Source organism: Budorcas taxicolor, chromosome 17 (assembly GCF_023091745.1).
Source record: "Budorcas taxicolor isolate Tak-1 chromosome 17, Takin1.1, whole genome shotgun sequence".
Classification (NCBI taxonomy): Eukaryota; Metazoa; Chordata; class Mammalia; order Artiodactyla; family Bovidae; genus Budorcas; species Budorcas taxicolor.
In genome coordinates, this window is record NC_068926.1 from 63318382 (window position 1) to 63459671 (window position 141290).

The 141290-nt window shown below is 48.3% G+C and overlaps 6 protein-coding genes and 1 non-coding gene across 13 annotated transcripts in view; 3 read left to right on the forward strand and 4 right to left on the reverse strand.

The window, feature by feature from the left end:
- Nucleotides 1-1930: 1930 nt before the first annotated feature.
- Nucleotides 1931-18295, forward strand: HNF1A (HNF1 homeobox A). The gene is made up of 10 exons (XM_052654828.1): nt 1931-2262; nt 9935-10134; nt 11814-12000; nt 12789-13030; nt 13887-14038; nt 14149-14350; nt 14984-15175; nt 16493-16614; nt 16697-16841; nt 18174-18295. The coding sequence occupies exons 1-10, from the start codon at nt 1931-1933 to the stop codon at nt 18293-18295; spliced, it is 1896 nt and encodes a 631-aa protein (XP_052510788.1).
- Nucleotides 18296-19448: 1153 nt separating this feature from the next.
- C17H12orf43 (chromosome 17 C12orf43 homolog) lies at nt 19449-28659 on the reverse strand. 2 transcript variants are annotated; one of them, XM_052654700.1, is made up of 6 exons: nt 28513-28659; nt 25853-25895; nt 25550-25648; nt 21798-21871; nt 21159-21249; nt 19449-20658 (listed from the first exon to the last, which is right to left on the reverse strand). In XM_052654700.1, the coding sequence occupies exons 1-6, from the start codon at nt 28634-28636 to the stop codon at nt 20325-20327; spliced, it is 765 nt and encodes a 254-aa protein (XP_052510660.1). In that variant the 5' UTR covers nt 28637-28659; the 3' UTR covers nt 19449-20324. The 2 variants fall into 2 exon arrangements, with proteins under 2 accessions (XP_052510660.1, XP_052510659.1); XM_052654699.1 differs by having other exon boundaries at nt 19449-20661.
- A 2250-nt stretch (nt 28660-30909) lies between these two features.
- Nucleotides 30910-46738, reverse strand: OASL (2'-5'-oligoadenylate synthetase like). The gene is given in 8 exon segments (XM_052654466.1): nt 30910-31204; nt 31206-31369; nt 31964-32111; nt 35806-36014; nt 36016-36048; nt 39061-39236; nt 40086-40377; nt 46547-46738. Coding segments are annotated over 8 exon segments (1509 nt in total).
- Nucleotides 46739-46812: 74 nt separating this feature from the next.
- On the reverse strand, nt 46813-87910 carry LOC128062112 (putative POM121-like protein 1-like). Its single transcript, XM_052654467.1, has 4 exons — nt 87454-87910; nt 75965-76035; nt 55830-58115; nt 46813-46836 (listed from the first exon to the last, which is right to left on the reverse strand). The coding sequence occupies exons 1-4, from the start codon at nt 87908-87910 to the stop codon at nt 46813-46815; spliced, it is 2838 nt and encodes a 945-aa protein (XP_052510427.1).
- On the forward strand, nt 79572-79644 carry TRNAE-CUC (transfer RNA glutamic acid (anticodon CUC)). Its single transcript has one exon. It is a non-coding gene; the product is annotated as a tRNA-Glu (tRNA).
- Nucleotides 87911-96786: 8876 nt separating the features above from the next.
- ANKRD13A (ankyrin repeat domain 13A) lies at nt 96787-131301 on the reverse strand. The gene is made up of 15 exons (XM_052654419.1): nt 131206-131301; nt 119043-119175; nt 116889-117013; nt 114594-114639; nt 113342-113485; nt 112976-113165; nt 107010-107076; nt 105566-105647; nt 104419-104480; nt 103390-103520; nt 102584-102741; nt 101860-101973; nt 100655-100815; nt 99556-99623; nt 96787-98837 (listed from the first exon to the last, which is right to left on the reverse strand). Exons 1-15 carry the CDS (start codon nt 131299-131301, stop codon nt 98642-98644), a joined length of 1773 nt encoding a protein of 590 aa, XP_052510379.1. The 3' UTR covers nt 96787-98641.
- Nucleotides 131302-135246: 3945 nt separating this feature from the next.
- The window catches only part of GIT2 (GIT ArfGAP 2), a 41298-nt gene continuing 35254 nt past the window's right edge, over nt 135247-141290 (forward strand). For 5 of the 6 annotated variants that reach the window (XM_052654436.1, XM_052654438.1, XM_052654439.1 and 2 more), the window contains exons 1-2: nt 135247-135410; nt 139891-140024. In XM_052654436.1, the coding sequence (XP_052510396.1) occupies nt 135359-135410; nt 139891-140024 (186 nt within the window). In that variant the 5' untranslated portion in view covers nt 135247-135358. Of the gene's footprint in view, nt 135411-139890; nt 140025-141290 lie in introns of those variants that run through there. The other variant, XM_052654441.1, reaches the window with a different exon arrangement.

The window sequence follows — 141290 nt, forward strand, 5'->3', positions numbered from 1 at the left end:
CCTCAGCACCACCCTGCCCACTCAGGGCAACAGTGTGCACCCCTTGTTCTGGGGGCTTATGGCCGCTCCAGGGAACAGACAGCAGGAAGTTTTGTCCAGGCTCTTACTGGAAAAGGGAAGAGGTGGGTCAGCGGGGTGTGAGTCTTTATCCAGGGCTGGGGTCAGTGGGAAGTGAGAAAGGGCTGGAACCTACCTCTATTTAAAATTTGATATTTTTGTTCATCAGATTTTGGGCATTAATTAAGAAATATGTTTTATTCATATACTACAAAATTTGTCCATTTAAAGTGCAAAATTCAGCGGTTTTTAGTAAAGTCACAGAGTTGTATAACATCACTCAATCAATATTAGAACATTTCCATCGTCCCCAAAGAAACCTTGTTCCCACCAAATAGCCATTCTCTGCCCCCACCCTCATCCCTTCAAACCCTGGCGACCACGAATCCACTTTCTGTCCATATGGACTTGCCTATTCTGGATGTTTCCTACACGTGGGATCGTACAATAGATGGGCTTTTGTGTCTGGCTTCTTGTCACTTAGCATACTGTCTTTCAGATTCACGCCTGTTGTAGTATGAATCAGGACTTCACTCCTTTTTGCTGTGTGTGCTCAGTAGCTCAGTCGTGTCTGACTCTTGCCCCGTGGACTGTAGCCCACCAGGCTCCTCTGTCCATGGGATTCTCCAGGCAAGAATACTGGAGTGGGGTGCCATTTCCTTCTCCAGGGGATCTTCCCAACTCAGGGATTGAACCCGAGTCTCCTGTGTCTCCTGCATGGCAGATGGATGCTGAGCTGTCCGAGAAGCCCATCCTCCTTTTTACGGTCAAATAATACGCCATTGTACGGACAGACTAGATTTTTTTCTATCCATTCTTTCACTGATGGATATTTATGTTTTTAATTTTTTATCTATGGTGAATTATTCTGTTGTGAATATTCATATGCAGGTTTTTGTGTGGACATTTCTTTTAAATTCTTTTTAAGGCTTGCATTAATTTAGAATTTTTAATATCCTTATATAAACTATTATTTTATCTACTGAGTTTTTCCATCATCCCCTTAAAATTTGCACCTGAGTCAAGAACTTGACTAGCCTCACCCTGCTTACACCCTGCAGGTCCTGTCCCTGCTAGCTGCGTGACTTTGGGTGAGTTGCTTACCCTTGCAGAGCCTTAATTTCCTCCCCTGTAAAATGGGCATAATCCCTGTGCCCACTCACGGCTGTTAGGGGGCTGCATGGAGGTAATGACGTGAGTTACAGATCCAGTCTACAGTAGACATGACCTACTGGGAGGCCTGGTGCCCGGGCTGGCTGTGGGGGGTGTCCCCAGATGGATGTGACCTTGCCCTGCCCTTGAGGAGAGTTGGCCCAAAGGCCCGGAAATCCTTGCTGCTTCTGTTCCCAAGGGTAACCTGCTGTTTGGTTCCCTTGCTCCAGCCTGACCCACTACAAGGTCCTGCGGGGGTGGGACCGGATGCTGGTCACCCAGGGGCCTCCCTGGCTGCCAGCACCTTGCAGCCCAGCTGTCTGGGCCCCCCATCGCCGCCTCCCCCACCCTCCACTCTGCCCGTTCCTGTTGAAGGCCGCGGCTCTACCACTCTGCACTGCCATGAGGCCTGCACTGCGCAGGGTGAAGTCCAAAGTTCAGTCCCTTCGCTAAGCACACGGATAAATATGAACCTTGGAGAATTTCCCCAGCTCCAATGTAAACAGAGCGGGCAGGGGCCCTGATTCACTGGCCACTGGGGCCAGGGTTGGGGGTTGGGGGTGCCCACAGGGCTTGGCTAGTGGGGTTTGGGGGGGCAGCGGGTGCAAGGAGCCTGGCTGGGGCCTGCCTGCGGGCCGGCCAGCACGGAGCCAGCCCACGCGGTCGGGGGAGGCGGCCGGCTCGGTGGCCCCTGGCCGCGTGGCCCGGCGCTAGTGGAGCCATGGTTTCTAAACTGAGCCAGCTGCAGACGGAGCTCCTGGCGGCCCTGCTCGAGTCAGGCCTGAGCAAAGAGGCGCTGATCCAGGCGCTGGGTGAGCCGGGGCCCTACCTGCTGGCTGGAGATGGCCCCTTGGACAAGGGGGAGTCCTGCGGCAGTGGCAGTGGCCGAGGGGAGCTGGCCGAGCTGCCCAATGGGCTGGGGGAGACCAGGGGCTCGGAGGACGAGACGGACGACGATGGGGACGACTTCACGCCGCCCATCCTCAAGGAGCTGGAGAGCCTCAGCCCGGAGGAGGCGGCCCACCAGAAGGCCGTGGTGGAGACCCTGCTGCAGTAAGGACCCCTCCCTTGTCCCCCGCTCCCAAGGAGCCCTGAGAGAGGGACCCACCCTCGGCTTCTGCCCGCCCTTGCCAGTCCAGAGTCCCATGGGCTGTAGCCTGGTTGTTGCGACGGGGACAGGGGCCCGTTAGAGCTTGGAGGTGGTGGGAGGGGGGTTCTGACTTGGAGGCTGGAGTCTCCAGTGCCCGATCCGGCCCTCTGCAGATCCGGCCCTGTGCAGGGTCCCGTCCCCATGAGCCAAGGCTTGCAGCCCAGAGCTTGGGAAGTGAGGCATGCCCCGCAGGGGAACCCCAAGATGGGAACAAAGCAGAGAATCCACAATTTGAGTACCCAGGGAGAGAACCAGGGAAGGGGCGGTGGTGGGAATTTTTTAGCTACCAGGCGCATTTCTAGTCCAATCCTAACTTCCCTGCTAAGCATCGGGGCACACCCCTGGCTGGGGTTTGGGGGGGCCCCCTTGGCCTCCCCAGAACTTGAGCTTTCAGCCAGGAGAACCCAGGTCTTTCTTACCTGCGGGAAATGGAGCCTCAGGAGGGGAGCTACTCCCCTTTCCAGCACAGCCTCAGACCCCCCATCACCAGCGGGTACTGCTAGAAGCCTCCCCGCTTCGTACCCCCACCCACCGGATGGCTCTCCCTATCTCCTGGAGGACGGGGTGGGTCTGAGCCCTCTGCTCCCCTCTCCTCAGCAGAGCTGAGCTGGTTACTAATTACCCATGGGCTTTATTATTTCTCTTTTGTTTTATAAATTTATAAATGGCAAAAGGCTCTGATAAGGCCTGTGATCATTAACTTGTAGGGCTGGTGGCCTGGGGAGGCCTGAGCCAACTCCGACTTCCCCCTAGGTGGGGGTGGGGGAGGTTGGAGGTGAGGGAAGGGGAACCTGGGGGCTTCAGGGACAGGCCCCCCTCCAAGGCTCTGTAACCTCCCTCCTAACAGCCTGGGGAGGGGTGCCCGGCTAAGGTTTCACAGGCGTCATTTCGGGCAATGTTGAGATGAACTCTAGAGGAAGCTACATACAGAGAAGGATGAGGAAAGGAAACTGGGGCACAGAGAGGGGGAAGAGCTGGACCAAGGACACCCAGCTGGGGCTCCACGTCCCTCTCTTGGGACCGGGGTCGGAGCTGGGGGCAACTGCGGGTGACTGGGGGGGTGGGTTGCTGAGGAAGAGTTCCCAAAGACTATCTCTTTTCTGTCCAAGGTCCGGATCACAGCCTGGGGTGGGGGAGGGCGGGATCCATCCCTCAGGGAGCCCTCAGGGCCTGCCAGGCCTTCTGAGGGCCGGGGAGGGGGCAGGGGAGCAGCCAGGGCCCCCTGACTTGGCAGGAGGCGGAGGGCAAAGGGCCCTGCCGGGCTGCAGGGGAGGGGCATAGAGTCAGGCATCACCAGACCCAGGGAGAGGGCAACCTGGACAGGGTGGGGCTGGGCCAGAACTGCTCAGGGCCCCAGATGGGCCTGGGGGCTTTCAGCAGGGAGTAGGGGGCAGGGAAGGGGTACCAAAGGCCTTACCTGGCTAGGTGGGGCCTCTTGACCAGTAGCCCCTCCGGTGGGATGATAGGTGGACAGGAAGGCTTGATCCACAGCACGCGACTGGGAAGCAGGGGTCAAAGTGCTCTCTGGGGACCAGCAGAGACCTGGAGGCGGAGGGAGAGAGGGGAAACAAGAAGGAAGAGATGGGAATGGCGGGGGCGTCTCGGGAGATGATGGAGAGAGAGACCTGGAGAAGCAGAGTGGAGCGGAGGAGCCAGGAGGGGCCTGGGGCTGACATGCAGCTGGGAGAAGGGGCTGGGGAGAGAGCGAGGTGCCCCAAGCTGCGAGGAAGCTGGAGTGCTTGCCTCCCGCCCCGATTGGGTTTTCTTTAATGCTAACAGCATGCTATTTACTTTCCATTTAAATTTGAGATGTTGCTATAAATTATCAACCAGCTCCTTGTTCCTGTGGAGTTTATAACTAACTACCTGGGTTACTTATTGTTCAGGTAACAAAAGGGATCTGAAAATGCCCCGAGGGGGGAAAGTGGGGCCTTGAGCCTCAGGACACAGGCTGCAGAGGGGTGGGGGACCCCCGTGACGGCCCTGGGTGGTGGGGGAAGTTGAGGCTGGAAAGGATGGCGAAGGGGTAGGACTTCCCCAGGAAGCCAGGTGTGACCTAGAGTTACCTTGGACATGTCTCTTCTCATCCTGCCTTGGTTTCCCTGACCAGGACAATGAGTAAAATTCACACTCCCCGCCCACCCTGGTTCCCTGGCCTCTTCCTCAGGTACCTCTGCCCCCACCACTTTCCTCCACTTACACTACACTGACTTCACTGATTCCCACCTCAGGACCTTCTCCCTGGAACCTTCTTTCCAGATCTTCCCATGACCAATTCCTTCCCCTTTTTGCTCCAATATCACCTCGTCGGGGAGGCCCTCCCTGATCACCCCATCTAAAGGTAGGTCCCAGCATCATCACTCTCTCTTCCCCTATTTTCGTTGACTTTCTCCTGAAATGCATCATTACTTATGATCATCTTATTTGTCTGTTTTCTGTCTCGGCCCATGACTACTGAAGCTCCTCCGGAGCTGTGTTCACCACTTAGACCCCTGATCTCCAGCCCGGTAGCTGACATACTTCATGAATGAATGAGTGACAACTAGGTTTCTCTGAGCCCTGGGTCCATCTGCTGCTATGACCAAGGGGGGAGCCGTCCCCAGGGCTCCTTCCTGAGTGTCCTCCTAGGCCCTCCTATCCCTGAGCCGCTCAAACTCGAGGGTCTCTGGTCCTCTCCACTGGGCAGTACCAAGGCCTGGAAACGCAGGAAGACAGGGGCTAAGGTGGGGCAACCTGACACCCCGACAGAGGCCAGCCTGCCTGGACTTGATCCCCAGCTCGGCTGGGGAAGGCAGTTTCAGTTTTCTGAGCCCCAGTGTCCTCTGCAAGGCAGAGCCGATCATAACGCTTACCCACAGGGTTAAACAGCATGTAAGTACAACAAACGACTGCTATTATCAATGGTCCCATTTTACAGATGAGCAAACTATGGCTCAGAGAGGCAAAGTGACCTGCCCGAGGTAGTCTTACAAAGCAGTAAGGCCAGGACTTGGACCCAAGCCCTCCACACTTGACCCAGCACCCTGAGGTCGCAGGCCTGTCTTTGACACGTTCGCCTCCCTCTTTACCCTCCTCCATCAGTCTCACTGTTAACCACTGACTGATTTCCACGCAGTGCTCTAGGGCTCACGTGTGTGTGCGTGCTTAGTCACCAAGCCATGTCCGACCCTGAGATGCTATGGGCTGTAGCCTGCCAGCCTCCTCTGTCCGTGGGGTTTCCCAGGCAAGAATGCTCGAGTGGGTTGCCCTTTCCTCCTCCAGAGGATCTTCCCGACCCAGGGATCGAACCTGCATCTCCAGCATTGGCAGGCGGATTCCCTACCACTGAGCCACCTGGGAAGTCCCCCAGGGCTTATGAAGGGCTTACAAATGCATGAAACTCATTTTCTCCTCCTGATAACCTATGAAATATTATTAGCCCCCTATCACGGTTGAGGAAACTGAGGCACATGGAGGTTAAGCAACTTCCCAGAGCCACCTGGAGGGTGAGTGGCAGAGCTGGGGTTCATGCTGAGAACTCGGCTCCCCTCTAGATAAACGGCCCTTCAGGCTGGTCTCCCAGCTCGGCAACCTTGCACCCACCAAAATCCCATGGGCCCGTAAGCAAGAAGCCCAAAGTCTCAAACCTCTGAGGGACTCCAGAACCGGCAGGAGGTGGGAGGAGGGAGATACGGGCAGATCTCCACCGTTCCTGAGCCCTCTTTCCTCTGCTGTGGGGCTGGGAGGCGCCAGGACTAAATTGTGGATGGTGATGGTGGAGGTGGTGGTGGTAACAATACCGTTCCACTTACTGAGCACTTACTGTGCGCCTGGCCCTGACCTCAGCATTTCACCCCCACTAGAAACTCATCCAGTTCTCCCAATAGACAACTGGGAGGCAGACGTGGATCTATCATCCTGTTACAGGACGGATGAGAGGCGTGTACACGACAGGCGTGAGGTCACAGTGGTGGGATTCCAACCGGGGATTGGCTTAACTCAAACCCATTAGCATGAAGGCAGGAGATGCCTGGAGACTGGGCCTCTTAATTCTGCCCTGGGGAAAATGTCCTGAAAAGAGCCTGTTCTTGGAGACTCCGTGTGTGTGTGTGTGTGTGTGTGTGTGTGTGTGTGTGTGTGTGTATGTGCGTGTGTGTGAGTGTGTGTGTTTTGTGGAGGTGGAGAAAGCAGAAAACAGAGACAGAGATGGAAAGAGAGTGTGTGTGAAACAGAGACAGAGACACGCGGGGTCACATGGACAGGGGGCGACGGCAGATCTTTAGTTTGAGCCTGGAGAGGCGCTGCTGAAGGAAGACTGGGCTCCTTCTCTCTGCAGAAGAGACAGAGGGAAGGAGGACCTCTCTCTCTGGAGGGGGACGACTGCAGTTGCGGGAGGAGGGACGCCATGGGCAGCCCAGCCCTGGAATCAGATAAACATGTTTGTCGTGGAGCACAAGGCTGGACTTTGTCCTGCCCTTCCCTCCCAGGACTGACTGGCATCTGGGGAGCTAGTGGAGGGGGGTGGTGGCAGGGAGGAGAGGCTTCTAAGGGCCCCTGAAAGCAGGGAGACAGGGCTCAGGGAGATGTCAGGCAAACAGAAATAGTCCTGAGTCCCAGTGAGATCCCTTTGGACAAGCACACACCTTTCTGAGCCTCAGTTTTCTCACCTGTGAAATGAGCCGACAAGTAGCACCTACCTTCCAGGGTTAAGATTTAAATGGCCAGCCCTTAGCACAGTGCCTGGCTCACTGTGAATACTCAAAAACATGCATTCTCCCGGCTACCAATCAGCCCCTGACTGCTGATTGTTTTAACTGCATCTGTCCCCCTATCTTCCCTTCCTCCCTGCCTCTATGGGAACTGCTGATAAAAAAGGAGGAAGTCAGAGGGCCAATTAGTATGAAGGTCTCTGTGCCCTTGTGTCTCAGAAAGGCACTGTAAGGGGGGCAGTTGAGACTGGTTCTTGGAGGAAAGAGAAGGCCCAGGGGGAAAGGCAATGAGGGGTGGGCTTTAGAGTGCTGGGGGTGGGGTTAATTTGCTTTTAGATTTTTTTTCTCGCAATTCAGTTTTAAACATGATCTATGTAGTATATTATCATGTATGATATTGATATATGTGATACATGATCCTGTATCATATAATTTACAAAGTGCAGAAGAGTAACAGAGAAAAGCCTCCCACCCCGTCCCTAGCATCCAATCAGTGTCTTCAGTTCATTCTGTATCCTTCCTGTATTTTATGTGAACACAAGCAAATATGTAGAAATCTTTTATCCCACTTAGAAAATTTTGTTTTTTAAATTTGGCTGTACCAAGTCTTCATTGCAGCATGCAAGAGCTTGATTGCCTTGCGCGGGCTCTTAGCAGAGGCATATAAGATCTAGTTCCCTGACCTGGGCCCCCTGCCTAGGGAGCACAGTCTTAACTACTGGACCACTTTAAATTTTATTTTATTTTTTTAATATATAATTTTATTTGTTTACTTTTTGACTGTGCTGGGCCTTTGTGGCTGTGGGGGCTTTTCTCTAGTTGCAGCGAGTGGGGGCTACTCTCTAGCTGCAGCCTGAGAGCTCCTTATAGAAGTGGCTTCTCTTGTTGGGGAGCACGGGCTCTAGGGCATGTGGGCGTCAGTAGTGGGGGCACCTGGGCTTGGGAGTCGTGGCTCCCAGGCTCTAGAGCACAGGCTCAGCAGTTGTGGCAGATGGGCTCGGTTGCCCTGAGGCATGTGGGACCTTCCAGGACCAGGGATCGAACCTGTGTCTGCTGTACTGGCAGGTGGACCCTTTACCACTGGACCATTAGGGAAGGCCCCACACAGCAGATGTACCAGACAAATTGTTCCAGCTGAGCTTGTGCAGAGCTTTCTCAGGGGGTTGGAGGGAGGCAGCACAATTTGGTTGATCAGCTTCCTTTTGCTGGACGTTCAGGTTGTATTGGCTGTGACACGTGACACAGCAACACATCACCTCCCGCACACGCCTGTCGTCACGTATGCCAGTATTGGAAGCCTCTGATTTCCGAAAGCAAATCGCTGCGACGAGGCGGTGGGAACACAGGCTTGGGATCGCACAGACCTGGGTTCAAACCCCAGTTCTGCCTCTCTCAGCATGGTTGCACCTGCCACGTGATGTAGCAGAAGCTCAGGAGAGGATGAAGGGAAGGAGGAAGGCTGAGACAGAGCAGGAGAGGGAAGGGCTTATATCGGACAGGCAGCCTGAACCCTTTCTGTTCCCCACGGTGAGCTGAGGACGGGAGGCTGAGCCACAGTGGCCTCAGGTCCCTTGAATCCCTCCGGTGACAGAACTACGTACATTTTTTCTTCCAAGAAGTTCTTGGGATGCCAGCCCATAACCCTGGGACTCTTGAAAAACTAGCCATCCACCTCAGGATTGTGTGGAGACTGGCCGCGCCACCGTCTAGGGTTTAGTGCAGATTTTCAGGAGGCATTGTGACGCTATGTAACTTTTACCAGATGAGCCGACTTAGAACTAAATCCCTTGAGCTGGGGTGGGACTCTGCTGGGCTGACCCCATGACCTTGGGCAAGAGATGCAGGTGACACGGTGCTTTGAGCCTCAGTGACCCTGGCTGTCAAGTGGGAGAATCATGTTTCTCGCCTTCTTGGCAGATCCAATTTCTTTTTCCCAGTAGGTCACTCTCATCTGTACATCCACCCGCCCACCCACCTATCCACCCACACATCCATCCATCCATGCTTTCAACTGCTCATCCATCCATCTACCTTACCCCCTATTCATCCATCCATCTACCATCTACCCATCAACCATCATATTGCTTCATCCACCAGCCATCCTCTCACTCACCATCCACCATCAATCCATTGATCATCCCATTACCTATCCATCCATCCATCCATCCATCCATGCTTTTAGCCACTTATCTACCCGTCTACCCTACCATCTGTCCATCCATACACCCACCTATCCATCTATTTATCTACCATCTACCCATCAACCATCCCATTTATCTATCCATCCATTCTCTCACCCACCACCCACCATCAATCCATTGGCCATCACATTACCTATCCCTGCATCCATCCATCCATCCATCCATATATACATACACTCATTCTTTCATGCAGTCACCAAGGGCATACTCTATGTCAGGCCTATGTTGGGTGCTGAGAACCAGACAGTCCCTGCCCTCCAGGTGTTTACAGTCTCTCAGTGGATAAGACACAGTCACAAATAACATTTCTAGGTAGAATGAGGAGGGGCCTTAAACAGAGGCACGGAAGTGAGGATCCTCCCCATGGGCCTGTGCAGCTTCCAGGGGAGCCTGTTTAAGTCTACATGTGTGTCCGTGTGTCACTGTGTGTTTCTAAACCTTTATCTGTTCCTGTGTGTGTGCAGGGCTGGTTGGGGCCTGTCTACACGTCTGCCACGTGTGTGTGTGTCTGTGAATCTCTGCCCCCATGTCCTTGTGTCCTGACATGAGTGCCCATACCTCCCCGTCCCTGCGTCAGGCCACAGGCCCCTAGGCTCCGCACCTGCCTCCACCCACCACCCCGGCCTCCCGGGTGGACAGGGCTCCCAGCACCCACCCCTGGCTCAGCAGACCGTCCTTTCCCCCAGGGAGGACCCCTGGCGCGTGGCCAAGATGGTCAAGTCCTACCTGCAGCAGCACAACATCCCGCAGCGGGAGGTAGTCGACACCACCGGCCTCAACCAGTCCCACCTGTCCCAGCACCTCAACAAGGGCACGCCCATGAAGACGCAGAAGCGAGCCGCCCTGTACACCTGGTACGTCCGCAAGCAGCGAGAGGTGGCCCAGCGTAAGTAATGACCGACAGCAGCCCGTCTTCCCGGCAGGGCCTGGGACTCCCTGCAGCTCGAGGGTGGGGGCTGGAAGTCTCGCCCCCTCCCCATTCCTCGGATAGGCAGACGGACAAAGTCGAGGAGCGGGTGGTGGGGGGTGGGATTCAACCAGCGTGTGTCACCTGTTCTGCGGGAGGCGCTCTGGTGGAGGGGAAGAGGGTTGATCCTGGGCATCGAGAGATGGATGAACTGGGTCCCTGCCTTCTAAGAGCATCCTGTGCGGAGGGGAAGCCGGAGGACAAATCCGCATGATTCGGTGAGACAAGAATTAAAATGTGATAACACCAACAAGAGCCAGCGTTTCTGGAGCACGCACCGTGTGCCAGGCCCAGCACAGGGCACCACAGGAAACGTTTCCAAGTGTTGAGCTTGCAGAGAAGCAGCTCCTCTTCCTCAGAGAGGCAGGGGCATCAGGAGGGATCACATGAGGAGTATGACCTCTCGACTAAGTCTTGAAGTGTCAGTTGAATTTCGACCCCTGAAGGTGCAGGGAAGGGTGTTTCAGGCAGAAGGAACAGCAGCAGCCAAGGCTCAAAGGCGAGGTGTACACTCAGGGAACCCTCCACTGCAAACCTGGGGAGAGCTAGGAGCGTTCTCATTCAGGGCATGGTGGGTTTTACCACCTGAGCTTCATACCCTATAGAGTCCCAAGTACACTTCCACACTTTAGAGCCTAAGTGTAAAAAAGATGGGTTTTGATGTTTCTTTTATAATGATCCAGGTTTGTTTTTAGGCAATACTCATACTTAGTTTTAATAAAACAGAAGAAAGATTTTACAATAAAAAATAGGTGTCTTCTCCTAAAGCAGCCATGGGCATACCTAGTCTCATACAGATCCTTCCAGAGGTATAATACGCATATAACGCTGCTCTTTAGTCACTTAGTCGTGTCCGACTTTTGCCACCCCATGGACTGTAGCCCTCCAGGCTCCTCTGTCCATGGGGCTTCCCTGGCAAGATTATGGTGAACATCAAGGCACCAGGGATGACCCCCGTGCATACATGAGCCATATACTATATATATATATATATATATACACACACATATATATATTTCCTCTGCTGTTTGAAGGGCAGCTAGCTGTTCTGTTATTTGGAGGTGCCATTAACTGGTCTCCTACCAAAGAATCAGCTGAGAAAGTGGCTGTGTCTCTTCTTTCCTGGCTAATACTTGTACTTTAGGCTTGATTTTCAAGACTAGAATGTTGAAAATAACTCTTGAATCTACTCAGGAGATACAAGTTCAGGTTTCTGCTCTACTGTGTGGCCCTGGAAACATATTTAACCTCCCTGACCTTCAGTTACATCTTCTGTAAAATGGGATGGCATACGTGTCCAATGTGAATGAAAGGTGATGCTTGCCTGGAGCCTTATATTGAGGACTGTGAAATTATATCGTGGCCCAATAGAAAAGTGTGCAGCGGTTGATTAGTGATGTCTGCCTTGGACGCACGTGAGGCAAGGGGTGACGTGTGTGATGTGTGTTTGTCATCACGGGGTTAGGCGGTTTCTGGGTTGGAGCAGCAAGCTCCTCTGGCTCAGCACCCTAGGAATGAGGAAGAAGCAGAGGCATGCTCAGGCTGATGCGGGAAGGTGGGCTGGCCAGTGTCCTGCTCACAGCTCTCTGTGCCCACAGAGTTCACCCACGCAGGCCAGGGTGGGCTGATTGAAGAGCCTGCAGGAGATGAGCTACCGACCAAGAAGGGGCGCAGAAACCGTTTCAAATGGGGCCCAGCCTCCCAGCAGATCCTGTTCCAGGCCTATGAGAGGCAGAAGAACCCCAGCAAGGAGGAGCGAGAGGCGCTCGTGGAGGAGTGCAACAGGTAGGATGGTTGGCGGTCGGCAGGGCTGGCTGGGTCTGGGCTGGGGAGAGGCTGGGGAAGGTAAGGAGGGCTCCAGATCCTGAGGGAGGCCCCCTGGTTTTGAGAGCTCCTGCTGTTGGCCCAGGAGTTCTCGGCTCCTGTTCAGGGCCTGAAACCTGGCTCTATTTCTGGCACCCACCCCCCACCCAGGGGTCCCCAGCCTCCAAATCTAATGCCTGATGACGTGATGTGGAGCTGATGTAATAATAATACAAACAACTGTTAGTCACTCAGTAGTGTCCGACGTTTTGTGACCCCATGGACTGTAGTCTGCCAGGCTCCCCTGTCCATGGAATTCTCCAGGCAAGAACACTGGAATGGGTAGCCATTCCCTTCTATAGGGGATATTCCTGACCCAGGGATCGAACCTGGGTCTCCTGCATTGCAGGCAGAGGGAAGCCCCAACAGAAGCAGAGGGCACAGTACATCACCCCAAAACCATTCCCCGCTCCCCAGCCCATGGAAAAACTGTCTTCCGTGAAACCGGTCCCTGGTGCCAAAACGGTTAGGAGCTGCTGCCCCGCCTACCCAAGCGGCCCTGAGTGGGGCTGCGCGTCTCACCCGCCCTCCGCTTACTGCGCTCCCTCTGTATGAAAAGACTCAAGAGAGCCTAAGCCATTTGCTCAAGATCGCAGAGCAGACTGGGCTCGGAAGCCAGGTCTGTCAGCTTCAGCTGACTCTCAGGTAGAGGGCCCTGCTTCTCAGAACCTCCCCCAGCCCCAGGAGGCTCACAGTGCCCATCTCTCCAGGGCAGAGTGCATCCAGAGGGGTGTGTCACCATCGCAGGCCCAGGGACTGGGCTCCAACCTCGTCACAGAGGTGCGTGTCTACAACTGGTTTGCCAATCGCCGCAAGGAAGAAGCCTTTCGGCACAAGCTGGCCATGGACACGTACAGCGGGCCGCCGCCGGGGCCAGGTCCCAGCCCTGTGCTGCCTGCCCACAGCTCCCCTGGTCTGCCCCCGCCTGCCCTTTCCCCCAGTAAGGTCCACGGTGAGTGCCATGTGGGCAGGGGGACCGGGCAGTGGGAATATGGGGGTAAGTGGGAGAGGTGGGGAGCACCGCCCAAGGACTGAAGCCACACAAACCGCTTAGCACCTCATTATGGCTCCAGCTCTATTCACGCTGCCCTATCCGCCCCACCCCCTCCTCTCCTCTGACCACTCAGCTCCACCCACCGCCCTCTCTTCTGTCTACTGCATTCAGTCCAACCCCACTGGATCTGGGTCACAGCAATTCATTCCCGATCAAGCCAACTCAATTCCTTTCAGCTCAGTTCAATTCAGCTCAAACCAGTTCAACTCACCATAATCTGAGTTTCATTTACATTTCATACAGTTTGGTCCAATCCCATTCCCAATTGATCAGTTTAACTAAATGTATTTCAAGGAAATTCGGTTAATCTCGTATCGTTCAGTTCAATTTCAATCCAATTCGATTTGATCCAGTTCAACTCAATCAAGCTCAGTTCATTTCCGGTTTGCTTCAGCTTGATCAGTTTCATTCAACTAGTTCCAATTCATTCTGTTCACGTTTGCTGCGGTTTAATTTCATTAGCCTCAGTTCAGTTTGGCTCTGTTGTCTTTCACTGAGCACCGACTGCATATCCGGTGTAGCCCTGGGCAGTGGGGGCCACAGAGCTAATAAAACACAAAGCTTGTGTTCAAGGGGTTGAACAAGCAGCCAGCGCAGGGCCTGGCAGGAAGTGAATACTCCAGCAAAATCTGCTGGCTGCAAAGAGAAAGATGGTGTGAGTGGCCTGAACAAGCCAATACAATTAGGGGTGTTGGGGGCCGTGGGCGCAGGCAGGGAAGTGGGGCACTGAGGCTGGACACTGCTCCCACTCCAGGCGTGCGCTATGGACAGCCTGCCACCAGTGAGGGGGCGGAAGTGCCCTCAAGCAGCGGTGATCCCTTGGTGACGGTGTCTGCATCCCTGCATCAAGTGTCTCCCACCGGCCTGGAGCCCAGTCACAGTCTGCTGAACACAGAGGCCAAGCTGGTGAGTGTCCCCCCACGTCCCCCATCTCCCCTCGGCTGGGAGATTCTGGGGCAGTACCCAGGGAGGCAGGGTGGGGCCCCGCCCTGACTCAGTCTGGCTTCCCCTCCAAGGTCTCAGCCACTGGGGGGCCCCTGCCCCCGGTCAGCACCCTGACAGCACTGCACAGCTTGGAGCAGACCTCTCCAGGCCTCAGCCAGCAGCCCCAGAACCTCATCATGGCCTCGCTTCCCGGGGTCATGGCCATTGGGCCTGGAGAGCCTGCCTCCCTGGGGCCCACGTTCACCAACACGGGAGCCTCCACCCTGGTCATTGGTAAGCTGGTGGGGCTGGAAGGGGGCCATCTGGGTGAGGGGCTCATGGAGGCTCCCGCTGAATCCAGGAATGGGGAGAGCCACTGGGACTCATTCATTCATAGATTTATTGAGTGCCTGCCCCATGCTCCACCAGTGATACACAAGAGAACCAAACAGCCCCAGAACTCAGCCACCCACGTAGGGGAGACAGATAAACAATACATAAGTTACACAGTACCTGAGACGGTGAAACAGCTTCGGGAAAACAGCAGCGCAAGGGGGACTGACGTTTCCTAGGTTTTAGGTTTTTTTTTTTTAAAGCTCAGAGATTTTATTCACAGAACTATTATGCAGAAGCTCAATATATGACAGAGAGGGAGTTGCTGGGGAAGGGTTACAGAGTTAAGCCCCAGGGCCTTTGCACAGCTGTGGAACCCCAGGGCACCAAGGAACCCTCTTTGACACACTCCCTGCCCTTATAGTGAGCTAGCAGCTCAGAGAGGGCGAGTCACTTGCCAGGGCCTTAACGCAGTGCAAGGCTGTTTCCGGATTACCTCATCCCCTCCTCCAAGCCACAGGCTCTCGGAGGGAGGGATGGTGCCCCTGGTGGTGCCGGAGGCCTGGCCGACCCCTGCCCCTCCCACCACTCCAGGCCTGGCCTCCACGCAGGCACAGAGCGTGCCGGTCATCAACAGCATGGGCAGCAGCCTGACCACCCTGCAGCCCGTCCAGTTCTCGCAGCCGCTGCACCCCTCCTATCAGCAGCCACTCATGCCCTCTGTGCAAAGCCACGTGGCCCAGAGCCCCTTCATGGCCACCATGGCCCAGCTGCAGAGCCCCCACGGTGAGCACCCCTTGGCCCCCTGCTGGGGGGTGGGGTGGCGGGAACCCAGGGGAAGGGGCAGCATGGCAGATGCTGTGGTCTGTGTGTGTGTCTGATACTCACAGAAGTGTGAGTGCCTCTGTGATGGGGGCTCTGGGGGTGCTCAGATGCATGTCCATGGGCTGAATGCATTTTAGGGTGTGAATCCATATGGTCATGCGTACACACCCACGTGTGCCCTTGGGGCCATGTGTACCTCTCAGCTTTTAGAAAGGTGATATGGTGCATATACCATGAAGACATACAACACTCTCAGGAAGGCTTGGTCCAACACCCCCTCATCAAACACCACTGTTTCTGCAGCCAAAGGGAGAATTCCATGAAGGGCAACCCACTCCAGTACTCTTGCCTGGAAAAATCCCATGAACGGAGGAGCCTGGTGGGCTGCAGTCCATGGGGTCACTAAGAGTTGGACACGACTGAGCGACTTCACTTTCACTTTTCACTTTCATGCGTTGGAGAAGGAAATGGCACCCCACTCCAGTGTTCTTGCCTGGAGAATCCCAGGGACGGGGGAGCCTGGTGGGCTGCCGTTTATGGGGTCACACAGAGTCAGGCATGACTGAAGTGACTTAGCAGCAGCAGTAGCAAGGTTAATAGGCTCAGGAACGACTTCGCCACCAGACAAGCTCTAGCACCAACCTGATGAACACCTGTTAGTTTTCAGATCTTTCTGGAACCTGGACTCCTGGATGAGGGATTTGTGGACCTGACGTCTGTGTGCGTGTGGTGGAGGGCACCATTTATGTGTGTCTGTGGGTGGCTGTGTTTTCATCTGAGTCCACATGAGCATATGTGATTTGTGTCGCATCTCTGCTGGCGTCTGTGTGTTTTGGGGGGGCTGGGATTGCAGATGAAATGCTGGTTTACGCTGTGCAGAGGGGTCCTGGAGGTGGGGGATAAGATGTGCCCCCCTCACCAGGGCGCCGACCCTTCCGGGCCCTTCCTTCTGGGGGCCGGTACTGAGTACCTCATCAGCACCTGCATCTCTGGGTCCCTTCCACACCTGCGCTCTCCAGGTGACGGCCGGGGTGGGCTCCCCGCCTCCCCCAGGCTCTTCCCCACAAGACAGGCAGAGCAGGCCCCTGCAGTTGGTGACAGCGCCCATCTCTTCTATCTGGAGCTCCCAGGTTTTAGAAATCAGCCCTGAGTCCCCGACCATTGCCCCACTCGGGGGCTCACCAGGCCCAAGCCCCTGAGTTGAGGCCCCTCGGGGGAGGAGCCCAGCCGGACCCAGGTGCCATGTCTGTACCCTCCTTTTTCCTCCCTCCTGGCCAGCCCTCTACAGTCACAAGCCTGAGGTGGCCCAGTACACCCACACGGGGCTGCTTCCGCAGACCATGCTCATCACCGACACCACCAACTTGAGCGCCCTGGCCAGCCTCACGCCCACCAAGCAGGTAAGGCCCGGCCGGCCCCGCCGCTCCATGGGCCCTGGCCCAGCCCTCGTCCGGCAGGGCTCAGGGGCTGCTCTTCCGCCAGGTCTTCAGCTCAGACGCTGAGGCCTCCAGCGAGTCCGGGCTCCACACGCCGGCGTCGCAGGCCGCCGCCATCCACATCCCCGGCCAGGACCCTGCTGGCATCCAGCAGCTGCAGCCCAGCCATCGGCTCAGCGCCAGCCCCACCGGTGAGCCCCCTTGCCCCGCGCCACCCCTTCTCGCTGTCCCCACAGCTGAGGAGGGAGGTGGGCGCGGCGGGTCGGGGGGGAGGGCTGGACATGCGAGGGGGCACCAGTGCTCGCCTGCAGTGAGACAAGAGGGGTGGGAAACCACAGGAAGCGGGCCTGTCTCCCCGGAACGTCCACTAACTCGGTGGAGGACGAAGATAGCCTGAAGTAGGGCGGAGTCAGGCGCGCGAAGGGCTTGCTGGGGGCGCCGGAAATGACTCCGTGGTTGTGCTGCTCTGGCTCGGCGGGTGGCGTGTTTCGAATCTGTTGCCAACAGTTAAAAAACTAAGCGCTTTCACACCTTTCTGGCTTCTCCTGGGTAGTCAGAAGGACTCATGTTCCCCCGTAGCGACCACAGAGCCCGCCACATCCCACCCGAACCCTGCATTTCCGTTCCCCAAGAACCCGAGTCTGCAGCCCGCAACGCCACGGTGACGAGCAGGCACTGTGGAGTCAGGCTGCTGGGCTCTGAGACCTGGGGCGGCTACTTGCTAAGTGTGAGTCTTGGGGTCCTCCATCCAGCCCTGGAGGCTGCAGGGACGGTCCCTGGGGGCTCCGCGGTCCAGGCTCTGTGCTCGACCCATGAGATGGGCGGCAGCATCCCTGTTTTCCAGATGAGAAAGCACCCGAGGAGGAGAGGGACTTGGAGGTGGTGAGGCCAGGACCCAGACCCAGGTCCAAACTCCACATCCATTCATTAACCATGTGAATCAGTCAGGGTTCTCCTGAGACGCAGAACCAATAGGGATACACACACGTATTTAAGAAATTGGTTCATACAACCGTGGGGTCTGCAAGTCTGAAAGCTGCAGGGCAGGAGGCCCTGCTGCAGTCTCCTTCTCTGGGAAGCCTCACCTTTTGCGCTAAAGGCTCCGACTGATTGGATGAGGCCCACCCACACTGTCAAGGGAAATCTCTACTTAACACCAACTGATGTAGGTGTAACCACATCTGCAAAATACACGGCAACATCTGTACTGGGCTTTGGATCACGACTGGGTACTAAAAGGCAAAGCTGACGCAGGAAACTAACAACGCCGGTTCACCAGGGCTCGTCGGACGTGCTCGCTAAACTGTGCTGGGGCTGTGGGGGCCACACCCTGGCGGCCCTGGAGCCGGGCTGGGTTAATAAGGCCTGAGAGCTGAGGTGTGACTTTGGGGTTCTAACCTGCTGAGACTCAGGAGGTGGTGGGGTGCTACTTTCCCATCCCAAACACCCTCAGGGACGGTGGTGCTGGGGCGTGGGGTCGGGACCGGCGTGGCAGGCACCAGCCGCCTCCTCTGCCTCCGCAGTGTCCTCCAGCAGCCTGGTGTTGTACCAGAGCTCAGACTCCACCAATGGCCACCTGCTACCGTCCAACCACGGTGTCATCGAGACCTTCATCTCCACGCAGATGGCCTCTTCTTCCCAGTAACCACGGCCTCCCAGGGGCCCTGGAGCCTCCAGTCTGCTGGATGGGTGACCAGGACATCTGAGCCTGCAAACCTTTACTGCTCACCGGGCAGCGGCTCATCCCTGGAAAACTGTGCCTCAGTCCCCATCCCCATCCTGGCAGCTTCAGAAACGGCGGCTTCTGAGGTGCCCCAACCTGAGGAGGGTTGCTTCAGTGCACAAGTGGGGACCGTGGAGAGCTGGAGAGCAGAGCCCGTTCCTGGTGGGTCACGGGGAGGGACTGTCCCTGCTGCCCAGGGTAAATCTTGTTGCTTGGAACACAACCACCCCGAGGCTTGGAGCCCTTGCACCCCGCAGGGAACTGCCAGCCACACTTCTCAGGACAGCAGCCCGTGTAGCTGGCCAAGGTCATAGGTCAATGTGGCCCCAATTCTGTCACCTATGCCCCAATCAGGCCATTCCACCCAGCGCCCCCTGCTATTAACTGCATGCCCCTTTGGACCTACCTGTCCCCCACTCACCTAAGCCTCACCTGAGTGGCTCCTCTGGGCTGGGGCCTGGGGAAACGCAGGCCTCTCCAGCTCTCTTCCTCCAAAGCCAAACCTCTCCCCAGCCCATGACCTCCAGTTTTCAACATTTGTCCCCACTGAGCACCACACCTTCTGAGGCCAGCCTGGCATCCTGCATCTACTGGAAAGCCTCCCTCCCCTGCAGGCCGAGGTGTCGTCCCTGCCCCTAGTGAGAGCCTGGTGCCAAGTCGAGGCTGTGGGAAAGCACACCCTTCCCACCTTCGGGAGTGAAGCTGCTGAGCTCAGAAAGCAGCAAGGCCAGGAAAGCAGTGCTGAGGGGCCCAGAGGGAGAAGAGAGGCAAGATCGGTGGAGGGGTTGCACCTGGGAGCTAGGGCCAGCTGGCTGAGGGGAGGGTTCCCAGCCTCCCACCACCCCCCCCCCCCCCCGAGGAGGCTGAGGTCCTGAGCGCTAAGGCAGCAGTGTCAGCCCAGGGCTCACACGACCTCATCTCTTGGGGGGGCTGCTGCAGATAACCCAGCCCTCGTAGCCCATCTCGACCCTGGAGTGACAGGGCAAGGGGACAACTAGCATCAGTGAAGCCTGCAGTCAGCTGAGAGCGAGCCTGTACATTTATTTAACTTCTAGTAAACACGGACTGTGTCGAATATCTTGCTTGTCGTGTAGGTGGGGTGGGCAGGAGGAAGGGGGCTCGGGGCCTGAGGAGGGGCGGGGCCGGCACACACACTCTCACATCCCACCTCTGTCTTCCTGGCTCCACCCAATCTCCGAGGCCAGGCCTCCGAGCCGGAATGCCTCCTTCACCGTGAACTTCTGCTACTTCTTGCAGGACATGTGGGTCCAGGAGTCCCAGGCCACGAGTGCTGTGACACTTCCTGCAGTCTTGAAGTTGGGGTGTGGGAACACTTCCTGGGGTGTAGGCAGGAGGACCCCACCTGCGTGATGCTCATCAAGTTCAGCACTGACTCAGGGGCAGCACCCAGATCCCCATTACATTTCCGTTTCCTCAACAATTTATTTTCCATAATCTGGCTGGCTCAGAGACACAATCACATACGACATATTCATATTGTGGAGACAGAAAATTCTGGAAAGCTGGGTGTGGGGGCAGAGTAGATCTCTCTCTTTTCTAGACAGTGTTTTATGAAGTCTGTGTGGAGGGAGACACACAAGGGGCTCCAGGGCCTCGGAGGCCCACCCCACCTTGTCTCCTTCAGGTCGTCTCCTGCACCAGGCTGCGGCGGTGGAGCTCGACTACTTGGCCTTCAGCCTTGAGTAACCGGGAGTCTCCTTCCTGGGGTCACAGAATGTTCTGGTACCATAGGTCTGACGCGGCCCAGGGGGAGCACAGGAGGGCAGACCCCCCTCACCCTATGACCACTTCTTAGCCCCAACGCCTGGGCTGGCCCCAGTCACGGGCAGAGCCTGGACTCGTCAGCCAAATTCTTGCATTGGAGAGGGACTCAGGGCTCGGACAGGCTAGTCCCTATGGGAAGCCTGAGCTCCCTGCCCGCACACTGGGCTCAGTTTGAGGGCATGGCAGCAGCACTCTTTGTTGGCGGGGACGGGGAGGCCTCACTGGCCTTCTTTGCCTTTTTCTTCCGCTTCTTCTTTTTGGTCCCAGGGGGCGCCTGGTCCCCGTTGAGCTGGGCAGACTCCTTTTCCTGCCTTCCGACTGCAGCCTTGCTGGTGGCGATAGAGGCCACGTCGGCACTGTCCTCATTCTTGGCTTTCTTTTTCAACTTCCTTTTCTTCTTCTTCTCCACGAGGACAGGGCCGTGGATGGCGGACTCCTGGAGGATGTCGGAGGCGGACACAGCCGCCTCTCGGCAGCGCCGTAACTCGTCGCCATCATCGCTGCTGCCAGGGAGGGCGGGGGGAGTGTTAGAGGGACTCGGGATGGGACCCCAAAGCTGCCGCGCACTGCCCCAGGCCAGGCCACCAGACGGAGGCCAGGGAGAGACAGCGGTATGCGGAGAACTCAGGCTTGGCCGGGGGCAGACCTGGGTTCCCACATAGGCTTCTCTCCTTCCAGGCTGTGTGACCTCATTTCGTGACTTAACCTCTCCGACCCTCAGGGTCTTCACCTATCAAGTGGGGATCTTAACAGAGCCTAGGCCTCACAGGGATGTCCCAGGAGTGTGGTTTCGGGCACGAGATGGGTGCTCCGAGAGCAGTCAACATCCAGCCCCCAATGGAAGCTCTCCCCCTCCCACTGAGTTACTATGTCTCCAGCTACCTGGCGGGACTCCTCCTGGGTCCAGGCCTGACTGGGGTCTGCATGGCTATCTGTGGGTGGAGGTGGGGGCGGATCTGGTCAAAATGAGGAAACCTGAGGAGAGGACATATCATCTCACCTGGAGCTGGACGGCAACCGTTTCCGGCAGGGCTGGGGAGCAGCTTCCTTCTCGGGGCCTCTGGGGATGGACGTGAAGAAAAGGCGGAAGCCTGCAACCCATGGGGATGGAGTCAGCACGGCCAGGGGCCCGCAGGTGCCAAGGCTGCCCCACCTCTGTCCTCACGGAGCCCCTGGTCCAGAGGGCATTGCTCCTATTTAATAAGAGAGCGGTGCCTCGCAGGATGAGAGGCAGCACGCTTTCTTCTGCTGCAGAGACGGGACCGGGTGCTTGAGGGGTTGCCAGCCACCAAGTCAAGCCAGCAAGTCTCCCGAGGCTTCTGGGACGCAGCAGCTGAGCTGCCTGCCTACGGCAGCTTGCAGAGTGGTGAGTGAGTCGGGCAGGGGACAGAGACTCGTGTGTGAGAGGCTGTGGGGTGCAGCAGGTGCTCCTGCTCAGGGTCACCTGGGGCCAGTGGCCGCATTCCTGGCCCCAGCTCCCCTCATGGGTCCCCCTGTGAACAGGGTCACCATAACATCTGCCTCGGACAGGGCCTGCAGGCATGAAGGAAGATAGTATGCCAAAAGGGCATTTTGTAGCTCCAGACTCACAGGAGGGGCTTAATAAAGGAAAGCTGTTATCAACAGTCAAGCTGCTCACCATCATCCTCCAGGGCGCCTCGCTGCACCTCGGCCTTTCTTGGCTCCTTCACGATTTCTGAAATGGTAATGGAGCTACGGGAAGAGACAATGGATTTAGGATGAGATTTTGGGTAACAACAACAAAAATTATTTTTAATTAAAACTTCTTTTTGTTGTTGCTAAGTGGAGGGGACAGAGTAACGCAATGTTACACGCGGAGGCAGAGGGCCCCCAGGCTGATGGGAACATGCCTGGTCACGGCCATAACGTGGTGAAGAGCCCCTGTCAGCTCAAACGACGGTGACTTACTGGTTCAAACCCTACTTTATCCCACAAAGTGCTGAAGAAGTTTTGAAGATACTCACAGTACAAGAGAATGCAACTTCAAATAAGGCAAAGAGAAAACGAGAGCAAGAGGGACAGAAAGAGCCAGAAGTGTGGCCAGGAAGCCCGACAGACTTGCTAGACAGAGGGCACACATTTGGTTCTCAACTTCCTGGCAGCAAGCCCGAAAAGGGAAACATGACTGGTTGAGGAAAGAACATTTCAGAGGTTCAGCTCCTAGAACAGGCAGACCTGCTTTTTTTTTTTTTTTCTTAAAAAAAGCTTGAGTTAATACATATTGACATTCAGTGCCAAGAAATAATATGGGGAGACCCCATGTATTCCCCACCTGGTTTCTCCCTGGGACAACACTGTGTGTAACTAACATCCATGATCACAACTGAGAAACTGACTTTGTTACAATCCACTGACCTTTCTCAGGCTTCAGACCTCGGTTTTAAGTTCTGATTTTTGTCACTTATTAACAAGGGACTTCATCTCTCTGAACCTGTGTTACCCCTCTGAACACTGGGAGTGATGAGACTCCTGGCTTCCTAGAGCTGTTACAAGGTTCAAATGAGAAAGTGGACTCCAATCCCTGAGCATGGAGCCTGGCTGTGAACCAGTAAATGCCAGCCATAACAATGATGAAGATGACTACTGCTGTAAGATAAGCAATCAGTGGAGTTCCCTGGTGGCTCAGTGGTAAAGACCAAGCCTGCCAATGTGGGTTCAATCCCTGGTCCAGGAAGATCCCACATGCCATGGGGCAGCTAAACCCGTGAGCCACAACTACTGAGCTCGTGCAGGCCTGCGAGCTGCAACTACTGAGCCCACGTGCCACAACCACTGAAGCCCGTGAGCCTAGAGCCCGTGATTCCAACAAGTGAAGCCACCACAATGAGAGCCCCTCGCACCTCAATGAAGAGGAGCCCCCGCTCGCTACAACTGGAGAGAGCCTGAGCAAAGCAAGGAAGACCTGGCACAGCCGGAAAAAAAAGATAAACAATGAGCTCCACAGCAATGTGCTTTCTCTAGCACAGATGAAGAGGGGAGAACTGCCGAGACCAGGAAGCAGGTCTCGGGGAGTGCTGGCGAGGCAGTCAGCTCGCAACTGGAGACCAACGCTCTAAGCGACGCCCTTGCAGCAAACAGAATGATGTGCTGGGCGCTTCTCCCAACTGCCTTGTGTAGGTGCCGGCAGCCTTGTCCTGCATGGGACACGGTCTGGGGAGAGGGCACAGAGATGATGCCAACAGGGTCCTGAGCCTGTCCTGGGCATCTAACCTCCTGGGTATCTAACCCGGTGGTTCACTGTCAGTCGGCAGGGCCATTAGGCGATGTCTGGAGATACAGCTGGTTGTCACGGCTGGTGGAGCAATGTTACTAGGATCTCGTGGGTAGAGTCGAAGTACGCTGCTAACCCTCCTACAGTGCTCGGTACAGCCCTGCACAACCATGAACAATCTGGGCCAAAATGTCCATGGTGCCAAGATAAGAAACCTTGATCTAACACAAGGGACTAACTGGGGTATCATTTCTTTGTCTGTGCTATGCTGATTCAGTCGTGTCTGACTCTGTGCGACCCTATGGACTACAGTCCATCAGGCTCCTCTGTCCATGGGATTCCCCAGGCAAGAATACTGGAGTTGGTTGCCATTTCCTTCTCCAGCGGATCTTCCCAATCCGGGGATTGAACCCACATCTCTTAGGTCTTCTGCACTGGCAGGCGGGGTCTTTACTGCTACCACCTGGGAAGCCCTTAAAACACAAGACACTGGCTCAGGATAGCTGTGCACACTGTGTGAGTGCCAAGTCACTTCTTTGGAGAGAAATAAGTACAGAACACTGCAGGAACTATCCTGATGGTGGGTGACCAACGCCCTGGTGGATTTCCACCTGGGGAAATGCTCGTCATGGATCACTGCAATGCCAGGTGGCCCTGGTTACCCTCAAGCCGAACGGTCACTGAGAAAAATCACTCCCTCGGATTGAGATGCCCACCTGACCTTCCTAAACATGGTAAGCACATTCCCACACTGGGGACTGGCACTAAGGCCGTGGGGGTGCAGGCTGCTGAGGGCTGGCCCAAAGTTCTATATGGGATTAGCAGCAGCTGTGCACTTTGGGAGGGCTCATCTGTCCTTTTTGATGGTTACTTCAAATTGAAGGACCATAGCCCAAACATCCTGAGTCTCCCTTTCGAAATCTGCTAGGGCTTTGTCAAGTGAGGATAGATCTAGCCCAGCCTGCCCCAGACCAAGTCCCATGCCACGCCACTGGTCATCCTCGGAACAGAGGCCCTGTGGCCAAACATGCTTGGAAGACACGGGCTAAACAAAGTTACACAGGACTCTTTACTGCAGGACTTTTCAGAGTCTTGAAGACACTACTAAGAATCTAAATCTCCCAGGGCAGGGCTTCCCTGCTGGCTCAGTGGTAAAGAATCCGCCTGCCAATGCAGGAGACATGAATTCGATCCCTGATCCAGGAAGATTCCACATGCCGCAGAGCAACTAAGCCCACTAAGCCCAGTAAGAAAACTACTGAGCCTGTGCTCTAGAGCCTGGGAGCCCCAACTACTGAGCCCACATGCTCTAGAGCCCTTGCTCTATAACAAGAGAAGCCACTGCAATGAGAAGCCTGTGTACTTAGAGAAAAGCCCACACAGCAACAAAGACCCAGGATGGCCAAAAGTAAATAAATAAAATTACAAAGATAAATTAATTAACCTCCCAAGGCACAGTGGGTAAGCAGAGTACAGCATTTCTCCACCTCCTCTTTGCAGCTGGAGCCCTGGTGCCCAGAGCCGCACTCTGGACTCAAGTTCCTGGGCACCTACTTTAGGAATGCTGATCTGGATCTTTCTCTTTTTTTAAGTATTTCTTTGGCTGCGCTAGATCCTACTTGCGACACACGTGATCTTTTCTTCAGTTGTGGCATGTGGGAGCTAGTTCCCTGACCAGGGATTGAACCTGGGCCTCCTGCACTGGGATCGCGGAGTCTTAGCCACTGGACCACCAGGGAAGTCCTGCCGACCTGGATCTTCACAGATTATATTCTCGCAGCACCTGCCATACAGTAAGCACTCAGGAAACAGGAATTCCGCTGGTCCCTTGTCCTCTTTTGGGGGGAATAAGCTCTTGCACCCCGGGGTCCCCTCTTCCTCTTGGGGCAGCAGGAGAGCACAGTGGTTAAGAGCAGGGCCCTGGAGCTGAGCCCACTCTGCTCCCTCCTCCGTGACTGCAGGCACATGCTTCTTCTTACAGACGGGAGCCTTTTCCCACAGCTGGGGAACAAGCACAACGACAGGCCCCGCACGGTAGGGTGATGCCTTGTGCTTACCACTGTGCCAACTTACATCTGCTGAGCTCCCAGGCCTCGGGGGGCCATTAGTCCTGGAATGAATGAATGAGGGCAGGAAAAGAGAATGTAGGTGTTTGCTACCTGTCCAGCAGGGCTCCCAGTTTCTTGGCTACATGGGCTCGGAATTCGGGGGTGGTCTGAAGCTCGTTGCCATCTTGTTCGTGCTCATCTACCTTGTGCCTGCAACACATACGAAAGGACCTCACCTCCTGCCAGCTCAGAGGCTGCCCCCAAGAGGGTGGGGAAGACATGTGTCTTGCTCACCCTGACATACCAGGGTGTAGCAGGGAGTACATGGGGGGGGGGGGGGGGGGCGCGGCGCAGGTGGCAGGGGCCAACATCAATGAATGAACAGATGAAACCTGAATCCAAAGTGCACAGTACCTGAGGCTTGGCTGGTTGGCTGGCAACTTAGCATTTGTAGCACCTGTGGAAATAATGAACACTGAGGTATTTACAGAGGAAACAACTATACCATCTGTTGTGTGCTGGGCACTATTTTATGTGATTTACACCTATAATTTGTTGAATCTTTCCAAAAACCCGATGGGACTAACAGGGGTGGGGGTGGAGGTGGAGCAGTCACCATCCCCCATTTACAGAGGAAACTGAGGCAAGGAGATGTAAAATAGCTTGTTGTTGTTCAGCTGCTAAGTCATGACTGACTGCGATCCCATGGACTGTAGCCTGCCAGGCTCCTCTGTCCATGGGCTTTCCCAAGCAAGAATGTTGCCATTTCCTTTTCCAGGGGATCTTCCTGACCCAGGGATCAAACCCATGCCTCCCGCATTGGCAGGTGGATTCCTTACTGCTGAGCCACTGGGGAAGCCCTGTTAAACAGCTTAGCCAAACAGCCAACAAGTGACAAGAACTGGGATGAGGATCCAGGCTGTCTGGCTCCAGAGCCCCTCCAGAGAGATGGCATGTAACCCAGTCCTCCTGAAGAGATGGTGTCTCAGCTGTATTAAAGGATAAATTGGAGCCAGACAGGAAGGGGAAATGAATCCATGACGAGAGACCAACCACATAACTGCTGCTCTTTACTGAGCCTTTAATGTGTGCCAAGCACTGCAGATACATCATCTCTGCTCCTTACAAGGGTGGGTACTATCCTTACCCCCACATTACAGATGAGGAAATTTAAATACAGTGAGACTTAAGTACCCTGCCCAAATTCTTCCTGCTAGTGAGTAGTGGCAGGACTTTATTTTTGGGGGCTCCAAAATCACTGCAGATGGTGACTGCAGCCATGAAATTAAAAGGCACTTGCTCCTTCGAAGAAAAGCTATGACCAACTTAGACAGCATATCAAAAAGCAGAGACATTACTTTGCCAACAAAGGTCCGTCTAGTCAAAGCTATGGTTTTTCCAGTAGTCATGTATGGATGTGAGAATTGGACTATAAAGAAAGCTGAGCGCTGAAGAACTGATGCTTTTGAAGTGTGGTGTTGGAGAAGACTCTGGAAAGTCCCTTGGACTGCATGGAATTCCAACCAGTTCATCCTAAAGGAAATCAGTTCTGAATATTCATTGGAAGGACTGACACTGAAGCTGAAACTCCAATACTTTGGCCACCTGATGGGACGAAGCAACTCATTGGAAAAGACCCTGATGCTGGGAAAGATTGAAGGCAGGAAGAGAAGGGGACGACAGAGGATGAGACGGTTGGATGGAATCACCGACTTGATGGACATGAGTTTGAGTAGGTTCCGGGAGTTGGTGATGGACAGGGAAGCCTGGCGTGCTGCAGTCCATGGGGTTGCAAAGAGCTGGACACGACTGAGTGACTGAACTGAACTGAACTGAGTGAGTGATAAGAGATGGAAAGGCATTTCTTTTTTTTTTTTTTTAAATGAGATATGGAAAGGCATTTCTGCACACAGAGAAGGCAGAGTTATGGTGACCACAGATGAGAGGACATAGCATGGTCTGGAGCCTACCTGTGGAACGTGTGGCAGGAAAGCAAGCTGGGAATTGATTACCAAAGGCCAGGAATTGATTACCAAAGGGTTTGTAAGTCCTTTTATTTACTTATTATTTTAACTTTTACAGAAATTATTGATTTACTCAGCTCTGCCGGGTCTTAGGTTCGGCACTCTGGATCCTTAGCTGCAGCCTATGAACTTCTTAGTTGCAACATGCAGTCTAGTGCCCTGACCAGAGATCCAACAAAGGCCCCCTGCATTGGGAGCATGGAGTCTTCGCCACTGGATCACCAGGGAAGTCCCGAGGGCTTGTGAGTCCTTTTAAACAAAAGCAGGAGTTAACCTTGCTTTGCTATGGCCTGCTCTGGCAGCCTGGATCCTTCTCAGAATAATCTTTTAGATGCAAAAAATACAACACATAGGATTACAAAGAAAACCAGTGATAGCGAAATTCAGTTATCATTAAGAGTAAAAAGCAAAATTTGGGACACTTTAATACATATGCTTCTTCATTAATGTATTAAATTAGATCTACTGATGGACCTAAAAATTACTGTAATTTTTTAAAAATTAATTAATTAATTTATTTCTGGCTGTGCTGGGTTTCCGTTGCTGCCTGAGGGCTTTATCTAGTTACAGCAACTGGGGGCTACTCTCTGGTTTCCGCGCTCTGGTTTCTCATTGCAGAAACCGGCTTCTCTTGTTCCAGAGCACCGACTCCAGAGCTGTGGGAGGTGTGGGACACAGCTCGCTGGCAGCCCCAGGGAGTGAGAAAGTGCTGGAGCCGAGGAAAGGCTGGATGCAAGAATCCAGCTCTCGCAGTAATCTCCGAGGAGTGGCGGGGCGCCAGGGGTGCAACAGTTAGGATGGACCCAAGGAGGCAGAGTCAAGAGATACTCTGGTGCCTTGGTTTCCCGAACTGGGGTCATGGAACAACCCGCCCCGCTGCCCTTGTCCTTATTTTGACTCTGAATCCTACTCTGAACCCCACCCAGGCCGTGGAGCCTCCTCAGGGAAAGAAGTCGAATGCCAGTGACACCCTCTTCACCGTCCATCCTCTCAGGCCTCAGGGGAAGATCATACGCTCTTCGGCCAGACCCCCCGAATATAGCCCCCTACCGACTCTTGGCTTCTCTGGACCCCTCGGGCGCTGCTCCAAGCCCCAAGCCGGCATCGCTGCCTCGCGGCATCGTTCCAGCTCCTCTTCATCGCTGCTGCTGCTGCTGCTCTCCAGATCACTCATGGTGCCACTGGGCGCCGCCACCTTGAAGCACCGCAAAGGATTGTGGGGAGCGCCTCCTGGAGCGGTCTTCCTCCTAGGATCCAAAAGGGAGCTGAAAAACGCAGGGCATTGTGGGGATTGTAGTTCTTAAACTCAGGCCACCATTGGTCCTAAATTGTCCTGAATGGTTTCCTGAAACGTGAGAGCTGGAAGGGCCTAAGAGATCAACAGATCTATCCTCGATGAGGAAAATAAGACCTATAGACAGGAAGGAATTGCCTAAGGTCACACAAGGGGTTAATGACAGTCAGGATCGGTTCCCATGTTTTGGTCCAATGCACTTTGATTATTATCCACTTATTCTACAAATTCAGAAGTGTGTTTGGGCATCAGAAGTACCTTAGGGACCTTTGTGTCTGTGGCGGGGTAGGGTGGGGGGCAAGGGGCTTCCCAGGTGGTGCTAGTGGTAAAGAACCTGGCTTCCAGTGCAGGAGATGTAAGAGTCACAGGTTCAATCCCTGGGTCAGGAAGATCCCTTGGAGAAGGGCCTGGCAACCCATTCCAGTATTGTTGACTGGAGAATTCCATGGACAGAAGAGCCTGGCCGGCTACAGTCCATAGAGTGGCACACGACTGAAGCGACTTAGCAAGCACGCACGCACGTCTGTGGTAAAAGTCACATAGTATTTTGTTGTTTAGTTGCTAAGTTGTGTCTGACTCTTGCGACCCCACAGACTGTAAACTGCCTGGTCCTCTGTCCACGGAAATCCCCAGGTAAGAATACTGGAGTGAGCTGCCATTTTTTTCTCCAGGGGATCTCTCCAACTCAGGGATCAAACTTGCGCCTCCTGCATTGCAGGTTGATTCTTTACTGCTGAGACACCAGGGAAGACCACATCATATAAAACATACTATTTTAACCATATTTAACTGTACACTTCACATTGTTGTGTAGGGGACTTTTTAAAATGCAGATTGTTGAGTCTCACTGAAAACTAGGCACATCAGAGTCTCTGAGAGGTGGGACTCAAATCCGTATTCCTTTCAATATCCTAGGGCCTTGGTACCACTCTCAGTATAATCCATGAACAAGCAGCATCAGCAAACTCCAGAGCCTGTTAGAAATTCAGCCTTGGTTTCAGCCTAGACCTGAATCAGAACCTGCATTTGAACAGGATCTCCAGGTGATACAGACTTCCCTGGTGGCTCAGCAGTAAAGAACCCACCTGCCAATGCAGGAGACACGGGTTTGATCCCTGGGTCAGGAAGACCCCCAGGAGAAGGAAACGGGAACCCATTCCAGTATTCTTGCCTGGGAAATCCCATGGACAGAGAAGCCTGGTGGGCTACAGTCCATGGGGTTGCAAATAGTTGTACTTGACTTAGCGACTCAACAACAACAGCAACAACAGTAGGCTATTACAGAGTGCTGAGTCGAGCTCCTCATGCTATACAGCAGGTTCTTATTAGTTATCTGTTTTATATGTAGTGTGTATATGTCAGTCTCAATCTCCCAGTTTATCCCTCCCCTTTCCCCCTTCACCCCTGGTAACCGTAAGTATGTTTTCTACATCCATGACTGTACATCTATTTTGTAAATAAGTTGAGGGGATTTTTAAAACTACATCATCCTCCATCTCCCTTATCTCTATCTCACTTTCCTGCACAGTCCTTACTTTCCAGAGTTGAGAGGCTCATATACTTAGGCTATAACTCCCAGGACAGCTTTAGCACCTGTGGAAATAAATGAAGACCACCCGAAAGAGAACAAACGAAGATTATTTATTCCCAACTCGCTATAGCCAGGGGGTTAGCCACCATCCCTTGCCTGTGGCAAAGACACCAAGGCAAGGAAGGCGGTGAAACAGCTTTATAGTGGCATAAAGAGAAGCCTGCAGGTATACCCCAGTTGAGGTTGTTTGCATGGGAAGCTGGAGGTGGGCTAATTAGAAGCAGAGCATCCTATATGATTGGTCAGGGAGCTTGTTTGGCTTTCGTTCATCAGTCCTAAATTGAAAGGGAGGAAATAGGGAAGCTAGTAGTTGTTGGCTAAATCCTGATGGTTTCCAGTTAGTTGATACAATGGTTTGGCTTCCAGGCTGGTGGCTGCAGAGCTTGTGGGTCAGAATTCTAGTGTCAAATATGCTCTGGCTATTGTTGGTTTGCATATCTAGTCTCATATCCCTCGTCATGCGTCTACTGGCAAGGTTAGGTGAAATCGATGGGACCTAGATTAAACAGCAAAAACGCACAGGGAGATGTTTCAGAGGAAACTAACTGGGTGGAAATAGAACCTATTCGGCTGTCTTCTTGGAGAGGATGAGGGTGGAGTTGTCTCGGACACCACAGAAACTCAAACTCCACTCATCCTGCAGGACTTGGCTTTGGAACTCTAGCTGTTGCTTCTTTCTGAGTAGCCCCTCCCTCACTTCAATCTGACACTTCAGGTCAAGGACTAAGCTGCTGGAGTAAATGGCATAGGTGTGGCTCCCACCGCTGGGATTCTTCAGGAAGACCTGCATCGCAGGAGAGACAGTCTGCAGCAGAGAGATGTGAGCGTCAGAGAAGATACTGTAATCTGCCAAGGAGGAGATGTTCCCGAGGCTCCTGGAAGGACAGACGCTGTGGGGCCGAGGACTCCAGCTTACACTGGATCTTCTCTTTGAGCTTCTGTATGGACTCATAAGGGTTCACCTGGATGATGAAATCCACACAACCCCGCTGCTCCACTGTCACCTTGATGTCTCATGCAAACTGGAAGGGAGAGGACAGAGAGGGGTTAAATCCACCTTCCACTGTCTGAGGACAAACGTGCCCTTCAGGGATTTCCCTGGTGATCCAGTGGTTAAGACTTCACCTTCCAGTACAGGGAGTGTGGGTTTGATCCCTGGTTGGGGAACTAAGATCCCACATGCCTCGTGATAGAAAAAACTGAAAACATAAAACAGAAACAACAGTTGTAACGAATTCAGTAAAGACTGAAAAAGTAGTCCACATTACAAAAAAAAATCTTAAAAAAAATTCTATTGTGTGGACAGATGTTAAAAAAAAAAAGTGCCTCTCACCTGTCCTTGTCTTTGCAACAGCATCAGCTGCAAACATTTTGTTTGGTTGCTAAGTCATGTTCAACTCTGTGACCCCATGGATTGAAGCCCACCAGGCTCCTCTGTCCATGGGATTTCCCAGGCAAGAATACTGGAGTGGGTTGCCATTTCCTTCTCCAGGGGATCTTGTGGACCCAGGGATCAAACCCCTGTCTCCTGCACTGGCAGGTGGATTCTTTTCCACTAAGGCACCAGTATCTCATTCTGAACTTCTAGCCTCTGGCAGCCAGAGAGGAGACATTACCTTCAGTTTCCAGTTGGGGATGCATGTCTCATTGTTGTCGTAGCAACAGGACTCTTTCAGGCAATGGCGGGCCCTCTGAGCCACTATATCCCACCTGTAGCCTGTTGCCACATTGTAGGTGGGGTCAGCCGGATCCAAGACGATGGGCCTGCAACAGAGAGAGAAGGAGCCCAGGTTCTTTCTTGTCTGGAAACCTGAAAGCCAGAAAGAAATCTTCTTAGCAATTATCTGAGCATCTGCTGTGTTCAGAGCCTGGGGTCGTCAGTCCAAGAGGGTCCACAAATATTGCCAGAGAGTAACAGAATGATGAGGGCTTCCCAGGTGGCTCAGTGATAAGGAATTGGCCTGCCAATGCAGGAGACTCAGGAGACCTGGATTCGATCTCTGGGTCAGGAAGATCCCCTGGAGGAGGAAATGGCAACCCACTCCAATATTCTTACCTGGGAAATCATCTGGACAGAGGAGCCTAGGGGGCTACAGTCTGTGGGGGTCACAAAGAGTCAGACTCGCCTGAGCGACTGAGAAGCAGCAGCAGCAACAGAATGAAGAGGATTCTGTTTCCAAGAATTCCTCAGGACTTCCCTTGTGGTCCAGTGGCTAAGACTGCACTTTCAGTGCAGGGGGCCTGGGTTCGATCCTCAGTCAGGGTACTAGATCTTGCATGCTGCAGGTAAAGATTCCGCAGGTAGCAACTACGATTGAAGATCCTGACTAAATGCCACAACTAAGTCCCAGTGTGGTCAAAATAAATAAATAAATACTTAAAGTAAATTTCTCTTGGGGAGAGTATTTTAGGTATTTGTAAGGAATCTTTGAGGTGTACAGAGGTTGAGACCCCCAAAGCCATGATGGAACAAGAATAACGGTCCCTCAGGCAGACCACACCAGCATGTGGGCCTCTTAAGTTCAGAGCTTTCACTTTGCTGAACAGGCTACATAAATGAGTTCAAACCTAGAGCTTCTGAATTGCTTTGGATGAAAACAATATCGCTGGTACCATTTACTGATGTTTCCTGAGGCATGGGGTCAATCTCTAAGTAATCTATTTTAATCCCTGCAACAACTCTCTAAGGTATGACAATGATGGTGGTGGTGATGATGATAATTTCTCCCCACTTTACAGATGAGAAAACTGAGGCACAGACCTCCCTAGGTTCTCCCAACCTGAAGATGGGATTCTGATCCATCTCCTCTGCCTCGGCAGAGGGGAGATTGAGCTTCCTCCAAGTGTCTCTCCTCTAGGTAGCTGTTGAATAGATTTTTTAAAGACTATTGGCTTGAAGGGGTCTAACAGCTGACTGAGGATGCATGGGGTGACCATAGGTCTTGGATGTCAAGCCCATGATGAAGCCCTGGTTTTCCGTTTTTGTTTTATTTGGCTGAGCTGGGTCTTAGTTGTGGTGTGCCAGTTTTCACTGTGGCACGTAGGATCTTGGCTGCAGTACACGGGATCTTTTTAGTTGTGACTTGTGGGATCTAGTTCCCTGACCAGGGATCAAACCCGGGCCCCTGCATTGAGAGCATGGAGCATTAACTACTGGATCACGAGGGAAGTCCCAAGACCTGGACCTTGTACCCAGGAGCTTTTGACTTAGGCAGGAGCTGAGACTTTATCTAAGTGACAGAATGTGTTAGCAGTCTAGTGACATGAACTGGACACTTTAGGCTCCGTGCTTTCAACCCCCAGCATCCCTGGCTCCCTGAAATGGTCCTGCCTGACGGAGTCAGGGAGCAGTGCCACTCTGTCCTGTGGATTCGACTCACCTGATCCAAGTGACCCACCAGGTGAGCTGGCAGGTAGAGCCTCTGCCTGCTGCTGCTGCTGCTGCTAAGTCGCTTCAGTCGTGTCCGACTCTGTGCGACCCCAGAGACGGCAGCCCACCAGGCTCCCCCGTCCCTGGGATTCTCCAGGCAAGAACACTGGAGTGGGTTGCCATTTCCTTCTTCAATGCATGAAAGTGAAAAGTGAAAATGAAGTCGCTCAGTCGTGTCCAACTCCAAGCGACCCCATGGACTGCAGCTACCAGGCTCCTCCATCCATGGGATTTGCCAGGCAAGCCTTCTCCAGAGCCTCTGCCTAGTAATCAAATTAGTTCCCTCTGGAGTTTGGACCAGAAATGATGGATGTTCCTCATCACCTTGGAGTAAGAGGGGAGTAGGGCAGGTATGGAGAGAGAAACAGAGGCAGTGAGAGGGGACGGAGCACACCGGCCGTGAGAGGGAATGACAGAGAAGAGGAGTCTATACTAGTTTGCCTCAGGTCCCAACGGTTTTCCCAGGTCAATATTCTGGGCATCCATACAATAAATTGTCTTTTCATAAGGAGACCTGGTTACTCTTTCTTGTTTAAAAAAAAAATAAAGACCTGACACTCACATGAGGGAACAATAAATATTCTTATGATATTGCTTACAGTGACCCAAAGCTTCTAGTATAAAGAGTTGTCTCAGGCTGGGTTCTCCCGGAAGCAAAACCTAAGATGAGGATTTGAGTGCAAGTCATTTATTTGGAAGGAGGTGCCAGGAAGCACCAAAGATCAAGTGGGAAAGTGAGACAGGGACGGGAAGGATGCCAATAAAGGATATGCATCAAGGTGATTATCTCTGTGAGCAGCTGGGGGTTGGACTCTCAGAACTAGTGTAGAACACCTGACCCAGAAAGAGTCCCTCCATCTGAGATGGGGGGGGGGGAGCTGAGATATTTACACACCAATCTCCACCAGTCACTAAGGGAAGCTGAAAACCCACAGGCAAAGGGACACAGGTGCTGACAGCTGGAGGTTGAGCCAACCTTCCCTGAAATGGTAAAGGCCCAGGGGATGCAAACGGTACAAGCAACATGTGTTACAATACTGGACATGTGGCTGGCCTCTATCATAGGCTAGAGATACAGTGGCCCTTTACGTATATTTTCTCTGACTATCCTGAGAGTCCTTCATGGCTGGTGCTAATTAGTCCTGTTTGGGCTTCCGTGGTGGCTCATGGGTAAAGAATCTGCCTGCCAGTGGAGGAAATGGGTTCAATCCCTGGATTGGGAAGATCCACTGGGAAGGAAGTGGCAAGACACTCCAGTATTCTTGCCTTGGAAATCCAATGGACAGAGGAGCCTGGCAAGCTATAGTCCATGGGGTCTCGAAAGAGTTGGACAACAACAATAACTCCTGTTTTACAGATGAGGAATGGAGGCTCACAGAGATGAGAAAACGGCAGAGCTGGGATTTAACTTGGGTCTCCATGGTTTTTTTTAGTTTCTCATGCTGGAAAAAAGCACTGAAATGGTCTTCTGAAGGTAAGAGGATTAACATAGAGTGGAGTGATAGCTCAAGGAATAAGGAACAGGCTTATAGCCCCTAAGGTCCTGGCGATATGAAAGGCAATCAGCTTGAGATGTCAACTGTGTTGGGGTGAGATATCCGCTTTTCTACTTAATAAAGTCCACCCAGGCTTCCCTGGTGGTCCAGTGGTTAAGAATCCGCCTTGCAATGCAGGGGACACAGGGTCGATCCCTGGTCCAGGAAAATTCTACATGCAATGAAGCCCATAGTGGCCACAGCTACTGAAGCCCGTGCACCCTGGAGCCAGTGCTCCGTAACTAAGAGAAGCCACTGCAGGGAGAAGCCTTTGAACCACAGCTAGAGGGCAGCCCCCTGCTCGCCGCAAGTAGGGGAGCGCATGTGCAGCAACAAAACAGCACAGCCAAACAGTAAAACAGATGGATCTTTAAATATATATATTATGTGTAGTGATTTTATATACAAAATAAAGCCCGCCCAGGAAACTCGATACCACCTTTCCCTTAATTCTCTTTCTCTGAGATGTGGCTGGCACGCGACCATCCAGTACCTCTTTTCTTTGAGCTGGTTTCTGACAAAGTCCTCAGTGATCGGGTTCTGCAACGTGTAGTACTTGGTCCAGTAGATGCAGAGGTGCTGATACTTTGTGAGCAGCAGCAGCACAGTGACCAGGCCTTCGTCCAACCTGAAACGCTCTTTCTCCTCAGTACCCGTTTCCCAGGCATAGATGGTCAGTAGCTCAAGGGCATACATTGGGGGGCAGCTCCGCCCTAGGGCACTTGGCTTTCACATACTGTTGAAAGAATGGGAAGAGAGAGCGAGTGACCCCAAGATTCCTTAGAAGGATGACATTGGGCCCGAAACTGGAAAAATCCAAGTTCTTGTCCCAGCTTTGCTACCTACCTGCAGCGTATTCTTGGCCAAGTCACTTTTCCTCTCTGGGCTTAACTGGGTCTCCCCATCTTAAAATTAAGCAACTGGGTGAGTCTAGTGGGTTTCAAACTGTACTTGACATAACTTCCGGAATGGAGTGATGAAGAAGTAGCCCAAGGAGTGAGCAGGGACTTTCCTGGTGGTCCAATAGCTAAGATGCCCTGCTCCCAGGTTCCATCCCTGGTCAGGAAACCTAGAGCCCACATGCCATAGCTAGAGATCCCGCCGCAGTGAAGGCAGAAGATCCCACACGCTGTAACTAAGAGCTGGTGCAAACAAATAAATACTTAAAAGAGAAAAAAGGGAGTCAGCAGATTGGGCTCTGTCACCAGTACCCCAACTGAAATAACTCTTATTTTAATCTAGTTGGGCTTCTGGGAGATTTCTTTTAAAGAAAAATCTCCTTTGCTAAAGAGAAAAAAATGTGTTTGTGTGTGTGTTGGGGGACTATGTTATGGTTGCTGTTTAGTTGCTAAGTCGGGTCTGACTCTTTTCGACCCTGTGGACTGTAGCCCACCAGGCTCCTCTAGGACTAGGTAATAGCTGAGAATCTGTAGTGAACGTTGGGGTTGCTTCTCTAACAGGCATGTCTTTCTTTCCCATTGTTTAGTGGCCATGCTGTTTGGATGTGATTGGCCCAATCCTCATCTCCAGGGTTGGCCCTGACTGGACAGGATCACGAGGATAAACCTTTCCCCCCTTGCCAAGTGGTTGATTCAAGAGATGCCTTGTGATCTAAGCTGGCTCAACTTGAGTCAAATCTAGTTCTTTTGTTCTGTGGTTGAGAGAAGAGAAGTCTAAGTGAATGTGAGGGCAGGAACAGATGCGGCCATTTTGCCACCATGAGGGAAACCAGATTGGGGACCAAGTTGACATATAATATTAAGAGCAGCTGTTCCAGGTGGCGCTAGTGGTAAAGAACCTGCCTGCCAATGCAGGAGACATAAGAGATGCCGGTTCCTTTCCTCGGTCGGGAAGATCCCCTGGAGGAGGAAATGGCAACCCACTCCAGTATTCTTGCTTGGAGAATCCCATGGACAGAGGAGCCTAGTGGGCTACAGTCCATGGGGTTGCAAAGACTCAGATATGACTGAAGCAACTTAGCACACACACACACACACACACAAGAGAATTACAGAGAAACAGAGCTGGAGCCTTCACCAAACAGTGCCTGAAGCTCTCTCCACTGTTGTAGGTTTTCACACATGAGCTGATAATTCTCTTTATTGGTTAAGGCTAGTTAGAGTTGGTTTTACTGTTACTCTCAATTAAAAAACAAAAAGAAAGAAAAATTAGAATCAATTACCCAGGTTAATGTTCTTATTTTTGATGGCTATATGAGGTGGGGAAAAAAAGCTTTCTTTCTTTATTTCCTACCCTCAGTATTGGAGAAGGAAACGGCAACCCACTGCACTATTCTTGCCTGGAAAATCCCATGGATGGAGGAGCCTCGTAGGCAACAGTCATGGGGTCACAGAGTCAGACATGACCGAGCAACTTCACTCACTCACTCACCCTCAGTATATGGCTATACACAGTGCAGACTTAAATGATATAGCATTCCAACTGACATATCAAAATTAAAAAAAAAAATGACTTTGTGCATGAGCATACACAAACTTGGACATCTCTGAGATCAGTGATATTCTTACAGTTAAGATTTGGTGAAATCAAATAAAACCCAGAGAATCTAACTTACACATTCCTTGGCCCCAGTGGATGAACTGGTAAGAATCAAAAAATACTTTTGAATCATGATGGTAAATGACAACTCCTGGGTTGTTACAAATTCTCCAGATAAAAATGAACTGACAACCTTTTTAGCATTACAGGACTCTAGTTCTGTTTAACGTATAATATGAACTCTTTGTGTCCTTGAGTGTTGATCAACACGTCTTGTAACACTTGGCTAAATAAAAATTCTCAAATAAAAGAAAACATCAAATGAATAATACTGAGTCAAGAAACTTTCAAAAAAAACCATATACAGCCAACATCTTGTCTTAGAGGCAGAGTCTTTTAAAGGTTGTTTGTTTTTAGGCTGTGTGGGGACCATGGTTCCCTGACCAGGGATGGAACCCAATACCCCTGCAGTGGAAACTCGGAGTCTTAAGCACTGGACTGCTGGAGAAGTCCCTTAGAGGCAGAGACTTGTACAGAGAAAGGGCTATAGAAGTAAAGCTGGCATGTTTTTCTGTGGACATTGCCAATCAATGTGCATGTTATATTCAGGAAGAAAACACTTTGAAAACTTAGTCAAACAAACAAAACAAACAGGTCATTCTTTTGAGTTCTAGCTCTTCAAATCCACAAAACTTTGGATCATTTCCTGTTTAAGTGACTGACTGGCCAAAAAAAACAATTTCTTTCTTGACTTCGGTGTTGCTAATACCTGAAGATACATCACAACCTTTGTTGAGGTGATAACTATGTAAGAAAACACTATTTTTCCATCATAAACATACTAACTTAAACAAACTTTCATAGTATCTTGATTTTTATCTTTAACTACTATTTTTTTCTTTTTTGGTTAAACCAGTCTAAACTCTGACTCTCACCAATTTTTTTAAAATAAGAAATCTTTTTTCTTTTCTTTCTTTCTCATTTTTTGTTTGCTTCTGAGTCTTCCTTTCATAAGCGGAGATGACTCTGCTCATCTGGCTATTTGGAAATACCCTTGGTACCATGAAGACATCCTATGTGAAATCTAAGAAGTAGCTTGTCGTAATACAGGTAACTAACTAACTCCTCTCCCTCCCCACGACCGTTACCCCTCCTCACAGTATCCCCCTGATGACAAGTCTGGTTCCTGCCTTTTCTTCCCCTCCCTCCCCCATCTTCTGCTCTTGCCCCCATCAGGCAGCCTCCTCACCTCCAGGTACCAGTGTTTTACCAGCTGCAGGAGGCTCTTCAGCTTGGTTGGCTTGTATTTCACGAAGTTGCTCTGCAGCTCGCTGAAGGACGGGGAGAAGTGTCCAAGAGTATGGCAGGCCTTAATCAGTCTCACATAGACCTCTGGGGAGGGCTGAAAGTTGGGAACAGAAGGCCCTGAGGAGGCAAAGGGGAGACAGTGAGGGCTTAGAAAGCCCCGGTTGCTAACAAGTCCTCAAGGGTTTTGTTGTTTAGCCATTGAGTCATGCCTGACTCCTCGTGACGCCATAGACTATAGTCCGCCAGGCTCCTCTGTCCATGGAATTTCCCAGGCAAGAATACTGGAGTGGATTGCCATTTCCTCCTCCAGGGGATCTTCTTGACCCCAGGGGTCGAATTCATGTCTCCTCTATTGGCAGGCGGATTCTTCACCGCTGAGCCAGTGGGGAAGCTCTCAGGGGAGAGACTGCTAATTCATTTGAGTATCTCTCCAGGGAAGCCTGGAACCACAAAGCTTGAGAGACTAAAGGCTTGCCTTCTTGACTGTCCTTCTGAAGAATGAAAAATGAGTTTTGCAAAAACAGATTCACAGATATAGAGAACAGACCTGTGTTGCCAAAGGGGGTGACAGATGGGTGGGGTAGGGATAGAATGGAAATTTGGGTTTAGCTGACGCAAACTATTATATATAGTGTGGGGAAACAACCACCCCCAGGGTAAGTGTTCCAGAGTCACCCCGGGGGTTGCTCTAATGCTTTCCCTTCCTTGACTCTCCCTTCCTCTCCAATCATACATTTATTTGTGTGATTCCTTGATAAATCCGTTTGCCCCATTGAACCACAAGGATAGCCAGAGCTGAGTCAGTCCCAGGCATTTCAGTCGCTGAAATGCCCAGCACCCAGCACGGGATATGGGTTGAATGGGTGCATGCAGGCGTCTGCACGTGGCCACAAAGGAGAGGTGAAGGAGCTGTGGGTCCTCCCCCTGGGGAGGGCAGGTGTGCGAGTCAGGTGGGCTTTCCCTTACTCAGGACCCTGTAGGCCGGCACGATGGTGACAGTGACTTGCTCTTCCATCTCCCAGGTCTGAATGGTGAAGGTAACAGCAGAGGTGACTCCGTGGACCAGCCTCAGGTTCTGGGGCTGGAGGTGAAGCAGATCCGGGCAATCCGTGAGCTTTTCGCAGAGCATGCTCAGAACATGCTTGTGGTGGTTGTGGTTGCTGGCTTCCTCCTGGAAGCTGCTAAAACCACTCAGGAACATCACCAGCTCCACCTCCGCGTGGTTCCTGAGCACCGTGCCATTCCCGAAGGAGCCCACCTGTGGAACACAGAGTCCCATCACCCCAAGGCCACTGCCGGGACCAGGGAATCCCTACGGCTCTCCCATAGATGATCCCGTTCATCGTTACCTGCCTCACCGATGGGTGGGAAGTACCCACATCACCTCTTTACAGGGGAGGAAAGTGGAGAGGTCAAGACGGCAAGCCGCTCAGCCAGGGTCACACAGTGGATGTGTCAAACCCAGGCAGCCGGACTCCACAACCATGTTTCTTATTTACTCCACTGTCTTGCTTCTGAGACTCAGCCTTATCTGCAGAGTGATCCCCACTCCAAGAAAACCATCGTCCTCTACAGGGTGGCAGTTGGAGGATTCTAGGGGGTGGGAGGGGCAGGTCTGAATAATTTTGTGCTCTGTGTGTGTATGCAAAGTCACTTCAGTCGTGTCTGACCCTTTGGGACCCTGTGGACTGTATAATCCGCCCGGTTTCTCTGTCCTTGAGATTCTCCAGGCAAGAATACTGGAGTGGGTTGCCATGCTCTCCTCCAGGGGATCTTCCCGATCCAGGGATTGAAACTGTGTCTCCTACCATCTCCTGCAGTGGCATAATTTTATGTCATTAAAAAAGGCTGTGGAGACCTAGGGGCTTCCCAGTTGGCACTAGTAGTAAAGAATCTGCCTGCCAATGCAGGAGACATGAGTTCCATCCCTAAGTTGGGAAGATCCGCTGGAGAAGGGAATGGCAAACCATTCCAGTATTCTTGCCTGGAGAATCCCATAGATAGGGGAGCCTGGCGGGCTACGGTCCATAGTGTCACAAAGACTCAGACACGACAGAAGTGACTTAGCACACACTCATGCCCTTGGTGATCTAGCTGGGTGGGATGAAAGGAATGGGAGGGAGGTTCAGGATGGAGGGGCTATATGTATACATATGGCTGACTCACTTTTTTGTACAGCAGAAACTAACATAACATTGTAAAGCACGTATACCTCAGCAAAAAAAAAATTTTTTTCTCAATAAAAAGGGAGCACAGGATTTCTTGGTGGATAAGAGCCATGGGCTGGGGAATGGGGCAGCCTAATCTTGACCTCCCCTCTCGCCCCTGTTCTTCATCAGTCATCTCAGAGTAACGATAGCGCATGAGTCACTGGGTTACTGGGAGGATTTGGTAAGACTATTTGCGTCAAGGGCTTGCCGTGGTGCTGATTACACAGGAAGTCAGCCATATAGCTCTCTTCCTTCTCTTTCTTGAGTTGATTTAGATCACCTCTTCTGCTTGAGCTCCAGCTTCCCCATCTGAATCGAAGGAGACTGAGCTGGATGATTTTGAAGGGGTCTTTTTGATGTTCTGAGATCCTGGACTTGCTCTCCAGTCCTGCTGCCTCTGGTATACAAAGGCCCCCAACTCTTTGGCTTCACTCGGGATCGAGAGGTGGAATTGCCACAGATGTATCAGACCTCCAGGTGGGTTCCCTCTGCTGGTGGGCGGAATCATTGAAAATTGACTATGACCCAGCTGCCACCAGCTGAGCCCTCACTGTGTCCGGCACCACTGAAAGCCTTTTATACAAACAGTCTTTTAATCCTCAGTCTCACTAATTGAGGCGGCGTGTGTCAGTCTCTCAGTCATGTCCGAGTCTTTGCAACCCTGTGGACTGTTGCCTGCCAGGTTCCTCTGTCCATGAGCCTTTTCAGGCAAGAATACTGGAGTGGGTTGCCATTTGCCATCCCCAGGATATCGTCCCAACCCAGGGATCAAACCCAAGTCTCCTGTGTCTTCTGCATTACAAGTGGAGTCTTTATCTGCTGAGCCATCAGGGAAGCACCCAGTTGAGGTGGAGGGACTAGGATAATTATCCCCATTGTACAGATGAAAAAAAAGGAGGCAATTGGGGGTTAACAGATTTGCCATGGACTCATAGCCAGGAGTCATGGTCACAGTCAGACAGAGGGTCAGAACACAGGGTGTGGTTCATCTGCCTCTTTATTGCCAGTGACCCATGTCTACGTGCCAGGCCCTGCGTCTGAGGAAGAGAAGTCTGCCATCTTTATTTTCCTCTTCCTTTGTTTTTGGCCTCACCATGTGGCATGCAGGATTTTAGTTCCCCATCCAGGAATCCAGGAATCAGACTCACATCCCTTGCTTTGGAAGCGTGGGAGTCTTAACCACTGGACCTCCAGGGAAGTCCTCCTCTTCCTTTTCCATTTTTCTTTTTCCACCTACATTCAGAGTCAGCATTTCTGCCCCATGTGAGAGCACTGGGGATGGCACTCTGTGTGCCAATGAAAGCCACCACCCCTTGAAGCCTGTGCCCTTCCTACCTTTCCCAGTGGGAAAATACAGGCAGAGAGGGGAGAACATTCTAGAACAGGCTGTATGATTTGCTCCAGTCCAAACCTATTCCAACCCAAGGATAAGCATTCACTCATATGGACCAGCACAGCTCACCAGATTTTCATGGGAGGGAAGAGGGTTTAAAGCCCAAACAGAGTGCTAATTTCTCAATGGCCATTGCTCTTTGGGTGTCTCTATTATTTATTAGTTTCAAGATTGGAGAAGGTTGCAGGCAGGATTTGAGGGCTGGGTTAATTCCACTTCCTGCCGTCAAAACTCATGTTTGAGACATCCTTCTGTCCCACTCACTTGCCCCATGCCATCTGCATTATTCTCAGGGTTGGTGGGGTGGGGTGGGTTTGGTCTGGGAGGAGTCATACTGGTGCTCCAGGCCCAGAAGAAAGCTCGAGCAAAAGTTGATAACAATGCCTTTGTTTTTGAACATTGACTAATCATGTAGCCTGCACCGCTCTATTTGGTTGATGAGGGACAGATGATGATGATGGTGTGGGTGCGTGCTCAGTTGCGTCTGACTCTTTGTGATCCCATAGACTATAGCCCAGCAGGTTCCTCTGTCCATGGAGATTCTCCAGGCAAGAATACTGGAGTGGGGGCCTTCCCTGATGGCTCAGTGGTAAAAGCATCCATCTGCTAATGCAGGAGATGCAGGTTCAATTCCTGGTCCAGGAAGATCCCACATGCCACAGAGCAACTAACCCCACATGCCACAACTACTGAGCCTGTGCTCTAGAGTCCGGGAGCTGCAACTACCGAGCCCTCATGCCACAACTACTGAAGCTGGTGTGCCCTGGAGTCCGTGCTCTGCAACAAGAGATGACACCACAATGAGAAAACCGTGTATTGCGATGGAGAGTAGCCCCTGATATCCACAACCAGAGGAAAGCCCATGCAGCAACGGAGACCCAGAGCATGGCCAAAAATAAATAAATAAAATTATATATATAAAAAAGAATACTGGAGTGGGTTGCCATTTCCTCCTCCAGGGGATCTTCCTGACCCAGAGATGGAACCCAAGTCTCCTGTATTGGCAGGCAGATTCTTTACCACTGAGCCACTAGGGAACCCTTGCCTCCCACCCCCACTGTGATGCCGGTGATGTCATCCCAATTACACATGAGAAGACTGAGGGTTTGAGAGACAAGATTGTGACTCTAAGGTCACCCAGCTAGTGAGGGAAGAAGCCAAGAGTCAAGCCCACGCCTCGTGTCAAAATGTATGGTTTCTCACTTCTAAATCACATGGCTTCAGGCTCTGAGTGCTGGGGATGAGAGTTAAAAAGTAACATGGGCCTGCGGCTTCTAAACCCTTCCCTGCAGTGACTGCTCCTAAAGGCAGAATTAGAGCACTGAGCTTCGAGTCAGAAGTCCCAGTGTTAGTCTTGCCTGGACCACCAGCTTGCTGTGTGAACGTGGAAAGTTTCTCACCCTCTCTGTGCCTCAGTTTCCTTAGTGTTTACAGGAAGGATTGGCTGAGACTGTCTGCCTCCAGGACCTTTCATGTTGGGAAGCTGAAACTGGTGGATTGAATTAAGAACATGAAGGGCTTCCCTAGTAGTCCAGTGGTTAAGGATCTGCCCTGCAATGTAGGGGACACCGGTTCGATCCCTAGTCCGGGAAGATTCCCTACGCAGTGGGGCAGCTGAGCCCTTGTGCCACAATTGCTGAAGCCCGTGTGCCTAAAGCCTGTGCTTTGCAACCAGACAGGCCACTGTGGTTGAGAGGTCCACGCAGCACAACTAGAGAAAGCCCTGGTGCAATAACAAAATCCCCAGTGCAGCCAAAAATAAAATAAATAAATAAATTTAAGAATATGTAGATTTTTACTTAATGAATGAGGGGGCACAAGCCACACATACAGGCAGGTAGCTGCCCCAGCAAGCTCCCCTGTAGGGTAATGAAACTCACGGGGCCATTGGGAAGAAAGACACAGTTTCAGTATACCCATACAGAGGAAGTGGAGTCATAAGATTTATTACTTATACAAACAGATAACTAACGAGGACCTACTGTACAGCTCAGGGAACTCTACTTAACGCTCTGTGGTGACCGAAATGGGAAGGAAATGTCAAACAGAGTGGATAAATGTGTAGGTATAACTGCGTCCCTTTGCTGTACAGCGGAAACTACATTCTAAAGCAACTGTACTCCAATAAAAATTCATTAAAAATTAATTTTAAAAAAGGCTTATTACTTACAGATCCCAGAAGCAAGGGGACTCAGTGAACTGGGGAGAGAGCAGACCTTCTCCCCAGGTCACAATTCAGCAGGACGCAGAACAGGGTAGAAAGCACTCAGTTCTTACAAGGTGATTGGGGCAGAGGTTACTAACGTTTCACAGGCTTAACTTTCAAGTGGTTATTTTATTTTATTTTTTAATTTAAAAAATCCATCTTGACTCTATATTTAAAAAAAACTTAAAAAAAAATTTCGTTATTTCTTTTGGCTGCATCGTGTGGCTGGTGGAATTTCTCTGACCAGGAATCGAATCTGTGTCCCCTGCAGTAGAAGTTCAGAGTCTTAACCACTGGACCGCCGGTGAAGCCTAATAACTGGTTATTTTAAAAGGTCGCACCAGGAGAAGCAAAGCATAAACTTGCAGGGTGCCCAAAATTTATCTAAAGGTCCAGACTCTGGACTTTTGGTGTTAGCAGGATCATCATACTGTAAGGCACCTAGGCAGCAACTCAGAAAAAGAAAATTGTTTTTTTGTTTTTCCTCATTATACCTCAAAAGTCATTTTTTCTCATCACACCTTTCTAGTTTTGACCCTCTTGGAGTATTATCCTAGTTAGGACCAGAGGTGACAAGAGGCAGCTGCTGAAAGGGCTTTGGGGAAATAAGGCTCAGTGGGGGCAGCCCAGAGTGGAGTAAAAAATCCCAGCTTCACCACCAGCTGTGTGACCTTCAGTAAGTCCTCACCTCCCTGATCTTCCATTTAAAAACAACAAAAACAAAAAAAAAAAAACGTTCCATTATCAAAAATTGTAAACATAAAAATAGAAAGAGAAAACAAAGAACATTTATACTTCCGCCCCATCAGATTCAACAAGTCTAAACTTCTTGCCATGTTTGCTTCAACTAAGCCACTTTAAAGTAAATTACAGGGACTTCCCTGACTGTCCAGTAGTTAAGACATCACCTTCCAAGGCAGGGCATGCAGGTTCAATCCCTGACCTGGAACTAAGCCTCGAGACCAAAAAACCAAAACATAAAACAGAAGCAATATTGTAGCAAATTCAAGTCTTGAAAAACGGTCCACATCCAAAAATCTTAAAAAATAATAAAATAAATTCAGAAACTGAGGACCATTGTCCATAAATACTTCAGCATTTATGTCCAACCAAAGAGAACATTTGCCCCCACAACCACAAAACTATTACACTTCAAAAAAAAATTCCCATATATATACATATAAAATCTAACATTCTGGCCATATTGAAATTTTCCCAATTGTTTCCAAATTATATTCTCCGGATGGCCCATTCACACCAAGATTCAACCAGAGACCTTGCGTAGCATTTAGCCATTATAGATCTTGAGTCACTGAGTTTGCACTGTGCTCATCTGTAAACTGGGAAGACTAGTGCACACCTCAGAGGGTGTACAAATTAGAGACAGTACCTGAGAAGGGCTTAGGCAAGTGCATCCAAAATGTGCACTACTATTATCAGCTTCCTTACTCAACTTGCCCTGCTCCAGGCAGCAGTGTGTTGGGATGCTGTGTCTTGAGATGTCAGTAGCATAGACTAGGGATAATGAGGCAAGAGGTCCCTAGCATCCTCAGAGACATGGACCCATGGGTTGGGTTTTGCCCAGCCCTGGCTGGGAAATGGAGGGGACAAGTCCCACCTGGATCACCTTCAGCACCTTCTGGTCCAGCCCATGGTCCCCCTGGAAGTGCTGCTCCTTCAGGAACTTCTCCACGGACCGCACAGCCTTCACCACGTCTTCTTTCCACTCCTTGATGTTAGGCTGGCACTGAGCCACAAAGGAGTTCAGCCTAGAAGCTAGGGTATCAAACAGCTCCAGGGATACTGCCATCTGTCTTGAGAGTACCACTGGCGGCTAGGTATACAGCTATGCACCTACCTAGCTGCTGGCACACACCCCCTTCTTTAAGGACACTCCTCTCCAGTACCCTGTGGAATAAAGGACCAGAGTGGAGAGGAAACCAAGGGTGTCCGGCTGACCTGGGGCTCCTCTTTATTGAGGCTGTGTACTGCGGCTGGCATGCCTCAGACACTGAGTGATGACTGGAAGATCAGGTGCCACCTTAATGGGTGTGGCTTTCAGTCACCCTTCCTGTGGCAGGTTTCGTGTCTCAACTGTTAGTTTTCTTTTTATAAGTTGCAAACTGACATTGGCTTGAGGATGGCCCTGGAAGAGGCAACTCCCCCAGTTGGATGGTATCCACCAATCCCATCACCCTACGTTGTCATCCAAAACAGGCTGACAAAGAGCAGGGACTTGCTCTGGGTTGAGCAGAAGCATGGGAATTCTAGGGTCCCCAGTACAAACGCTGGAATTCCAGTCTGCCCTTTGTCAGACTCTTAACCTCTCTGCTGCTGCTGCTGCTGCTGCTGCTGCTAAGTCGCTTCAGTCGTGTCCGACTCTGTGCGACCCCATAGACGGCAGCCCGCCAGGCTCCCCCATCCCTGGGATTCTCCAGGCAAGAACACTGGAGTGGGTTGCCATTGCCTTCTCCAATGCATCAAAGTGAAAAGTGCAAGTGAAGTCGCTCAGTCGTGTCCGACTCTTCGCGATCCCATGGACTGCAGCCTACCAGGCTCCTCCATCCATGGGATTTTCCAGGCCAGAGTACTGGAGTGGGGTGTCACTCTGACCTTCACATAAATAATCCTTAAAATGGGTTTAGGAATAATACCTATCCCATAGGGTGTGTGGATTAAGCCTGAGAACATTTAGAAGGGAAAGTGTTAAGCAAATGTACATATTGGACTTCCCTGGCGGTCCAGTGGTCAAGACTCTGCGCTTCCAATGCAGAGGGCATGGGTTTAATTCCTGGCTGGGCAACTAGGATTCCACATGCTTCACGGCCAAAAGCAAAAAATATATGCAAGTATTATTATTAGTTTACTATACATCTAGTGAGGCTTCCCAGGTGGCTCAGTGGTAAAGAACCTGCCTGCAAATGCAGGTGACATGGGTTCAGTCCCTGGGTTGGGAAGATCCCCTGCAGGAGGAAATGGCAACCCACTCCAGTGTGCATGCCTGGGAAATTCCATGGATGGAAGAGCCTGGTGGGCTACATTCCATGGGGATCACACGAGTTGGACACAACTTAGCGACTAAACCATCTTCCATTCTACATGTGTGGATAGTGAGGGGTGATGGTATTTGGGAGGTCAGTCTCAAGTAAGGTGGTTAGGGAAGTTCTGAAAAGCAAATATTTGAGCAAAACATGAAGGAGGCAAAGAGTGAGCTGTATGTACGTCGGAGGAAATAATGGGAGAAGGGGCAGCAAGTACAAAGGCCCCGTGGTAGCAGTGTGCCTGGTGGGTGTGAAGAAAAGCAGTGTGATGGAAATGGGATGACCAAGGGGGGAAAGTGGTAGGGGATGAGGTTTGAGTAGTACAGAGTGGGGGGCAAATTGTGTAGGATCTTGAAGACTACTAAGACTCTGGCTTTTACTCTGAATGAAATGGGCTTCCCTGGTAGCTCAGATGGTAAAGAATCTGCCTGTAATGCAGGAGAGCCAGGTTTGATACCTGGGTCAGAAAGATCCCCTGGAGAAGGGAATGGCTACCCACTCCCGTATTCTTGTCTGGGAAATCCCAGGGACAGAGGAGCCTGGCAGGCCACAGTTCATAGGGTGGCAAAGAGTCAGACATGACTGAGCAACTAGCTTTCACACTGAATGAAATGGGGAACCAAGGGGGAGTTCCAAGCAGAAGAGGGACATGGTCGGACTTTTTACAGAATCACATTGGCTCCCGGTGGGAGGATTAGATTAAAAGTAGAGGGTGAGAGAGGTGGTAAGAGCAGAGCAAGAATTCATTAAGAAGCTACTGCAACAGTCCAAACGAGAGATGTGGTGGCTTGGATCAGAATATTAGCAGCGAAAGGGAGGGAGAAGTGGTATTATTATTTTTCTTATGGAAAATTTCAAACATTAACAAAAGTAGAATATAATGAATGTCTATGTGTCACCTCCCACTTCAACAATTATCAAAGTGAAAGTGAAGTTGCTCAGTTGTGTCGGACTCTTTTCGACCCAATGGGCTCTAACCCACCAGGCTCCTCTATCCATGGGATTTTCCAGGCAAGAATACTGGAGTGGGTTGCCATTTCCTTCTCCAGGGGATCTTCCTGACCCAGGGATCGAACTTGGGCCTTCCACATTGAGGGCAGACTTTACCATCTGAGCCACCAGGGAATCCCTTCAACAATTATCAACCTATAGACAATTTTTTATGTTTATTCAGGTCTTCTGCCCATTTGTGTGTGTGTGTGTGTGTGTGTGGCCATGTGGCTTGCAGGATCTTAATTTCCCAATCAGGAATAGAACCTCTGCAGTGGAAGCACAGAGTCCTGATTGCTGGGCCTCCAGAGAAGTCCCAATCTAGAGACAGTCTTTCTTGAATGATGTCCCCATCTCCCCTCTTGTGTTATTTGGAAGTGAATCCCAGACATCACGGAGGCTTCCCTGCAGGCTCAGTCAGTAAAGAATCTGCCTGTAATGCCAGAGATGCAGGTTCAACCCCTGGACTGGGAAAATTCCCTGGAGAAGGAAATGGCAATCCACTCCAGTATCCTTGCCAGGAAAATCCCATGGACAGAGGGGCCTGGAGGGCTACAGACCATAACCTTGCAAAGAGTTGGACACAACTGAGTGATTAAGCATAGGCACGCAGCGAAGACATATTTAGAGGCATGAGTCTGGATGACTTCAGCAAGGGAGTGACTGTAGAACAAGACGAGAAAAGGACTAAAGATTGAGCCCTGGAACACTTAATAATATTGGAGAAATGCAAGCATCCAGTAAACAAGAATGAGGCAGATCGAGGGAGGTGGAAGAAAAATCAGGAGTGTATCTTGATAGCCAAGTAGAGATGCTGTTCTGGGAAACAGAAAGTGATCCACTGGGTCAAATGTCAGGCAAACCTGTGCTGACTTTGTCCCGAGGGCAGTGGCAAATCAGACCAGAGACCAGAGGAAAGGTTGCCACTCTGGGCAGATTGGCCTGGCTGCTTCTGCAGGGAGGGTGGACTGCAGGGGGCGAAGGTAGATATAGGCAGACATGTCAGGATGCTGAACTGTGGCCCAGGTGTCAGGGAAGGTGTGCTGGACTCAGCTGGAAGCACTGGAGGTGGGAGAAGGGATGGGATTTTAGGTCTACGTTGAAGGAAGGGAGGACAGGGTTTGGTGACTACAGGTAGGAGGTGAGGGAGAAGACAGGATGGCTATCATCCTTCTGGCTTGGGTATCTGGGTTATGGGTGAAGGAATAGAGACAGGGCAGGAACAGAGACCCAGAGGTAGAGAACAGACCTGCGGGCATGGCTGGGGGCAGTGGTAAAAGAGGGGAATGAATTGGGAGATTGGGCCTGACATACAGACACGACCATGTGTAAAACAGATGGCTAGTAGGAACCTGCTGAATAACACAGGGAGCTCCGCTCTGCGCTCTGCGATGACCTAGATGGGAGGGATGAGCGCGAGTGGCGGGAGGGTGGGAGGCAGACTCAACAGTGAGGGATATATGAATGTCTATAGCTGATTCACGTTGTTGCACAGCAGAAACCAACACAATATTGTAAAGCAACTCTACCCCAGATGAAAAACAAACAAAAACAAAGAGAGGAAGGTACAAGGAGGAATGAAAAGCGGGGAGGTCTAGAAGGGCAGCTATTTAAGCCAGAGAGCTTCAAACAGGTGTCCATATTGCTTAATGGTTCTGGTGAGTTCAGGAATCTAGGCTTGAGATGCACCCAAGAGGCTGCCAGTGATCATGATGGTTCAACTGTAGGGAGAGCTGGGAGCACAGGCCAGGTTGCGGGGGTGTTGAGTAGTAGGTTGGGTGAGGGGCATGAACACCAGGAATGGAGATAACCCTTTCAAGAACTTTGTTGTGAAAAGATGGAGAGAGACAGGGTGTGAACTGGACGAAGTGGTGAGGTAAAGTCTGTTTAGTGTCTTAAATACCGTTTGTGGACAAATAAAATGAAAACCCTCAATCATGACACATTTCAGTGTAAACGTTACAACTGGCTAACCCCAAATGGAGAGAATCACATTTTTAGTTACATAAATTCTTAACATATCTAGATTTCCCAAGTTTGTTGGTGCTTGGTCCTTAAACAGTCCTATATTACAATGGTTTAAATGACAAGAGCGGTTTTGCAAATGGTAGTCAACAATAAACTGGGATTCTAAACATTTGTCCAATGTTTATAATGACAGATAATGAGGTTCAAGGCAAAACAGAAAAGTTATTCAAGCAGTGAACATTCAGAGTTGACATCTTAGTTTAAAAAAATTTTTTTAAAAATATAATTGATTTACAATGCTGTATTGGCTTCAGGTATACAACAAAGTGACTCAATAGTTTTACGGATTATTCTCCATTTAAAGGGCTTCCCTGGTGACTCAGTGGGTAAAGAATCCACTTTCAATGCTTTAGATGCAGGAGATGTGGGATCAATCCCTGGGTTGCGAAGATCCCCTGGAGGAGGGCCTGACAATCCACTCCAGAATTCTTGCCTGGAGAATTAGATGGACAGAGGAGCCTGGTAGACTACAGTCCATAGGATCACAAAGAGTCGGACATGACCAATCGACTTCACTTTCACTTTCTGTGCTGTAGGATAGATATCAGTTTTGTTCAGTTCAGTTGCTCAGTCATGTCTGACTCTTTTTGACCCCATGGAAGGATGCCAAGCTTTCCTGTTCATCACCAACTCCCAGAGCTTGCTCAAACTCATGGCCATTAAGTCGGTGATGTCATCCAACCATCTCATCCTCTGTCGTTCCCTTCTCCTCCCGCCTTCAATCTTTCTCAGCAACAGGGGCTTTTCCAATGAGTCAGTTCTTCACATCAGGTGGCCAAAGTATTAGAGTTTCAGCTTCAGCATCAGTCCTTCCAATGAATATTCAGGGTTGATTTCCTTTAGGATGGACTGGTTGGATCTCCTTGCAGTCCAAAAAACTCTCAAGAGTCTTCCCCAACACCACAGTTCAAAGCATCAATTCTTCTGCGCTCAGCTTTCTTTATAGTTCAACTCTCACATCCATACATGACTACGGGAAAAACTATAGCTTTGACTAGATGGACCTTTGTTGGCAAAGTAATGTCTCTGCTTTTCAATATGCTGCCTGGGTTGGTCATAACTTTCCTTCCAAGGAGCAAGCGTCTTTTAATTTCGTGGCTGCAGTCACCACCTGCAGTGACTTTGGAGCCAAATATAAAATAGATATGTCCTTGTGCATGCGTGTTGTTGCCTCAGTCGTGCCACTCTTTGCGACCCCATAGACTATATAGCCCGCCAGGCTTCTCTGTCCATGGGACTCTCCAGGCATGAATACTGGCGTGGGTAGCCATTTCCTTCTCCAGGGGATCTTCCCAACCCAGGGAGCGAACCTGCGGGGCGAGGGTGGTGAAGGAGAACGAACTGACACCAACAGGTTCCCTGGCTTACTTCTCCCCAAGGGGGATGGGCGCGTGTCTTCCTCATATGGGGCAAGTGTAGGGGTGCGTCCAGGGGTCGGGCCAGAGGGGTGGCTCGGGTGTTTTGCCCACCCCTCTGGCGGTGGTGTGTGCAGGGACAGTGAGGTGGAATGGGCAGTACCCTGGTTTTGCTCCAGGCTCCTCAAAAGAGGCAGTTGGGTCTTTTTGACCTTTGGGTCCAGCATTTGCCCCAACTGCACCCGCAGGCAGTTATTTTCAGCCCTCTGCAGTTTCGCTGTATTTCGTTGCCTGAGGAGAGGTGTGTCCAGGAGCGAGCACTGGAGCCAAGTGTCCCAGGTCCCAGTCTGTCTCAGACTGTGTGTTGATTTTATGGTTTGTCAAAAGGCCACCCAGTTGAGCACGTTTCTATGGGGGTGGAGGAAGAGACAGTGGTTAGAAAGGGTGTGGGCTAGGTCTTAGGAAGGAGGAAGATACATAAAGAAGGGTTTTCTTTTCACTTGTATACCTCTAAATGCAAACCCTGAGACAATGATTTGCATAAGACTTGTTTTAGGAAATGATCCCAAGGGACAGGTGTGGGGGACTGAGAAGGAGGGAAAACCAATCCAAGAAATATCAAAAACTCGATCACTATCGCGGGCCGCTGAGGCTTTGTTAGGGTAAGCACACTGACTGAAACCGCCCACCCTGGCCAGGCACCATAGTGACGAATTGGATGAGTTGTTTGACAGGAGGTCCTGGTAAGGAACACAGAGCTAATAAACCACCACCAAGCAGGAGAGCTCAGGAAAGGTCTAAAAGGGACACCACGTGTCCAACCACCTCCCAGAATCCTAATCGTTGGCATCCATCTTGGCTGAACAAGGCAAGTACCACCAGGAAGGACTCTGAGTCAGAATGATTGGCTAAAAACAACCTGGAAACTAATCCCATCAACATAAAACCTGAGACTGTGAGCCACATGGCAGAGCAGTTCTCCTGGCTTCCCTTACCCTGCTGTTCTCAGTCTGGGCGTCCCTTCCCAATAGTCTCTTGCTTTGTCAGCATATGTATCTCCTTGGGCAATTCATTTCCAAGTGTTAGACAAGAGCCCACTTTTGGGCCTTGGAAGTGGTTCCACTTCCTGCAACAGTTTGATCCCACTTGAGAGAGCAGTGTAGAACATGCATCAAAATTATCTACCTGAGAGGTGTAAGAGGGGGGTATGTACTCACTAGTGCCCGTCTTTCCAGGGGGCAAGGCTTGCCCCATGCAGTGTTAAGTCCCTAGAACTTCCATTTGTGCTCAGAGTTACTTGGAAATCTTAAGACACAGTCTGGTGAGTCTTACCACCAGAGGACCTGACTCAGGTAAGTCTGGGATAGTTGCTGAGAATTTGTAGTTCACAGAGATTCCCAGGTGATGCCGATTCTGCTGGTCTGGGGTCCATCTCTACTTTTGAGAATCGATGATTTAGAGTTTTGAGTACTGAAAGATGATAACATGGGGGAAAGGGTAGTTGACTCAAAGTCATGGAGTTGTGAGCCAGCATTAAATGTTCTGGAATTACAAGTGTTTGGCCACATCTGATGTGTTTTGAGAGTGATGAAGAATGATTGCAGGACCAGCAAGGGGTAAATGATCAAGGATCCTGAACGCCAAGCAAAGGAACTTGAACTTAATTCTGTAGGTAATAAGAGCCTATCTGAAGGATTTTATTTTATTCTTTTACTTCTTGGTTTGTTTGTTTGTTCAGAATCCCTGACATCTACCAAGTCTCTCAGCATTTTATTTTTATTTACTTTTATTTTTGGCTGTGCTGGGTCTTCGTTGCTCCGAGGGCTTTTCTCTAGTTGCCATGTGTGAGCTTCTCATTGTTGGGGAGCATGGGTTTTAAGGCACGGGGGTGCAGTAGCTGTGACTCCCAGGCTTCAGAGCATAGGCTCAGTAGTTGCGATGCACGGGCTTAGTTGCTCCTCAGCATGTGGGATCTTCCCAGATCAGGGATCGAACCTGTGCCTCCTGCGTTGGCAGGAGGATCCTTTACTACTAGCACTACCTGGGAAGCCCAGAAATGTGGGTGAGAAGCAGCAATTCCAACAGACAAGAATGATCCTGTTTATCCCTACTTTGGCCTCATTTCATCCTGGGCTTCATCACTTAAACTCAAAACACACTTTTAATATTTGGTGCTTGTAGCCATCACAATGTACCATTCTCCACAACCCATTAATGAGACCACAAGGAACTATAAACAGGTCTGGCTTTCCATGGCACCACATGCGTGCTCAACTGCTTCAGCCACGCTCACCTCTTTGAGACCCTCAGGACTGTAGCCCGCCACGCTCCTCTGTCCACGGGATTCTCCAGGCAAGAATGCTGGAACGGGTTGCCATGCCCTTCTTCAGGGGATCTTCTCAACCCAAGGACTGAACCTGTGTCTCTTCGCATTGGCAATCAGGTTCTTTACCACTAGCCCTACCTGGGAAGCCCAACCACTTGTCCAAGCTGGGTATTTTCCCACATTTGATCAACAGATCACTGACACATAAGGACTGTGCAAAGTAATGAGAAAAAAACTTTATTATACATTATGAAGTGAACATGAGGGTTCTGGAAGGAAGACAGGGAGAGGGAAGGAGTCAGCTGTAGGCAACGGGGGAGGGGGTGGGCAGCGGAAGAAACAGGACTAGGGCCTCTGTCTGCTGTCCTGAGGACTGACCACTGGGATGGGACAACAGCCTCGAACAGCCCACCTTTGAGAGGGGAAGGTGGAAGGCGGGGGAAGGGAATGCAGTGCTGTATCTCCAGGCGCCCAGTTTGCTCTGGAATTAGAGGGGTTAGGGTTAGACTCGAGTTTCACATGGAAACAGCGCCCACACGAGGCCCAGCCTGGGAGGAAGGTAGACACTGTCTGTCCCCTAAGTTCTTGGCTCAGGTCTTCATCCGCCTCTTAGACTCCAAGGGAGTGGATCTCGCCCTGGAGGACGACGACTTGGTTGATGGCCCAACAGTCTTGTGTCCAGCCAAGTCCTGAGCAGGTGATGGGTCCCTAACAGCATGGCGTCTCCTGGCTGTGACCCCTCTGGAGCTGGGGCTGCTGGGGGTAGAGGGTGGGGTGGACACGCCTCTGAAGGCAACCTTGGCTGGGGGTGGGCTATCTCTGGGCTGGAAGTATGCGGGCTCTGCCTGGGTGCACCCCCAGGCATGTGACTGAAGATAGGGGCAGTAAAGCCTCCAAAGCCAGGCTTATTCTTAGTGCTGGGCTTATTCTTAGCCCTGGGCCCCACGGTCACCATGGGGGGGCTCTGGCCAGGAAGGCCCCAGTGTGGCGGGCCACTCTTCCCACTCTGCTGTGTGTGGTTCTCCGGGCTCCCCTTCTTTCCGTTGAAATACTGAGAGCTGCAAAGGGGCAGCTGAGATCCAGAACAGACGCTCCCCTCCCAACGCCACGAGGTTCTGCCGAGACACCCGGCCTGCAGGGGGCTGTGCTCGATCCACCAACTGTGGAGCAGCGAGGCCTGCTGTTGGGCCCAGCACTGGGCACGGCCTGGGGCACGCAGGTGTCAGCTGCAGAGCCAGGGACAGGGGCTGGGCCGGATGGGAATGCAGCTGGGGTGGCAGCCAAGGCTGGCTGGGTGTGGGCATGGGTGCCCATGGGGGAGTTGGTGGGTGGAGCTGGGGGCCCTGGAGCAGAGGTTGGGTCCCCAGTTAGGGCTGGAGCTGCCGGAATTCCATAGTGTGGAGAGTGGTCCCAGGCGGGGGCTCCGAGCTGCTGGACATCAGGGGCCCCACCGATGGGCTGGGCAGGGGCTCCAGTGTGAGAGGAGCTGCTGAACCCGAGGGCAGGCAAGCTGGTGCTGACTGTGACAGGGGCCGCGCTGTCCCTGGGGGGCGTCTGCAGGGCCTGGGAAGATGGGAAGAGGCTCCCGCTGGAGCCAGGGGGAGACCCGAAGAGAGGAGACTGGGAGAGTGGAATGGTGTCCATGGGGGTGACCTCAGTGTCAGAAGCGGGGTGGGGAGCCAGGTCTCCAGATGTGCAGTGTGAGGGTCTGGTTTGGTGAGCAGACGGGTTAAGTTGGTTGGTGGGGGACAGGGATCGAGAGTCAGATACGGGAGGGTGGCTCTGGGGGGTGAAGACAGGAGAGTCCAGGCACATGGTTGTGGAGGACCCCATGCCCGAGGAGCCGGCCGCTGCAGGGAAGGCCGGTCTGGCATCCTCCGCAGCCAGGCCCCACGCCGGCGGCTGGGAAGGGCCTCCTCCTCCTGCCGCGTTCGTAAGAGGCCCCCAGACGGGCTTCTGCTGGAAGCCGGGAAGCCAAGCCACACCCGGGGCCGGAGCCAGGCTTCCCATCGCACCCGCCGCGCCTGGCGCGCGGGCCGAAGCAGGGGTGGAGGGGCTTGGGGGCCGAGGAGACAGGCCTGCGCTGCCCGATCCTGGGGAGAAAGCGCCGGTGGGCAAGGTGAACCGGGCGGGGGCCCGTGAGTGGGAAGGAGGGCCCGGGAGAGGCTGGGACCGGGGGGAGAGGGGCCCCGGGGAGCCGTGCCGCCCCCCTGACCAGGGATGCGCAGAGGAGGCCCCTCCAGCAGACGCCCGGGTGTCCACTGGCGGTGGGGAGGCCGACTCCCTCTGGTCTCTCTCGGGCCGAGGAGCCCTGCCGGGGGCCGGAGGGTCGGCGGGCGCGGGGAAGGGACGGCAGGGCTGCGGGGCCGGGGTCTCATCCCGCAGCGCGCTGTTGATGCGCCGGAACGCCGCTGCTTTCTCCGCGTCCAGGTCTTCGGCGGTGACTCGGAAACCCAGCTCAGGGGCTGGGGGCAGCCTCAGCGGCTCCCCTTGCCTGCGCGGCAGCAGAGGAAACCTGCGTCTTCCCGGCCTGGGACTGTCCGACGTAGGGGCGCCGTTCTCCCAGGTTCGTTTCTGCCCCCTGGTTGCCTCCGCGTCCTCGTCAGGCCGGCTGTTGCTCTGGGAAGCCACCCGGGCGGCACAGGGCGGCGGCGGGCCCCCCTCGCTCGCTTTCCTCGAGGACCTCCGGGGCAGCCCTCGCGGGATGCGGGGGCCTGTCCTTCTCCGCCCTGGCGGGAAACCTCGGGTGGAGCTGTAGGAGCTCGTGATGGCGTTTCTTTGGGGGCAGGAGCTCACACAAGAGGTCTGGAGTTTCTTGGTGGATCTGTCTACTGAGCTCTTGGCGTGGAGGTTTCTCCGCAGAGGCCTGGGCCTGGGCACGAAGGCAGAGAGGCCTCCCTGGACCCCCAGGGGCCTCAATGTTGATCGTGCACCCCGAGAGCCATCGGGGCCCCGTTTCTGATGGTCCTTCCCTGTGAATGCGGGGTCTTCCTCCTGCTCGGCCATGCCCTTCCCGCTCTCTCCCTGGGCCCTCCTCACCATCTTCTCTGTGCAGGAGCCTGGGGCGCATCTCAGTGTGGTGGGCGGCACGGGGGTGACCTGCTGCTGGCGCCCGCCACACACACTGACCTTGCCCACTGCGGACGCCGAGCCGCGGCGCCTCGTGGAGATGCGAGCGCCCAGCACCGCCTTCCTCTGATGGCATCGTCTGCAGAAGGAGGTGAGGGCCTCCAGGAAGGAGCGCAGGGTGTGCGGGATAATAGAACACCGTCTCAGGGACGCTGTGACAAAGCGCAGATGCAGAGTCACCGGGTACTTGTGGGCTGGGCTGCGGGTGGACAGCGGGGCCGCAGCTGGGTGACCTGGGCCGGCCACGGAAAATCGGCGGGTGCGGGGATCGGGCTGCAGGCGGCCGAGCCCTCCTGGCAGGTGCTGGCCCCCCACAGCCTGGGGTGGGGGTGAGGGCCAGGGCCTGCCCAGGTAACTGCCCATAGGGCACGTGGGTGGGTTTTAGCGCTTGGATAGAGAGCTGAGCTCAAAGAGCTCTGGTTCAGCTGCCAAGTCAGCCAAAGGCAAATCAATCACTGCTTGGGGCGTTGCTGGGACGCAGCTCTAGAACCTGTGAGCAAAGAATGAGCGCGCCTGCGCAGAGCGCGAAGGTTCTAGAGGGATGGCGCATGCGCGGGGGAGTGTGCGTATGTGTATGTATGTCCCTGGTGTGTGTGTGTGTGCCCCTGGTGTGTGTGTGTGTGTGTGTGTGTGTGTGTGTCCCTGGTGTGTGTTTGTGTGTGTCCCTGGGGCGGCATAGGGATGCGTTGCCGAACTTGGGCGCTTCCAGATCTCCAGGAGCTGTGGGTTGGAGGTGTTTGCCCTGAGAATCGGAGAAGGCAATGGCAACCCACTCCAGTACTCTTGCCTGGAAAATCCCATGGATGGAGGAGCCTGGTAGGCTGCAGTCCATGGGGTCGCTAAGAGTCGGGGACGACTGAGCGACTTCACTTTCGCTTTTCACTTTCATGCACTGGAGAAGGAAATGGCAACCCACTCCAGTGTTCTTGCCTGGAGAATCCCAGAGACAGTGGGCCCCTGTCTATGGGGTCGCACAGAGTCGGACACGACTGAAGCGACTTAGCAGCAGCAGCAGCCCTGAGAATGACGAGCTTCATGACAGGACAGGCGCCCCTTCTCCGGGGTTGAGCTCTAATTGTACAGGATCGGTCCCTGCTTAGCAGAGTGGGGACACTGGGGAGCAGGGTGCCTGGCTCAGCTGCCACTGCATGGGATGGCAGCTTTGACATCAGCACTGCGGGTCCTCCTGCCCTCTCACTTGGTTACATTGGAGAGAGCTGCTAAGAACAGAAGCGCCCACGCCACTCAGATCTGCTGGGGTGACAACTGAAATGGCGGCCAGGGCAAGTGAGAGGGACCTATACTCCCTGTATATTCCCCAGTCCATGTGGGAGAGGAGGAGTCTAAGTTCCATGGGTACTAAATAACACAGAGATATGTCCTAATCACAGAGAAAATCCATTGTGAACTCAGGAATAACTCAATGCGCTGGACACACCACATAGGTCAACCCCACTTCAGCACTGAGAAACTCTCCTGCCTTTTGTTTCAGCTGAGCTCAGGCAGAGTCTTAGCCTTTCTCCATTACTGCAGTAGTCTTCAATATCATCTTCCTTGCCTGTTTAACTTTTTTTTTTTCTTCTTCTATTTTTTTAGCCACACCGGGCATGAGGGTTCTTAGTTCCCCACTGGGGTTGGAACCCTGCAGAGGAAGCTGCTGTCTTAACCACCAGACCTCCATGGAAGTCCCCTGTTTAACTTATTTGGGGCGCAATTTTTGCTTTGACCACAGTAAAATGTAGAGGCTTTACAGCAATATAGATTTTGTTACCCTTTGCTCTTTGTTATAGTTGTCATGGGCTTCTCCCCAACCCCACCCCAACCCCCCACCCCCGACCCCCGCGGTGTTAACAGCTTGGTATTAAGTTCCTAATGGGCAAGGGAAGGAGAACGCTTTTATAGAGGGGGGAAAGGAAGTTGGGCGGGCTCTAGAAAAGAGGTCATGGCTTTTCATTGGCTGAAACCTTGCCAGGAAAGAAAAGGCGTCTTCCTTCTTCCTGTTGTGCTCTGCTATGGTCAAAGGGCATGAGAGCTCCCACTGTGGCCTCCCAACTTATTTGATTGTGGTTTCTGTTTATTAATTTTTTACAGAAGCATCATGATTGAGGTTGAAAGCAAGTCTTGTCTTCTCTAGGTGTCTTCAATGAATTAAACAGCAAACAGTGACATACTGTACACCCATCTTAGTCATAAAATAAATATGAGTGGATAAATACCACCCACTTGGTGAATGAATAAAATTACACTATTAATTCATAATTTTTTCCACCTTAAAACAATAGCCATTGATTATCACACAGTTCTGTAAGTCAGAAGTCCATTCTGGCTAAATTGGATTCCTTACTCAGAGTCTGGAGGTGTGAGGCCAGCTGACTCCTTTTATTGTTTTAGAAGACACCCAGAGAACTGGAAAAGTGTAGGGAGGATGAAAACTGGGAGAAAATATGAAGGAAGTCAGACTGATTTCAGATTATTACTTTTTAAAAAAATATTTTTTGTCCACGCCTTGAGGCATGCAGGATCCTAGTTCCCCCACCAGGGATCGAACCCCTGCATTGGAAGCGCAGACTCATAACCACTGGAACACGAGGGAAGTCCCTCAAATTATTACACACAATTGTTTATCATCCCGCAGTAACTGTTTGCGGCCTACTTTTTTCTGGGTATCTTTGTATTTGTCCAAAATCAAGGCCACAGACTCCGCTTTCTACTAAGTTTATCTCTTTAAAGAATCTTTAAGATCACACCAGTTGGCTTCCCTGGTGGTTCAGTTGGCAATCCGCCTGCAATGCAAGAGACCAGGGTTCAATCCCTGGATTAGGAAGATCCCCTGGAGAAGGAAATGGCAACCCACTCCAGTATTCTTGCCTGGAGAATCCCAGAGACAGAGGAGCCTGGCAGACTACAGTCCATGGGGTCTCAAAGAGTCAGGCACGATTGAAGCAGCTTAGCACGCACAATCCACATAAAACTGGTAACAGATTCTGTTAGAAATGTTTATAAATTGTCCTGGGAGAGCAACATAAACCAACGTTTTGCCTGGAGACAAAAGGAATGATTCCTAGAATAAGGAACAGCTGATCAATGGGCATTGGGTGCAGTGGAATTTCACTGTCATTCAGGGTTAAATGCCTTGAGAAAGAAGGAAAGCTGAACATTTACCTATGAATTTAAACTGCTGTAATTTTTAATATTGTCACCCTGCTTATTTAACTTATATGCAGAGTGTATCATGCAAAATGCCAGGCTGGATGAAGCACAAGTGGAATCAAGATTGCCGGAAGAAATATCAATGACTTCAGATACGCAGATGACACCCTCCTTACGGCAGAAATCGAAGAACTAAAGAACCTCTTGATGAAAATGAAAGAGGAGAGTGAAAAAGTTGGCTTAAAGTTCAACATTCAGAAAACGAAGATCATGGCATCTGGTCCCATCACTTCATGGCAAATAGATGGGGAAACAATGAAAACAGTGACAGACTTTATTATATACTTGGGCTCCAAAATCACTTCAGATAGTGACTGCAGCCATGAAATTAAAAGACGCTTGCTCTTTGGAAGAAAAGCTATGACTAACCTAGACATCATGAGAAACGCTGGACTGGAAGAAACACAAGCTGGAATCAAGATTGCCGGGAGAAATATCAATAACCTCAGATATGCAGATGACACCACCCTTATGGCAGAAAGTGAAGAGGAACTAAAAAGCCTCTTGATGAAAGTGAAAGAGGAGAGAGAAAAAGTCGGCTTAAAGGTCAACATTCAGAAAACGAAGATCATGGCATCCGGTCCCATCACTTCATGGGAAATAGATGGGGAAACAGTAGAAACAGTGTCAGACTTAATTTTTTTGGGCTCCAAAATCACTGCAGATGGTGACTGCAGCCATGAAATTAAAAGACGCTTACTCCTTGGAAGAAAAGTTATGACCAACCTAGACAGTATATTCAAAAGCAAAGACATTACTTTGCCAACTAAGGTCCGTCTAGTCAAGGCTATGGTTTTTCCAGTAGTCATGTATGGATGTGAGAGTTGGACTGTGAAGAAGGCTGAGCACCGAAGAATTGATGCTTTTGAACTGTGGTGCTGGAGAAGACTCTTGAGAGTCCCTTGGACTGCAAGGAGATCCAACCAGTCCATTCTGAAGGAGATCAACCCTGGGATTTCTTTGGAAGGAATGATGCTAAAGCTGAAGCTCCAGTACTTTGGCCACCTCATGAGAAGAGTTGACTCACTGGAAAAGACTCTGATTCTGGGAGGGATTAGGGGCAGGAGGAGAAGGGGATGACAGAGGATGAGATGGCTGGATGGCATCATGGACTGGATGGACGTGAGTCTGACTGAACTCCGGGAGATGGTGATGGACAGGGAGGCCTGGCGTGCTGTGATTCATGGTCTCGCAAAGAGTCGGACACGACTGAGCTACTGAACTGAACTGAACTGAACCTAGACAGCATATTAAAAAGCAGAGACATTACTTTGGCAACAGAGGTCTGTCTAGTCAAAGCTATGGTTTTTCCAGTAGTCATGTAGGGATGTAAGAGTTGGACTATAAAGAAAGCTGAGTCCTGAAGATTCGATGCTTTTGAACTGTGGTTTTGGAAAGACTCTTGAGAGTTTCTTGGACTGCAAGGAGACCCAACCAGTTGATCCTAAAGGAAATCAGTCCTGAATATTCATTGGTAGTGTTGCAGGAAGGCAGACCCCTTCCAGGGCCCGAAACTGGGCACTTGTCTAACACTCGGAAATGAATTGTCCGAGGAGACACATGTGCTGACAAAGCAAGAGATTTTATTGGGAAAGGGCACCCGGGTGGAGAGCAGTAGGGTAAGGAAACCCAGGAGAACTGCTCTGCCATGTGGCTCACAGTCTGGGGTTTTATGGTGATGGGATTAGTTTCCGGGTGGTCTTCGGCCAATCATTCTAATTCAGAGTCTTTCCTGGTGGTGCATGCATCGCTCAGCCAAGATGGATGCTAGCGAGAGGGATTCCAGGAAGTGGACGGACACGTGGTGTCTCCTTTAGACCTTTCCTGAACTCTTCCGGTTGGTGGTGGCTTATTAGTTCCGTATTCCTTATCAGGATCTCCTGTCATAAGACAACTCATGCAAATGGTTACTATGGTGCCTAGCCAGGGTGGGCGGTTTCAATCAGTGTGCTTCCCCTAACAGCAGGATTGAGCTGATGCTGAAATTCCAATACTTTTGCCACCTGAAGCAAAGAACTGACTCATTGGAAAGGCCCCTGATGCTGAGAAAGATTCAAGGTGGGAGGAGAAGGGGACGACAGAGGATGAGATGGTTGGATAGCATCACTGACTCGATGGACATAAGTTTGAGCAAGCTCTGGGAGTTGGTTATGGACAGGGAAGCCTAGCGTGCTGCAGTCCATGGGGTCGTAAGAGTTGGACACAACTGAGAGACTTCACTTTCACTTTTCACTTTCATGCATTGGAGAAGGAAATGGCAACCCACTCCAGTGTTCTTGCCTGGAGAATCCCAGGGATGGGGGAGCCTGGTGGGCTGCCGTCTATGGGGTCGCACAGAGTCGGACATGACTGAAGCGACTTAGCAGTGGCAGCAGAGCAACTGAACTGAACTGAACTGAATTTTTAATAATCTTGTGAGGACTAGATAGTCAGGATATTGTAGTTATCAAGAGACAGAAACGGTTACAAAACTAAAGAGTCATAGGATCAGATGGGTCCTTGCCTTCTGGCAAGGATATTTCAGAACTTGGAAGGGAGGTGAGAGGTCTGGCTTCGGTTCAGTTCAGTTGCTCAGTCGTGTCTGACTCTTTGCGACCCCATGAATCACAGCACGCCAGGCCTCCCTGTCCATCACCAACTCCCGGAGTTCACTCAAACTCACGTCCATCGAGTCGGTGATGTCATCCAGCCATCTCATCCTCTGTCGTGCCCTTCTCCTGCCCCCAATCCCTCCCAGCATCAGGGTCTTTTCAAATGAGTCAACTCTTCACATGAGGTGGCCAAAGTATTGGAGTTTCAGCTTCAACATCCCAGGGCTGATCTCCTTTAGGATGGACTGGTTGGATCTCCTTGCAGTCCAAGGGACTCTCAAGAGTCTTCTCCAACACCACAGTTCAAAAGCATCAATTCTCTGGCGCTCAGCTTTCTTCACAGTCCAACTCTCACATCCGTACATGACCACTGGAAAAACCATAGCCTTAACTAGACAGACCTTTGTTGGCAAAGTAATATCTCTGCTTTTCAATATGCTATCTAGGTTGGTCATAACTTTTCTTCCAAGGAGTAAGTGTCTTTTAATTTCATAGCTGCAATAACCATCTCCAGTGATTTTCAGTTCAGTTCAGTTCAGTCACTCAGTCGTGTCCGACTCTTTGCGACTCCATGAATTGCAGCACGCCAGGCCTCCCTGTCCATCACCAACTCCCGGAGTTCACTCAGACTCACATTCATCGAGTCAGTGATGCCATCCAGCCATCTCATCCTCTGTCGTCCCCTTCTCCTCCTGCTCCCAATCCCTCCCAACATCAAAGTCTTTTCCAATGAGTCAGCTCTTCTCATGAGGTGGCCAAAGTACTGGAGCTTCAGCTTTAGCATCACTCCTTCCAAAGAAATCCCAGGGTTGATCTCCTTCAGAATGGACTGGTCGGATCTCCTTGCAGTCCAAGGGACTCTCAAGAGTCTTCTCCAACACCACAGTTCAAAAGCATCAACTCTTCGGTGCTCAGCTTTCTTCACAGTCCAACTCTCACATCCATACATGACTACTGGAGAAACCATAGCCTTGACTAGACGGACCTTAGTCGGCAAAGTAATGTCTCTGCTTTTGAATATGCTATCTAGGTTGGTCGTAACTTTTCTTCCGAGGAGTAAGCATCTTTTAATTTCATGGCTGCAGTCACCATCTGCAGTGATTTTGGAGCCCCCCAAAATTAAGTCTGACACTGTTTCCACTGTTTCCCCATATACCTGCCATGAAGTGATGGGACCGGATGCCATGATCTTCGTTTTCTGAATGTTGACCTTTAAGCCGACTTTTTCTCTCTCCTCTTTCACTTTCATCAAGAGGCTTTTTAGTTCCTCTTCACTTTCTGCCATAAGGGTGGTGTCATCTGCATATCTGAGGGTATTGATATTTCTCCCGGCAATCTTGATTCCAGCTTGTGCTTCTTCCAGTCCAGCGTTTCTCGTTATGTACTCTGCATATAAGTTAAATAAGCAGGGTGACAATATACAACCTTGACGTACTCCTTTTCCTATTTGGAACCAGTCTGTTGTTCCATGTCCAGTTCTAACTGTTGCTTCCTGACCTGCATACAGATTTCTCAAGAGGCAGGTCAGGTGGTCTGGTATTCCCATCTCTTTCAGAATTTTCCACAGTATATTGTGATCCACACAGTCAAAGGCTTTGGCAGAGTCAATAAAGCAGAAATAGATGTTTTTCTGGAACTCTCTTGCTTTTTCCATGATCCAGCGGATGTTAACAATTTGATCTCTGGTTCCTCTGCCTTTTCTAAAACCAGCTTGAACATCTGGAAGTTCACGGTTCACATATTGCTGAAGCCTGGCTTGGAGAATTTTGAGCATTACTTTGCTAGCATGTGAGATGAGTGCAATTGTGTGGTAGTTTGAGCATTCTTTGGCATTGCCTTTCTTTGGGACTGGAGTGAAAACTGACCTTTTCCAGTCCTGTGGCCACTGCTGAATTTTCCAAATTTGCTGGCGTATTGAGTGCAGCACTTTCACAGAATCATCTTTCAGGATTTGAAATAGCTCAACTGGAATGCCATCACCTCCACTAGCTTTGTTCGTAGTGATGCTTTCTAAGGCCCACTTGACTTCACATTCCAGGATGTCTGGCTCTAGGTGAGTGATCACACCATTGTGGTTATCTTCGTCATGAAGATCTTTTTTGTACAGTTCTTCTCTGTTTTCTTGCCACCTCTTCCTGATATCTTCTGCTTCTGTTAGGTCCATACCATTCTGTCCTGTATTGACCCCTTCTTTGCATGAAATGTTCCCTTGGTATCTCTAATTTTCTTGAAGAGATCTCTAGTCTTTCCCATTCTGTTGTTTTCCTCTATTGCTTTGCATTGATCACTGAGGAAGGCTTTCTTATCTCTCCTTGCTTTGAAACTCTGCATTCAGATGCTTTTGTTTTTCCTTTTCTCCTTTGCTTTTCACTTCTCTTCTTTTCACAGCTATTTGTAAGGCCTCCTCAGACAGCCATTTTGCTTTTTTGCATTTCTTTTCCTTGGGAATGGTCTTGATCCCTGTATCCTGTACAATGTCATGAACCTCCATCCATAGTGCGCTTTGCTGGAACAGCCGTGAAGAGATACCCCACATCCAAGAGAAACCCAAGTAAGACGGTAGGTGTTGCGAGAGGGCATCAGAGAGCAGACACACTGAAACCATAATCATAGAAAACTAGCCAATCTGATCACACGGACCATAGCCTTGTCTAACTCAATGAGGTATGGCTTAGAACAGGGAAAAGCAAGGTCCTTTCATAGACTTTGACACAGTGCCACCTAGCGGGTTGCTGTGAGATGGCTAAACCCTTTTATGATTACTGACTCAATGGACATACTCATTCCCTCAGTCGTTTCTGACTCTTTGCAACCCAATAGGCTGCAGCACACCAGGTTTCCCTGCCCTTCGCTATCTCCTGGAGCTTGCTCAAAATCATGTCCCTTGAGTCAGTGATGCTATCCAACCATCTCATCGTCTGTCATCTTCTCCTCCTGCCTTCAATTTTTCCCAGCATCAAGGTCTTTCCCAATGAGTCGGCTCTTCACATCATGTGGCCAAAGTGTTGTGAGCTTCAGCATCACCATCAGTCCTTCCAATGAATATTCAGGGTTGATTTCCTTTAGGATTGACTGGTTTGATCTCCTTGCTGTCCAAAGGACTCTCAGCACACTTCACAAGCTTCAATTCTATGGCGCTCAACCTTCTTTATGGTCCAACTCTCACATCTGCACATGACTACTGGAAAAACCATAGCTTTGACTATTCAGATCTTTGTCAGTAAAGTGATGTCTCTGCTTTTTAATATGCTGTCTAGGTTTGTCATAACTTTTCTTTCAGTCGTCTCTTAATTTTATGGCTGCAGTCACCATCTGTGGTTGATTTTGGAGCCCAAGAAAATAAAGTCTGTCACTATGAATGAACTCAATGGACATCACTGACTCGATGGACATGAATGTGAGCAAGCTTTGGGAGACAGTGAAGGACAAGGAAGCCTGGTGTGCTGCAGTCCATGGGGTTGCAAAGAGTCAGAAACGACTTAGCAGATGAACAGCAACAACGTTAATCAAATGTTAAATATGTCTGCAACTGTCACTCAAGAATTAAAGCCTGTCCAGGGTTTAAAATATTTGAAGAAAAAAATCCAAAATATGTGGGAGCATGTTCAACATCAACAAACTCTTAAATTTCTTCAAGGGTTTAGTAATAAAGGCATTTTTTTAAGTAAAATTTATAAACTTTCATTATGACCTCATATTTTGAATCTCAAAAACATTTAAAATAGGCATCATGATTTTTGATACACCTTCATTTTAATATTTCCCTATGCCATAGAACATGACGATGGCAATAAGAGATTTCTTCTTTCCAGGCATTGATTGACAATAAATGAACTCAAAGTTTTCCTTCAGGTCTGCAGATATTCTTTACAGTTTCAGAATTCTAAGAACTTTCTAATGTAAAACCCAGGTAGTATTAAAGAAGGAACTTGAGATTCCTGTTTCCAGTGTCACTGAAGAGCCCATATTTTCCAGTTACTTAAGAATACTGGAGGCACATGATCCATGGCTACAGTACTTAAAGATGCACTTCTGGTCGAGTCAGGGAGATATCAGGACCCAGATACATGCCAGAGTTAAATGTAGAGTCTCAGTTATCAAGTGCTTTTGGCTGGACGTTTAGCAGAGCCTGCTCAAACTACTGCACAACTGCACTCATCTCACATGCTAGCAAAGTAATGCTCAAAATTTTCCAAGCCAGGCTTCAACAATATGTGAACTGTGAACTTCCAGATGTTCAAGCTGGTTTTAGAAAAGGCAGAGGAACCAGAGATCAAATTGTTAACATCCGCTGGATCATGGAAAAACCAAGAGATCTGTATGCAGGTCAGGAAGCAACAGTTAGAACTGCACATGGAACAACAGACTGGTTTCAGATCAGGAAAGGAGTACGTCAAGGTTGTATATTGTCACCCTGCTTATTTAATTTATATGCAGAACACATCATGAGAAACGCTGGGCTGAAAGAAGCACAAGCTGGAATCAAGATTGCCAGCAGAAACATCAATAACCTCAGATATGCATATGACACCACCCTTATGGCAGAAAGTGAAGAGGAACTAAAAAGCCTGTTGATGAAAGTGAAAGAGGAGAGTGAAAAAGTTGGCTTAAAGGTCAACATTCAGAAAACGAAGATCATGGCATCTGGTCCCATCACTTCATGGCAAGTAGATGGGGAAACAGTGGAATCAGCAGCAGACTTTATTTTGGGGGGGGGGGCTCCAAAATCACTGCAGATGGTGATTGCAGCCATGAAATTAAAAGACGCTTACTCCTTGGAAGAAAAGTTATAACCAACCTAGACAGCATGTTAAAAAGCAGAGACATTATTACTTTGCCAACAGAGGTCCGTCTAGTCAAGGGTATGGTTTTTTCAGTGGTCATGTATGTATGTGAGAGTTGGACTGTGAAGAAAGCTGAGCGCTGAAGAATTGATGCTTTTGAACTGTGGTGCTGGAGAAGACTCTTGAGAGTCCCTTGGACTGCAAGGAGGTCCAGCCAGTCCATCCTAAAGGAGATCAGTCCTGGGTGTTCATTGGAAGGACTGATGTTGAAGCTGAAACTCCAATACTTTGGCCACCTGATGCGAAGAGCTGACTCATTGGAAAAGACCCTGATGCTGAGAAAGATTGAGGGCAGGAGGAGAAGGGGACGACAGAGGATGAGATGGTTGGATGGCATCACTGACTCAATGGACATGGGTTTGGGTGGACTTCGGGAGTTGGTGATGGACAGGGAGGCCTGGGGTGCTGCGGTCCATGGAGTTTCAAAGAGTCGGACACGACTGAGCAACTGAACTGAACTGAAGGGTGACCTGGCGTGTTGTGGTCCATGGGGTCTCAAAGAGTCAGACACGACTGAGTGACTGAACTGAACTGAACTGACCAAAGCCTGGGAATCAGAGCAGATCAGTTCCACGCCTCTGTGTGTCCTGGGTTCCAGGACACATGTTCAGGAACAAGAGGCAGGATTTTAGCCCCTGCTGAGTAAGATCTTGAAACATGGATTCCAATCAAACATAGGAGGATTTTATTGTTATTTTACTTATTTTTTAAATGATTTTGGTGCCTCAAGTTACATAGTTCCCCAAGTAGGGATTGAACCCATGTCCCCTGCATTGGAAGCATGGAGTCGTAACCACTGGACTGGCAGGGAAGTCCAAACATAGGAGACTTTGAAAGTCTAGAACTGCCAAGGATAGTGGGCCAGGAAAGGCTTTACCACTGACCCAGGGGAAGGTGCCAATCGCCTCTCTGTGCAGATCTCCAATTGGGAAAAATATTGTAAGTAACTTCAGGATCAAAGGGTTGAGTCCCCCCGACCTGGGCTCTGCGAGGAGCAGGTCTGCTGACACTGAAGGAGGAAACAGACAGAGCAGGACTCGGCCGCCTCTCCAGTGGACTCTGAACTCTGCGCTTAGTGCCTATGGAAACTCCAATAGAAGGATAAGACCCTCTCTGGACAGGGGGATCTTGAAGATCACATCCAGGTTACTCATCGCCTAAGAGGAAACATACTCTAATCACTCCTGCCTCCGGACAGGTCATAAATTCTTTCTGTATCTATCGGCAGGCTTAGTGATTATTAAGTGTTGGAACACATAACACATGAATGATGGGATTATTGTGATTGTGTTTACCTTTCCTTTGTTTTAGGTAAGTCTCAAGGAAATTGGGGTGGTGGGTTCGGACATGTACACATGGGGTATAAAAGATTTTCACAAATGCTGGTCGCGCTCCTTGGCTAAGAGGAGACTCTGCCCTGGGCCTGCCGGTGTAATAAACCGCACTCCACTATCTGCATTGTCCTTCTGAGTGAGTTTGGTTCCCGGAACGCGTGGCTATAACAACACCGGTGGGACTGGTGACCCTGGTCCTCCCAGATCACGCTCAACATTTTAAGACCCGCAGAGTAGAAATGGGCAGAGACCTGGAATGCACTTGTCCCCTAAAAGTCATTTTTCTTTCTAATTCCCCACCCAAACTTTGCCCCTCAATTAAAAGAAAATTAGAATGCTTTAAGGGCTTCCCTGGTAGTTCAGCTGGTAAAGAATCCACCCACAATGCGGGAGACCCCAGTTTGCTTCCTGGGTTGGGAAGATCCCCTGGAGAAGTGATAGGCTACCCACTCCAGTATTCTTGGGCTTTTCTGGTGGCTCAGACAGTGAAGAATCCACATGCAATGCGGGAGATCGGTGTTTGATTCCTGGGTCGGGAAGATCCCCTGGAGGAGGGCACTCCAGTACTCTTGCCTGGAGAATCTCATGGACAGAGGAGCCTGGTGGGCTACAGTCCGTGGGGCTGCAAAGACTCGGACCTGACTGACTAAGCACAGCACAGCACAGTGCTTTAATAATAATAGAACCATCAGTGTCATGGCCTCCGTCTATATCAGTAAGAAAAGGTCACAGAACATACTGCTTTGAAAATTGCAATTTTTTTTTATTTACAAAATTGGGAAATAAAAAGAAATGCAAGTAACTTAGAATCCTAACCCCTTAACATACCCTCGAGTTAGCACTGCATTGAGTTTCTTTCACATTCTTGTGTTTTGAGTTTTATTTGTATGTAGAAAGTTGGCAGAATCTCAGCCCGAGAAACGGTGCCATGAGGGGACCAAGGCCATTCCACGGGGCTCCACAAGAGGCTAAGGGGGTCCCCAGGGCTTGGGCAAATCCCAGCCAGGTGTGAATCCTGCAGGGTCCCCTGCTTGATGTCAGGGTGACTGTGTGCCCACAGGGAACTGCCTGCTTGTATGAGCAGGAACCTTGGTGCCTCTGCGCGCCTCACCTTTGTCCAAGGAGGCCTGAAACGGGGGTGGGGGTGGGGCATCAAGGGCATGTCACACTGTCACCACACTGATCAGTTGAGGAGCTCCTTGTTTAGTTTGAGAAGGTCAGGAGGACAGGACACTTAACCATACCAGGGACGCTTTCCACAAAGAATGCAACGCGACCTGTCCCTCCCAGAATCGTGCGACCTGTCCCTCCCAGAGTCGTGCATATGGTAGCTCTGCAGGCACGTACGGCCCCCTCTTCGGGGCCTGGGAAAGACTGGGTATCCACTCCCTGGGACATGTAGTCAGTTCACCCTTCCCTCGCTGGCACTGATGGGAGCCATCACTCATCTCCCCTGCATGGTCACATGCCGTGGTGGCCACCCCAGGGCGCTCCTCTGGTTTGGGGGTTTTCCTGAAGTGCACTTATCCGCCTTCTGCACGTCCTCCTACCCTCTCTAACACTCACATTTCCTCTTCTTGCTCTTTTTCATCTCCTTTTACTTTCTTGATTCATTCTCTTGAATCCAGGACAGGAGGATTTCTGGAATTAGATTCCTGATGGAATAACCTTTTTCTAAAAATAAATTGTGTAATCCTGACAGCTGAAAGGCAAGAAAACAGCTGTGCGTGTCGAGCCATCCAGTGCAGGAGAACCCCCATAGGAGGGGTACTCAGTTTTTCTGATGCCCAGCCCACCTCTATGCTGGCCGCTCAGGATTGCTCAGCACAACTCAATTGCGCAGACTGGGTGTCAGGCGTCAGGATGACGATGGGAAAGCCAAGGAGGGAGGAGGGCTGGAGAGAAATTTTTCTAGACATGGAAGATCTCTGGACCTCAAGTGTCTGGACAAGACCAAGTTCTTTAGGATGAAAATCATAAGAAGGAACGAAGAAGAGCAATGAAGAAGCATCCACCGGTAGAATATAAACAGAATTAAAAAAGAGAGAGACTTAAATAGGAAATTAATTATAGGCAGATTGCTGGTCTCTGTAACTCAGTCCTCAGAATCTGTAACACAGGCTTCTGCATGCACAAGGGCAGTAATGGTGATGGAATGGCCTTGGGGAAAGAAAGCACACTGTTAGGGTGGGGATGATTCCTTAAGCCCCTGCTGCCCCCTCTAACATTTCCACCCCTGGGAGCACCCTTAAACCAGGGTTAAACCTGAGGCTTCCCGGGTGGCTCAGAGGTTAAGAATCTGCCTATACCAACACAAGAGACTCGGGATTGATCCCTGGTTTGGGAAGATCCTCTGGAGGAGGGCATGGCAACCCACTGCAGTATTCTTGCCTGGAGAATCCCATGGACAGAGGAGCCTCACTATATAGTCCAGTTCAATTCAGTCGCTCAGCCATGTCCAGCTCTTTGAGACCCCATGGACTGCAGCACGCTATATAGTCCATGAGGTCACAAAAGCGTTGGACAGCACTGAGCAACAGAGCACATGATCAGCACATGTAAACCTGAGGTCAGGGCGTGGAGGCGCTGCCACGAGGCCTGAACGTGCGGAGGGAGTGTCTGCTAGCGTCTGGAGCACACACGAGGGACTCTCCAGGTTCAAGTGTTTGCCAGGGAGTCGTGTCTCACCAGACGGCCTTTCTTGTAAATCAACACCAAAACCCACCCCCAGAATGCTAGCATTCAATTCCTGAGAGATGCCAACCAAAGGTTTTGGGGTTTGGCACTGGAAGAATCAGGAAACAGCAGGTCTTGGTGGGGGCACAGGGGAAGATAAGCTTGCAATACCAAAGCGAAAAAACAGTCAAGGTTCCCAAAGCAAGAGACATGAGAGCTCTTATTCTTTTATTAAATTTTTTTTTAAAATTTTCTTGGCTGTGCAGCATGGCATGTGGGATCTTAGTTTTCTGACCAGGGATTGAACCTGTACCCCTCGCATTGGAAGTCAGAGTCTTAACCACTGGACTGTAGGGAAATCCTAGTGAGCTCTGAAGTCATGAAATCATACAAAGGACACACGTTTCCTTTTTCTCTCCCATTTTACACCCTTCCCCCTCTGTCTCTAAAGCAACAGGTATAGCCCAACCGCTCCCAGGATCCTTTTCCCCTTGAATCCTACCTGAGCGGTTCCCTACCTGGGGAGTCTTCGTCCTCGCTACTTGAGTCATGTCTTCGGTCAACAATCCAATCTTTAGAGACACAAACGTGAGCAACAGGCTTAATAGAGTAGCTCATTCCTTTCTTCTACTCCAGCTGGGGCGTCACTCTTTCCTCTGAGGTCCTAGAACTTCCCGGGGCTCCCTGGAGCCAGAGCCCTCCACCCAGACATTGATCACAGCTGCAAATCCTCAAATGAGAGAGGGGAATCCCCCTTAATTTCTCACTTCCCCATTTCCACCAGATCTTTCTGGCTCTAGCCTCCAAAGGGATAAGCCTTAAGTTCCAACTCTTATGGACACATTCAGACGCGGTCTGTTCACTCATCCTCTCTCAGATTCCTCCAGAACTGAGAGGGACATGTGGGTTCCCCCTGGGGCTCCTGCAAAATAAAAGGAACTCTGCCCCCGAGCCCCAGAGATGAGGGAGATTTAATGCTGAGACCTCCTGTAATCCAACGGTTTGAGGAAGAACGGAAGGAGCAGGAATGAAGCATCCTTGGGGGATATATCCATTTAGCACTAAAATATCTGATGGAGCCAGGGCTGGGGTTGGTGCATCTCAGGCCCAGCAAGCATCCTACACAAAGAGGCCCCGGAACATAACTGATGCCAAACGCATGAAGCTGAGCTTCTCCCAGGCAGTAGGGGTGTGGGAGAAAGTGCATAGGCTCTGGATGGAAGAGTCCGGATAGCCTCCCTCAGTTCCGCACCCACAGTCTGTGTGACTCTCCGGAATTCAGCCACCTTCCCCAGTCTCTGCTTTCTCTTGTGAGAAATTAGGACAGGGATGACTTCTTTTCATTTATCATCCTGTCAAACTGAATATGAAAGGTTGGATGGAGGAGAAAATTATTAACAGAAGTTGTCATTGACCCAATCGCAGTACTCTTGGAACCTTGTGGACATTTGCCAGGCTGGTGATGAGATTTTTCCACTGAGCTTACTGAGGTCTATCTGCCATACCATGAACTGCACACATTTTAAGTGTATGGTTTGAGACATTTTAAATGCATTTGATCATATGAAACAGTAGCAGTGGAATCTTTTTCATTTAGAACTTGACACTAGGGATTTTCCTGGTGGTCCAGGGGCTAAGCCTCTGAGCTCCAAGTGTAGGGGTCTGGGGTTCAATCCCTAGTCAGGGAACTAGATCCCATGTGCTGCAACTAAGACCTGGTGCAGTCAAATAAATAAATAAATTTTTTTTTTTTTTAAAAAAACAAGTTGACACTGGCAGTTGTGTTGTTGGAAGCAACATCAACCTAGGGAAGTACACACACACAGACACACATACGGGGTCACCACCTAAAGGCAATCTAAATTCAAAAAATTTAAAAAATTGAACATCCAATGCAGCCAAAAATAAATCAAATTTAAAGGCAATGAAACTGCTAGTTGAAAAATAGCCATGGGGGCATCCCTGGTGACTCAGTGCTAAAGGATCCACCTGCCCACCCAGGAGACACGGGTTGGATCCCTGATCCAGGAAAATTCCACCTGCCTCAGAGCAACTAAGCGCTCGAGCCACAACTGCTGAGCCTGTGCTCTAGAGCCCGGGAGCCGAAACTTACTGAATCCCTGTGCCACCACTACTGAAGCCCGAGGGCCCTACAGCCCGTGGTCCACAACAAGAGAAGCCCCCCACATGAGAAGCCTGCGCACAGCAACCGGAGAGTAGCCCCTGCTCGCTGCAACTAGAGAAAGCCCAGGTGCGGCAATGAAGACCCAGTGAGCCGGAAATCAACAGGTACTTAGAAAAGAAAAACGGCCAGGGTTCTTTGCCGGGGAAGTCAGCTTCTCCCACCCCATCCTCAGCCCCGGTTCCCAGCAGGAATTCAGAATCGGGGAGGCTCTCCAGATGAAAGTCTGCCAACACAGCCCATCTTTTTCATTATCCGCATTCTCTGCCCCCTGGCCCCTCAAGGAAGCAAATGAGTAATTCCAGGGTACGTACCATTTTCAGTTAGTCCTGAGGTCACCTGCCACGACAGAAGAGAGAACACTGTGGGTATCAGACCATGCTGTGTACTGTCGATGTGGGTCTTTGATCCTATAGGGGACTTTAGAAAAATAGGTGGGGAAACTGTCCAGTCAAAGGTCCCAAAAGATAGTGTAGAAGACAACACTGGTGAAAAAGGGACACGCTTTTCCAGCACCACGGATCTTTCAAGTCCATACTGGTCCGCCCACTGCAAAATTCTTACTTCACTGAGGAAACATTTCTGATGAGGAAAGGTCCCTGCGTGATCTCTAAACCCATGCTGCCTGTGTGAATGGCCTAGGGCACCCTGGTGGCTCAGACGGTAAAGAATGTGCCACAGTGCAGGAGACCCGGATTCCATTCCCGAGTTGGGAAGATCCCCTGGAGAAGAGAATGGCCACCCACTCCAGTATTCTTGGCTGGAGAATTCCACAGACAGAGGAGCCTGGTGGGCTAAAGCCCACGGGGTCGCAAAAGAGTCAGACACAACTGACTGACTAACACCTTCCCTTTCTTTTCTGGAATCACGGGTCATAGATGAGAGACTCAATGCTCCTTGTTAAGGAAATTGTAAATCCCACCTCTAATGCACACGCTCGGATTTTCCTACGTGAATTCAAATGAATTCGAAACGAAAGAAAGAAACCAAAAAAGCAGCACTCTTATCTCAGACAAAGATGGGTGAACTTGGACTTCCCTGGTGGTCCAGGGGTAAAGAATCCACCTGCTAATACAGGGGATGCGGGTTTGCTCCCTGATCTGGAAAGATCCCACATGCCCAGGAGCAACTAAGCCCGTGCGCCACAGCTACTGAACCTGTGCGTCCTAGAGCCTGTGTTCTGCAAGAGAAGCCACCGCCGTGGAAAGCCTGCACACCGCAGTGAAGAGGAGCCGCTGTTTGCCACAATGAGAGAGCCCGTGCGCAGCAACCAAAACCCGCTGCAGCCAGATGTTAAGTTTACTAATGAATTAAAAATGGTTGAGCTTACCTTGGTGTTAGACGGGCTCTCTTCCTCTGCCCTGCACATGGGCAGCTCCTTCACCAGGCCCTCTGGGGGAGCTGGAAGGACACAGAGCGAGTGTCAGTCTTTGGTGACGCTGCTCAGGAATCACTCAGAGAGGTCTGCTTGATGTGGACCCCGGGCGAGAGTCTATGGCCGTGATCGGTTAACAAGCAAGCACTGAGAATTAGGGGCCACCCTCTTTGGTGGGCGAAGAAAGGCAAAGGAGAGGAATAGGAAAGAAATGAGAAGCAGGGTGTTCAGGCTAACAACAAAGCCAAATCCTGGGTTCTTATCTATCACTGTCCTGGGGGATGAAGCTCACATGAGTTACAGAGCTTGTGGTCATAATATTAAATACACTAAAATATCTCCCTGATTTTTTTTTTCTAAAAAACAAGTCTTAACAATTAAAAAAATTTTTTTATTTATCTTTTGGCTGCAGTGGGTCTTTATTACTGCACAAGGGCTTTCTCTCTAGTTGTGGCGAGCAGGGGCTACTCTCTAATTTTGGTGTGAGGGCTTCTCGTTGCTGTGGCTTCTCTTGTTGCAGAGCGCAGACTGTAGGCACATGGGCTCAGCAGTTGCGGCTTGAGGGCTCTAGAGCTCAGGCTCAGTAGCTGTGGAGAACAGGCTTAGCTGCCCCATGGCGTGTGGGACCTTCCCAGATCAGGGATGGAACCTGTGTCCCCTGCATTGGCAGGTGGATTCTTTACCACTAAGTCACCAGGGAAGCTCTCTCCCTGATTTTTATATGGTTGGGGCCAGAGGCTCAGGAGTGACTCTAGCACTGGTAGATATCAACCTGCATTGTCTACACGGAGTCTCAGACTCTGTGGACTGACCAGGAGCATGTGGCTTCTGATGGGCATTCACACTCACGTCGGTGCCAAAGTTGGCTTTAAATGCACCTATAGCTTCCCTGGCTGCCCTGGTGGCTCAGACGGTAAAGAATCTGCCCACAGTGTTGGAGACCAGGTTCATTCGATCCCTGGGTTGGGAAGATCCCTGGAGAAAGGAATGGCAAAACACTCCAGTATTCTTGCCGGAAGAATTCCGTGGACAGAGGAGCCTGGCAGGCTACAGTCCACGGGGTCGCTAAGAGTCAGACACGACTGAGTGACTCAGCTTTCACTTTCACAGCTGTCCTGGGTTCTGGGACCACTGAGGCCCCTTCTGATGATGGGCAGTGTCTGTGGCCTCTGTACCCCGATGCCCAGACTGTCTTGCCCTAAGACGAATGACCCCAAGGTTGAGTGATAAGTGAAAGGCAGTAGTTTAGCTTCTTGGCCACACGCTTGGATTCACATGTTGGCTCTTCCACATAGGAGCTCCTGAGCATGGGTCAATCATCTCTGCGCCTGTTTCTCTCTCTGAGAAGTGGGGACAGAGGGTCATTGCCCAGGCACAGTGGGGAGGGTTGAACGAGATAATGTACATAAAGTATTCGGTGCCGATGGCACTTTTTGGGAAATGTGATGCTGGCAATTGTTATGTGTAAGTGGGACGTATCTACGGGGGAAACGTATTTTTTAAAAATTTATTTATTTGGCTGCTCTGGGTCTTAGTTGTGGCATGCCAGGGGTGAAACCTGGGTTCACTGCATTGGGAGCACGGAGTCTTAGTCGCTGGATTACCAGGGAAGTCCTGGGAAACACGTATTTTTAACTGTACACATTGCCCACACATTCACAATCACTTCACACAGATCCTCCCCACATACACACTTCTAAAGCCCCATGTATGCAGACCCACACCCCCTCAAAGGAACACAGCTATTCCCAGGGGGGGCAGAGCTAGGCCATAGTTCTTTACTTGGGGATTCGGTCCTTACCCCAGGGCTTCAGTCCTCATCCCCAGCAGGAAATTGGAAACAGGGTAACTTTCCAGACCTAAGACCAGCAAGAAAGCCCCACCTCCCTTTTCCTCATTGAGTGAGTAATTTTAAAACACATACCCTTTTCACTGGTTCTTGAGACCACCTGCAGATACAAATAGAAAAGAAGATACTATGAGGGTAAGATCAGGCTTTTTTTTTTTTTTTTTAGGAGTTTGAATTTCCTTTCCTCACCTGCACCTGCACACGTCTTTTGTTCTCTTGGTGAATCTAGAAAACCAAATGGGAAATAGCAGTTGACTCAAGGGCACCCAAGAACAAAAGGGGCCAAACCTACTCACGCCAAAAGGTACTGACTGGCTTTTCCTAGAGAACGTGTCCCTAAAGTCCATTTTGTTTGGCAATCACAGAATCCTTATCCAAGGAGGAGAAATGCCTGCTGGTGGAAATGCTTGCTACAGTAGGGCAGGTGCTGCCATTTTTGGATGCCCTCTTTGTGTTTGATTTTACTGATATGTGCTTGACTGCATCAGGCCTTAGTTGCAACACTCAGGGTCTTTTGTCCCAGGGCACTGGACTCTCCATTTGTGGCACACAGGCTTAGTTGCTCTGCGGCTTGTAGGATCTTAGTTCCCCAGTCAGGGACTGAATCTGCAGCCCCTGCATTGAAAGGCAGATTCTTAACCACTGGACCACCAGGGAAGTCCCTTGAATACCCCTTTGTATCACGTGTCAGTGGTTAGAGATCCGTGAGGGGCACTCTCCCCATCACAGAAACTGTGTAAACCATCGATAATCTTCACTATCAGATTTTCACGGGTGAATTCAACTGAACATGAAATAAACCAACAAAGCAACATATCCATCTCAGACAAAGACAAGCGGCCTTACCTCGGCGTTAGATAGGGTTTCTTCCTCTGCTCTGTCATGAGGGAGCTCCTCCAAAAGGTCCTCAGGGGAGTCTGGCAGGTGGGGGTGGGGGGACACAGAGTGACTGTCAGTCATTGGTGGTGTTGCTCAGGAATTGCTCGGTGAGGTTTTCTTGCCTTGGGCAAGGAGATAGGCTGCGTGGATGTGGTGGGTAAAACAAGCATGACTCAACTGCTGCTGGGCCATCTGCTTTGGTGGACAAGGGAAGGCAAAGGAGAGGAGCAGAAAAGAAGTGAGACAGAGCCCTTGGCTTTTCAGCTGAAGGCAACCTATATCATTGTGAAATATTCAGTCTACAAATGGTACTAAACTCCATGTTATGATTCAATGAGAGTCCCATCACTCACCCTGCCCATTTTGAAGTCCAGCTAAATTGCTAGTTTTTTTTAAATTTATGTGGACTGTTTTTAAAGTCTGTTTGAAGCCTATTGAGTTTGTTACAATATTGCTTTTGTTTTACATTTTGGTTTTATTGGGCTGTGAGGCATGTGGGATCTTCGCTCCTAGAGCAGGGATGGAACTCACACCTACTGCACTGGAAGGCGTAGTCTCAACCTCTGGACTCCCAGGCAAGTGCCCGCTGCTCTATTTTTAACATCTGCCAAAACCACGCCCGGCCTCCATGAATTCATATAGGCTGCTACCACATTGATCATCTGTTGTTTAGAATTTTGTAGGTGATTACAAGCACACTTTTATTGCCGGACTGGATTGAATTCCAGACAAAATAATCTATTTTATTCATTCGACTAACATTTCATCATAAATATAATCAATTATAGAAGTTTTGAAAATACAGATATCCTGCTGTTTAACCACGACTGGACTTCCCTGGTGGTCCAGTGGATAAGACTCTGTGCTCTCAATGCAGGGGGTCCAGGTTCGATCCCTGGTCAGGGAACTAGATCCCACATGCTGCAACTAAGAGCTGGCACAGCCAAATGAAAAATAAAACAACCCTTCCCCCCAAAAACCTGTCCTAAATACTAACATCCATTAATTAAAAAAAAAAAAAAAAACCTGATTGCACAGTTTCACGGAGAGACCTACTTCTGCTAATATTCAGCCATCAGCTAACACTCAAACATTAATATCCAGACATGGTTGACTATTACATGTAAACAAACCTGAGTTGTAAACACACCTTTACTTTTCTGGTCATGGCACAAATAACTTAGCAAATTTAAATTTTCATACATGGAAAAAAAGGAAAATAGCTTAATATTTTTATAGTTTTCTCTTACACACAGTATACTAAATAAACTTCTATCATTATTCTCCAGTCTATTTAAAGACTGAATTTCTAAAGTACCTTCAATTGACTGGTTTGTGGGGTGCACCCTGGGGTGTGGCAGGATGCCCACTTTTCTGACCCACTGCTGGGGGTGAGGTGCATATCTTCTTAACTGAGGATCAAGTTTCCTTTTTGTCTCCATCAGGCCAGATCCTAGGAAATGCATTTATAACAAAGACAGCTGTTGGCATCTTGATGGCAGAAGAGCACAGGGAAGTCAGTGATAGATTATTCACAGTTTAAACCTTTGATCCCCTTATCTGACCAGCTGCCTAGCAGAGCCTCCTGAATCAAAGTTGGGCTTTAAGAAGATCTTGCAGTTTGGGGTGCACTTAAAACACTCAAGGGAGAGATTTTGTGGATAAAATACCTTTAATTTTTTCTCTTGGCCTCACCATGTGGCATGTGGGATCTTAGTCCCCTGACCAGAGATCGAACCCACGCCCCTGCATTGAAAGCACAGTCTTAATGACTGGACCACCATGAAGTCCACCAGATACCTTTATTTAGATGAGGCAGCATAGGAAGGCAGCACAATATAAACCGAGAACATGGGCACTGGTTCAAATCCCTCTAGAAGCAGCATGAACCCAGGAAGATGATGGACTGACTTCTCCCCACAGTTCTCTGCACTGTTCTTAAATAGTACCTATAGTATCATGGTATGAGGCTTAAAACAGTTAAATACAAGGAAAAATTAAGAAAGAGTACTTCAGAAGTCCTCTTTAAGCGCTTGCTCAATAAATGTGCAGAAGAAAAAGCTAGAAACTGGGTAGGCTTGCCTCCAGAGAGAGGACTTGGATGGCTATAGGACAGGTAAGGGTGGGTGTTTACTTTTCATCCTGTGCATGGGAGGGGTGCTCTTGAGGCTCGTGGAGAATGTATCTCAATGTTTCCCATGAGTCCCTGTGTCAGCCCTGTGGAGGGGACAGTGCAGCGGCTGTAGCCCATGTCGTGTTGTTGTTATTTAGTCGTTGTGTCCGACTCTTTGTGACCCCGCGGGCTGTAGCCCGCCAGTTCTGTCTATGGGATTTCCCAGGCAAGAGTACTGGTGTGGGTTGCTAGTTCACAGCATTGAAATTTAGAGATTTTAAGTGCCTCGTCCAGAGTCACACGATGTATGATGGAACTGAGACAGGAACGTAGTTGGTTCCTTGAGGACAGAGATCCCTGAATTCCTAAGACTTCCCGATGATGCCTTATTCACGAACCAAGGGCTCCTCTCCCCCTTTTTCAAAATATCCTGCCCCAGGGTTTCTGCAAGGAGAGAGTTGATACCCCTGCAAGGAGGTCTTGAGCCAAAATAATGGCTCAAATCCTGACCCAGCCCCCCACCTCTAGGACTTAATCCCTGACCCCAAACATGACAGATTTCTCTGAAGGAAGCCCCTCTGAAGGACCAGGGGAAGTACAACCATGTGTTCATCCTCCCCCAGCGTCTTCACACTGTCAGCTGTCTCACGCTGAGCTTTCCCGATGACCAGGTGACCACCCCCACGTGACCAGCGGTCTGTTTGACCCCTAAGCTGGCTCAGAACTTAGGACATTCCAAACCAACTGTCACATGATGGCTCTGCCAAGATTTAACTCCCCTTCAATGGACCAGCCTTGGATGAGCAAGGAGTTCATACAAATTTAACTGGGAAAGTAGCCATCTAGGCTGGTACCCTGGGAATTTAACGAATTAAGTCTGTGACCCTCAGTGTCTTACTGACTTAAAAAAATATTAAGTATATTAAGATATTAAGTATACGGCTTGATGACTTCTTGTATATATAAATGTGTCTATGAAAAGTGAAAGTGAACGTCTCTCAGTTGTGTCTGACTTTTTGTGATCCCATGGGCTATATCGTCCATGGAATTCCCTAGGCTAGAATACTGGAGTGGTAGCCTTTCCCTTCTCTAGGGAATCTTCCCAACCTAGGGGTTGAACCTAGGTCTCCCAAATTGCAGGAAGATTCTTTACCAGTTGAGCCACAAAGGAAGCCCAAGAATACTGGAGTGGGTAGCCTATCCCTTCTCCAGGGGATCTTCCTGACCCAGCAATTGAACCAGGGTCTCCTGCATTGCAGGCAGATTTTTTACCAACTGAGCTATCATGGAGGCCCCAACGTGTGTATGGCCAACATCCAAATCAATATACAGAACGTCTGAAAGACGTAGACAGGATGGTTTTCACCATTTTCCAGTCAGTAACCCCCCCAGTAGGAACCCACCATTCTGACTATGATCACCATATTTTAGATTTCTCTGCTTTTGACGTCAAATAACTGTAAACACAAGTCTGCACTCCTTTGTGTTTGGCTGAATATTATGTCTGAATAGTCTTTGAATTCATTGAGGTTGTTATGAGAAGCAAGAGTTCATTTTGAATTGCTGGCTCAGTATCTAACATGCTACGAATAAGCAAACCAAGTTTACCTCCTCTGTGTCTTACGTACTATAACCCATGTCATTTGCCATGGTGGTTACTCAGAATGATTCTGCAATGAATGATTTTGTACAGGCCTCCAGGTGGAACATAAGCATGTCTGCTTCATGTATCTAAGGGAGAGAAGTTAGTCCAAAGATAAATAAATAAAAACATATTGTATGAGTCCACTTACATGAAATGACCAGATTAGGCAAGTCTGTAGACATGGAACATAGTGTGTTTCATGGTGTACTGGAGGTAGGGGGAGAGGAGAAGGTTTGTTTCCTGTTGATTGAAAGTGTTTAGTGACAGGTTCCAAATGGTTTACTGGTTGTAGGAGTTAGTTCCTGAGTCTTAACACAAACTTTTAAAGATCACTTATACAAAAAAGAAGGTTCTTTTATACAGACCACCCCCACCCCACCAGGGTGACATTGTTCTGTGAAGTAGAACTGTGACTAGCGTCATCAAACAAACAAAAAAAAGAGGTGATTTTCAAAGTGCTTGAAGTAGATGTACTCAAACTGATGGAGAGTAAAATTAGTGAAGTTGATAGTTTTAAAATTAGAATGTCGATGAAGCTAAATTTCACCCTGTCCCAGGACACAGGAGCATAAACATGTTTCTGTTTGTGAAAAATGCACACTTGATTAACAACAAAAAGGGACAGATGGTACAGAAGACAGCTGCTTCCTTGCAGTAAATGTAGGTGAAAATATACATTTGCAGCTGTACTTTAGATATAATATATAACTTTCTTGGAGGCCAGTCTCTTATCATTATTTGGCACTCACTCCACTTTTTTTTTTTTTAACATCATTGAGTGGCCTGTGGGATCTTAGTTCCCTGGCCAGGGATTGCACCTGGGCCCCCTACATTGGGAGCACAGAGTTTTAACCATTGGATCACCAGGAAAGCCCCTTGACATTCAACTGCTGCTGGGGTTTTTTGAAAATGTAATCCCAACTGCCCAAGTAAGAAAAAAAATGGTCTAAAAGAACATGAAGGTCATGAGTGGATTTCCTGTTTCAGGTCAACATGTGCTGAAATGAATTAAGGACAGGAGAGGGTGGAGGTGAGAGTAAAGCTGGCTGGGTCCCACTTCAGCTGAAAGGACAGGTCAACAACTGAAACAGACATATCCTGTGCTAAAAATAGTTGGATAAGATATTTCTTATTCAACTCAGGTTTTTGAAGGTCTACCACATAAGGATCCTTTGGGGTGAAAATCACAGCCACCTGACTCGACAAATAAACGAAAGAAAAAAATTAAAGAAAGAAGACTTCCTTGCTAGTCCAGTGATTAAGATTGTGTTTCCAAAGCATGGGGTGTGGGTTCAATCCCTGGTCATGGAACTAAGATTCCATGGTGCAACCAGAAAATAAAATTTTTTTAAAAAAAGAAAGAAATTTATCAGCTTAAGTGACTGCAAAGTCTAGCCTCGTTGTCTGGAGCTAGATGCTAATATCATCCGACTTCATTTTCATCTCTACAGTCATCACAGACCTCCTTTCTTCTGTGCTGGTTTTGTCAACTGAAGAAAAAAAATATCCACAACCTAAAAGTTGAGAGTTATGTTTCATTCAGTGGGAATATTTAGGACTTCAAGCCCTGGAGACAGCATCTCAAGTAATCCTGAGAGAACTGCTCTGAGGAGGTGAGGGGAGGAGTCAGGTTATATAGAAGTTTTACAACAAAGGGCAGGTAGTCCAAACATCGAGAGATTATTATTAATTAAAGAAAACCAGATATCCCAAGTTAAGGAATTCTGTGTTTTTCTAGGTATGGAAAGATGAAAGAGTCTGGGGTCACTGAAATCATTCCTTTCATATGCATGTCAGCTATCCTGGGCCAGTATACAGTGTTGCTCACATCCCCGGCTCCCTGGGGGTTCACCATAGGGAGTGGCTGCAGCCCAATAGCTGTCAGATCTCAGGGATTCTTCTCCCTCCCCCAGTGCCCTTAGGGCTCACGAACTCACGCTGGAGGGCTGCAGTCGCTCATGATTGTGACATCCTTGTTTACTGATATGCCAGGAAATATTCCATTTCTCAGTTTCATCTTCTTGGCAAATAGTAAAACATTCCAAACTATACCTGAGTCAAGGTGTAGCTCTGCCATTTACTCTGTGCAGCATTGGGCCAAACACTTAACTAAGCTGTTTCCTCATTTATTCAGCCAACATTCCTAGAACATAATATGCTACCCTTCCAGACTCTGGGACAACAGTGAGCAATGACAAATCTCTGCCCCTATAAACCTTACATCCTAGGAGGGTGGCAGGTACTCAAAGCGAACTAAAAATTGTCACTTGCCTTCTGTGTTTACACGGATGAGTTCATGAGTCACATGAGCAGCCAGTGACTTTCAACACACCCTGAAAGGAGTTCAGGGCAGAGGTCAGGAATGAGGCACTTTGTGCTCTTGGAAAAACTGGTCTTCAGATAGTTAAATATTTTTTAGGATACTTTATGAGCCCAAATCCTTGAATCTTCTTAAATCTATAAAAGCACTAACATCATTAATAGAGACACCAGCTCCTTCTGACTAGCAGTAAACCTCTGCCAAAATGTGTGCTTGACTGCATGGATCCCTCTTCGTTAAAGTCTTATAACTGAGCTGGACCCTGTGAGGCCTTCCCAGGACAGGCCTTCCCCATATCCTCTGCTTTAGCTCCTAAGGCTTTGACTGTGTGGATCACAATAAACTGTGGAAAATTCTGAAAGAGATGGGAATACCAGACCACCTGACTTGCCTCTTGAGAAACCTATATGCAGGTCAGGAAGCAACAGTTAGAACTGGACATGGAACAACAGACGGGTTCCAAATCGGGAAAGGAGTATGTCAAGGCTGTACATTGTCACCCTGCTTATTTAACTTATATGCAGAGTATATCATGAGAAATGCTGGGCTGGATGAAACACAAGCTGAAATCAAGACTGCCAGGAGAAATATCAATAACCTCAGATATGCAGATGACACCATCCTTATGGCAGAAAGTGAAGAAGAACTAAAGCACCCTTGATGAAAGTGAAAGAGGAGAGCGAAAAACTTGGCTTAAAGCTCAACATTCAGAAAACGAAGATCATGGCATCTGGTCCCATCACTTCATGGCAAATAGATGGGGAAACAGTGGAAACAGTGGCTGACTTTATTTTGGGGGGCTCCAAAATCACTGCAGATGGTGATTGCAGCCATGAAATTAAAAGATGCTTACTCCTTAAAAGGAAAGTTATGACCAACTTAGACAGCATATTAAAAAGCAGAGACATTACTTTGTCAATAAAGGTCCTCTAGTCAAGGCTATGGTTTTTCCAGTGGTCATGTATGGATGTGAGAGTTGGACTATAAAGAAAGCTGAGCGATGAAGAATTGATGCTTTTGAACTGTGGTGTTGGAGAAGATTCTTGAGAGTCCCTTGGACTGCAAGGAGATCCAACCAGTTCATCCTAAAGGAAATCAGTCCAGGGTGTTCATTGGAAGGACTGATGTTGAAGCTGAAACTCCAATATTTTGGCCGCCTGATGTGAAGAGCTGACTCGTTGGAAAAGACCCTGATGTTAGGAAAGATTGAAGGCAGGAGAAGAAGGGGACGACAGAGGATGAGATGGTTGGATGGTATCACTGACTCAATGAACATGGGTTTGGGTGGACTCCGGGAGTTGCTGATGGACAGGGAGGCTTGGCGTGCTGCCCTTTATGGAGTCGCAAAGAGTTGGACACGACTGAGCCACTAAACTGAACTGAAAGTACTTAGATAATAGTATTTGATGCACACTTCCAGAATTGCACACATTTGTTTTAAGGATGTGAAAACTCCCCCACCAAATGGAAAATGTTAACTTCTTGATGACCATAAGCACATAGCCCCAGGCCTCCTGGAGACTAAGGACTGATACAGTTAACCCCTGTAACACTACCCTGTTCCCTCACTATCAGCCAATCAGAGAACTATGCATGAGCTGATCACATACCCGTGACCCCCCTCTCCCCGCCTCCACCTCAAGCTGGCTTTTAAAAATGCTTTGCTGAGCCCCTTGTGGGTAGTGAGGGGCTTTTTAGGGCATAAGACATATGTCTCCTTAAATAGCCCTGCAGTAAGCCTTTCTCTGCTCCAAACTCTTGACGCTTTAGTTTGTTTGGCCTCATTGTGCCCTTGGGCACACGAACTTGCACTAACAATCACATTTATACCGACTTGCTCCCTACCACTTCAGAGGAGTTCTTCAGAGATATCTAAGAGTCTGTCTCCTGGGCTATAGTCCTTCAGTTCAGTTCAGTTCACTCGTTCAGTCGTGTCCGACTCTTTGCGACCCAATGAATCACAGCACACCAGGCCTCCCTGTCCATCACCAACTCCTGGAGTTCGCTCAGACTCATGTCCATCGAGTCGGTGATGCCATCCAGCCATCTCATCCTCTGTCGTCCCCTTCTCCTCCTGCCCCCAATCCCTCCCAGCATCAGGGTCTTTTCCAATGAGTCAACTCTTGGCATGAGGTGGCCAAAGTATTGGTTTTGCCCCCAAATAAAACTTAACTCACAACTGTAACATTGTGCACTTTTTTAGTCAAAATAACAAAATGTAGGTTATATGTATAGGTAAACAGGAAGGGGTTATGAGGGGATGAGAGAGGTTAGAGTAGGGAGTATATAGAGAGAAGGAGTTGGGAAGGTTAGCGTTTCAGAAAACCATGTCCAGGTAAAAACTCCCAGAGAAGGTGGCATTTGTAAAATAGGAATAGTGTCTTTTCTTTTTTAGGCCTGTGGTGAAGATTTAATAAGAAAATACATGGATTCGTAAAACACCTTCCAGAGGTCCAAAACGTACCTAAGAAACCTCCATGCAAGGGGGCGCACCTGGAACTCAAAGGAAGGGGGAACGTTGGTCAGGACGGAACTGTGATGGAGGTGGACATTGCCTTGACGGAACGGTGATCTCCTGAAAATTGGGCCGGGTGGAAACGTTAGTCCTGGAGGAACGTGGATCCCCGAGGAACCTTACTGAGGGCTGAACTCTGGCCGGGGAGTACAGTTACCCGGGCAATGACGCTCTCCCGGTGCGATAGAAGGTGGTAGGCGGGAGGAGACGGGACGGGGCTTCCGGCGGAAGTGACTGGCCTTCCACCGACTGTCAGGGAAGATGCTGCGTTCAGTGTGGCAGTGGCTTTGCCTCGGACTGTACAGCCTCCTGCTGGGACAGGCGGAGGCCCCGACACCCGTGGAGCCGCCAGAGCGGAGCCGGCCGTATGCGGTGCTGCGTGGGCAGAACCTGGGTGAGTGGCCGCGGGCCGGCGGTCTGGTCTGTGCTTTCGCCGCTCCGGGCAGCCGGAGCCTGGCACGCGCGGTGTGGACGGTGTGGGCAGTGTGAGGGCAGCGGGTGCTGGTGCAAGCCCTCTCCGAAGGCCTGGGGCTGAGCGGAAGGTTTGGTCCACTGTGGGCTTGATAGGTGCAGGTTGCATGAATGCCCTGGATAACCCAGGTCACACTCTGGCTCCCCTCCTCTGTGACTGTGTGCGCCCGAGCTAGGCAACACGGCGCAGAATATACCTCACGCCTCGGCTTTCCTAACAGGACTAGTAGTCATAGTCCATAATGATCACTGACATTTGTTGAGCGTTTCCTATGTACCGTGTTGTACTAGGCGCGTTATATACATGATTTTATTTGAGCCTCACAGTAACTTGACGAGAAAGGTACGGTTTACAGATAAGGAAAGTGAAACTCAAAGAGGTGAGGTTATTTGCCCAAGTTTACATGGCCAGCCAGGTGGACAGACTTCTCTGGCCGCGCAGTAGTTAAAAGTCTCCTCTTCCACTGCAAAGGGCAGGAGTTCCAAAAATAAATAAAGGAAGTGGTGGAGGCCAGTAGGAGAACCTTAGTTTTCTGGGGCTTGAAACATCCTTTTGGGAGGCTGTCATCAAAATGCATACACACATATATACATATAGAAGTACGTGACTTTGGAAGAGGCCCTGGAGCTCAGAGGTTGGCAAACTTTAAAAAGTCTTTTGTGCTGAACTTCATTGGTAGGTCTGTATATCTGCCACGCTGCCATGTGGTACTGCTGCTGAATTACCTTGACTCTCCGTGAGTTCATTGTCATGTATCGACCACTTTGTACCCAAGTACCTTGTACTTGCTCCACGGTTTCCATACATCATCCTGCTTAATACTTTAGAACAGGATTTCTCATCCTGGTACTGCTGACATGTTGGACCAGATGATTCTGTTTGAGGGGAAAGGGCAGTGGCGGGGTGGGTGGACATACTATTCTGAGCACACACTGTCTGAGCACTCTGAGATATTTAGCAGCATCCCCAGCCTTTACCAACTAGATGCCAGGAGGACACCCCACTCTCAGTTCAGAGAATCAAAATGTATCCTGACACTTGCCAAATATCCACTGGAGGCAAAATCCCCATGGTTGAGAATCCGCTGCTGTTGTGTAGAACAGTACTATTCAAGGAGTGGTGGCAGAGCCCTGTGACGTCTGCAGACTCTTTGTTATCTGCAAAGAGATGTCTTAGAGCACTTGAGATTATTTAGAAATTTAAGTGTGACATTGTTGCAACATCCAAGCAACTCAAAACCACTTCTAGCTCCCTAAATGGGAATGCTTTCTAGGTAGTGGGAGCTGCTAGTCAGTCATGCGCAGTAGGGCTAGGTAGTGGCACTGGGACAGACAAGTTACAAAAACTAGTCCTTTACCACAGATTGTGAGAAACACTCCCCTGGACAGTTCTATGCAGTGGGAATTTGTATCTCCATTTTTACAGAAGAGGAAACAGACGGAGATTGTGTAACTTCTGTAAAGTCACGTAGCCTGTAAGTGTAGATGGGAACCCAGACAATCTAAACCCCAAACCATGTGTTCTTGACTGCTGTGCTGTGTTGCCTGTCTTGGTGATAATAACGGCTTTCATTTATCATGTGCTTATTATCTGTCTGGCACTGTGTTAAGCGCTTTTCATGTAAAATATGAAAAAATTTTTGAGATCTAAAATGCAGTTTGTTTGAGTAAGACACAATTGACAGTAAAAAAAAAAAATCATGATGTGGAGGTGCTTTTAAATTTTCTAGTATTTTGGTTGGTTGACAAACAAATACACAGAAGTATTCCAAATAAGAGTTGGGACTGCCAGGAATATTGTAGAAAAAACATTCACATTCAGTGGAAAGCTGGACCAGATGTCCTTTGAGAGCCTTCCAAGGCTAAGATTTTAGAATTCTTTCAGAATATGTTGGCCACTTTTAATATTATGTTTAAAACAATAGATTCCATGTGACAGTGTTAACTCAAGCTAAAAAACAAACAAAAAAAGAGCAGTATTAGAATAGTTCCAAAACAGTACAAACACATTTCACTTGAAATTCGCTGTTTAAATGACATTCATCTTTAGCCTTCAGGAAACTCACTCTTGTGAGATGGGTTTCATTTGCCCCATGTTACAGAGTAGAAATGAGGCTTGAAAAGGGGAAGTGACCATAAGGAAGGCCCTAAGTAGCCTTAAGGGCTTCCCAGGTGGCTCAGTGGTAAAGAATCCACCTGCTAATGCAAGAGAGGTGGGTTCAATCCCTGGGTCAGGAAGATCCCCTTGGGATGGAAATGCCAACCCACCCCAGTATTCTTCCCTGGGAAATGCCATGGAAAGATGAACCTGGTGGGCTACAGTCCATGGCGTCACAGAAGAGTCAGACACGACTTAGCGACTAAACAATGCCAGCACCAAGTGGTCTTTAAGTTCTCCCAGGTCCTGGGAAATGAAGAGTGGCAGGTTTATCCAGGCCCATAAGGTTAGCTATCCCAACAGATTATTGTGTACCTGACAACTTGGGGTTTAAGCTCTTCTTTTTTCTTTTTTAAAGAAGACTTACATTCTCCAATTCTAGTCCCCTGCATTCCTGCTGGGAGGTTTGGTTTTGTTGAGCCTTTTCAAAAACAGGTTGGGGGTGGGGCAGGGAAACATTGGTTTAAATGGAATAAGACAACTTTAGGTCCAATTAAAAACAGAGCCTTAGAAACTCATGGAATGCAGAACTTTGAAAATGAGGGCAGGTATTTAGGTAATGAGGGCTATTTTGAGATAGGTTTTGTTTAACAGAGACCCTTAAACTTCCCTCTGGCCTCTTGCAGTTTCCATTTTGGTCACCTTCTTCATCCTCCCTCCCTCCCTCTCCAGTGAAAGGTGATCTCTCTACATGGCCAGTTTTTAAATAATAGCTCAGTTCAGTGAGTGTGTGGGTGGGGTAGATAAGATATGCTCAAATTACTCATTTAAATAAAACTTCGGTCAAATCTTGTTGGTTTTGTTCAGAGGAACAGTAACCAGTCTGGAGACCAAGCACGATTAGGCCCCAGGTAGAGTCCAGGTTACTTACCAACACATACACATACATTTACTTGTTAAGGTAACTTCAGTTTGAGCTTCCCCCAAGGTTTCTGGGATACACACACAAAGAGGGCTGCACATCACTTCCTGCAGGTTGCTAGTTAGGTTAAATCCCACCTCCTTATATCTAGTCTTGCACTGCGGGGGCGGGGTGGGGGGGTGGGGGGTGGGGTAACAATAGGTTCCATTGCTCACCTAAGCAACTTAGAAAATTTTGATGTGAAATTCACTCAGAAACATAATAGATTTATGAAGTTGTTTCATTGCTTCTTTGACCAGAAAGCCCTTGTCAAGACGCCCCAAGAGACTGAAGCACGTTATTCTTATTGAATCTCCAGTCTTTATGAATGGCTTTAAAAACATAGTTGGGCTCCCTGCTTCTGTTCTTGTCCCCCTATGATGGGGTGGTTCTCCACGCAGCAGCCAGAGGGATCTTTTTTCTAACTAAGTCAGATCATGTCCCTTTTTGCCCATAAGCCTCGCTTTAAGCTTCCTAGTCGACACAGCCCTGCATGAGCTGGCTCTTCGCTTTCTCCCTGGCTTCATTCCCCACCTTTCTTGCTTCGCTCCCTCCTCCCAGCCCAGTTTTCAGGGGATCACCATTCCGTCCAGGCAATGTCCACCTCCATCACAGTCATGGCTGGTTCCCCCACACCCGGCACGGTGCCTGGTACCGAGTGGCATTGGGCACGTCGCTGTCAGCGGACGACTTGGAGAACTTGAGCTGCCCTTGGGTGGTAACTGTTTTCCTTTTGCAGTGTTGATGGGAACCATCTTCAGCCTCCTGCTGGTGACCGTGATCCTCATGGCATTCTGCGTCTACAAGCCGATTCGGCGCCGGTGACAGCCGAGCAAGCAAGTTCTTCCACGAGCATCTGGGAATGGAATAAGTTGTGTTGCACGCGGGTCAGTGGAGAAGCTGGAATTAGAACGTTACTGTTTGGAAATGATCTTTGGTCTGGACAGTTGGTAAATTCTGAACAATTTAGAGAAAACATCTAGCCGTTGTCTTATCCTAATGCTGGAAGGCAAGCACTGGGCCCTGAGTCTGCTTCTCGGTGTTTCTTCTTATATCTGGCTGTGCTTGTCGAGAGTAAGACCTGAAGTTCTGGGGCTCAGCGTAAAGATGGAGTGCTCACGAGAAAGAGAGCATAACTTTGTGAGTGGTGAAAAAACCACCCTGGATAGGAAAATTTGTTTTAAACTGTTAAGGAAGACTTGACCTGTTGACATTCCCTACTTAAGAATCATTTGGTCACAATGGGATAAGAATAACAAATGTTTTTAATTATCCAGAGGTGGCCTCGATGCCCCATTTGCAAAGCAGTGTCCGCCGTGGGGAACGTAAGCGGTACCCCCCAGCCCCACTTCTCACGCTGCATAGAGCTCTGTGCTCAGATGCCTCCATTGAAGTCAGGGTCGCCAGGTAGGCCTGTGACCACCGGCACCCTTGGGCTGGGAGGCTCTGGGGGCGACCGGAAGTATAGCAGTTGGCCCATCTCAAACACGTTGACTTCCTTGTCCTGCACTTAAGTCTTCCCAGCCCGTGGCCTGGAAGTCAGGGCAGCTTTCTGATTCTCAGCAGGCGCTCTTTTCCGCCCTGGCGGGGGAGGGTGCGGGGCGCAGCAGATGTGTGTATTCACTGTCAAGGCCAAGGGGCAAGTAGGTGTGTGTTTACACAATTTAATTTCAGCTTTGAAAATGCTGCTATTCATTTGCACTGTTGGTGAACTGGAACATCCCCCCGTGGAAATACTTTCATTCTTAACAGTATTTATTTTAAGGGTGCTAGGCTTATCTGTGTTACTAAATTAAAACGCTTATCTTGTTTTGTGCTCCATTCTAGCACAGCACTGATTTTTTTTTTTTTTTAAACAACCTGAACTAAATGTGAAGTAACTGAAGTGGGATACTATAACTGACCTAACGATTTTGTGTGTAACCCTGGACTGAGCCACTGACATGTCCACTGTTCTGTGCTTCCAAGCAAAATGCCCATTAAAACTAAAGTAAAATCTTCAGTGATGTTTTATCCTAGTCATTATTTTGCAAGCATTTAAAATGCAGGTGTGTGTGTGTTGGAATCTGATGTAATCTCTTAAGGAGGCACTATGAAGTAGAGCTCCAAGCTACTCAGAAAACTGAGCCCTAAGTAACCTCTCAAGCTGGGTCAGGGGCCAGAAGACCTGGATTCCTGTTGCGGCTCCAGCTACAAACAGGCTTGACTTCTCTTAGAGCCTCAGTTTTCTTGTCTATAAAACAGTGATAGACACACTTTATCTTTCTTTATTCTAGTGAGGATCAGGTGATGTGAAAACTAACACAGACGGAAGTGGGATCACCACTGCTGGCCTCTGACTGGAGGGCGGAGTGGTGGGGATTCTGAGCGGCAGGGACAGAGTCAGATCACAGGAGCCCACATCCCCACATCATCTGGGATGCCATGTTTTGTTATCTGCCTAAACACTTACTGCCATTTTTAGATTTTTTTTTTTTTTCATTTTTAGCATTTTAAAAGGAAACAGTAAAAACTTATCAGACTCATAAACCTTGTGCCCTGCCTTTTGGCCAGTAATCACCAGCCAGGTAAACCAATCATATTTGGTATTCTGAGACAAACTGGCCATAGTCATTCTATGGAAAACCCAGCCTGTATCTTCATCCCAGTGTTACCATCTGTTCAGTATGAGAGAGTAGTAAAGGTGAAAGAAAATAGCAATTCTGGAAGCAAGAGAGAAATAAACTGAAAACTTTTATGCCCAGCTGCTGTTTTCAAGTGGAATTATTCTCCTGGCCTTCTGCTTCAGGGGTGCAGGGGGCAGGGGTCAAACCCTAGGTTCCCTAAGCTGAACTGTACTCAGGTTACTTGCCACGCCCCCCCCCCCCCCCCCCCCCCGCAAACACATTATACTAACATACACAAAAATGGGTTATTTTAGCAAATACTGATCTTAACATCCTCTAAAGTTGAGACTAAGAAGTTTGCAGGTTGTTGCTTGGATTATAGGGGCTTGGAGTCGTCTTAGTCGATTACACATTTTTCCCTTGCAGGATCTCAATCGTAAATCCACACTCATTTCTAGACATGGGTCTCAGTTCAGTTCAGTTGCTCAGTCGTGTCCGACTCTGAGACCCCCATGGACTGCAGCATGCCAGGCCTCCCTGTCCATTACTAACTCCTGGAGCTTACTCAAACTCATGTCCACTGAGTCGGTGATGCCATCCAACTATCTCATCTTCTGTCATCCCCTTCTCCAGCCTTCAATCTTTCCCAGCATCAGGGTCTTTTCCAAGGAGTCAGTTCTTCGCATCAGGTGGCCAAAGTATTGGAGTTTCAGCTTCAGCATCAGTCCTTCAATGAATATTCAAGACTGATTTCCTTTAGGATGGACTGGTCTGATCTCCTTGCTGTCCAAGGGACTCCCAAGAGTATTCTCCAGCACCACGATTCAAAAGCATCAATTCCTTGGCACTCAGCTTTCTTTATAGTCCAACTCTCACATCCATACATGACTACTGGAAAAACCATAGCTTTGACTAGATGGACCTTTGTTGGTAAAGTAATATCACTGCTTTGTAATATGCTGTCTAGATTGGTCATAACTTTTCTTCCAAGGAGCAAGCATCTTTTAATTTCATGGCTGCAGTCACCATCTGCAGTGATTTTGGAGCCCAAGAAAAGAAAGTCTGTCACTGTTTCCATTGTTTTCCCATCTATTTGCCATGAAGTGATGGGACCAGATGCCATGATCTTAGTTTTCTGAACGTTGAGTTTTAAGCCAACTTTTTCACTCTCCTCTTTCACTTTCATCAAGAGGCTCTTTAGTTCTTCGCTTTCTGCCGTAAGTGTGGTGTCATCTGCATATCTAAGGTTATTGAAATTTCTCCCGGCAATCTTGATTCCTGCTTGTGCTTCATCCAGTCCAACATTTCTCATGATGTACGCTGCATATAAGTTAAATAAGCAGGGTGACAGTGTACAGCCTTGACGTACTCCTTTCCCGATTTGGAACCAGTCTGTTGTTCCATGTCCTGTTCTGTTGCTTCTTGACCTGCATACAGATTTCTCAGGAGGCAGGTAGGATGGTCTGGTATTCCCATCTCTTTAAGAATTTTCCAGTTTATTGTGATCCACAGTCAAAGGCTTTGATGTAGTCAATAAAGCAGAAGTAGATGTTTTTCTGGAACTCTTGCTTTTTCAATGATCCAGCGGATGTTGGCAATTTGATCTCTGGTTCCTCTGCTTTTTCTAAATCCAGTTTGAACATCTGGAAGTTCACGGTTCACTTACTATTGAAGCCTGGCTTGGAGAATTTTGAGCATTACTTTGCTAGCATGTGAGACGAGTGCATTTGTGCAGTAGTTTGAGCATTCTTTGGCATTGCCTTTCTTTGGAATTGGAATGAAAATTGACCTTTTCCAGTTCTGTGGCCACTGCTAAGTTTTCCAAAATTGCTGGCATATTGCGTACAGCACTTTCACAGCATCATCTTTTAGGATTTGAAATAGTTCAACTGGAATTCCATCACCTCCACTAGCATTGTTCGTAGTGATGCTTCCTAAGGCCCACTTGACTTCGAATTCCAGGATATCTGGCTCTAGGTGAGTGATCACATCATTGTGGTTATCTGGGTCATGAAGATCTTTTTTGTATAGTTCTTCTGTGTATTCTTGCCACCTCTTCTTAATATCTTCTGCTTGTATTAGGTCCATACCATTTCTGTCCTTTATTGTGCCCATCTTTGCATAAATTGTTCCCTTGGTATCTCTAATTTTCTTGAAGAGATCTCTATAGTCTTTCCCATTATGTTGTTTTCCTCTATTTCTTTGCATTGATCACTGAGGAAGGCTTTCTTCTCTCTCCTTGTTATTCTTTGGAACTCTGCATTCAGATGGGTATATCTTTTCCTTTTCTCCTTTGCCTTTCGCTTCTCTTCTTTTCACAGCTATCTGTAAGGCCTCCTCAAACAACCATTTTGCCTTTTTGCATTTTTCTTGAGGATGGTCTTGATCACTGCCTCCTGAATAATGTCACAAACCTCTGTCCATAGTTCTTCAGGCACTCTATCAGCTCTAATCCCTTGAATCTATTTGTCACTTCCACTACATAATCATAAGGGATTGGATTTAGGTTATACCTGAATGGCCTAATGGTTTTCCCTACCTTCTTCAATTTAAGTCTGAATTTGGCCATAAGGAGTTCATGATCTGAGCCAGTCAGCTCCTGGTCTTGTTTTTGCTGACTGTATAGAGCTTCTCCATCTTTGGCTGCAAAGACTATAATCCACCTGATTTCGTTATTGACCATCTGGTGATGTCCATGTGTAGAGTCTTCTCTTGTGTTGTTGGAATCTGGTGTTTGCTATGACCAGTGAATTATCTTGGCAAAACTCTTATTAGCCTTTGCCCTGCTTCATTCTGTACTCCAAGGCTAAATTTGCCTGTTACTCCAGATATTTCTTGACTTCCTACTTTTGCATTCCAGTCCCGTATAGTGAAAAGGACATCTTTTTTGGGTGTGTGTTCTAGACAGTCTTGTAGGTTTTCATAGAACCGTCAGTTTCAGCTTCTTCAGCGCTACTGGTCAGGGCATAGACTTGGATTACCATGCTATTGCATGGTTTGCCTTGGAAATGAACAGAGATCTGGACATGGGTCTAGCTTGGACTTTAAACTCCATCAGTCATGGCACTGGCAGACGATCTCTTTACCACTAGCACCACCTGGGAAGGCCAACTCCATCATTCAGGGCTCCGCAGCCATTTGAAATTGCCATAGTTCAACTCATCTTCTTTGAGGTCATCTGCGTTTGTGAGGAAACCTTAGTCACACACAACTGAGGACTGGGAGGCGTTCTAATGTTCCAATAACACACGCAACAGAAGGGGTCTAGAAAAATGTGGAGAGAGAGAGAAAAAAGACTCGAAAGCATTCAGTGTATCGTACGAGCACCCTCTAAGGAAGCTGTCTTTATTTGTATTTTGAGAGTGAACACATATATGAAGAATGCTGTGATGGTGACACAAGGCTCAGTCCCTTTTTAACTGACTTCCTAGGGAGAAAGTCAAAGACATGGGGAAGCAGAACAATGGAATGCGAACACAGAAATTACCTCTGTTCACCTCGATGAGTAAACACATGGCCTAAATGCAGCCATTCCCAAGACGCGCCTTTGCTGGAGGTAAAGGCTAAGTAAACAAAACGCCAGGCTGTGTGTCTAAGACAGATGTGATGCTGCATATACTGGCCTCGTGTGCAGAGAAAGAATTTTGGTCAGACCAAGAAGAGAAAGGCAGATGGTCACATGGAATCAAAAGCCCAGTTCTTTGTGACTGGGCACATTTCGCTGGCAACAGTTAACTGTACACACGGCCGTTTACTGGAACGGGGGCTTTGGTTTCCCTTCCCATCCCCAAAGCAGCGCAACAGGTAGGCAACGGACGCGGAACAGAGGAGCATGTTGTTAACTGGGGGACTTCAGTGCAGCCTGTGGGAGTGAATCCATGGGCCGGGCTGGAGTGATGGTGCCCTTGGCCGCATTCCCCAGGGTCCTCTTATGTTGTGTGATGGTTATTTACAGGAGGGTTAGACAAAATAGTTAACTACTAAAGGTATCCCAAAAAGGGCCTGAGAAAATCTGGTTAAAATGCATAACCTTGTATTGCTACGGATGGGAGCAATCGCTTTTATCTCTTTTAAAAATAATAAAAAGATTCTGTTAAAAAATATATTTATCCAGAAAGATGTTGATTTGAACTCTAAAAAGCAACGTGGATTCACCATTTTCCCTTTTGAGTACAGAGCCACTGACTTCTGTCTGTAGCTCCTTTGCTCACTTCAAGCCCCCCCTTCCTCTCCAGTGTGCCCAGGGCACGTGGTGGGGTCTTCCCAGGCCTCTGGGTGGAGACCTCTAATCAGAGAAGGCGTGGAACACACCCCTGCTTTGGTGATCCTTTGGCCAGCCTGCCCACTTCAAGAACAAACCTCGGGCTGTCCTAGCTGCTCCTTCAGGGTCAGGATTAGCTGCCTTGGGTTTAGCCTGGAGGATCCTGCTCTCAAAGGAACTGCCTTTATAAATTCAAATCAGACCCCTCCTCGACAAGAAGAGGAGTGAGGTGGTTTGAAACTATCAGTAATTTTTAAGGCTAAGGCAACTTCTGTTGTCATCTGTGTATCTTAATTTGATGCAAATAGTTAACCCTAAATCTAAAATAGATCCTGTACCTATCTCCTCTTCAGCTGGGGTAGGAGGGGTGGAATAAGGTGGCGGTGGCTTAGGAACAGTGAGGGTGCCCTGGAAACCCTGTACAAAGGTAAAAATTAAAGAGCAGATCGGCACAGGTGGTCCGTTTCTTTGGTGAACTGTAAAGAAGTGTCTCCTAGGTCCTCATACACCACGCTCTGCAAAGGCTGCTGCTCTCCTCTCTGAAAGCACCCGACTCTGCAAAAACTCATCATCACTCCTTGATAAAAATTAATCTACAAACCTTAGGGGAGGGGCAGTGGGAGGAGGGGCTGGGTTTGTATCTAAAGCTGGTAAGTAAAAAACGTGACCTGCAAGCCAACAGAGCTAATGGAAAGTGACGATGCTCTCCTCCCCTGATGCCTGGAGCGCAGGGGCGGCGGGACCCCAGCCCCTTCACCGGGGAGCGTGGCAGGTAGGCCCAGAGGAGCCCCGGCACTGCACCTCTGCAGAAAGCAGGGGACAGCTGCCATCTGCTGCACCCGGGTGAGGTGCAGTCCCACGCAGGCGCAGTCCCTCAGCCGGGAGCGCAGACAGGGGGCGGGAGGCAGGCGAGCCTATTTCTCAGTGAGTGACAGCTGGAGGACTTGCTGCAGCTCTGCCTCCTCCTCGCGCAGCCTCAGCTCCCGCTCCTCCAGCTCTTTGGCGGAGAGCTCCATGGCCAGCTGCAGGTCGCTGTCAAAGCGGCTGGTCTCACTGGAGGTGCCGGAGCCCAGGCCTTCGGAGCTGCTGAGGAGGCTCTCCTGGATGGCCCTGCATTAGAACCACAGAGGGGAAGAAACAGTCACCCCCACGGGCCAGCAACACCCATGTTTCTCAGCCCGGGACCCAGTGCCCGCAGTGCCAGGCGCTTCCTGTCCACTCAGTATGCATGAGGCCATCAATCTCACCTAACTGGGGCTGCAGGTACTGGTACACACCTGCCCGAGATTACCCAGCCTCTAAGGGCAGGGCTAAGAATTGAGCTTGGATCTATTTTAAAGCAAATCCCAACTTCTTCAACAGGTATTTATATGTGCCCAGACTATAGGAAGATGCTCCATAAAATGAGTCTTTCCAGTTTAACTCCTCCTCAAACGGATAATCTGGCAACTCCCCAGTGGTCCGGTGGTTAGGACTCCGAGCTTTCATTGCCAAGGGCGTGGCTTTGATCCCCAGTGGGGGAAATTGTATAAACTTCCCACTAAGGGCAACTTAGCCCTTCTGTGATCGTATTACATTCTTCGCAGAAGATCAGAACACCTTTACGGGGTGCCTTTCTGCCCATGATACTGGTAGAGGAACAGGTCAGCGATTCTATCACCAGTTCCTGGAAGCTCAGCCACCGCAAGCTTAGAGCTAATTCAATGAGGAACTACCACAAAGGACGCAGGAGAGCCAACATTTTATCAAGTCTCTCCCACCAGGCCTGCTGCTGCGTGTCCCAGGCACCTGAACCAACCTCGGGTTAATCAAGAGTCATGTCAATCACCTCTCATACTGGGCGTCGTAGGCATGTGCCTGGTTGATCCCTCCATTAGAAGCTGGTCCTGAAAGCTCCTAGGAAAGACAAACAGATGCATGTGAATACCCCTTAGAAGGAATAAAGTGTTATACTGACAGCAAAATGAAAGCAGCAAGAACAAGATTAACAATATTTCAAGTCCATTATCATCGGTGCTGGGTGAAAAACTAACAGGGACTGGGATTATTTTAAAGTAACACCCAAACGTCAGGTAGTATAGGGTCCGCTACCCTGACTGACGGCTACCAGTTTCTCTTACTTGATATCAAACCAATCTATTTAAAACTACTCAACCTCAGGCAAAGTTTAAATGAACAAAGCAAGACCAGAATATGTAACTCATTATTGGTCATCTTTGGCTACTCCTCTTTTCAAAATGTATGGTCAAGGTTGATGTAGCTGTTGGGGGAGAAATAAGCTCACTTAGAATGGGAAAGCACACTGGATTGATGGTGAGGGTGAGGGGAGGGAGGCCGCTCGGCCACATGCCAGCACTGGGGTCTGGCCCTTGGCCCAGCAGCCTCAGAAAACAAAATGGCTCTAAGAATGGGTCCATGGGAGAGGGGGGCTCATGTTACCAAGCTCTGAGACTCCATAAAAAGCAAGAATGTGAAAAACCTCGGCTGGGAGGACACTGGAGTGTGGGCACCGTTCTCAAAGCTTAGTGGCTCCATGAAGGCAGGCGCTGAGGCTGCTTCACCATGGAACCTCCCAGCACCTGGCACAAGCCTGGGACAAGGCAGGCACTGTGCAAACATCTGCTGGATGAATGATGTAAGGAAACCAGTGGATAGCAGGAGCCCAGGACCACACCAAAGGGCAGAAGCACACCCCACTCTTGTAGAGCAGGAAGCCACCAAGTCTGGCAGGGAACATCCTGTAAATGCTGCTGACGGGGGCTACGCACATGGTCTTATATAAGAAGCTTTCATCAAAGACCAGGGACATAAAATATAATCTAGGTAAATACCACAAATATGCCAAACTTGTCATTTAGAACCAAATACTGAGCCCAAAGGGGAGGGTAAAGCCTTCCCAGCCCTGCCATTGGTTCTGATACATGTACCTGGCTTCGGCTGGACTCCAGTAAGCTCTGCTGGATGGCAAACTGCATTATCTCGTAGTCTTCATCCTGCAGGTGCACGTTTCTGCCGTTGTCTTGAACGTGGTAAGACTCGGGGATTTCAAACACAGACTGATCAACCTCAAAGTTTGTGAGAGGGGAAGCTGAAACACAGATGGTGACAGTCCAGTGCCTGAGTTAGCAGGATAAATTTCCACTTCAACTTCTATAAAGATTTTTTAAATTGATTAATATCAAGATTTGCTGCTAGGTGAGAGAGATTTCGAAGAAGAATAACCTCGACAGGGAAAAGTACCAGAATACTGTTTTGTTTTTTTTCCTTTTTTCCTCGACTTTTTTTTTTAGTAATATAATGCATAATCACCAAAAAAAAAAACAAAAACAAAACACAAGACTGCAAAATTAAAAGTGAAGATCTGTCTCCCTACACCCCATCTCCTATTTCTAAATGCCAGAGGTAACTAGTGTTTACTTGTGTGTCCTCTGAGGAATGTGATATGTGTGTGTGTGTGTAGATATACACACAATCACACCAATGTCTTTATCTTTTCCTTTATTATTATGAAAAATAGTAAACATACAAAAGAGTATATAACACACCTGTAAACTCAAAAGTGATAATAATAAAAACAAAGGCCTGCATATCCTTCAACTAGCCTAAGACACAGAACATTATTGTACCATAATAAAAAGAAACAGAAAAAAATCCAATTAAGTTTCAATATGTTATAAGTGAGTAAAGTGGAAAATAAAACTAACAAACAAATCCATTTACAACAGCATCCAACATCTGAATGGAACTGATGGCAAAGGAGCCTGAGGAAATTAGGGGGGGTTAATGGAAATGTTCTGTATCTTGCCTGTGTGATGGTTACATGGGTTTGTAAACATTTGTCAAAATGCAACAAACTGTCACATTTAAAATGGGAGGATGTGATTACATGTCACACCTCAGTAAAGTTGTTTTTTAAAATAGGCTGTCTTTTTAATTCAAGAGGGGTCATATTCATACATTCCTACAAATTTTTTGTTTTACTTAAAACTAAAAATACACAAAACTAAAATTTTCTTTCATTCAGGACAGAAATCAACTTCATAAAATACTCTTAATTTCAAACTGAATAATCAGTATAATGATTAAATGTATGAATTTTTTTAAAATCACAAAATCCAACTTTTTTTTTTACCTGAATCAGGCTGGGTCCCTTCCACATGTTGAGATACAGTTTCTTCAGCAGTGCTACAGCCATTAACATTTCCAAATGTAATCCGTGCATTTAAGACATGAAACAAGGGAATTTCTAACAAAATAAAAGCTTTTATAAATAAACCTTATCCAGAAGAATAACAGCCACCACTTACTGAGCATTACTATGCTGGTACCATGCTAAGTACTTTCTATAAGTATGACTTCATTTAATCATAACAACCCTTTCCCAATATTCAGATAGGAAGACAGATTCAGAGAAGTTAAGCGATTTCTTCTAGATCACAGGAAGTGATCGAGCCAGGATTCAAATGTCATGAATATATACCTATCCAAAATGTAAATTCTTCACAAGCAATTATGTATTATATGTGGTATCATGCATACTAATTCAAGCCCTAAAACATATTAATGTATCAAAGGATCTTAGTGTCAACTGTCTTCTTCAAATAGTAAGTCTAATTTGAAGTTTCACTTCAGTAAGGTTTGATCTTAAAACAAGGCATGTGTTCCCTTTTTCTGCCTTTTTCATCTGTCAGCATCATCTGTAAACAGCACTGATGGCTGGGGGAAATTCCTAATTTTGATGTGCAAAATGAACTAAGAACCAGGACACTTCTGTAAATCACACTGAACTCGAGGACAAGTCTGCCCTCTCCCATTAAGTCCCTTGTTGGGCGCTCCTCTGCTTGACTGAATGGTACCTATTTTGACGGGAAATCCGGGCGGGAATTCCAGTTTGATGAAGTCTCTCAGCCGGGCAAAATGCGCGCTGGTGCGGGCCATCAGGTCAATGATGGGGACTACCTGCTCTACCAGGGACAGCGGGAACTCCTCACACATCCACAGCGTTGCTTTAAACCTGCCGGATTGGGTGAGATGAGACTGACTGAGGCCGGCCCCCGAGACGGGAGACTGCGGGATTCCTCTGCAGTAGCCTAGACAGCTCCCGCTTCCCTATGCCCCAGTCTCCCCAGTTATCTCACATCCCCTGCGTCAGAGCTGGGAAGGGATGAGAGCCACAAAGAACTCGCATCACCCCGAAATCAGGGCAACTGGGGGCAAACGACCTGCGCCACAAGCCTTAATCGATAGCAAGCAGAGAGTATTCGTAGCGGAGGGAAACCACTTCATTCGATCAGTTGAGGCTTGTCGGCAGATAAAAACAAAAAAGGAATTCTTATATCCAGTCTATATTCTATTTGGAGAAGGGCTAATAATAAGACAGGAAATTTACTGTCACCTTTCATCAGATAAAGTGATTTTAATTTTTTGCAGGGGGGCGGTCACTCAGAATGCAGGATCTCAATTCCCCAACCAGGGGAACTTGTGCCCCTGAAGTGGCAGGGCAAGAAGTCTTATTAACCAAAGGACTGCCAAGGAAATCCCAGTAATTTGAAATTATTTTTCAAGGGAGGGGCTGGAAGAAGAACCATGACATGGGAAACAGCGCAACTTCTCAAACAAATAAGAATCTGTGAGTTGAAAATGACCGCTGAGTTCCTCTTACTTTTGCGTCCTAATCGTCAGCTCCTTCGGCCTTCCGATGTCCCTGTCTTTCAGATCGAACCCTTCGTTGAAGTACTCGTCAGGCGTGATGGCTGTGGGGTTGTGGGCCGTGGCGCACTCTGTCGTGAGGTCCTGCCGAGCCAGAACTCAGGGGAGTCAGAAATGCCAATGCTGCTGGCAAGTGGAGGTCTATGGCACCCAGCCTCTGAGATGGCTGTGTTAACCAGCTACAGAGCAGGAAGTTCTGGTCATTAACTCTTTTCCTTTTTTAATTAAGTTACTGCACAGAACACCTACAAACCTATTACCAAACTACATGGCCAAGCCTAATGGATTTCTCCATTTCAAATCATTTCTCCAATCTCCTGCCTTTTTACCTCCTGCTTAGAAAAAGGAAAAAGAAAAGAGATATAGACAGAAATATCTGAAAGCGTATCTTCAGACTGAACCCAGGGTTCAATCCCTGGGTCAGGAAGATCCCCTGGAGCAGGAAATGGCAACCCACTCCAGTATTCTTGCCTGGAAAATCCCATGGATGGAGGAGCCTGGTGGGCTACAGTTCATGGGATCTGAAGATTTGAAGATCAGGGTCCAGCTCTGTCCTTCTCTAGCCTGTGACACTGGAAAGGTCACTTCATTTTTCAGACCCTCAGTGACATCCGCGGCAGCAAATTTCACACGGTCATTGGGAGGACTGAGTCAGAAAATGTTTGTTAAGGTGCTCTATTAAAATATAAAGTTCCGAATCATTTTTTTTTTCCGGTCCCATTTTTATAGGGAGGTCCTAGTTTAAAACAGATACGGGAGAAAGCACCTGATTTCTGTGATCACTATCTGCATCTAAAAATCTTTTATTTTCCAAGACTTACTCATCTTATTCTCTTCTGAAAGAACATCTCCGATTTCAGCTGGGGAGTGCTCTTAAGCTTTTTCAAATAAAGTGGCCTGCTTAGGATGCAGGAAATGCCACCAGAAGCACAGAAAAGTCATCTCCTGTTAAATCATGCTGGAAATCACACTCTTGACTTACCCCTTGAGCACCAAACTGGTGTTCCACAGTCCCGAGCAGCGATTCCAGTGGGTTCCTGTCAGCTACAGAGGGGGCAAAGTTTATTTGACTTTACTTATGATTACAGAAAGATTCCCATTCTACCTTCACATTTCTCCATCATGCATTAGGAAACCCATCCTCCTGAATAGGCCAATAAAATCATCTCTAATAACCATCAGCTAACACTCTTTCTGGGGGATCCCCAGGTCACTCAGTGGTAAAGAATCCACCTGCCAATGCAGGAGACCTGGGTTCCATCCCTGGGTCAAAAAGATCCCCTGGAGGAGGAAATGGCAACCCACTCCAGTATTCTTGCCTGGGAAATACCACAGACAGAGGAGCCTGGGGGGGGGGGGGGGGGGCAACAGTTCATGGGGTTGCAGAGAGTCAGATACGATTGAGTGACCGAGTATTTCTATGACACTTTTATTAACGTCTCTAAGCTGGATGAACAGAGTTTTAAGAATTCAATCAGAATTACTACAAAGAGTTTAGATTTAGGAATGAGCCAGATCTGATACCAACTGTACCTTGTGTGACTGAGGCCTTAGCTTCCTCATCTGTCAAACTGGACTAAAGGGAATAGTGGCGGAGGAGGGAGTTAACAGTGATTGCACGCTTACCACGTGCTGCAGGCCCTGGTCTCCAACGTGCAACAACTCATCTCATCCTCGAAATGACTCTCAAGGCAGGTCTGGTAGCTGAGTGGGTAGGTAACCTCACAAGGCCCCACTGGCCTCAGTGAGCTGAGATAAGGTGGCCACATGCTGGCCACATTTCGGTTCAGAGCCCAAGTCCTGGCTGAATCTCCCACCGTGATGCTTTGCACTAACTCACTTCAGTGATAAATACTCTTCAATATCTTTATCTACTTTTTCAACTTGATTTCAACAACTGTTCTTCATAAAACATCAGCAAGGCCCTGTGAATGGCTTTAATTACAGCTGATGCCAACTACAGGGCAGAGCCGCCAGGAGTGAGTCAGGCGAGGGAGAAATTTATAAGGAGGAAATTCGGATGGCATTACCCCACCACACTGACCCCTGAGTTTAACAGAGCTGATGAAGGTGTGCTCTAGGCTAGAAATGGGGTGGGGGGCGGGGGCGGAGAGAAGGGAAGAGATTACCTTTATATCTCTTTTTTTCTTCCTCGGTCAGATGTTCTGTCCGTATTTTGGTAATCACACTCACGTTGTTCACTGTGTAAACCTTGAGAGGTGTGTGCAAAAGGAAACAGTGACATGGGGAATCAAAATTCAACAGATAAGCAACAGCAAGAGCAAGAACGCTGAAGCCAAAACAAAACAAAGCCAAAAAAAAAAAAAAATCCAGCAAAATAAAAATGAGAAATGGTTAAACATTCCTTAGGACTCTTCAGAGAAAATGCAACAGCTACTGCCTCAGAAGCGTCTCAGGAGTTACTCTGTATCCCTGACATCTCTCATTGCCCCTGAGGGGTTGACAGGGACAGGCTGCTCCTGCCTACTTGCCCTTCGTGTTGCCAAAGCCTCTCAAAGAGGGGCCTGCAAGTGTAGGCCTCCCAGCTGAACTGCTCCTAAGGGAACTGAACCTGTGTCGTGCCCTTGGACGGATTTTTGGTAATCTTATACCAAGACTGACCTGGACAGCCATCTGCTGGGGCAGAAGGAAAATGAAAGGAACACAAGGTTCTCTACACCAGTAAGATTTAGAGAATACCAGCAAGCCACTGCTTAAAAGGTATTCCGTTTATTGACCCCAAATTATTTTAACTGCCAGGGTCAATGCTCTTGTTTTCAAGGTTGACTAAGGAATACTGGGATCTGGAAAGTCAAGTGTTATGGTTCACAGAGAATTAACTGAGGATGCCTAACACGGGATTCCCAGCGTTCAAAGATTCAGGAACACTCGCACACTTCTAAGTGCATCTCGCTGAGTGTGACGTAAGCCTTCCTTGCTCACTCAGAGGTCGCCAGAGGACCCTGCCGCTCCTGGCAGTGTGGCTGTGAGCCATCAACCCCCACTGCACTGCAGGCCTAGCGAGAGGCCAGGAGACAGCTTCCCAGTTGACAAAATGCCAGATGACTCGAGCGACCGTCGTCTCCACTCTGACAGCTGTGTTAGAAATTCACTGACGTCATGTGGGTGGGCTGGGAGCCTACTGGTTTACAATGAGGTTGACTAAGAATATTGGGAGACTCCTAAAAGCTATTTTGCAATATAAATTTTTTAAACCTACTGAGGTGATTAAAAAAGAAGAAAAAGAAAAAAGAACAAGCATGTTAAGTCTAGTCCTTTCTTTTCCTTTTGTTTTTAAAGAAAAAAATTGTCACTCCCACCAGGACAACTGATACTGGGACTCATTTCTCTACAGCAGTTTCTCTTTGGCCTAACTAGAGACCTCCTTGGGATGTGCTGGTTCACCTTCTGCAAGTCAAATAAGATACAAATCCAAGGAAGAGACACGCTAGACAGAACTTATTTCCCAGAGCACCTCCTCAGCACAGATGCATGACAAAGTCTGAACAGACCCCTCATTTGCATAGAAGCTAAAGAGCCGTATGAAATCTTATTTTAAGAGTGTCCTTTTACCTTTGCTTCGTAACCATTAACAACTTCTGCTTTATCTGTCCTCCAGCCCCAGAATCCGGATTTAGTTCTGATAAAAAGTGAACACCACAAATTTCCACATGTACAATATACCATTCAGATTCATCCCTGCAGCCTTTACAGGTTTTCTTCCCCCAGCCTAAGTGAGTGAGGGACACTTGGAAATTAGGGTCCCTCTGTCCACGGAAGGATGTTGCTAATGACAGATGGCTCAAGCAGCCCCCCGCACCCCCTCCCGCAGTTATTCATCAATCTGCCTCGCCCCCTTGGCAGAGAAAGCCTCCCCTCTTGGCTTCGTGACAAAAGCTGCCGGCAGAGGCGACAAAGGTTGTGACACTCGTGGGACAGCTGTCTCGGAGGAGTGAGCGCAGATGACAGCGTCCAAGGGCTCGCCACAAGGTGAGGGAGCCTTTACCAGGTCATCCCGACCACGCGCACGACAGAGTCAGCAGCTCCAGCCTCCTGAGCAGCCGTATCTCAGTCTAGGAATTCTCAGATCCGTGAGGTACAGGCCATCCTGCTCCTCGGGAAGGAGAAAGCAGGTGGGGCGGGAACTCATGGCTGTGGGGAGCTGCGTGCAGAAGCCGTGAGCACCATTAAAAAGCCTTGGGGGGGCAAGCCCTGCGTCCGGTTGGTGCAAGCAGTGGCGGGAACCACGTCTCAAGTGGTTTTTTAGCCTAGCCCTTGAGTCCAGCTCCATCGGAGCTGCTTTAAAGCAGTCAGCACTTTGGCAGCAGCTGCAGCCTTGGTTAAGTGCCTGAACCCCTCGTTACTCCACTCAATATATGCCTGGAAAAAAACGCATTTAGGAACCAAAAGCAGCCAAGAGGCTGTGGATCGTTTTCAAGGCAGCTCACCCTGGGAAACACTCCCACGCCCCGGGGAGCCCTGCCCAGACGGCCCCTTTGTCTAGGACATCACATCCCAGCTCCTTGTGACTGCTGCACTTGGGCCTGCCTTCCGCCCTGACCCTGAGGTGACGTGGGGCACACACAGGTGGCAGGGAGGGGGTGACCTGCACCCTGTTTTTCCAAACAGTCTGCTTTTCATCTGATGAGATCTGGTCAAAGAAATTAGTCCAGGCTGGGGAGAAGGAGTTTCAGGTGTGTGTTATAGTCCATCACAGAAAGGAGGGGCCAGAGCCTTAGTTTTCCTATTCATTATCTGCCATTAGTGCAACATCAGTCGGCAAAAACAAGACCGGGAGCTGACTGTGGCTCAGATCATGAAACTCCTTAATGTAAAATTCAGACTTACATTGAAGAAAGTAGGGAAAACCACTAGACCATTCAGGTATGACCTAAATCAAATCCCTTACAATTATACAGTAGAAGTGACAAACAGATTCAAGGGATTAGATCTGATAGACAGAGTGCCTGAAGAACTATGGATGGAGGTTCTTAATATTGTACGGGAGGCAATGATCAAGACCATCCCTAAGAAAAAGAAATGCAAAAAGGCAAAACGGTTGTCTGAGGAGGCCTTACAAATTCCTGAGAAAAGAAGAGATGCGAACAGCAAAGGAGAAAAGGAAAAGATATACCCATCTGAATGCAGAGTTCCAAAGAATAGCAAGGAGAGATAAAAAAGCCTACCTCAGTGATCAATGCAAAGAAATAGAGGAAAACAACAGAATGGGAAAGACTAGAGATCCCTTCAAAAAAATTAGAGATACCAAGGGAACATTTCATCCAAAGATGGGCACAATAAAGGACAGAAATGGTATGGACCTAACACAAGCAGAAGATATTAAGAAGAGGTGGCAAGAATACAAAGAACTATACAAAAGAGATATTCATGACCCAGATAACCACAATGGTGTGATCACTCACCTAGAGCCAGACATCCTGGAATGTGAAGTCAAGTGGGCCTTAGGAAGCATCATTACAAACAAAGCTAGTGGAGGTGATGGAATTCCAGTTGAGCTATTTCAAATCCTAAAAGATGATGCTGTGAAAGTGCTGCACTCAATATGCCAACAAATCTGGAAAACTCAGCAGTGGCCACAGGACTGGAAAAGGTCAGTTTTCTTCCCAATCCCAAAGAAAGGCCCAAACTACTGCACAATTGTACTCATCTCACACGTTAGCAAAGAAATGCTCAAAATTCTCCAAGTGAGGCTCCAACAGTATGTGAACTGAGAACTTCCAAATGTTCAAGCTGGATTTGGAAAAGGCAGAGGAATCAGAGATCAAATTGCCAACATCCGTTGGATCACAGAAAAAGCAAGAGAGTTCCAGATAAACATCTACTTCTGCTTTATTGACTAAGCCAAAGCCTCTGACAGTGTGGATCATAACAAACTGTGGAAAATTCTTAAAGAGATGGGAATAGCTGACCACCTGACCTGCCTCCTGAGAAATCTGTATGCAGGTCAAGAAGCAACAGTTAGAACTGGACATGGAACAACAGATGATTCCAAATTGGGAAAGGAGTACGTCAAGGCTGTATACTGTCAACCTGTTTGTTTAACTAAAATGCAGAGTATATCATGCAAAATGTCGGGCTGGATGAAGCACAAGCTGGAATCAAGATTGCCGGGAGAAATATCAACCTCAGATATGCAGATGACACCACCCTTATGGCAGAAAGTGAAGAGGAACTAAAGAGCCTCTTGACGAAAGTAAAAGAGGAGAGTGAAAAAGCTGGTTTAAAACTCAACATTCAAAAACTAAAATCATGGCATCTGGTCCCATCATTTCATAGCAAATAGATGGGGAACAATGGAAACAGTGATAGACTTTCTTTTCTTGGGCTCCAAAATCACTGCAGATGGTGATTGCAGCCATGAAATTAAAAGATGCTTGCTCCTTGGAAGAGAAGTTATGACAAACCTAGACAGCATATTAAAAAGCAGAGACATTACTTTGCCAACAAAGGTCTGTCTAGTCAAAACTATGGTTTTCCAGTAGTCATGTATGGATGTGAGTTGAACCATAAAGAAAGCTGAGCTGCTTAAGAATTGATGCTTTTGAACTGTGATGTTGGAGAAGACTCTTGAGAGTCCCTTGGACAGCAAGGAGATCAAACCAGTCAATCCTAAAGGAAATCAATCCTGAATATTCATTGGAAGGACTAATGCTAAAGCTGAAACTCCAATACTTTGGCCACCTGATGTGAAGAACTGACTCAATGGAAAAGACCCTGATGCTGGGAAAGACTGAAGGCAGGAGGAGAAGGGCACAACAGAGGATGAGATGGTTGGATGGCATCACCGACTCAATGGATATGAGTTTGAGTAAGCTCCAGGAGTTGCTGATGGACAGGGAAGCCCAGCATGCTACAGCCCATGGGGTCACAAAGAGTCGAACATGACTGAGCAACTGAACTGAACTGAGTGCAATGCGACCCACTCAAGGAAGGAGAGGTCTCCTAAAGGGATGACCCTGTAGGCTAGCTGTCTCCAATTCACATTCCAGAAACACATTTAGGGACCACACCTGACCGATCAATAAACCCAAGGCCCCTTTTCGTCAGCGATCAGTGAAAATCCAGATCTTCCTTTGGGGGAACCGATCGATCCTCAGTTCCTGTCTCTCAGTAAGAACTCAATATCCTGGCACAAGAAATCACAGGTTTCTGGCACCTGGTCTTCTGAAGGACCGAAGGATGACCCAGTCTGCTCCACGGCATCCTTTGTGGATGCTGAGAAATCAGAACCATGCTTTCTCCCTGGGAACCACCAGGCTCCTCACTCACCCCCTCTGCACCATCCGCCATCCCGCTGCTCCATCGCCTTCCCCATGTCCACTCTCTGATAGCTTAGCTCCTGAACTCAACATCTACATCCTGTTTTAAAACCAAGAATCTGGTTTTAACTTCTTGATCCACTGTATGTTCAGAGGCTCTGAAAATGACAGGAGGAAACCCAGCCTCCTCCTCGGCCATTTTCCCTCTGCCTGTCTCCGCTGAGACGAGCACCCCAAAGGCCACTGAGCTGGTGCTGGGCTCTGAGGCTGCCTCACGGGTTGGGGGCCAGGGCATGTTCTGTTTGAGGTGGGCGGGCAGGAACCTTTCAGACAAGAGAAAAATCCAGACTGCAAACAGAGGGTCTATACCCACAGGCCAAACTTGAATGTGGGACAAGTACATGTTTGCAAACATTGAGCTCCGAGTGACAGATGAGAAGAAAGAAAGGGAAGAAAAACACTATCCGAATATATCAGACACTCATCTGCTAAATTTAATCAGCTGAATGCTTGCTCACACCTCACTCGGGTAAGAAGCAGGCAAGCACACTTTTTCTATTTCTACCAGCAAACCTCACTCTCGTGAGGGTGAGGGTCCTTGCTCGAAGCATGAGAAACTCACTGAGCACATATTTCATTCTGAGCCCCACCAAAACAGCAGCTGCTTTCCAGAAAATTCTCTTTCAGCAACTTCCTGTCAGTTGCAAAAGGAGGGTTAGCCTGAACTATCTGAAAACCCCGAGGCCATAGGAATACAAAATGCAACTCAGTACAAATGGAAGGCGCGGTCATTGCCCATCTACCTGCTGGGTAACAGCCAGTAACCATCACCTCTCTGTAAACGACACTTGGGACCAAACAATGACCCTGCAACTGTGCTGCTGAACTAGAGGGAACAGTGGCTCTTCTCATGACATCTGAGATTTCAGCTCAAGATCCGCTCCTTTTCCTCCTTTCAGCTGAGGAAACAGAAACCCAGAGATGAAGCCGCTGGCTCAAAGCCGCCCAGGGAGCAGCTCCGGCAGTGGCGCCAGGTTCCTCCAGCCCTCGCTCTCCCATCTTCCAGCTTTCAGAGCAGAGCCCTAGGCAGGCGGGCCCTCCTGCCCTGCACAGGCAGGTGCTCAAGCCTGGCGATGTCTTCCCAAGACCCTTCCAGGAACGGTCAGTCCCTAAACCTTGCTGTCCCAGGAAGGCAGCGCTGTCACCTGGTGAGACCGGTGCCCAGAGGCTGACGAAAGGGCACTGACCTTGCCTCAGGGGTGTCGCTCCCAAGGCAGCAGATACCTGACATTTTCTCTTCTGCTACCAAACAAACGCCTTAATTCCACAGCTTGGTCTAAATTAGGGGGGAGGGGCACTTAAGTCTTACGTCTGACTACACAGAAGACTCTTGGTTTTAGTAATAAATTTTCTACTGGAAAGAAAGATGAAAAGAAAAAGGCAGAACAGTTCATACACTCATTAAGAGAGAAGACAGCCTGAGTCCAGGAGAACGCTGTCTGTGTCGGCTCAGATGAGGCGGCTTTGGTCTACAGGGAGCGGGATGTGGCATCCTAGGCAAACACTCAGGGCTCGTGTAGACTCCCTGGGTTCAGTGTGGTGTGTGGAACAAACTCTTAGCCTAACTAATAGCTGTGACAGCCTGTGTCTCCCTCACAAAGCCCTCCCCGCCTCGGCGCCACCCCTGGGGAAGACACCCAGAGTCGGTGTTCTGATCCGGCTTAACCGCGGCAGAGACCTCCCCAGAGGTTGCTCCAGATAAAGTCTGGAATCAAGCTGAAACCCTCCAGACTCTTGTTCGAAACCGTCAGGCCTCATGGGGAAGCAGAGGGTGGGCAAGGGGGGAGAACCACATTGAACTGTACGCCAAGTGTGAATCTGACTAATAACCACATTCGATACTGGATCGCTTCTGCCTCAGAAACTCAAAAGCTCCATGGTCTGGGACAAGGGAGTCTTGTGGACTGCCAGACACAAAAATCAAATTCAAGTAAAATCTGTTAGAAAAGGGCCCATAAAAGAATATGAAGATGTTTCTCCAAGACTTCACCAACATGTGATAAAAATGCCATATGGTGGAGGATGTCAGCTGTGGTTTCCATTTGGTTGGAGCAGAGATCAACTTTAAAGCCCACTAGTGAATTTCTTACACCATAAAAAAAAAATTCTAATCCACCCATAGTTTCCAATTAATATATACATGCTATAAAGATGGCAGTAATGGGATTAGGTATGAAAATGCATAACTTAAATCGGTACCTTTCAAAAGCAATGTTTTTAGTATCAAGGCTGGTGTTAATGACGGGGCTTGTGAGCCGCCTCTCAACCTCCCTGCTTTTAGGTTTCATCAGGTCCAGAGTGAGGCGTTCCATTTCCTGGGAAAGGTCAAAGTGTTCCGTGGTGACCACTTTGTCATCGTGGTTGACTTCCATCAACTCTGCCCAGTTGTCTGTTAACGGAAATAAGGGCGTAACTAAGCATGGCGCAAGGAAGATGCTAAACCAAAGAAGCTTCGTATATTGAACCGCATCATCTTTTTCACACACACACATGAACACATTTCGATGGTGAAAAATCACTCTGAACTTAGCAACAGCAGTGACGACTACAAGGGAAACCACTCACCTTCTCCTTTAAAGATGAAACTCCGCCTCCCTCTTATCCAGCTCATGTTCTCAAAGCCCAGCAGCGTGATATCCACACGCAGTTTGGCACCGCTTTTCCAAATGCGACAGACGTCATTCGGGCATATTCGGGAAACCAGGGGCACTGGAGAAGAGATGTGTACTACTGAGAAAAGCCTGAGGGCCCAGCAGAACAGTCAGGCCCCACAAATCAGGACCCTGACTTTACTGAAAGGACAGGAGAGGTGAGATGCCAACGGTCATACAGAACTGGGCCTGGCTCCTGTGCTTATGATACAAGAAGTCATTCTTAAAGAATGAAAGTGGACTTTCAGTTCTAGAGCTGTTTATAAAACTGCAGATCTATGCCTTGCCCAGAGAAAATGCTAAATCAATTTCTCAAGTGTGTTCTCAGTCCCAAATGAACCCCTCTTATTGACCACCATTAGGGCTAGTGTGTGTCCACCTGGCCTCAACCCACTATACTGTCATTCCCACGAGTCACGAGATCAGATGTCTAAAATACGCTGCTTTATCAAAACCTGGGGTCAGGGTTATTATCTTCATTAAAAATAACTCAGATTTATAGAAGACTTTCAAGTTCTCTTCCTTCATATACTTTTTACTTCGTTTAAATGTTTCATGGCAAATATGACTTCGTGCCTGAAAGGGAACTCTGGAAGCGAAAATTGCTGAGGCTCTGGGAGTTGGAAGCTGTCATTAACTGATCTACAAGACACAGAAGTAGAACATCTAGGAAAATTACTGTCAATCAATTTGCCTTACATAAGATTTTGGAGCAATGCATCCATTTTGTTAAAAAATGAGCTATTCCAATATCATCTCATCTTCTTCCTTAGAAAAACAAGTTTAAAAGAATCACATTGAACTACGTAAGGAAACGAGTAACTGAATTATGATAAATCTACTTACTAAAGACTTTAGCCCCTTTAAAGTGACATTAAAAAAAAACGAATAATATAGATAAATGTCAGCCACAGGTAACAAAAGGAGGAGACAAAATTGTCTATATATTCTATTGACATGCTTGGGAGAAAAAGTCTCATGCGTGTGGGATAAGATTGGAAGGAACACACCTACAACAGTAAGCACTTGTGCTTAAGTAGGACTGTGGGCGACTGTTACTCTCATCTATGTATTTCCTAGATTTAAAAAAATAAATATATAACTTCCATAAAAGAAAAATAAGCCTTTATTCAAGCTGAATAAATTTCAAGCTCACAGCCACTCACCCCAGCTGGTGAATTCCCATTTCATCTGCACGTAAAAATCCGGAGCCTGAAGGACAAAGGTTTAAAAGAAATCACTCCTGCTATCAGAAACTAACACAACATTGTAAATGTGACCATACTCCAATAAAAATTAATTTAAAAAATAAAACAAATTACCCTTGGTACCATTAGCTAAACACAAACACAGTAAGGGTTGATAGGGTTGTTCAAAAGGGAGAGGGAGAAAGAACAGAGACAATCAGAAGAAACATAAATTGCAAACCCATCAGACTAAATGCCTATTTTTATATTCAGGCTGTTATTTTATCTCACTATAAAATACGTCTAGACAGTTAGTAAAGTTAACTGCAGGCGACCAGGTTGGAGGGAGATAAAAGTCAAATCCGATTTAAGGGTTCAATTGGGTTCCTAGCAGTGAGGGTCACAGGCTGGTCCAAGCAAGGAGGAGCGTGGACCCCACCGGTTCTACAGGGAGCTTGACTGCAAAAGGCTCTGTGTGCTGGGAAGGGTGGAGTGTTTATCAGACCATTCTGAAACCAGGAGGGTATGAGACATCACTGTCCCCAGGAAGTTGAGTTTTCCCTCCAGACTTTTGCCCCCCATTTTCTTCTTAAACTTCTAGAATTTGGCTTTTTGAGGTTTCACACCACCACAGAAAGCCTGTTTAGAATCCTTTTCTGACCCACCATGAATTCCCATAGAAGATTCTGGGAGAGCTACTTAAGAAACCCAAAAAGACAAGAGCTAGAAATTCCAGATTCCAAAGATGGGTGAAGTCACTCCAAGGAACAATGGAAAAGAAACTTGGGCATGCCGTGAGGAGACACCATGGAAAGACAGGCCGTTAGGCATGGCCTCCGGTGCCACAGAGCACCAGGTCATTTGTGGGCTGTCTATAACCTTTAACACAGGATATAATTCAGGGCAGCTCACTGCTATGGATCAACACAGGTGAAAAAAAAAGTCTTTTACATGGAATTTTAAAATGGGGGGTGGTGACTCTAGGTAAAATAAGTCATTTTCTGCTTTGTCAAATGGACAGATGACGTTTCTAGTTCCTCCTACAGACAGTTAGACAAGAAAACAAATCTATGTGATCTTTGTGCACTCAAACACACATCTATTTTAAAATCAATGGATACAACAACTTATAGCTCACGGTCGGTTTCTGTGCAGTATGTGGAAAATCAATGTCTTAGGCAGGATTTAGCTTAAGTGTTAATACTTTTTTAAGAAGAATGCTCAGATTGTCTCACAGCAAAGTTATTCCTTTTCTCAACAGAGCTGTTAATTTTTCTCAAGAAGTGTGGGAAGCTGATTTATCTAGCAAGTATCTTTGGAAGTACTTGGGGGAGCTCACTTCTGTGCTTAAACTGAGAATAAATGACGTGAAAACTGAACTGCTGGCTGCCTCAGGAATACTGCACATGACTGACCAATAAGACAGCTATTGCAAGTGACAAAGGCTATCTGAAGAATGGTAACCGTCATCCCAAACAATCCAAGAGGGACTTCCCTGATGGCCTAATGACTAAGACTCCACATTCTCAATGTGGGAGGCTGGGGGTTTGATCCCAGGTCAGGGAACTAGATCCCACATGCCACAACTAAGAGCTTCCATGCTGCAACTGAAATACCTGCAGGCTAGGTTGAAGGTCCCACGTGCTGCAACTAAGACCCGGAGAGGTCAAATAAATAAATAAATATTAAAACAAGCAAACAAAATAAACTTGGGAGCCTAGAAGTAAAATCTTTTAAGAAACTTCTCCAAATGTTACAGAGCCCATACCCTTTTACTCACAAGACAGATAAACTGCCCCAAAGCTAGCAACTCTAAGTTCAGGCAATGGATTAGAAGTCACAGAATACTAATGGCTAGAAGTGACAGAGGTGTCAAGGAGAGTTGCACACAGACTTCTGAGCCTCAACAGGCCCTGAAAATCCCCAGACAGTAACGAAGTTCATCATAATTTCCCCAAGATGACCTGAGCTCAGGACGCTACTGTTAGGAAAACAGGCAGCTAGACAAATTAATTGCCTGATGTCCATTTGTCTTTAGTTCTAACTTTTAAATAGCACTTAAAAGAGTCGGTCTAGTGACCTGGAAACATACTTTGTGAGAGACATCATACATTTAACAGATTGCAAAGCAAGAAATCACGCTATTTGGTATTCAATACGTCGTTTTCACAATCCTTAAAACTGTTTGGGAAGGCGCACAAGGATGTCAAACTGTCTGCGGCTGCTGTGTCAGCATTCAACTCCACTGATGGTGCTGTCAGTGTTTGTGGCTACCTCGAGAATTTTCTGGAGCAGCTCCGGAACTCCCTCGAGGGCCATGGACGTGTTGTGGAAGTCTCGATGCTGAAGGACCGTGAACACCATCTCGGGGTCGCCGGTGCTCACAGCCTCGTGCAAAACTGGAAGGCAAAAAGATGTAATCTGATCACCCTGTATTCTCATACTTACTCACAAATTCCAAAGCCAGCTTGAAAAGTATCTCTCTGGATCGAAGGCCAACAATTTCTTTAAAGTGGGACAGAGGCTCCAGCCCCACCCAATCTTCATGACCACGACTACTTACTTTAACCCCTACCTGACTGAGCAGAGAACAGAGTACTCTCACCCTCTTGAGCAAACCTGCCATTATTCTCTTTCCCCAGTTTCTTACTACTGACTCTGAAATCCGACGGTGTCTTCAGAGCTGGCTTTCACTGTGTGATCACACAGCTGTGGAGATGGGCAGCCAGGTTGTGTGTATTCTTGACCAGTCAACCCCAAATTACTTGGACCAGTAGTACGAGAGCTTGCAAACAAGTGTTGTTGTTTCGTTGTTACATTGTGTCTGACTCTTCACAATCCCACGAACTGCAGCACTCCAGGCTCCTCTGTCCTTCATTGTCTCCTGGAGTTTGCTCAAATTCATGTCCACTGAGTCAGTGATGCTATCAACTATCTCATCTTCTGCCACCCTCTTCTCCTTCTGCCCTCAATCTTTCCCAGCATCAGAGTTTTCCCAAATGAGTTGGCTTTTCGATCAGGTGGCTAAAGTATTGGAGCTTCAGCATCAGTCCTTCCAATGAACATTCAGGGTTGATTTCCTTTAGGACTGACTGGTTTGATCTCCTCAAAGTCCAAGGGAGTTTCAGGAGTCTCAAAACAAGTGAAGTGCCAGGATTTCACTGGAAAAGGATACTACTTTCAGCTATAATTTTTTTTTTTTTGGCCGGTGGCAGGGTGGGGTGCTGAGATATGACCTTTATTTAGCTTATCCACCACATTTTTTTCTTTCGGTATAGAAAAAATGTTTGTGCCAAACCAAATGTTTGTTACTATAATTTCTACATCACAATTAAAATCCAAACAGTTTTTCAAAAACAGTCAACTCAATCAAAACCCACTACTTCAGAATCAATAGCTTCTTTGAAGCCACAGTAACACTTAAACATGGTTAAGGCTCGAATGCAGAAATTTGGCTTGTTGGAAGGCTAATTAACCTTCCAGCTTGCTCTAACAGAATTACACAAAAGGCAAAACTGTCTTATTCCCAGAGATACAGTCCACTGGAACCACCAACACTAGACAGCTGTCGGGGTATTTAGAGTCCTGAGATAATATGGAATCCAGGCTTCCTTTAGACAGCCTTCTGTTATCCTCTCTTCCCAGAGACTTGTGGCTGTGGACTGACATCACCACTAGCAACTGTAGCCTTGATGAGAGAGTCCAATTCTTCACCTCTACGAATAGCAAGTTGCAAGTGATGAGGCATAATCCATTTTACCTTCAAGTCTTCCGACGCATTTCCTGCCAATTCAAGTACCTCTGCGGTGAGGTACTCCAGGATGGCTGTGCTACACACAGCGGCAGTCACATCCACACTCCATGGCTGGCGGGCCTAGATTTTAGGTATGGATGAATACGGTCCCCCAGGAACTGCAGACTGGCTCTCTGTGAATGAGAAAGTGCCTTTGTGTTGGCTTTTCCAGAGTCCTTCCCAGCCTTACCGTCAGCCGTTTCAAACAAGCAAGGCAGAGAAAGGACTAGTCAGACACCCAGCGAGAGCCTGCCGCCTACTCCTTCGTCACATGGCGATTCAAACTGCCTATCATTTCTTTCTGACTGTCTATCAGGATGGCTTTGCTGGAGTTACCGCCACACTCCTCAGGGGAAACCGGGGCTCGCACTCATGTCTGGTGCGCTGAGAGCTGCTTTCTGGATGAGGGGTCACCCCCTACCCTGGGCGCCTGGCCCAGGACACAATTGGGACCATTGTGCTGCAGACAAGCCAGTGGCCTCCGAGGCTCTCAGCTCCTTCCCCAGCCCCAAGTCCCCAGAGAGACAGAGCTCAAGATAAAGATGACTCTGAGGACAATGAGGACTGAGGCTACCCTGTATTCAGACAGAGAAAACAAAATGGAAGGCTTTATGTTATTTCGCAAGTACACTTGCCTGTCCAACCCTCACGATTTTCCTTTGTCACATCTGCTTTATGTCGGAGCAGGACTCTGGCAGATTCCAAATGTCCCAAAGAAACAGCAAGATGCAACAAGGTGCGACCTCGAGGATCCAGGGCCTCCACGTTCTGTAAAGTAAACACTGGCATTTATGTAACTGGATATATATAACTGGACACAAAAACGTGGAAAGGAGTTTCAGAGGTTAATAATACATATAGAAATTAAAAAATAGTATTTGTACACTCAAGACAGCAGTACATGGGAAAAACAAATGCTTACAAGTGGGCACGAACTGAAATGTGACTCTGGGGGCTATAAATAAAGGTGACAGTTACTGAGTTCCTTTTTCTATAAAGTTAAGAGCCTCATAAATAAACACCAGCTACAGGCCTCCGATCATCAAACACAACCCAAAGCACTACAGCACTCAAATTAAGTCTAAATAAGGCTAAGGGCTTGCATGGAAACACAGCCACCCCGTGGTGTGGAACGTGGGGGATTTCTCCAGCACATCTCAGTTCCAGAACAGGAAGTGCAAGGACTTTAATCAAAACTGAAAGTACAGAAGATAATTTGGGTCAGAATAAAAGTACGTTCTCTAGGTGGATTCCCACCAAAACACCACTCTCGTTATTGTGTGTTGAGCTCCAAGTGCCCCGACGTGGCAGCATCCGTGGGTCCCACATACAATGAGCGTGATCTGCCAGGCACGCGTGTGGACGCAGATAAACATCCATTTGGCTTCTACTCTTCATTCCTATTCTGGTCCTCCCTCCAGCACCTGCACTGGGGTCCAGGACTCCGTCTGAACGGGTCAGTGCTGCCTTCCAGAGAAAGCTCTGAATGTTCTTCCAACGATACAAGAAACTTCCACGGGGCTGCTAGAAAATAAAAACCTTTAAGGGGACTCCCCTGGTGGTCCAGTGGTTGGGAATCTGCTTGCCAATGTATGGGACACGGGTTCGATCCCTAGTCCAGAAGATCCCACGTGCTGCAGGGCAACTAAGGGTGTGAGCCACAACTACTGAACCCACGGACCACAACTCTGAGCCCTTGCTCCCCAATAAGAGAAGCCACGGAAATAAGAAGCCTGCACATCTCAATGAAGAGTAGCCCCCACTACTAGAAAACAGAGCCTGTGTGCAGGAATGAAGACCCACCACAGCACCAAATCACGAGACTGCTTACTTAGAAAACGGGCTTGATGTTGATGTGCAAGGCTAGTTGTGGGGCAGCCCCCAGAGAGATCCAGGACAAGCCACAGGAGAGGAAGGTAAGCAGGACCGTGAGTAAACAGCCACCATCCAACAGCGACCCGACCTCCCTGTTTTGCTAACTCTATCACGGCCTTGTGAAGTGAAGACAGACTGGTATCGAAGAAAAACAGAAGTGGCTGAAGACATCTCGCTAAGTGAACATGTCTCCTCCTGGACCAACTCCAGGCCTCAGGGTTCTCTCAGGTGCTGAAATGCCATCACGTCTCCTAGAACAGGGCCCACACCACCTCCTGGGATTTCCTGACTTTTCCAGTGGGATGGCCTGTTTATCTCACTAGAGAATTCCAAAGGGCAGGATCTGAATCTTATATTTCTTAGCTTCTGCCACCTTAGTCTCTAATTTGCATTAAATCATTATTCTTTTTTTTCTTTTAAGTAATGTGACTTAAAACTATTAACTTAGCTGAAGTTTAGCAGGAAAGAAAGACTTAGCAAAGTCATTCTTATCTTTCACGTCTGTTATAGATGATGCTTTCTTACTCAACAAGTTTTATCTACTACATGAAAGGTGCTAGGGTTAGCATGCTGCCAGACACAGGAGATGCTTAACAATATTTACCAGGCAAAAGGGGAAACTACTTACTTTAATTCACACCCTAGAACAAAGCCAATATCTAGGACTAAGAAGTAAGGTTCAAGTTTCTGGGCCACTAGATATATTGTATACAATCAAATTCAAATATATTGTTAACTTTTTTCTACTTTTGACCACAGGGCAGAGGTGGGGCAACTGTATGTCTGAGTCCCATAGCTGCACACTTTGCATAGATAATTATAACTGTGCAGGGCCTCCTCTGCCCCTCCTTCTCATCTGAAAGGAGATAAGGGAGGAAAAATGATATATTATAATGACAGTGTGATTTAAAACAATGGGTGAATAACGATTAGAGTGGAAACTGGTAAAATGTAAAATGTGCTATGATTAGTTGTGACCAACTCTTTGCTACCCCACAGACTGCAGCCCGCCAGGCTCCTCTGTCCATGGAATTCTCCAGGCAAGAATACTGGAGTGGGTTGCCATGCCCTTCTAGGGGGGAAAAAAGATAGAAAATCAACAGAGAAATATCAACAAAACCAAAAGCTGGCTCTTGGAAAATATCAACAAAATTGACAAACTTTTGGCTAGACGGACCAAAAGAAAAAAGAGAGAGAAGATTCAAGTTACCAAAATCAGTAATGATATAGGGGATATTACTATCAACTCTACAGAAATAAGAAGTATTATAAATGAATACTGTGAACAACTGTATGCCAACAAATGAGAACTTAGATGAAAGGCACATATTCCTAGGCAGCCACAAGCTAGCAAAACTCACTTAGGAAAAAAACAGAAAATGTGAAGAAGTTTATAACAAGTAAGAAGATTGACTCAGTAATTTTAAAATTTCCCAGGGGGAAAAAACCTCAGACCCAGAATGGCTTCACTGGTGAATTCTACCAAACTTCCAACATATAATTCCAATTCTTTACAAACCCAAAAACAGAAAAGAAAGAAAACCTCTCAACTCATTTTTATAAGCCCAGTATTATGCTGATGACAAACAAATCACACAAGAAAGACAACCACAGACTAACATCGCTTATGACTATAGATACAAAAATCCTCAACAATATTTTAGCAAAATAAATTCAATAATATATGAAAAGGGTTATTGTACACCATGACCAAGTGAGTTTATCCCACAAATGCAAGGGTGGCTTAACACCCAATAATCAATTAATGTAACACATCATATTGATAGAAAAAAATAAAAAACATATGACCATCTCAATAAATGCATGCTGTGGTCTGAATGTGAAGTGTCCACCCAAAATTCATATGCTGACATCCTAACCTCCAAAGACGATGGCATTAGGAAGTGGGGCCTTTGGGAAGTACTTAGATCATGAGAGTGGAGCCCTCATGAATGGAATAAGCGTCTTTAGAAAATAGGCTCCAGAGCTTGTGAAGCCTCTCCCACCAAGTTAGGGCACTGTGAGGAGACACGTGCTGTGGACCAGGAGGAAAGCCCTCACCAGACACTACCCAAACCCACGGCCCCATGATCGGGGACTGCCAGGTGCCAAGACTACATAGATTCCTATTGCTCATAAACTGCCCACTTCACGATCGTCTGTTACTGCAGCCCAAATGGACTGAGATGAGGCAGAAAAAGCATTTCACAAAATCCTACACCTCTTCATGATCAGAAAAAACCCCAAACATTCAACAAACTAGGAATGAAGGGCATTTCCTCAAACATCATCCATCTATGAAAAACTCACAGCTAACATCATACTTAACAGTGAAAGAATGGATGCTTTCCCCCAAGATAAGAAATAAGACAGGGATGTTCTCTTCATCATATCTATTAAACACTGTACTAGAGGTTCTAACCAAGGCTCTAAGGCAAGAAAAAGAAAGAAAAGGCATCTAAAGAAAATGTAAAACTATTTCTACTCATAGACAACACGATCTCACATATAGGAAATCCTAGGAAATCCACTTAAAAATATTAGAACTAATGAGTTCAGCAAGTTGTAGGCTACAACAGCAATGTAGAAAAATCAATTGTATATTTATACATTTGTAACAACTCAAAAGTGAAATTAAAAAACTCCATTTATAACAACATTGAAAAGAATAAAACATTTATAAATAAGTAACAAAAGAAGTATAAACCTTATACTCTGAAAACTATAAAGCATTGTTGAAAGAAATAAAGATCTAAATAAATGGGAAAACATCCCATGTTCTTGGTTCAGAAGACTTAATATTCTAACATGTCAAAACTCCCTAAACTGAGCTATAGAGTCAATGCAATCTCCATCAAAATTCCAGCTTATTTCTTTAAGAAATGAACCAGGTGATACTAAAATTCTTAAGGAAATTCAGGGGACCCAGAACAGCCAAAATCATCTTGAAAAAAAAGTAACATTTGAGAAATCACACTTCCCAATTTCAAAACTTACTACACAAAGCTACAGCAATCAAGACTGTGACACTGGCAAAAGGGGAGACATATAAATCAGTGGAATACAATTTAGAGTCCAGAAATAAACTTATATACATTTATGGTCAATTGATTTTCAACAAGGGTGCCAAAATAATTCAATGGGGAAGAATAATCTTTTCCACAAATGATGCTTGAACAACTAGATATCAACATGCAGAACAAGAATGAAGTATTGTATAGACTAAATGCAAAAATTAGCTCAAAGTTGATCATAAACATGAATGTAAGATAGAAAACAACAAAACTCTTAGGGGAAAACATAGAATTATATTTGTGTGACCTTGTGTTAAGCAAAGTTTTCTAAGATACAACATCAAAAGCGTAAGAGACGAAAGAAAATATAGGTAAATTATACTCCATCTAAACTGAAAACTGTTGTACTTCAAACGGTATAAAGAAACTAAAAAGGCAACCCAAAGACAAGGAGAAAATGTTTGTAAGTCATATTCTTATTAAGGGGATTCATGGGGTCGCAAAGAGTCGGACACAACTGAGCGATTGAACTGAACTGAGTATTTAGAATATGGGAGCTTCCCAGGTGGCCCTAGTGGTAAAGAACTCGTCTGCCAGTCAGGAGACACAAAAGACACGCGTTTAATCCCTGGGTCGGGAAGATCCCCTCAAGGAGGGCATGGCAACCTACTCCAGTATTCTTGCCTGGAGAATCCCATGAACAGTGGAGCCTGGTGGGCTACAGTCCATGAGGTCGCAAATAGTCGGACACAAGTGAGGCAACTTAGCATGTGCACATCCGGAATATATGAACTCTAGCCATGAATAAAAAGACACATGATCCAGTTTTAAAATGGGCAAGGGATTTCAAGACACTTCTTCAAAGAAGATATGCCAATGGCCAACAGCACATGGAAGATGCTCAAATAACTAATAGTTGTGCTGTGCCGCGCTTACTTGCTCAGTCACGTCAGACTCTTTGCGACCCCATGATCTGTAAGCCGCTCTGTCCATGGGGATTCTCCAGGTAAGAATACTGGAGTAGGTTGCCATCCCCTCCAACAAGGGATCTTTCCAACCCAGGAATCAAACCCAAGTCTTCCGCATTGCAGGCGGATTCTTTACCATCTGAGTCACCAGGGAAGCCCAAGAATACTGGAGTGGGTAAACTCGATGGATATGAATCTGAGTGAACTCCGGGAGTTGGTGATGGACAGGGAGGCCTGGCATGCTGCGATTCATGGGGTCGCAACGAGTCGGACACGACTGAGCGACTAAATTGAACTGAACTGAATCTATCCCTCCTCTAGGGGATTTTCCTGACCCAGGAATGGAACCGGGGTCTCCTGCATTGCAGGCAGATTCTTTACCAGCTGAGCTACCCGGGAAGCTTAGGGAAATGCAAATCTAAGCCACAATGAGATAATACTTCACATCCATTAGGATGGCTACAATCAAAAGGACAATAACAAGTGTTGACAAGGATGTGGAAAAACTAGAACCATTATACATTGCTGATGGGAATGTAAAATGGTGCACTCAAACTGAAAAAACATTTGGCAGTTCCTCAAAAAATTAAACACAGAATTACTATTAATATAAGACCCAGCAAGTCCTCTTATAGGTGTTTACCCAAGAAAAATAAAAACATACAGTCACACAAAAACCCGTACACAGATAAGCAGAGCAGCATTATTCATAATAGCCCAAATGTCCATCAACTGGCTAAGGAATAAACAAAATATAGTGTACACACACACACACACACGGGAATACTATTCAGCCATTAAAAGGAATGAAGTATTAACATCTCCCACGACACGGATGAACACTGAAAACATCATGTTAGGTTAAAGAAGCCACACACAAAAGGCCACGTATTGTATGATTCCATTTATAAGAAATGTCCAGAAGAAGCAAATCTATAGATGTGTCAAACTGCTTAATGTTGCCTGGGGCTGAAGGGTTGGGGGGAAATAGGGAGTGACAGCTAATGGGTGTGGGGTTTCTTTCGGGGGTGATGAAAATGTTCTGGAATGTGGCTGTGGTGACAGCTGCACAACTCAGGGAATACACTAAAAACAGTGAATATCACAGTTAAAGGGTGAATTGCATAAGGGAACTGAATCTCAATAAAGATGCTTAAAAATCAACCTGTGTATGTGTTTTATGTAACACATAAATCTAATCTACGATCTACATGCTCTTTTGACTAGTTGCCTAACTCCTCTTGAGCTTCAGCATGTGCGCTTGTAAAACGGGAACAATAAGAACAAAAAACAAAACCCACCTATCTTACAAAAGTCTTACAAGGGTAAACCTCATGGCAAGCTCTTAGAAGAGTCAGCTCTTAGGATTATACACCTACACTACATTGCTTCACATAAGCTGTCGCTTTCTCCCTAAAAGGGATTTATTGAAATCTCCTTACAGCTAATAGGGGAGCTGAGGGTCCTCAACTAATGACATGAGTTGAGTTAGCACGAGCTCAGAATTTCACTGGAATTCACTGTCATAGCCGATCATTTAAGTTTTTCCTTTAAGTTTCTCCAATGATAAGCTGCACCAAATTAAAACTGCCCACCCTCTTAACGATCATAGTGCCCCCGCAAAGAAGAAAAGGCGTGAGATTTCTCCATGTCTCCTTATGTGCTAATTTTTAAGCCCACCAACTCTTCTCATCCAAGCCCTCTTTGGTAGCCTGCTGTTGTGCAGCTGAGTGCGGGCTTCAGTGTCTGACAGCAGGGTCCACTTCCGGGTCCCTCACTAGCCTCGTGGGAACCATGAGGCACACAGTCAGAACTTCGGAAACTATCACAGGCATCTCCTGGGGGGAAGGCCTCGGGTAAGAGGCTGCTAACTGGCCCTCCCTTTGCTTGAGAGAGTCTACCACCCTCATTCCTGTGCGCGCTCAGACAGCCCTGGTCTTCTGTGGCCAGCCGGGGCCTGAGCTGGTTCTCCCACCCCAAGTCCGGGGGAGGTATAGATGCATGCCTGGTTTCGAAGATTCGACTGAGCCCGAGGGCTGAGGAGGAGCACCTGAGAGCAGGCTCCAGGCTCTTTCCCTTGGATCCAAGGCTCTGGCTCAGGGCGGGCCTCCAGCCAACAGACACTGGCTGGAATGAGTGCCTGTGGCCTCACCCAGCCTTGCCCCAGGCTGCGATGAGAACCCCGGGTGGTTCCCAGTCAGGCTCTGAGCACTGCCGCTGCCTAGAACGTCCTCTTTTGCCCGGATTTTGTGCTTTCACTGCTGGCTCCCTAACCGAGGGCTGGCCCTGGAGTCAGGCCTCATCTGCCACCTTCTACCCCACTTGATCCCACAGGGCTTTCCCTCCTCTGCTAAGGTGCACAGACTGTCCTTTGCATCTGTCCCCCTAAATTTTCATTCATTCTCCCAGCATCGGCAGGAAGGCTGAAAGATGTTTAACAGACCTCTCTGGCTAAGTGACAAATGACATAACCAGAACACAAATCATTTCAACTGCACCAACCAACTTCAAGGCCCCACTGAATATTAAAGACAGTAGAGCTGATGGGTTAAGAGGCACTTAATAAAGTGCCTCGGTTGAGTAAACGTTGAAAGCTTGGAACAATCTCATCTCTGGCGAAGTTATACAAGCAGTGAACTTCGGCTAAATGAACAAGACACGGTGGGACTGGGGCTGACTCACACACATTCAGAAACATGTGCTTATTCTTCTTCATCTGGATAAACTTGATTCTTTCTGTGCTGCTGTTCCTAGAACAAAATAAAAATTCTAACAGCTACCAGTGAGCCCGCTTCATGTCTCACTCGTGGGATGGAAAGAATGAAGAACAGACTGCAGAAAAGTACTGGCAGACAAAGCCTTAAGTGAAACAGCTGGCTTTACTGCTGGGGTGATGGGAATTTTTTGTTTTTAATTATGCAGCCAATACGGGTTCCCTGTAGAAAAACTAGAACATACATAAAAGGAGCTACATTCCCAGGATGGTGATGATGACATTAACAGCAGCAGCTATGGTAAATGTACTGCTTCCAGGTAACCCTGGGCCCGCACCTTCTGATCTGTTCCCTTCCTCTTTCGCCAGAATCCTGAAATGGAGGCACTTTTACCAAAAGAAGGAAAGCGGTAGGGTTAAGAATACAGGATTCTTATTCTGTGAGAGTGACTTCCTCAGGGTTGACATCTTGGTTTGATGACTTGGTAAGCAGGTGACTGAACCTCTCCACTGTTTCCTCATCTGTAAAGTGGGAATCACACAAGCGCTAACCCCTGGGGACTGATGTGAGAATTAAATCTAAAACTGCACATAAAACATTTTAAGGGACTTCCCTGGCAGCCCAGTGGTTAAGACTCCATGCCTCCAATGCAGGGTGTGCAGGCAGGTTTGATCCCTGGTGGGAGAACTAAGATTCCACATGCAGTGCAGAGTGGCCAAAAAAAAAAAAAAATATATATATATATATATATATGTGTATGTATGTATGTATGTAAGTATATGCATTTTTTACCTACAGTATAACACAGGGAACTCTGCTCAATGTTAAGCGGCAGCTGGGATGGGAGACAAGTCTGGGGGGGAATGGACACATGTATGTGTATGGCTGAGTCCCTTTACTGTCCACCTGAAACTATCACCAACATTGTTAATCAGCTATACTCCAATATAAAAGAAAAAGTTAAAACAAACCAAAAACAACAAAAACATTTCAGCACAGTGCCTGGCAAAATAGTAAGCGTTTAGTGTTAACGCTCCGCATTTTGACAGCTCATGAACTGATTTGTTAAAGGTAAATTAAGCACCCAAGCTTACAATTTAACCAGTATTAGTACTGGCCATTAACCTAACTGCCTCCAAGGCAGAGGAGTAGATAGCTATTTCATAATTAACAGAGGATCTCAATAAATATGAAAGCAACAAAATATTCCCTGCCTTGTGTTCTAATGGTATCAATGATCAACTTTTTGATCCTGAAGCAGCTGCATAATTCACAGGACCCAGATAAAAATCAACATGTAAGGCGCCTTCTTCAAAAGAAAATAGTAAGACTTTCCAGATGATGACAACAGAGCATTGAACCAAGCATAAGCCACTTCTGAGGACAGGGCCCTGTGCAACTGTCGAGCCTGCACACCCGTGAAGCCAGCCCCATCTCCACCCCTTCAGTGGCCAGAGTTTCAGGATTGCAATTGGACTGCGAGGTCATGACAGTCCAACTTCCACAGTCAAGATGTTTTTTCTGAATATACTTCAACTATCTCTCCCCCAGAGAAAACAGAATCTTGTGACATGATCTACAGTTACAACAGATAACAAAGTCAAAACCAAATAATTAGCAAAGATGTGTATTCTTTCTTGACCTCCTTGATACTCGAAGGCACTAAGGATCAATGTATCCCAGGACTACTTTGCTGCAAAATTAGAATTCGCTAATCACCTGTGTCCTTAATGTTTTTCAAGGTAAGAGGCACAGAGAACTTTCGATGAACATTTCTATCACAAGTTGCAGGAAAAAGAAATAATTCAATCATGCCACATTTTAGATTACAAACCAAGACTCTGTTCTTATGGACTGAGTTTTTCTATAAAGAAAGACGGTGCTTCGTTTTAACTCTCTTCCTCACCTCCCATGAACAGAAAGCCTGCTGTTTTCTGAAATTGGTATTGAACATGTGTGTGGTTCAATGACGATGTGGAACCACTCTATCAGATAGGATTTTAGTTTTGTGACTTTCCTTGTACTTTATCTCAATATTTCACAAGAAGCTGTGAGGCTCCGATACTGAGGAAGTACAGAGGCAAAACACCGCAGGCCTAAAAACAAAGACTGTCTGGTCATTTTTAAAGTGTCTAAGGTGAGACTTAAAGCCGAGAACAAAATGATGGCGGGTTCCCTCTGAGCTATGTCTAGTAAGAGAAAGGGAATTGAATCATCAGGTATGCTGTGATGCCTAACTGTTGAATCATTTACTCTGGGGGCATGATCTAATTAGGAACAAGGACTCTTATGACAAAAGTTTATTCTGTGTGGACAGAGAATTTAAAAGGAAAAAAGGGCAACTTTTGACTTCCAGTGGGTGCTCAACAGGCTTAAGAGAAAGATGGCAGGGTACAAGAAAACACTTGGGGCTTCCCTGGCGGCTCAGCGGTGAAGGACCCACTTGCCAGTGCAGGAGACACGCGTCAGATCCCTAATCAGGGAATGTCCCACATGCCGCGAATCAACTAAGCCTGGACTCCACAACTACTTAGTCTGTCTCTACAGCCCAGGAGCTGCAAATACTGAGCCCACCTGAGCCGCAACTGCTGAAGCCCACTTGCCTAGAGCCAGTGGTCTGCAACAAGAGGAGCCACCGCAATGAGTAGGCCCCACTCACCACAACTAGAAAAAAGCCCGGGCAGCAGTGAAGATCCAACACAGCCAAAAAGAAAGAACACACTTAGCAGTAGCTGTTCATCAAGGAGGGGGCGGGGAGGGGGGGGCGGGGATGCTGACCTTGCTCAATTTTTGCAAATCAGAAGAAAACCAATGCCCTCTTTCCTCTAGAATTTCTTGACAATTAGAGCATCAAATTTGAGCCATTCAAAAACCAGAACTTTAATACACTAGATAAAATGAAGTCAACCAGAACAATTACACGAGATAATTACAAGTCTCTATCCTAACTGCTTGGTGCTTCCCTGGTGGCTCAGACTTAAAGAATCTGCTTGCAATGCAGGAGATTCAGGTTCAATCCCTGGGTCGGGAAGATCCCCTGGAGAAAGGAATGGCCACCCACTCCAGTGTTCTTGCCTGGAGAATTCCATGGACAGGAGTCTGGCGGGCTACAGTCCATGAGGTCGCAAAGAACCGGACACGAATGAGCGACTAACACACACATACACATCCTAAGTGCTAAGTCTGTCGGTTTGTAACTTGAGGGTACCAATACCTCCCAGAATCACTGTGCTGCTTTGAAGACAGGGTTTCTCAAGCAAGATGTTACTGACATTTTGGGAAAGACAAATCTTAACTGGGGAGGGGGATGTCTTACACACGTGTGTCTTACAGGATACTGAGCAGCCTCTGTGGCCTCTACCCATTAGATTCCAGTAACACCCACTCCCCGCGTGTAACAAACAAAAATGTCTCTATTAATTACCAGATGTGTGAGATGAGGGAGGAAATCACTTCCAACTGAGAACCACTGCTTATAAAGCTGGGAATAAATAAAAAAGGAATCAAAGCACTTTAGAACAGGAAGTGATTTTAAGGATGCTGTGCACCAGAGATTCTCAAACTTTGGTGTATATCAGCCTCCCTGGGGAGCTTTTCCTGGGCATCACCCCAGACCTATTGGTAACAGTCAAGTACAGAATTTGCCCACATGGGTATCAACACCCTCATTCCACAAAGAAGAGGACGTGGGCCAAGAGAGGGAAAATGCCTTGCCCAAGGTCACAGGGCAAGTCAGAACCTGGGCTCTAAACCCAACCAAGCCTTTCCTGACAAAAAGAATGGGTGGGGTGAGAGGTGTGTGTTGCTCACACATTTTGGAGAAAGGCAAGAATAATTGGTTAAGACGGTGCACGCTGGAGCCAGTTGGCCAGAGTTACAATCTCGATTTGGTGTTTATTAGGTAAGCGACCTTGTGTAAGAGACATAATCTCTGAGCGCCTCAGTTTCCTTCTCTGTAAAACGAAAGGATAGTACCTACCTCCTAGGGCTGCTGGAAAGATTAAGAGGGAGAATGTATATAAAACCTTCGACACACGGCCTGGCACACATTAAATACTCAGTACACATCCTGCTGTTATTATTATTGTCCCTCGATTGCTGAGCGGAAGGGGACGGCAGTGCCCCGTCCCTTTCCCCAGAGGGCTGGAGATGGGCTCAGGGAGGCGTTACGATCCCCGACTCCCCGGCTCCTCTCGCCGGGGTAAGACCCTCGCCTCGCCCCCTCACCTGGTCCCGCAGCTCCTTCTCCAGCTGCCGGTAGTCGTTGTTCCAGACCAGGAGGTGCAAGGGGAAGTCGCCGCTAGCGTCGCGGGGCGAGGACATGGCGAGGGAGGCCACAGCCGGGCCCTCACCGCCCGCTTGCCAAGCCTCAGCCCCGGGTGGGGGTCTCCGGCGCCCGCCCGCCGGGCGGCCGGCGAGCGAAGAGAAGCAGGCGAGTGAGCGAGGGGGCGCGGTACGCGACCCGCCGGCCTAGCGGGACGGGTGCAGGGCACGCGCGGGAGGTCGGGGGTCGCGGGCCGGGTCGGGGACCGGGGTCGGCCGCGCCCACCCCGCGCCCCGCGGCGCTCCGGCCCGCTCTGACAGCTCGCGAACCGACTTCTGCGGGCCGAGCTGCCCCAAACAGGGAAGTGCGGGGAGCGGACCACCGCGCGACGCGGCGCGGGGGGGAGGCGAGGCTAGCCACACGGGCCGGGGTCCGCCCAACCTCACTCACCTCCAATCCCATACCGGGAATCAGAGCATCATACCGAAAACAGAAATAAAACTCTCTTGCTTAGCCTAGGATCTCGACCTGAAAAACTCGATCTAGCCTTTATCATCCCCTTTACTCCTGCCCCAGGTCCCTCATATGGTTCGGTCCACAACTGGGCCTCTTCCATCGGCTCTGCGGTCGGGGGGCGGGGCGACAACAGGCTCCTGGACCAAACCATTCTAGTTCCTGACTCTCTTGCAGCCTTTTTGGACCTGGGCAGATGCTGCCGCGATTGGTCAGGAGCCATTTTGGAAGTGGGCAACACCAACCAATTTTCAAGTAGGCATCATAAACTCTTGGAGAAGTGGCGTTAAATAGTTGCCCCATGAGAGGATGGTGCTAGCTCAGAGCTTCTCAACTTCAGCACATTTTGAACCACATAAATTTATTTGTTTTTGCTGTTCTGGTAACTCTTAATTCTTTTATTTTTTACTTTGGATTTATTTTTAGTTTTTATACAGTTTTAAAAAGTTGCTTTCCACTTACAGTTTTTACCAAGTATTGGTTATATTCCTGGTATTGTACAATACATCCTTGAGTCTTTGTTACACCCAGTGGTTTGTGCCTCCCACTCCCCAACACTTGTATTACCCCTCTCTCCACTGGTAAGGACTAGTTTGTTCTCTGTGAATCTGCTTCGTTTTTGTTACGTTTACAACTTTGATGTCATTTTTAGATTCCACAGGTAAGTGATATCATACTGTATTTGTCTTCCTCTATCTTATTTCACTTAGTATAACGCCCTCAAAGTCCATCCTTGTTGCTGCAAATGGCGAATTTCATTCTTTTTTTTATGACTGAATAGAATACCATTGTAGAATGCTACATACTGAGGGAATGTACTGCAACATAATGAAGACTGTATAAGACAAACCCACAGCTAACATCATACTGAAGGGTGAAAAGCTGAGAGCATTTCCTCTAAGGTCAGGAGCAAGGATGCCCACTTGCATCACTTTTATTCAACATAGTTTTGGAAGTCCTAGGCACAACAATCAGAAGAAAGAGAAATAAAAAGAATCCAAATTGGAAAGGAAGATAGGATACTTCACATGGGGATGTCGGGCAGAATCCCCTCTGTTTCTACCCACTAGATGTCAGTAACACTCCCACCAAAATGTCTCCAAATGTCCCCTGGAGGAGAAAAATTCATACTCCCACCCCCCCAACTTTGAGAAGCACTCTTCTGCCTCAACTCCAGACTGGGTTATGAGTCAAAGTTACCTAAGTTGCTGGTTTATTCCACATACGAGTGTCCTTTATTTTTGAATTTGGGGTTATGGCCGAAAGGACTAATAGATAATACTTACACTTGACCACGGTCAGCCAAACTTAAGTTCATTCTTTGGGTTTCAACCTAAGACAGTATAGTTCCTTGATTCAACCAAGAACCAAGTCAACTCACGGCTGCTCACCAGCCTGAGCTTTCTGCACAGCTGTCCACAACTAGATCACATAGCCAGGCAAAATTATTTGATGAATCCTGAAAGCATATTCTCTGCCTTCTCTGCTTGTGGACATCAGCTTTTCAGACGCCTGCAACAACAGCTGTTCAAGAATCCTGGCCTAATCTTTTCTCCACACATGTTGAGGCCAGAAGATTTGTGAGTCTGTGAGCCAAAACAGGATGCAGGAGCATCAGGATGGAACCCAGAGGCTCTAATTGTGGAATGTGTGGGATTTATGTGGTTATGCCCACACCACATATTTATAAAAATGGAGAGATGAACCAAAGACCGGTGCTCCTGAGACCCCTTCCAGGACTTCTTATCCTTTCAGAAGACCTGGGCAATTTAATCCTCTGCCTCGACATCTTTCCATATTTATTGAGCATTTCTCTTAATTTATTAGTGAAAAAACTCCACAATGGCTGCTCACCAGAGTACCTGGAGGTCAAGACAGTTTCTGGCCCACAATAGCCATGGAATATTTGCCAAATGGCAATCATAGTTGTGCTTACACATATGTAATACATACAATGTTCATTAGCATTAGGACCACATCTCTGCTTGCTTTCAGACTGATTAAATTCATCTCATTGTGTTTATGTAGTCCTGTAAATTAGGTTATCTAAGGCAATGGCACCCCACTCCAGTACCCTTGCCTGGAAAAATCCCATGGACGGAGGAGCCTGGTAGGCTGCAGTCCATGGGGTCGCAAAGAGTCAGATACGACTGAGCAACTTCACTTTCACTTTTCATTTTCTTGCATTGGAGAAGGAAATGGCAACCCACTCCAGTGTTCTTGCCTGGAGAATCCCAGGGACGGGGGAGCCTGGTGGGCTGTCGTCTATGGGGTCACACAGAGTCAGACATGACTGAAGCGACTTAGCAGCAGCAGCAGCATTCTCACCCTCAAAGAACAAAAAAAAAAAGTTGTGATTAGGAAATAATAGCAGTATCTAATTCCAATAATAGGAGCAACTATTATTGAGGGCTTACTATGGGGCAGGCACACTATATGCTTCTGTAAGTTATTCCATTTGTCCTTAAGTAAATATTTTGCTTTTGCATGTCATGTAAGAGTTTTGCTGAATATTCTTCATCCTCTCCCTCTTTTTTTCCTCTTCACACCCCTTTAAAAATGTAAAAATCATTTTCAGGTAACAAGCTATACAAACGTGAATCATGGGCTTGAGGTAGACAGACTACCTCCACTTTCCAGATAAGATTAAAACTGCAGCATGGGGAAACATCTAATATATTCCTACTTATTTTATTGTAGATCTACTACAGTTGAATGTAACTCCATAAATATAGAAAATTTCGTCTTCTTGGCTCACTGCTCCTTCTCCAGTGCCCAGAACAGTGTGTGGAACATAGTACATGGTCAATAAATGTGCATTCCTGATGATTTCCATCTGACTCTGCAACTCCAAGGACTGTAGCCTGCCAGCCTCCTCTGTCCATGGAGATTCTCCCGGCAACAATACTGGAGTGGGTTGCCATGCCCTCCTCTAGGGGATCTTCCCAACCCCAGGGATCAAACCCAGGTCTTCAGCATTGCTGGCAGATTCTTCATCTCTTGACCCACCAAGGAAGCCCAAGAATATTGGAGTGGGTAGCCTATCCCTTCTCCAGGGGATCTTCCCGACCTAGGAACTGAAACGGGGTCTCCTGCATTGCAGGCGAACTCTTTACCAGCTGAGCTACCAAGAAAGCCCTGGTCAATAAATATTTGTTGAATAAAGGAATGAATAAATAAGTGAACTTGACCAAAGTTATGCTAAATGACTTGACGAGTGATTGCCTCAAGAAGGCTGTGGCTGCATACCTTTGGTTACTACATTTTGCTCCTTCCCCTGGTACTAATCAGCACTGGGAGGAAGTGAATCTCTTCCAGAGAGGGAGACCCCCCAAATCAAGGAGGTTTGGAAACAGGAGAGGAGACACCTGCCCTCACTCAAAATGGCGACAAGGAAGCGTGCCCTTTCCGGTCACATGACCTGCCCGTCGCCGAAGGGCACCTCCCCGCGCGTGCGTGCTGCGCCGCGGCTGTGAGGCGCTGAGGGGAGAGGCGGCCGCCGCCAGCGCCGCCGCGGGGACCCGTTAGAGCGGAAGCGCAGCCGCCGCCGCCGCCTTCGCTGTCCCGGGGCCCCAGGTTCCCGGCAGGTGGGAGACGGGAGCCATGTCGAAGCGGCTCCGGAGCAGTGAGGTGTGCGCTGACTGCAGCGGGCCGGGTGAGTCGCACCGGCCGGGCCCGCTCCCCTCAGCTCTCCTGGCCAGGACCCCTGCCCCGGGGCCGCCCCCTCGGGCCGGGAGGGTCCGGGCGGTGGAGCTCTGCACCCCATGCCCCGGGTGGCGACGAGGAGGCGCCTGGGCGGCCGTGGGGCGGGACCCGTCCCGGGCCTGTCAGAGCCGGGCGGGCAGGGGGCCGCCGCCCTCCCGTCACTCCCGTCCCTCTCTTCTTTCTCGTCCCCTCTGTCCCAGGCCGGGCGGAGAGGCGGCGGGGTCGTGGCCTCTTTCCCAACAGGAAGGGGCTTGGGCAATCCACTAGGAGGCCAATTAGAGAAATCAACTGCGAGCGTCCTCCCGGCTGCGGCCCCCAGAGGCTGCAGGTGTCATCCCCCCTCCCCACAGCCCCCCAGACCCCCGCCCCGGGGTAGGGGGAGGCCCTGTCCGGAGTGGGCGACGCTCGCCGCTTCCTTCCACTGAGACTCGCCAGAGGACCCCCAAGGATGAGTTTTGCCCCGCTTCTCTTAACATACCGCCTGCCACTCTGCCGCGGACAGTCTCCCGGATGACGGGGTCTTGCAAACGCCGATCATCACTTGAGGAAGCAATGCTTGTCTCAAGTTCTGAGATCTGAACTAGCCGAGTTCAAACTAGATTTTGCCTCTGGGTGACCTTGGGCTGGTGACTTCATTTGGCCGAGTCTTGATTTCCTCATTTTTCGAGTAAGGATGATTGAGAGTACGGTGCTCAGGGGTAGAACAGTTTCAATGAATATGCTTAGGATCGTCTCATCGAAGGTGGTTTTTGGGGTTGTTGTTTTTATTTTTCCTGTTTTTTGTGTTGTGTACAGAACCTTCACAGCCCCTTAAAGCTATAGGTGAATTTCTAAATTATATATTAATTACTGCTTACAAAACAAACACACCAAATCATTGGCAACTATAACCATTTGGGTATTCAGGCAGTTTAGGCATACGGGAACACTGAAGGGCGAAAACCATCCCTCCCGTCCCATAGATTTAGGGTTCAGATCTATCTTAGCGGTTGGAGCCCAGTTGACAGGCCTCTGTGCTGTTTTCAGTGCTTGGATTTATCTCCTTTGAATTTGAAGTAATTCAAAAGGTAAGATGGCTTCTTTGGCACAATAGTGTCCAATAAACAATCTTAACGAAGTCATTGAGCACCACTCTGTTTTAAACTTCATCTTGTCATATGGAGGTGCAGACCGATTTTAAAAGGACTATGATAACTCAAACCTTCTGTGGTTATTTCATGGTCTCTATAATGTAAGTGGGGTTACCAGTTTCTTTTGAAGATAGGGAGAACGGGTGGAGGAGTTTCAAAAGAGGTGTTTTAGAAACTAAGTTAGCTTGTCATACGAACTCCATCGGATTCTCTAAAAATGTTATTTGCTCCACTTCCTTCTTTTCTTGCCTGTTTTTGGTTGAACTTTCTGTGATGTTTGATTCACATGAATCTAGATTGAAACTTCCTCTTGAAGCGCATATTCTTTGCTTCTCAGTGGATGGTATACAGGGCACAGGAAAATTGCATCTCTGTTGTCATGCTGAATTCTGTACTAAATACTGTCTTGCACTTCTGTGGCATTTTGTGCGTTTGAGAACATTTTTCTCTTCCATTGTATCTTTTTTAGTTGTTGTCTCATATGCCTAATCTACAGAGACTTGAGTCACTTCCTTCCTGTTTTGAATATAATTAGGCTACCTTGAAATGTTCTGAACTTGAGCAGCTAGGAATTTGTGCTGCCTTTTCTGCAAACCCCTAGTGAGAGAATAACCCTTATGGTTCAGGATCCCTTTGAGATTCTGATGAATGCTAAGACCTTCTCCCCCCGAAAATACACACGCACTTCGCCTTACACGCAGAATTTGTTAAGATTTCTCAGCGGGATAATAGACGTTTCTGAAGCCCATTGGTTGTGTTCCTAGAACGCATGTTAAGAAGCCCTAGCATAAAATGATCACATAAATTGGAAGGGGTTCCCTGGATTTTACTGTCATTAACATTCTGATATTCTCTTCATGTGATTCTGATTCATGATGTTAAAATGACTAGTGGAGAGCCTTCCTTAGTGTGTGTTAAATCCTTGCTGTCTTGTCCCTATCTAATTTCTTCCAAAAGGATTGTGAATTCTCTGAATGATAGGTGAAAACCGAGGCTGATCTTCAAAATAAAAGTCTTTTTGTATGTGTGTCAGTAGTAGTACCACATTGCAAGAGGCAAAGTTGTTATGTATCTTTGCAGGGATCTTTCATCTTGATGTTTCCAGTCTTTGTTTTTTAGAGTGCTTTAGTAGTACTGACATAGTTGTACTTCACTGAAGAATTTTGTTTGAGCTTTTGTTTCATGGCAAACTTTTGATTGTTGCTGTTCAGTCCCTAAATCGTGTCCAACTCTTTGCAGTCCCATTGACTGCAGCATGCCAGACTTCCCTGTCCTTCACTGTCTCCCAAAGCTGGCTCAAATGCGTGTCCATTGAGTCGATGACGCCATCTAACCATCTCATCCTCTGTTCTCTGTCGTCCTCTTTTCCTCTTGCCCTCAATCTTTCCCAGCATCAGGGTCTTTTCCAATGAGTGGGAATTCCAATGCTTTGCAACATGGCAAAAATAAATAAATAAATAAAAGATAGGTAAACTAATTACTAAGATTTGATGATAGTTAATCAAATGTTTTGGAGCTTCAGCATTGATCCTCGCTCCTGGAAATGAGTATTCAAGGATTGGTTTCCCTAACCAGTCAATCCTAAAGGTAATCAACACTGAATATTCATTGGAAGGACTGATACTAAAGCTGAAACTCCAAAATGTTTGATTAACTATGATCAAATCATAGTAAATAGTTTATCTTTTTTTATTTTTATTTATTTTTTTGCCATGCTGCATGGCATGCAGGATCTTAGTTTCCTGACCAAGCACTAAACACGTGCACCCTGCCGTGGGAGTGCAGAGTCTTAACCACTGGATCGCCAGGGAAGTCCTGGTTTACCTTTTTTTTTTCTTTAATGAATCTAGTTCATATCCTATTCTGAGTTCAACTACCTGAAAACTCCATGAGGTTTTTCAGTGTAGTAAGATAGTGTTCATGTGGAACATTCAATGTTTCGAATAACAATCAAAGACTTTCTCTAGTGGCCATGAATTGCAGTGAGCTCTTGAAAATACTTGAGTGGTACTTACAAAATAATTGGGAAAAGTTATAACAGCTCACATTACTGAATACTTACTATATGCAAAGAGCTTCACTTACTCTTTATATCCTCACCGCACTGAGATGTGTTGTTCTCCTATTTGATCCATGATGAGCACCCTCAAAGCAATAACTTGCCTAAGATCCTTGCGCAAGAAGTGGCAGAGTTGGGGTTCAAACCCTGGACCGCTTGTCTCCAGAGCCAGCCCTCTTAACCACCACACTCTCTGACTCCCAGTTTGTCTTTGATTGAAATCCCATAACTTTTCATTATATGGTTGGAAGGGGTTTGAATAAACTGTTAGAAATGGTAAGGATGGTGTACATGCATTTTAGAGATTTTTGTGGACATTGGAGAATTTTTAAATATAACCCTCAAGCCAAGCAGCTTGAGCGGTACCTATTGTCACCCCTTGTGTGAATCTGATGAAATGTAGAAGGTCTGTCTGTGTTTTGAGTTTCTAAATATTTAGTTTACTTTCCCAGCGTGAGTTATTCTTACTGCTTACCAAGTGTGTGTTTTTCCTTGTTTCAAAGGGTGCCTAATGAGGCTTTGTCAGACTTCACAGGAAAAAAAGTATCATGCGCACATCAAAAATATTGCTCATTTGTATTTTGCATCTTTTTTCTGTGAGGCTGATGTTTTTACAGCTTCTGTTCTTTCAGGTCCATGGTGAGATCAGACTCAACAGTTTATTTAAGACAGCTAATGGATATCCTAGCACATTTCCTACTGGAGGAGGCCAGGTTTCCCAGTCTGTTTTCAGAGCCACCGCAGCTGAGCTATTTTATAGTTGTGTCATTTGCAGCTTTCTGCTGAGCCCAGAGGCGTGTCGATAGCTGTCTTTTCACCATTCACTTCACATAATTCTGTGTGGATTGTTCATGGGCAGTTTTGTTGTCCTGCCATTTGTGGAGATGGAGTCAGAATGATTCAGGTGAACCCTCTCAATTTGCTTCTCTTACGTTTAATGAAGGAGCACACATCTGAGATAGTAGATCTTACTAGGGCTACAGATTGTGGCCCTGGACCAGAAAGCAGGTAAGTGCTCACTCAGGGCTTCAATCCATGTTTTCCATCTCTGTTAACATTGTACCCCCAGCCAAGATAGGTGGTATCATCAGACAAGCTCCCCAGCTTAACATGTTGACGAGCATACCAACACAACAGGAATGTCTTGTTTTTCTGAAACACCAAACCTTGGTCATCTTTTGCCACCTGGCAGAATGGCAACCACCTGGTATCCTTACCACTGATCTCACTCTTCTCTCCAGATCCTTCCTGGGCATCCGTAAATAGGGGAACTTTTATATGCGATGAGTGCTGCAGTGTCCATCGGAGTCTGGGACGCCATATCTCTCAAGTGAGGCATCTTAAACACACACCATGGCCTCCGACATTGCTTCAGGTAAAGAATAAGAATTCTCCTCAAGAAGTTTAAGTTTTTAGGAGTTACTGTTTTAGCAACTGAAATTACACTTCTTAAACCTTACAATAATGTTTGAATCCTAATTGAGTAGAGGTGCCAAGCTTATCAGTGCTATATATAAGTATTGAATTCGTTATTTAAGATTATTTTCCTCCTAGTGAAAATCTGGAAAAGCTCGACTATAGGTAGACAGATAGTCATTAAAATTTCTTCCTAATGTTTTACTGCCGTCTTTCTAGAATATCACCAGAAATTGTTTTTTAAACAGCCTGTCTTTTCCACTTACCACGATGAATGTTCCTGAAAGCGACTGCCTTAGAAACTTTTCATTAAGTTTCCTGCTTTGATAGGAGTCCTCCGAAGTTTCTGATGCATCTGATTTAAGTTCTCTTAAAGTTCGTATAACTTGTTAGAGACAATCAAGTTCTGTTTTGATTGAATGCCTAACACCCTACCAAGTATTCAGTGGCTCTTAGTTTTATTTGGGGGTCCATTATCGTGTCACCGGGTACTTCTATTTTGGGGTACACATTCTTTGAGTTCTGTTGGAACTCAGACTTTGGCATGTGTTTTGCCTTCATTTGTCTTGAGTACATATTTTACTAAATCTGTGGCAGCTGCACAGCCTGTCCCGAAAGGGTGAATTTAGATCTCTGATACGACAGTATCTGCACTGTTGTAAAAATCAGATGAGGCCTTGTCAGGAGGCATGCTCGGAAATGAAAATGGTTTATTATTATTAATAACTTCTGCTCAGAAGTTTCTAACAGCTCATTCCCATGTGAAAATGGGTGTTTACTGCTGTCAGATTATACAGAGTACAGATATTATGTCATACCCTATATTATATTGTAGGATATGAATAAAGTCCAGAGATGAGAAGTTTAAAATGCCAGACTTGACCCTAGCACAGCAGCTCCCCGAGTGACACGTGGGCCACTAGTGGTACTCGAGGTTGATGTGCACGCTCGATCGTTCAGTCGGGCCCACCTCAGTACAGACCCGCCAGGCTCCTCTGTCCATGGGTTTTTCCCCGGCAAGAATACTGGAGTGGGTTGCCATTTCCTTTTTCAGGGGATTTTCCTGAACCCACATCTCCTGTGTTGGCAGGTAGATTCTTTACCACTGATCAAAGGTAGATGTAGGTAATACTCAAATATTTATTTCAGTGGTTGCATAAAACTATAAGTAGGGCATCAAATTCTAATTGCTAGTGAAAGTTTTAGAAGGTAAGTGGATTTAAAG

What these genes read in the sequence shown, in the direction of transcription:
- HNF1A (XM_052654828.1), top strand. Translation starts at nt 1,931, where the DNA reads ATGGTTTCTAAACTGAGCCAGCTGCAGACGGAGCTCCTGGCGGCCCTG. An exon ending in TGAACACAGAGGCCAAGCTG is followed by an intron (nt 14,039 to 14,148) that starts GTGAGTGTCCCC and finishes TTCCCCTCCAAG; the next exon opens with GTCTCAGCCACTGGGGGGCC. An exon ending in GCCTCACGCCCACCAAGCAG is followed by an intron (nt 16,615 to 16,696) that starts GTAAGGCCCGGC and finishes CTCTTCCGCCAG; the next exon opens with GTCTTCAGCTCAGACGCTGA.
- C17H12orf43 (XM_052654699.1), bottom strand. Translation starts at nt 28,636, where the DNA reads ATGAGTGATCTGGAGAGCAGCAGCAGCAGCAGCGATGAAGAGGAGCTG. An exon ending in GCCAACCAGCCAAGCCTCAG is followed by an intron (nt 25,649 to 25,852) that starts GTACTGTGCACT and finishes TATGTGTTGCAG; the next exon opens with GCACAAGGTAGATGAGCACG. An exon ending in CTGGGAGCCCTGCTGGACAG is followed by an intron (nt 21,872 to 25,549) that starts GTAGCAAACACC and finishes CTCTTCCCGTAG; the next exon opens with CTCCATTACCATTTCAGAAA.
- LOC128062112 (XM_052654467.1), bottom strand. Translation starts at nt 87,910, where the DNA reads ATGCAACCTGCACCTATCAAGCCCACAGTGGACCAAACCTTCCGCTCA. An exon ending in CGGCCAGAGTTCAGCCCTCA is followed by an intron (nt 76,036 to 87,453) that starts GTAAGGTTCCTC and finishes GTGTCCTTCCAG; the next exon opens with CTCCCCCAGAGGGCCTGGTG. An exon ending in AGAGCCCGTCTAACACCAAG is followed by an intron (nt 58,116 to 75,964) that starts GTAAGCTCAACC and finishes CCCCCACCCCAG; the next exon opens with GCTGTGGGGGGCCAGCACCT.
- ANKRD13A (XM_052654419.1), bottom strand. Translation starts at nt 131,301, where the DNA reads ATGTCCTCGCCCCGCGACGCTAGCGGCGACTTCCCCTTGCACCTCCTG. An exon ending in AGAAAAAAAGAGATATAAAG is followed by an intron (nt 104,481 to 105,565) that starts GTAATCTCTTCC and finishes CCCCCTCTGTAG; the next exon opens with CTGACAGGAACCCACTGGAA. An exon ending in TACGACGCCCAGTATGAGAG is followed by an intron (nt 98,838 to 99,555) that starts GTGATTGACATG and finishes GTTCTAATGCAG; the next exon opens with GGCCATCCAGGAGAGCCTCC.